The following is a 144179-nucleotide window of genomic DNA, read 5'->3' as shown; positions in this document are numbered from 1 at the left end:
TCTCCTCCCTGACCTATCACCTTCATCCCCTCCCCCACTCACCTATTGTACTCTATGCTACTTTTTCCCCACCCCACCCACCTCTAGCTTATCTCTCCAAGCTTCAGGCTCTCTGCCTTTATTCCTGATGAAGGGCTTTTCCCCGAAACGTCGATTTTACTGCTCCTTGGATGCTGCCTGAACTGATGTGCTCTTCCAGCACCACTAATCCAGAATCTGGTGTCCAGCATCTGCAGTCATTGTTTTTACCTCGTTGATTTTTAACTTTGTCCACCCCAGTCCAACATTGGCTCTTCCACATCATTGTGGATAGTGGACAGGCTCTGGGGAGTTTCTGACTCACTCATGTAGCCACAGTATGTTTTGACTGATTCACTTCAGTTTCACAAGGATGTTCATCGTGGGGGGTTTAGGGATAGTAATATCACTGAAAGTCAAGGCAAGATGGTTAGATGCTCTTTTGTTGGAAATAGTCATTGATCGGCACTTGCATGATGTGAATGTTACTTGCCACATACCAGCCTGAGCCTTCAAGTTGCTCATGTCTTATTACAAAATGTCAAAAACTATTTCATTATCTGAGGAGTTGCAACCTAAATGAAGGGAATAAGTGACTATTGGATTGAGAGCCAAAAACAGTTGAATCACGTAGTGGAGAATCTGTAGATTTTTAATAGCAAGACATTTCAATAGCTTTTACATTGTGCTGAAGGTTTATGATAGAGAATTATTATTTGGGAACTTGAGATCTAAAGTAGAGGTAGTTTTCACTTCCATGAAGATGTTTTGTTAAGAGCCAGAAACTAATTTTTTTGGTCACTGGCTCAAAACAACATTTCCAAGAAATGTGACCTAAGCTAAATCAACAGCTATGCCTCCCGGTGGGACCATTGCTGAATTTTGGATGAGTTGAGCATTTATGATCCGGAGAAAGGGAAACCCAGAGGATAGTTCAGGTCAAAATATTGAAGCCATCAGGTGTGATGTGTAGTATCCTAAAAGTACCTGAAATATATGGAAGAAGCCCTGAGTTTTTAAAAGGTGGTGAGTCAGTCTCTGTCTGTGTGTCTCAGGGAGTGACTGTAATGGAAAGAATCACATTTCTGAATGTGCAGAAATTTGCCAACTGCAATTCTCGTGACCGTGGATGGTGAGTAAGAAATTTTAAAGTAAATCTTATGTGATTCTTTACTGGGATTGATTATCTGTAAAGGATATTACTGGGAAAAAGGTTAAATCTTTCCTATTGCTGTTCATACTGAGACTTTTCCAAATTGGCATATATATCTATAATCTGTTTTGCCTCTATTCTTTTGCCTAATATCCTCACACTCTTTTGTTGAAAGATCATTGGTTGCCTCTAATGAATATGTTCATTGACTATCACCACAATAACAAAATTGCAAAAATAAAACTTATGATTTATCAAGAAAGGATTCATTCGGGGATCTGTTCATCCAGTATTGTCATCAATGGGGATTATAATAACATAGTGGGGTATTAATTGTGGGACTGCCTGGAAGACAATGGTCACATGAAATAACCTGCTGGAATATATCCAATCAGAATTGGTGAGTTTAAGGGACATTGCTGGGTACAATCTTCAGGGCCCAGGGACACTGTCCTTTTTGCGATTGGTGGGGTTGGGCTGGTGGAATGGGTTTCTGAGGTACCGAGCTTATCACATCATCAGCGTTTCCATCCATTTGGTTGTAGTTATGAGGAGGGGGTCATTTTGTGGAATATAGAACATTGAACAGTACAGCAGAATACAGGCCCTTTGGCCCTTGATGTTATACCAGCCATTTATCCCACTCTGAGATCAGACTAACCTACATACCCTTAGTTTTCCCATCATCCATGTGCCTATCCAAGAGCCACATAAATTTCCCTAATCTATCTGACTCTGGCATTGCATTCCATGCACCCACTATTCTGAGTGAAGAATGTACCTGACATTTCCCCTAAACATTCCTCAAATCACTTTACAATTATGTTCCCTCATGATAAGCATTTCCGCCCTGGGAAAATGTCTCTGTCTATCCATCATATCTGTGCCTCTCAACATCTTGCACTTCTATCAAGTCACCTCTCATCCTTCTTCACTTCAATGAGAAAAGCCCTAGCTCCCTCTTTCTTCATAAGACATGCCTTCCTGTCTAGGCAGCATCCTGATAAATCTCCTCTGCACCTTCTCTAAAGCTTCCACATCTTTCCTATAATGAAGCAACCAGAACTGAACACAATATTCCAAGTGTGGTCTAACCAGGGCTTTATAGAGCGAGCATAACCTCGCAGCGCTTAAACTCCATCCCCTGCTAATGAAAGCCAACACACAATATGCCTTCTTACCAACCCATCGACCTGGGTGGTAACTTTGAGGGATATATGAACATGGACCCCAAGATCCTTTTGTTCCTCCACACTGCCAAGAATCCTGCCTTTCACTTTGTGTTCTGCATTCAAATTCAACCTTCCAAAATGAATGACTTCACACTTTTCCAGGTTGAACTGCATCTGCCACTTATTAGCTCAGTTCTGCAATCTATCAATCTCTAACCAAATTATGGTTTTCCAAGTAATCATAAATCGTGTCTCTCAGAATCCTTTCCAATACTTTGCCCACCACTGACATAAGACTGACTGGTCTGTAATTCCCAAGATTATCCCTATTCCCTTGCTTGAACAGTAGACAGTGAGGATGCAAAGATCATTGCCAAAGGTGCAGCAATCTCTTCCCTCGCTTCCTGTAATAACCTAGGGTATATCCTATTTGGCCCAGGGGATTTATCTATCCACAGCCCAAAATATCAGTTGACGTGCCCAGCACTCCCCGTATCTGTGTCCAGTCCTGTTGAGCCTTCGCTCCTCCTATTCACGAAGTAAGTCTTTTAAAGGAGAAGCTTACCTTCTCGGCTGCCCCCTGGTCCTCACTCTCACAGCTCCTGCTGCTGCTGCTGCTGCTGTAAATGGAGAGGGGTCAGGATTGGATCACTTTTCCACGTATTGTATGATTTTCTGAGGACTGACGAGAAAGGTTGCGACAAACAGGCAGACAGATTTATGAGGGAAGGATGATTATCCTTTTTGGATTGTCCAGAAATCTAGAAGTGGGAATCCAGTCTGGGACTGACCTGGGCTTCACAGAATGAGGATCGGTCGAATTACAACCATAAGAAACAGCTTATACTTTCTCCAACATTGCTCAAGAAGCTGTAGGTTTGATCTGATTACACTGGGGTCAAAGTGTGTCGCCATCTGATCTCATTGAGATATTTCCTGGTGAGAGCTGGCAGGAGAGAGATTACACAGTGTTTCTCGTCTGGCAGGAGAGGTCATTACTGAGGATCCACTATAGAGCACCATCAGACAGGATTTAGGCCATACTCTAAACATCCTCTGAGATATATCGAGACTTGCAAGATGATCACAGAATTGTACACCTCGGAAGGAAACTATTCAACCCATCATTTCTGTTCTATTCTCCTGTTATTCTCCCATAATTCTGCACTTTTTATTCCCTATCAGTGCCTTCTGATAATAATGGTTGAATCTGTTTCCACACCCTTTCAGGCAGCACATGTCAGATTGCATCCAATTGCTGATTCGGAATATTTTCCTCATTGGCTCCTCTGAGTGCAGTAAAACAATCTGCCTCATCTGGCCCTACTACCATTGGAGACATTTACCCCTGCTTACGTTATTAAATTTCTTCATGATTTTCAACCCCTCCATCATTTGTTTCTTTAACGTTTTCTGTTCTAATCAGAACAATTTCAGCTTCTCCAGTCTCTGTATAACTGAATCCTTCATCCGTGGCACTATATTAGTAAATGCCTTCTAACCCGCTCTAAATACAGTTCCTGCACAGATTAAGGGAATCTCACAGCTGATCAATTGGACAAAATATCTTATATGTTTTCTCTATTGGTGGATTTTTGTCCTTATGAATAAACAGAATGTTAACCAATGGCCAAAGGACCAAATTAAACTGGTCACATTATAAATGTTGTTCAAATACTCCCAGACCACACAACGTATCACAACATTTTCCCTTGTCCTCATCTTACATTCGACCAGAATTAAAAGCATAATTTTCCATAATCTTGGTCAAAATGTTGAGTATAGGAGTTGGGAAATCATGTTGCAGCTGTACAGGACATTGGTTAAGTCATTGTTGGAATATTGCGTGCAATTCTGGTCTCCTTCCTATTGGAAGGATGTTGTGAAACTTGAAAGGGTTCAGAAAAATTTACAAGGAAGTTGCCAGGGTTGGAGGATCTGAGCTATCAGGAAAAGCTGAACAGGCTGGGGCTGTTTTCCCCGGAGCGCTAGAGGCTGAGGGGTGACCTTATAGAGGTTTATAAAATCATGAGGGGCATGGATAGGGTAAATAGGCAAGGTCTTTTCCCTGAGATGGGGGTGTCCAGAACTAGAGGGCATAGGTTTAAGATGAAGAGGAAAGATATAAAAGAGACGTAAGGGACAACGTTTTCACACAGAGGATGGTGCGTGTATAGAATGAGCTGCCAGAGGAAGTGGTGGAAGCTGGTACAATTGCAACATTTAAATGGCATCTGGATGGGTATATGAATAGAAAGGGTTTGGAGGGATATGGGCCAAGTGCTGACAAATGGGACTAGTTTGGATTGGATATCTGGTTGGCATGGGTGAGCTGGACCAAAGGGTCTGTTTCCAGGTTGTATATCTCTATGACTCTATGACTCCATTTGTATCACCCCAACATGATGCAAGCACAAGATCATTGTCCACTCTCTATTCAACTTTCCAAATGGATTATTCCCTCTGTGACAGTCCTGTCTGTTCCTCAGCTCCAGTACCCACAGCACCTCCCATGCAGATGTGACAATCTGGTGAATTAACTTCTCCCTTTTCATTGTCAAAGGCTCCAAGAGCAACAGTGTGTTTCTTGCTCTTTATGCAATTTAGTTAATTGTTTTAGCTGCTCACAATGTGTTCTACTTTACACTGGGGAGTTTGAATGTTGAATAGATGGCTGCTGTGTGTGCTTGTGTATGACCCGGAGGCTAGTGACCTGCCATTTTAATTTCCCATTCTGCTGCCATGGTGACCCCTCTATCTTCATCCTCCCGCACTAGTTCCAATTGGCTTTGAGGGATGACACCTTAACCTTTGATTAGGAACACAGCCTTCTGGATTATTGAGTTTAATAATTACCAGTCATAACAGTGTTTCCCTTTCTTTTCGATGGAAATTATTGATAATTGTTCTGTTTTTCCATTTATGCCTCTTCCAGTCCCATCTTTTATTTCCCTATTTCTCCCATTACCATGTTTTCTTTTCCTTGAACTGTTGCACATTTGGTTATTTAATCTCAGTATCCTTCCAGCCCTTCCATAACTTTCCCCTTCCTTCTCCCTCAATCCCTGTCCCTGCTGATCTACTTGTTGAAAATCTGTTGCAACAGTTTATAAGAGAATGGTTCAGAAGGGGTTAATGTTTATGTTACATTGGCTCCACCACTGACTGCAGACACAGTCTGTAGGAGGAGACAAGGTGCACTCCTGTAACCTTCAGAGAGGACAGATGTGTCTGCCCCAGCTACTTAAGGAAATAATCATCATGCCTGACCAAATGCAGTTTGTTTATAGTGTAATGACAATAAAGCTTCCTCTTATCAAAGAACAGTTTATCTTCTGTATATACTCGATGTGGTGTATCCTCTGAAGCGAATCTCTGGCCAGGCCCAGATTAAGGAATATTGGCTGGCAGTGAAGCAAGCAATTTTCACCCAGTGCCACATACTAGAGGAGGTAACAAATACCACAATGTACCAGATGCGGTCACCTGGGAAAACACTATCACAATATTTCTTGAACTACCATTTCCTCAACTGCACCTTGACTTCTACCTTCATTGCTTTAGTCACTAATAAAACTATTTTTCTCTTTAATCCTGGCTGTTTCCCTGCTTTGGTTCTCATAGAGTAATGGAGATGTACAGAATGGAAACAGACCCTTCGGTCCAACCCGTCCATGCCAACCAGATATCCCAACCCAACTTAGTCCCACCAGCCAGCACCCGGCCCATATCCCTCCAAACCCTTCCCTTCCTTTGGGCGGCACGGTGGCACAGTGGTTAGCACTGCTGCCTCACAGCACCAGGGACCTGGGTTCAATTCCCACCTCAGGCGACTGACTGTGTGGAGTTTGCACGTTCTCCCCGTGTCTGTGTGGGTTTCCTCCGGGTGCTCCGGTTTCCTCCCACAGTCCAAAGATGTGCGGGTCAGGTGAATTGGCCATGCTAAATTGCCCGTAGTGTTAGGTTAGGGGTATGGGTGGGTTGCGCTTCGGCGGGTCGGTGTGGACTTGTTGGGCCGAAGGGCCTGTTTCCACACTGTAAGTAATCTAATCTAATCATATACCCATCCAAATGCCTTTTAAATGTCGCAATTGTACTAACCTCCACCACTTCCTCTGGCAGCTCATTCCATAGTTGTCCCTTAGGTCTCTTTTATATCTTTCCCCTCTCACCCTAAACCTATGCCCCTCTATTTCTGGACTCCCCTTCCCCAGGGAAAAGACTTTGTCTATTTACCCCATCCACGATTTTATCTCTGATTTCTTTGCCACTTTACGATTTTAGCTGGTAGCAAAATGAGACAACTCAGAGTGAAACTTGGCTTGATAGATCTTAAACTTTATTTTTTCAGTTCAGTAATTGTGGTGGTCAGTCACTGGTCATATTCACGCAAGGCTGCCATTGCTTTAAGTAAAGAATGCAAATTTATTTATTACACAATAGTAAAACAAAGCTGCATATATGTAAGACAAAATGGGAAGATCTTAACATAATAGGAGTCGATCCTTTTCCCAGGAATATCCTTACGATTACTCAATGCTAATAAAATATCACTTGTACTTTAATTCTTTACTTTCTTACACAAATGACTCCAGATGGATTGGAAACCTCTCTCCAGCTGAGGGACTTCTACCATCTCTTACAGCCTGGAGAATTCTATACATTAACAACATTGATCTTTTGTGAGGATGAATTCTGTCTTTTGAAATTAACCTCCTAGTGGGCCATTATTATTTGTTTCTGAATCATAAAAGCTCACTGTTGTAAACAATGATCACTCCCAGAAAGCTGGTTGAGTCATTTAACTTAGTCGCATACTTACTTGGAAAAGCTGTTGCTAATTCGTTGCTAGAAAATGTTTTAGAAAAGAATAGTCACATACAAAGAACTGAAAAAATGAAATCTATTTTTACTCCTCTTTCGAATCCAAGTTTCCAAATATATTTCAACCTACACCACAGTCATAAAGACGTAGACAAGCTGAATGCTTGCTGTGTGTCTCCCTCCCTCCACAAGCATACTGGACCAAACCTCACATTGTGAAAGTGAGGACTGCAGATGCTGGAGATTAGAGTAGAGAGTGTGTGCTGGAAAAGCGCAGCAGGTCAGGCAGCATTCGAGGAGCAGGAAAATCGATGTTTTGGGCAAACGCCCTTCATCTCATTCCTGATGAAGGGCTTATGCCTGATATGTCGATTCTCCTGCTCCTCGGAAGTTGCCTGACCTGCTGTGCTTTTCCAGCATCAAACTCTGGACAAAAATTGGAGGTGTAATGAATAGCGAAGAGGGTTACCTCAGATTACAACAGGATCTGGACCAAATGGGCCAGTGGGCTGAGAAGTGGCAGATGGAGTTTAATTCAGATAAATGTGAGGTGCTGCATTTTGGGAAAGCAAATCTTAGCAGGACTTATACACTTAATGGTAAGGTCCTAGGGAGTGTTGCTGAACAAAGAGACCTTGGAGTGCAGGTTCATAGCTCCTTGAAAGAGGAGTCGCAGGTAGATAGGATAGTGAAGAAGGCATTTGGTATGCTTTCCTTTTTTGGTTAGAGTATTGAGTACAGGAGTTGGGAGGTCATGTTGCGGCTGTACAGGACATTGTTCTTCCTCCAGGCATTGGGTGGTAAGGGAGTGCGATGGAGGGGGCTCAGGACCTGCATGTCCTTGGCAGAGTGGGAGGAGGAGTTGAAATGTTCAGCCATGGGGTGATGGGATTGGTTGCTGCGGGTGTCCCGGAGATCTTCTCTGAAGCGCTCTGCAAGTAGGCGTCCAGTCTCCCCAGTGTAGAGGAGACTGCATCGTGACCAACGGATACAGTAAATGACATTGACGGATGTGCAGGTAAAACTCTGATGGATGCTGAAGGTTTCTTTGGGGCCTTGGACAGAGGTGAGGGAGGAGGTGTGGGTGCAGGTTTTGCAATTCCTGAAGTGGCAGGGGAAGGTGCCAGGATGGGAGGGTGGGTTGGTGGCGGGGCGGGGCCTGACAAGGGAGTCGTAGAGGGAACGGTCTTTACGGAAAGCAGATAGCGATGGGGTGGGAAATATATCTGTGGTGGGGTCTGTTTGTAGGTGGCGGAAATGGTGGTGGATGATGCGATTTACATGGAGGTTGATGGGGTAGAAAGTGAGGACCAGGGAGTTCTGTCCTTGTTGCGGTTGGAGGGGTGGGGTCCGAGGGCGGAGGTGAGGGAAGTTGATGAAATGCGCCTTGAGTACTGCCTGACCTGCTTAATATTGATGACCACAGACCAAGAACCAATATGCACAGGATGCAACTGATTGTTCAACGAATCGGTGCTGTCAGACCAGTAGTATTGTTAGCCCTTTCCGATACCATTAAACTATCTATCATAGTTAGACCTGTACTGTCTTGCAATCATCAACCATTTGTAACCCTTTATAAACTGCACATGGCTACAACTGAGGGAAGAGGTTACAACTCATCAGCGTGGAGAGGCCATTCTGTACCTGAGTGGTCATTGACCTCTTCCCATGATATCATGAAATTAAAAAAACTGTCAATTTCACAAGGTATGTGTATAAGCTGCATTTGAAATTGCACAATTCTCTGACATGTTGTAACCATTTCTCTCTCTTCAGGTGCTGGCCTTTCCTCCTGTAATTATCCTGTCCTCACAAACATCTATGTCCTCACTATCCTTGCAAAGTGCTGATCCATCTCCACACTCCCTCCCTCCTCCAAAGACTTTAAGAGAGTTGGTGTCTCCCAAATCTGTTACCTTCTTTGCCAGAACCCAAAACTCTAATCAGTTTTCCGCAATGGCAAAGTGCCAAAATGGCCGTTATCAAAGTCACAAATGACCTTCCATGTGACTGTGACAGTGGGACGCTTTCTCCCTTCATCTCACTCAATCTGTGTGCAGCTTTCGACACAGTCGGCTGCACCATCCTCCCCCAATACTCCCCCCCAGTGTTGTCCTGCTGGATGGGACTGCTCCCACACGGCCCCATTCTGTTCTAATTGTAGCCAGAGAATTGCTGCCAGTGGCTTCTACATCCTGCACCCTCAGCCTTACCACTATCTGGAGGCCTGCCCAAGGATTTATCATCCGCCCTGTTCTAGTTTATCTTGCCATGCTGTCCCCGGGTGATAACATTTGAAAATCCAGTGTTAGTTTTCATATGGCGCTGATGCCACCCAGCTCTGCCTCATAATTACCCGCGGTGACTCCTCCACTGCTGACTGCTTAACTATGATGAGGACAGGCTGATGTTGGACTGGGGTGGACAAAGTTAAAAAATCACACAACACCAGGTTATAGTCCAACAGGTTTATTTGGAAGCAATGGCTTTTGGAGCATCGCACCTTCTTCAGTTACCTCGTGGAGTAGGATCACTCTTAACTGATATCCAGTACTGTATGAGCAGAAATTTTCTCTGATTAATTGGGAGAGACAGATGCCACTGCTTTTAATCCTTGTTCCAAACTCCATTCACTTATTATTGACTCCATCCCTCTCCCTGGCAAGTCAGTTTGTTCACAACCTCAGTGTCAGATTTGACCCTGAGATTAACTTCCACCCTCATAGGCCCAGAGTTCTCTCTCACAAAGCCACTCTGACTATCCCTGGTCAAACCTCGCCTCTCTAAATGAAGATTAATTTTCTCAAGTAGCTTCTCGAAGTGAAGGGAGAGATTGAGAAGGAAGGTCCTCCCAGGTCAACTTCAGCTGGTGTGGGAATTGAGCCCACATTGCTGACATTATTCCGATCGCAAACAACTGCCCAGCCAACTGAGCAAACTGACCTCCTACATGATCTGTCTTCACCCGTCTCACCTGTGCCTTCTTTTTTACCTCTAAACCTAACTAATCTGATGTGTGTTTAGCTGGTCTCCCACTCTCTAACCTCTGTAATCGAGGAATATAGAAACTAGGAGCAGCAGTAGGGTACTTGGCCTTTTGAGCTTGTTAAATTGTTCAGTATGACCTGGTTGATTATCCAATTCATTAACCCATTCCTGCTTTCTCCTCGTACTCGTGGATCCCTTCAGTCCTAAGAACTACATCTAACTCCTTCCTGAAAACATTCAATATTTTGACCTCAATGCTTTTCTGTGGCAGAGAATTTCACAGGCTCACCATGCAATGGATGAAGAGGCAGTTCCTTTATGACTGTATGTCTCACCTCAGTCCTAAATGGTCTATAGCATATCCTTAGACTGTGTCCTCTGATTCTGGACGTGCTGGTCATCAGGAGCATCCTTCCTGTGTTTGCCCTGTCTAGTATTCTTCAAGTTTGATGAGATTCCTCCTCATTCCTCGAAACTTTCAGTGAATATAGTGGTAAGCAATCCATTCTCGAGATCAAGCACAACATTGCTGCCCATGTCCTAACTCGAACCCAGTAGCATTTCCCTGTCACCCCTGTGTTGGCTAACTGGCCCCAGGTCAATCAATGGCTTAATTTTAAAATTCACATCTTTATTTTTAAATTTCTTCATGCTCCCCATTCCCTCTAATTCTGCCCCCCCACATTTCCTATCTCTGTGATCTCCTCTCGCTCCACTACCTTAGAACCGTTGCTTCTCTACTTTTGGTCTCTGTATGTTCCTAATTTTAACAACTCTCTGATTTATTGTTTCACCTTTGGTTACCAGGTTCTGGACTGGACTATGTCCCTTTCCCACCATACTCCTCCAGCCCTCACATTTTGCTTTCCTCTGACAAAACACTGCCACACCTACCTTTTTGACCAAGATTTTGTTCATTCCTTTACCTGGTGTCATATTTGTTTTATCATGCTCCTGTGAAATGCTTTGTGAGTTTTCATCACATTACCGGTGCTACATAAATGTAAACTGTTGCTGTCCAAAAGCTGAGAGACAGATTGTTAATCTGTAAGGGAATCAAGGGTTATAGAGAAACAGCAGGATGGTGAAGTTGAAGATTATCAGGTCAGCCAGGATCTCATTGAATGGTGATGCTAACTTGATGGGCTGAATAGCCTAATTCTGCTCCTAGGTGAAAGTGATGCTGGAGATCAGAGTCTAGATGAGAGTGGTGCTGGAAAAGCACAGCAGGTCAGGCAGCATCCGAGGAGCAGGAAAATTGACATTTCGGTTTTATGATTATCAGTATCTTGAACTGGAAACATTAACTCTGTACCTATCTCCACAGAAACTGACCGGACCGCTGCAATTTTCTCACACTTGGTGTTATGATTTTATATTTTGCATTTATTGTTGGATGGGTTTATTTAAATGCAAGGGAGCAGGACCAGATTTCTGATTCATTCTCCTGGAGAAAAAGCCGCAAGTTGTTGATCTTGACTATGTAACTAAACTTTGCTGTTAAATTTATTCAGTTCACTTCAATATGTAATCGGATCCAGTCCAAGGCATGAAACTCATGTGAGAATAGTGATATTGTCAGATGTGTTTTCCTGTAGTTAGCTTTGTGAAAGTCGTTTGATCTAGTGTTCTACAATTGTAATTATAGTTGTCCTTGGCTGGTGAAATTAAAATAAAAATTTTAGACCCTATTAAATGCATTAGCTAATTCTTTGAAATTTGTGTGTTTCTACTTCTGGAAGCGATAAACGTTCTTTAATTCAAATGAAAGAACCAAGGTCAAGATTAAGACTTTATGGTAGATCCATTAATTAAATTGCAAAATGAGAAAAAAGAAATGCAAATGCACATTTGTATCTCAGCGTTGTTATTATATAGGGGGCGAGGAGAGATTTGCAAGGCTATATAAGACAATGGATGTGTGTATGTATGAGGAGGTACAGGTTTGTGTGTGAAGTATCTGTCCCTTAGGGAAATGACCCTGCCTGATATAGCCCAAATATGTAACTCTTATATCCCAGAGCAGCATGGTTGACTCTTAACCGCCCTTTGAGGTGTGCGAGCCAGCCGTTCTGTTTTGTCAAAGCTGCTATCAGCAGTTCAAGAAGGAGACTCACCATTAGCTTCTCAAAGCCAACAAGGGATGGTCAATAAATGCCCATTGGGCCATTAACACTTGTCTTCTCTCCATAAATAAAACAAACTAATTTGAAAGAAGACCAGAACCACGTGGATACAGGATTGAACTTTCCTGTAAAGATATTTGATGGATAGCAGCTCAGATGGTCAAACGCATTCTTAGTAGCCATCAGCAATTGGTGTCGACATCATTCATGTTAGTTCAAACATTTTGTCTACAAGATATAGATTAATAACTGCTCCTCTCCCCAAGAGAATCACTGCCAATATTTCTGATAATACCTCACTGTCGAAGAATCAACCTTTGCCAGCTGACCTTTAGGAAGTAAAAAGTAAATAGGAGTAAACATTGATTGCACAACGAGGCACATTAATTGATTGCAGAACCTAACAGCGTTAAAAACATCCTGTTACCTCACCTAGTCTCGGCTGGCTCGCTCGACAGCAGCTGAGAGAACAAAGCTCCCTGGATTTACTTGGTGTCAGTTCACTGTGGAATCTCACAGTTTCTTTTACGTTTGGTGCCATGAAGTCTACATTGCTGCTGTTGTTGAGTTTACCTTCAACTCCAATGTCACTAAAGAAAAGTTTGAATTTACATAGCATCCTTCTGGAGCTCCCAAAACACATTACAACTCAATAAGGTGCATAGTCACTGTTGCAGTGTGGGAAACGTGACAATCAATTTGTACGCAGGACATTACCCTTTTGACAGTGCAGCAATCCCCCGAATATTAGTCTTCACAATATTTATCAGGTTGAAGTGATTATCCCGTACTCTACATGAGCTTTGTGATGAAAAGTCTGAACTTGCATGCATTATTTGGATTAAGTTTGAATTTTGGGGTCTGTTTTTAAGGAAATCTTAATGTTGATATCTCTTTATGTGCCAAAAGCTGTGTTGCAATTTTAAGAAAAGACGTGAATCCTTTGCAAATGATCTGAAGATGTAGCTAGAACACACTTGGGCTCTGCCATGTCCGATTTAGCAGTAAATACATGGTAAATGTAGTTTGGTCAGGATGTCATTGAGGACAATATCTTCCAGGGTCTCTGGTCATAGGTACAAGTTTTAGTTCAGCCATTAGAAGGAATGCCAAGGCTGTAAAGCTTTCTTAGAGGAATGGTCTTGGGCCTAGATGTTCTGAGGTCCTCCACAGTATATTCAATTATACAAATTAAGTTGTGGGAATGCTAGGAACACACTTCCCATTGGTCAAAAGTTGAAAATATTGAGTTCAAAGTTGTTAGTTGTGTTGGTCAGGTTACACACTCGGCAAAGTGTTGCAAAGCTATCTGCAGTTTGGATTGAAGATGGGGTGGCTTCACTTGCAGAGAGCTAGCGTTCATCATAGGACACTTGCCAAGAGTCATAGTAATGAGTAGGGCACTTACTAGGAAGTTGGTATTTGCATAGGACATTGCCAGTTGACGGGTTTTTGTCATAGGCTGGCACTTTATGTAAGGACCTGATATTAGAGAGCAGGGAATTCAGTACGGACAGGAACACCGGGACTATAGCAATTGCCTTGGAACAGAACGAATACAAAATGCATAGCTTCTTCTTATCTGCTCAGAAATTATTCAGTCAGTTGAAGTCTAGTTTGGGAGAATCAGTAATAAAATACGGCCTTAGTCATTTGTGGAAAACCAAAGAGTTGGATGTTATGAGGAGTAGGAATGTTACACAGTTTGCCACATCGCTCCTTTCTTTTATCATTAAGGAGGAGCTCCACATTTCGAGCAGGAGGTTGTGAGCAGATTCCCTCAGAAGTGGCAGGTCCCATTGTATTGAAGGATAGTTGGTTGGGGAGGGGAGGAAGGTACAAAGCGTTCACACTCCCATTTTCATGATTTGGAGATGCCGGTGTTGGACTGGGATGCACAAAGTTAAAAATCACACAACACCAGGTTATAGTCCAACAGGTTTAATTGGAAACACTAGCTTTCGGAGCAATGCTCCTTCATCAGGTGGTTGTGAAGGACACAATTGTCAGACACAGAATTTATAGCAAAGGTTTACAGTGTGATGTAACTGAACTTATACATTGAAAAATATTGTGATTGTTGGTTGAGTCTTTCATCTGTTAGAATACAGTGATAGTTTCACATCTTTCATGTGTAAATCACAAAACCTTTTTTTAAAAGTTGCATTCTCAGGTTAGCTGTAACAGACGGTGGTGTTATCCATTTTTACAGCAGCATTTGCTGTATTTTGTGATTTAAATGTCCATCGTCACAGACAATTACTTCAACAGCTCCTGTGAAAGGGTAAGCATGTAAGGTAAATATGAGGTTAGGGTGCCAATTAAATAGGTTTGCCAAGTATGTGACAGGTGGGAAGGGGACCAGGTACCACAGCTGGGTGGGGTAAGGTAAGGGATGGACTGCCCAGGGTAGATGGGACTAGACAGGGGATATCAGATCTGGCAGGGCTGTGGCTGGTGGAGCTGTGGCTGTGGAGGGTGTGAGCCCTGGGGAGGGTGACAGGGGTTTTATGGCCCCAAAGCGCTCACCCACTGACACCTCAGTCATTTGCCCTACCTTATTTCCCAAGAGTAAGTCAAGTTTTGCATCTCCTCTAGTGGGTATGTTCACATATTGAATCAGAAAATTTTCTTGTACACACTTTACAAATTCCACTCCATCTAAACCCTTAACACAATGGCAGTCCCAGTCTATGTTTGGAAAGTTAAAATCCCCTACCATAACCACCCTATTATTGGGGGAGGGGGTGTTGGATCCCAGGCAGAAGGCTGGGTCCTAGATCCTAGAAGGAGGGGTTAGGGAAGCATCAGGTCCCAGTGGTCGGGTGGGTGATCTGGTGATGTTGGGATATGTGCTGGGTCCAGGGTAGGGAGAGGTACTGGATCCCAGGCAGAAGACGGGGGCTGTTGGGTTCCAGATCGAGAGGAAGGGAATTGTTGTGGGATTGTGGGAGGAGCAGGAGGGTGTGGAGTTCCAGACAAGCATGGTGGTGGTGGTGGTGGTGGCGTGGGGAGGGAGGGGGCTATTTGGATCAAGTCTGAGGAGGTGTTAGGGGTTAGGGAGATATATTTGGTGGAAAATTTGCACCAAGGAGAGAGAAAACACTCAGCAGTTGGCTTTGAAGTGTTAATTTCAGCACTTTTTAAGCATTTATTCATGGGATAAGAGCATCACTGGTTAGGCCTCCATTTATTACTCATCCCTAATTATCCAGAGGGCAGGTAGGAATCAACCTGTGGGTCTGGAGTCACACGTAGGCCAGTCCAGGTAACAATGGCAGATTCCTTCCCTTAAGGGCATTATTGAATCTGATGGATATTTCCAACAATCGTTTTATGGTCATCATTTGACTCTTAATTCCAAGCATTTCTGGGATTCAAACTCTAATATGGTAGGATTCAATCCCGGGTCCCCAGAGGGTCTGGATTGATAGTCCAGCGATAATGCCATGAGGCCGCACCTCCCCACTTAAGGTGGACTGGAAGCCTCAGCAGTTAAGGTAGACTGAGAATGAGTGTGTTGGGAAAGAATCCAGCAGAGTTGAAGTTTTAAAGCTGCAACAGGATTAATATTCAGAGCTTAGTTGGCCAACATACAAAGTTCAAGAAATTCCAAAGGTAAGTTCTCAGAATGTACTGAGGGAGGGTATTCCTGGAAATACATCCAGGGAAGTTATTTGGTTGGAACTGAGAAATAAGAAAGGGATGATCACCTTATTGGGATTGTATTATAGACCCCTTAATAGTCAGAGGGAAATTGAGAAACAGATTTGTAACAAGATCTCAGCTATGTGTAAGAATAATAGGGTGGTTATGGTAGGGGATTTTAACTTTCCAAACATAGACTGGGACTGCCATTGTGTTAAGGGTTTAGATGGAGTGGAATTTGTAAAGTGTGTATAAGAAAATTTTCTGATTCAATATGTGAACATACCCACTAGAGGAGATGCAAAACTTGACTTACTCTTGGGAAATAAGGCAGGGCAAATGACAGAGATGTCAGTGGGTGAGCGCTTTGGGGCCACCGACCATAATTCTATTAGTTTTAAAATAGTGATAGAAAAGAATAGACCAGATCTAAAAGTTGAAGTTCTAAATTGGAGAAAGGCCAATTTTGACGGTATTAGGCAAGAACTTTCAAAAGCTGATTGGAGGCAGATGTTTGCAGGTAAAGGGACAGCTGGAAAATGGGAAGCCTTCAGAAATGAGATAACGAGAGTCCTGAGAAAGTATATTCCTGTCAGGGTGAAAGGGAAGGCTGGTAGGTATAGGGAATGCAGGATGATGAAAGAAATTGAGGGTTTGGTGAAGAAAAAGAACGAAGTATATGTCAGGAATAGACAGGATTGACCGAATGAATCCTTTGAAGTGTATGAAGGCAGGAGGAGTATACTTAAGAGAGAATTTAGGAGGTCAAAAAGGGAATATGAAAAAGCTTTGGCAATTAGATTAAAGGAGAATCTAAAGGGTTTTTGCAAATACATCAAGGACAAAAGGGTAACTAGGGAGAGAATAGGGCCCCTCAAAGATCAGCAAGGTGCCTTTAATGTGGAGTCACAGAAAATGGGGGACATACTAAATGAGTATTTTGCATCAGTATTTACTGTAGAAAATGACATGGAAGATACAGAGTGTAGGGAAATAGATGGTGACATCTTGAGAAATGTCCATATTACAGAGGAGGAAGTGCTGGATGTCTTGGAATGCATAAAGGTAGATAAATCCCCAGGACCTGATCAGGTGATAAGCTAGAGAAGTGATTGCTGGGCCTCTTGCTGAGATATTTGTATCATCGATAGTCACAGGTGAGGTGCCGGAAGACTGGAGGTTGGCTAACGTGGTGCCATTGTTTAAGAAGGGTGGTAAGGACCAGCCAGGGAACTATAGACCAGTGAGCCTGACCTCGGTAGTGGGTAAGTTGTTGGAGGGTATCCTGAGGGACAGGCTGTACATGTATTTTGATAGGCAAGGACTGATTTGGGATAGTCAACATGGCTTTGTGCGTGGGAAATCCTGTCTCACAAACTTGATTGAGTTTTTTGAAGAAATAACAAAGAAGATTGATGAGGGCAGAGCAGTAGATGTGATCTATGTGGACTTCAGTAAGGCGTTCGACAAGGTTCCCCATGGGAGACTGATTAGCAAGGCTAGATCTCACGGAATACAGGGAGAACTAGCCACTTGGATACAGAACTGGCTCAAAAGTAGAAGACAGAGGGTGGTGGTGTAGGGTTGTTTTTCAGACTGGAGGACTATGACCAGTGGAGTGCCACAAGGATCGGTGCTGGGCTCTCTACTTTTTGTCATTCATATAACTGATTTGGATGTGAGCACAAGAGGTAAAGTTAGTAAGTTTGCAGATAATACCAAAATTGGAGGTATCGCGGACAATGAAGAAGTTTGCCTCGGATAACCATGAGATCTTGACCAGATGGGCCAATGGGCTGAGAAGTGGCAGATGGAGTTTAATTCAGATAAATGTGAGGTGCTGCATTTTGGGAAAGCAAATCTTAGCAGGACTTATATACTTAATGGTAAGGTCCTAGGGAGTGTTGCTGAACAAAGAGACCTTGGGTTCAGGTTCACAGCTCCTTGAAAATGGAGTTGCAGGTAGATAGGATAGTGAAGAAGGCGTTTGGTATGCCTTCCTTTATTGGTCAGAGTATTGAGTACAGGAGTTGGGAGGTCATGTTGCGGCTGTACAGGACATTGGTTAGGCCACTGTTGGAATATTGCGTGCAATTCTGGTCTCCTTCCTATCATAAAGATGTTGTGAAACTTGAAAGGATTCAGAAAAGATTTACAAGGATGTTGCCAGGGTTGGAGGATTTGAGCTACAGGGAGAGGCTAATTAGGCTGGGGCTGTTTTCTCTGGAATGTCGGAGGCTAAGGGGTGACCTTAGAGTAATAGAGTCATAAAGATGGAAAGAGACCCTTTGGTCCAATCCGTAAATGCTGACCAGATATCCCAACCCAATCTAGTCCCACCTGCCAGCATCTGGCCCCTATCCCTCCAAACTCTTCCTATTCATATACCCATCCAAATGCCTTTTAAATGTTGCAATTGTACCAGCCTCCACCACATCCTCTGGCAGTTTATTCCATACACGTACCACCCTCTGCATGAAAAAGTTGCCCTTTAGATCCCTGTTAAACTGCACCCCCCCCCCACCCTAAACCTATGCCCTCTAGTTCTGGACTCCCCGACCCCAAGGTAAAGACTTTGTCTATTTATCCTATCCATAGCCCCTCATGATTTTGTAAACCTCCATAAGGTCACCCCTCAACCTCCGACGCTCCAGGGAATACAGCCCCAGCCTGTTCAGCCACTCCCTATAGCTCAAATCCTCCAACTCTGGCAACATCCTTGTAAATCTTTTCTGGACCCTTTCAAGTTTCACAACATCTTTCTGCTGACAAATCTTTGATGTGTATGCCATCATGCCAGTAGAGATATTATTCAGGATACAAAACAATTAACTACGGCTAATGTGAATTTGCAGAACAGATGAAGGATTCCATTCAGTAAAAAACTTGACACCACAGTTCAGTAATTTTTGAAGTTTACAAAATTATGAGGGGCATGGATAGGATAAATAGACAAAGTTTTTTCTGGGGTAGGGGAGACCGGAGCTAGAGGGCATAGGTTTAGGGTGAGATGGGAAAGATATAAAAGAGACCTAATGGGCAACTGTTTCACGCAGAGGGTGGTACGTGTATGGAATAAACTGCCAGAGGATGTGGTGGAGGCTGGTACAATTGCAACATTTAACAGGCATATGAATATGGGTATGTGAAGAGGAAGGGTTTGGAGGGATATGGGCCGGGCGCTGGCAGGTGGGACTAGATTGGATTGGGATATCTGGTTGGACTGAAGGGTCTGTTTCTCTATGACTAAGTCCCAGAATCTATGGGAAAGACAGATCAGCATGGGTCGAACCTGTGTATTGTGTCATATCTTGTTTAATGAAATATGAAGGATCAATCTTCCTTGTTTGACACACTGTGTTAGTTTGCATTCTATGTTAATGTCTGTCTTGTTTTTAACTAATATCCTGTATAGCTATTCCTCAACAACAATTTCCTTTTCCTGGAGTTTATTAAATAAACCAAAGCCATGCAACTCTACTATTTCTCCGAAAGAGTAATGATCACTCAATATTGCACTGGTATATCAGCCCAGTCCCCTCTGAACTGGTACCTGAACTTACAATGTCATACCCAGAAGGGACATTGATGCCTTCAGAGCCAAGGCTAACCTTGGTATACGTACAATTTGAAAGATCCGAATTTGCATTTCAACTCCAAAGAGCAAACTATTTGGTGACCTTAACCATACGTAGAAGTTATTGTTCATGAGCTGCCCACAATCAATCAGGAGGTCACTTTCTCCTGAAAGGGGAATTATACCCCAAGGGTAATTGGGAGGAACATGCTCATAGAAAAAATGTAAACTGGAAGATAAGCATTTTCAGTTTGAGGCATCGTTTATCTGGGATCTGTGTAAGTAATGCAAACACAATTAAAGTTCCACCTACTGATGATCCCTATTATGAGCTTTTCTTTCTCCCTGTCTTACCATTACCCATTCCTTTGTCTGCCTGTTGTTGTCTCTCTCTGGACTCCATCTCCACCAATTGCACATGCCTTCCTCTACCCCTGTCTTCAGCATATATACCACCTTTTCCTATTTACCATCAGTTCTGAAGAAGGGTCACAGTGGACTTCAAATGTTAACTCTGTTTTCTCTCCACAGATACTGCCAAAGATACTGAGTTTTTCCAACAACGTGTGTTTTGTTTTAGATCTCCTGCATCTGCAGTTCTTTGTTTTACAGTTAGTGCTATGTTGTTTGAGTCTCTGCTGTGGAGTCTATAGATTAGGGTTGTGTGGGTCACTGAAACTGGGCCTGTAGTGCAGAGCGGTCTGTGTGTCTGATATTGTGCCTTATAGTATGGGCTGTGTGTGTGTATTTGATACTGGTCCTTGCGTACAGTGCTATGTATGTGTGTGGAATTACACCTTCAGAATGGTGCTGTGTGTGTGTGTTTCTGACGTAAGGCCTTCAGAACAGGATTGTATGTGTGTGTCTGACACTGGATATTCAGAATAGGACTGTGTGTGTGTCTGACACTGGATATTCAGAATGGGACTGTGTGTGTGTGTCTGACACTGGGTATTCAGAATGGGACTGTGTGTGTGTGTCTGACACTGGGTATTCAGTATGGGACTGTGTGTGTGTTTCTGACACTGGGTATTCAGAATGGGACTGCGTGTGTGTGTCTCTGACACTGGGTATTCAGAATGGAACTGTGTGTGTGTGTCTCTGACACTGGGTATTCAGTATGGGACTGTGTGTGTGTTCCTGACACTGAGTATTCAGTATGGGACTTTGTGTGTGTCTGACACTGGGTATTCAGTATGGGACAGTGTGTGTGTGTCTGACACTGGATATTCAGTATGGGACTGTGTGTGTGTGTCTGACACTGGGTATTCAGTATGGGAATGTGTGTTTCTTACACTGGGTATTCAGTATTGGAAAGTGTGTGTGTGTCTCTGACACTGGGTATTCAGTATGGGACTGTGTGTGTGTGTCTCTGACACTGGGTATTCAGAATGGGACTGTGTGTGTTTGACACTGGGTATTCAGTATGGGACTGTATGTGTGTGTGTGTGTCTGACACTGGGTATTCAGTATGGGACTGTGTGTGTGTGCGTCTGACACTGGATATTCAGTATAGGACTGTGTGTGTGTATCTCTGACACTGGATATTCAGTATGGTACTGTGTGTGTGTGTCTGACATTGGGTAATCAGTATGGGACTGTGTGTGTTTGACACTGGGTATTCAGTATGGGACTGTGTGTGTGGCTGACACTGGGTATTCAGTATGGGACTGTATGTGTGGGTATCTGATACTGGGTATTCAGTATGGGACTGTGTGTGTGTCTGACACTGGGTATTCAGTATGGGACTGTGTGTGTGTGTCTGACACTGGGTATTCAGAATGGGACTGTGTGTGTGTGTGTGTCTGACACTGGGTATTCAGAATGGGACTGTGTGTGTGTGTCTGACACTGGGTATTCAGTATGGGACTGTGTGTGTGTATCTGACGCTGGGTATTCAGTATGGGACTGTGTGTGTGTCTCTGACACTGGATATTCAGTATGGGACTGTGTGTCTTTGACACTGGGTATTCAGAATGGGACTGTGTGTGTGTCTCTGACACGGGATATTCAGAATGGGACTGTGTGTGTGTGTGCGTCTCTAACACTGGATATTCAAAATGGGATTGTGTGTGTGTGTCTGACAATGGGTATTCAGAATGGGACTGTGCGTGTGTGTCTGACACTGGTTGTTCAGTACGGTTCTGTGTGTGTGTGTATGTATGTGTGTGTGTGTGTGTGTGTGTGTGTGTTTCTGACACTGGGTATTCAGAATGGGACTGTGTGTGTGTCTGACACTGGATATTCAGAATGGGACTATGTGTGTGTGTCTGACACTGGGTATTCAGAATGGGACTGTGTGTGTGTGTCTGACACTGGGTATTCAGTATGGGACTGTGTGTATGTGTCTCTGACACTGGATATTCAGTATGGGACTGTGTGTCTTTGACACTGGGTATTCAGAATGGGAATGTGTGTGTGTATGTGTGTGTGTCTCTGACACTGGATATCCAATATGGGACTGTGTGTGTGTGTGTATCTCTGACACTGGATATTCAGTATGGGACTGTGTGTGTGTGTCTGACACTGGATATTCAGTATGGGACAGTGTGTTTCTGACATTGGGTATTCAGTACAGGACTGTGTGTGTGTATGTGTGTGTGTCTCTGACACTGGGTATTCAGAATGGGACTGTGTGTGTGTATGTGTGTGTGTCTCTGACACTGGGTATTCAATATGGGACTGTTTGTGTCTGACACTGGGTATTCAGTACGGGACTGTGTGTGTATGTGTGTGTGTCTCTGACACTGGATATTCAGAATGGGACTGTGTGTGTCTCTGACACTGGGTATTCAGAATGGGACTCTGTGTGTGTGTGTGTGTCTGACACTGGGTATTCAGAATGGGACTCTGTGTGTGTGTGTGTATGTGTGTGTGTCTCTGACACTGGGTATTCAGAATGGGACTGTGTGTGTCTCTGACACTGGGTATTCAGAATGGGACTGTGTGTGTCTCTGACACTGGGTATTCAGAATGGGACTGTGTGTGTGTGTCTCTGACTCTGGGTATTCAGAATGGGACGGTGTGTGTGTGCCTGACACAGGGTATTCAGAATGGAACTGTGTGTGTGTTTGTGTCTGACACTGGGTATTCAGTTAGGGACCGTGTGTGGCTCTGGAACTGAGATATGTTCTGTCTTGTCTGGGCAGCTTCAGGATTGGCTTTCCCCAGAGGTCTAGTTTCAGTGTCAATGAAATTGTACTCATTATCATGCTTTGAGGAGTCTGAATTCAAACAAACTGACCTTTGGAACAACTGGCTTGTTGGCTTGTTTTGTGGTTGCTGGTTGTTGAATCAGCAGGACGTCTCTGGTTGGGAGAGGTACGGAGACTGGATAATGTAAATGGGGACTGGAGCAATCTTGACAATTTTCCAATTGTAAGTGGAGTGTCAGAGAGAAATCTTCCAGACTCCCTTTCACTTGGTTTGGCTTTTTCATCTAAGTGTCTTCCTCTCCCAGGTGACTGTCTTGGTTTTAGGTGAGGTTGCCTTGTCTGTAATGAATGCACAAAGCTTCACAATCATGTGGTACATGGCTGGACCAATCAGCTTTCTCATGCACATTTGCATTCGATGAGGGGCCTATGGCCTGCTGGAGCACAGGGATGTCTCATAAGTCCTTCACTGTTTGAAGGACAAGGTCCCTGCTTAGAATAGTTAACCCAATTAAATGTGTGGAAGAATCTGTCTTTACATTAATATCAGACAGGTTTAGGGGTTTTCAACCAGTGTGTCACAGTATGCAGCACGGTGGCTCAGTGGTTAGCACTGCTACCTCACAGTGCCAGGGACCCTGGTTCGATTCTAGCCTAGGGTGACTGTGTGGAGTTTGCACATTCTCCCCGTGGCTGCGCGGGTGTGCTCCGATTTCCTCCCACATTCCAAAGAGCTGCAGGTCAGGTGAATTAGCCAGGCTAAATTGTCCATTGTGTTCAGGGATGTGTGGATTGTGTGTGTTCATCAGAGGAAATGTAGGGGAATGGGGCTGGGTGGGATAATTTTCAGAGGGTTGGTGGGGACTTGTGGGCCAAATGGTGTGTTTCCACACTGTAGAGACTCTGTGATTCTAACAAGGTGAGAAGTTTACCACAAGACTATCAGGAAGCTGTGCTGCATTACCTCAGCATCAAGGCTGGTTCTGTGCTTCCGATCTCCTCTGGAGCCTGGCTGTCTATTATTGAAGGCAGTATCTCCTGAAGACCAGGAACCCCTATCAACTACCGCTGAGTGAGCCACTCACTCATAGACTCCCAATACCACGCAGGCAATAGACAATAGACAATAGGTGCAGGAGTAGGCTATTCAGCCCCACGAGCCTGCACCACCATTCAATATGATCATGGCTGATCATTCCTAGGGTTAGGGATAGGGTCAGTGGGGTATGATATGTGGGTGAACACTGGGTATTCAGTATGGGACTGTGTGGGTGGACATCTCAACAGATCTCCTGGACGTCAAGGCTCTACACACGCCAACCCAAGTTTCCTGGTAAATTGCAGTTTACTCAACATTTTGTCTTGCTATGATCCATCATTCACGAACAGTTAGAAATAGTTAAGTTGAGAAAGTTTTGAAAGTGTGACTGTGCTTGTATTTGAATATTATATTGCTAACCTGGTGGATTTGATACATTGATGTTTTTGACCCTTCTTCAGCTTGCTGCATGCACTGTGTTGCAAACCTCTCTAGCAAGACTGTAACCAGAGTGAACATATGTAAATGTGACATTTATAAATCAGCTGTCAAAGTCGGTTTCCCATTGAATTATTTGTCTCATTGAATTGTGCCGTGTTACTGAAACGATTGGGAACCACTGATCTGGTTCACAAATGGCGCTGCAGAGACAGAGTCTCAGACTAACAATTCACCTTCCCACTTCCACCCAATCCCAAATTAGAGTTTGAAACTGCAGTTTAATCACTCCCAAGACTACAAACTGTACCCTCTCAGTTATCAGTTTCTCTCATTTGATGAACCGCACTGGGTGCTGGAGACTGAGCTAATGAGACAGGGCTTTGTATAAGCTGAACATGTCTCACAATATTGCAGTCAGGGGTTCGACAAAGTTCATGACATTTGCTTTGCTTTTCCAGCACTGCCGCCTGGGATTTCCTTTGAAGGTTAGAGGCATTTTTTTGAGTAATTGGTTTATTGCTGTTTGGACTGAGTTCAAACAGATCGATACGGAACTTGCTTCATCCAACCTGATCGACAACTGAATATAGTCTCAAACCATTGAACCCTCGCCACAGTTACTCCCAAAACATCTCTGTCTTCATTGTCTCACTGTCTGATCACATTATGTGCGAGCAGCTGGTGATCAGAAGGAAATGTTCTTGTTTTTGACTCAGAGGGTTGTGGGTTAAAGCTCTGAAGCAAAGCCCTGGGCCCATAATCAAGACTAACCAGGCTTGTGCATCACTGGAGGTGTGCAGCACTGTCGGAGGTGCCAGACGTTGGATGAGGTTAGAGGCCTCAGAGGTGGATCTCAGGAACCACTTTTGAATGAACAGTAGGGAAGAAGCCTACCCAATATCCATCCCTTAATATATGTCACAACAAAATAGATTACCTGGTTGTTGTCACCTTCCTGTGTGTGGGAATTTTCTGGGTGTGACTTGACTGCTGCCATTATAACAGGAACTAGACGTGAAGACAAAGTACTTCATTGGTTGTAAAGAGCAGTGAATTTCCTGGGGTTGTGAATGGTTCTATGAAAGTGCATGTTCTCTCTTCAATACACAAGGAACGAACTGTGTGCAGTAAAGGACAGGCAGCATACCTATGATCAATGAGCAAAACTCAGCTGGAAGGTATCTTTTCAAATAAAATGTTTGTTGAATTTAATGGAAGGTCTGATTGATGGTCTCAGGATGTCAGAAACTGACATGAACTCTCCCCATTGCTAAAAAGGGCAGGGACCATCTGAAGTGCAAATCTCAGAGTTGGGATGGCAGGGACTGAGAGAGAATGGCCTGTGCAGCATGACTCCTCTGTGACGCTCTTCCTCCTGCTCTGAAATGCTGAGCAAGCTGAGTGCTTCCCTGGGAAACTTTGCAGGCAGCTGCGATTAGCTGATTTAGATGTTCATTTTGCATGAACTTCATTGCTGATGGTTTGAGACTTACAATACAGAGAGTCTAGAGGGTAATTACAGGAGAGGCACTGAGTGCCACTCATAATTTGCTTTTCACAAAACAAAAATGAAGCTCTCCTGCTATTTCAAATATTTATTCCCCGCCCTCATTGTCAGCAGATGTGTGATTGTAATTAGAATCTAACTGGAGCTGAGAAAAACAGGCTATTTGTTTTCCTTTTTAACTCCTAATCGGCCAAAGACATCTATGTTGTCTCAGGGCTGCTCTGGATGTGTTAGTTGGGACACTGAAGGAGGGAGGTTTAATCTGTGTCTAGCCTAATATGGACAGGTAGTATTGAATATAAATCCGGAAATATTTGATTTCTTTGACGGTCACAAACAGCTATTCCAAGGGAAGGAGAAAGAATGTGCAAACATATGCTGGAAATGCATGTTATATAGAGCAGGATAGGATTCTTGAGTGGTGAGACTAAGTAATAACTAACAGGTTAACAAGCTAATTAAGAAGATGTCAGATACTGAAGTGAAATGAACGGCGTTTGTTAAAATATTGGCTTCACGTATCTAGAATTGGAAAGTAAATTAAATGCTGGGACATAGCATTGTAATCCATCTGTAGCTGCCTTAGGAAAGACATGCATTGACATCACCAATGCTGCACCATGCTGCAGATTAATTACTAAACAGGCTCAGGCTGCTGACTGAGGCTTCATACAGCCACTACCGGATTTACATTCTGAGGGTCAGGGATTCGACTTGTTGAGGATTTGTCACAACCTTCAGGTGACCACCCTTTCTCCTCTGAATTCCTCGGGAGAGGTTGAGCAGTTTCTGCCCTTCTCCCCAACCTCCCACTTGCCTCCCCCACCCCCTCCCCCCGCCTTTCTCCTGATCTCTGCATCATCAGAATCAGAAAGAAAAGAGTCTGCATTTCTATGGGTGGCACGGTGGCTCAGGGCATCAATGTGGACTTCAACAGTTTCCTCATTTCCTCTTTCCCCACCTCATCCTAGTTTCAAACTTCCAGCTCAGCACTGTCCCCATGACTTGTCCGGACTTGTCCGACCTGCCCAACTTCTGTACTCAATACTCTGACCAATAAAGGAAAGCATACCAAAGGCCTTCTTCACTATCCTATCTATCTGCAACTCTACTTTCAAGGAGGTATGAACCTACACTGCAAGGTCTCTTTGCTCAGCAACACTCCCAAGGATCTTACAATTAAGTATATAGGTCCTGCTTAATTTGTGTTTCCAAAATGCAGCACCTCACGTTTATTTACATTAAACTCCATCTGCCACTTCTCAGCCCATTGGCCCATCTGATCAAGATCCCATTGTACTCTGAGGTAACCTTCTTCGCTGTTCACTACACCTCCAATTTTGGTGTCATCTGCAAACTTACTAACTATACCTCCTACGTTCACATCCAAATCATTTATATAAATGACGAAAAGTAGTGGACCCAGCACCGATCCTTGTGGCACTCCACTGGTCACAGGCCTCCAGTCTGAAAAACAACCTTCCACCACCACCCTCTGTCTTATACCTTTGAGCCAGTTCAGTATCCAAATGGCTTGTTCTCCCTGTTTGTTCTCTCCTTGAACATTTTTTTATTTTAACTTGTCTCAAAAGATTTGACATGTATACCCCCATGAGCATCCTGGTTGTACTTGTTAGAAGACCAATGTTTTGTACCAAAAATGAATTATTGGACTGAGAGAGCCAATTAATTACAAAGACTGAACAGCAGAATTAAAAACAAATGACTTCCAATATAGGTTTGAATATTTTCATGACTGTACCCTACAAATTCCCAAACCATTAAACTGTAGTCAGCCTTCTCCTGACCCATGTCCTGATGTGTCCTCAAACCACCCAGACAGGACTGTGGATATCTGGATGGGGATTAAGCCGTTAGACACAACCATTTTGGATACTGGACCCTGCTGGAGAGGGAACTCTTCCAAACATAATGGAATCATGTGTAACCATAGGCCTGGAATCAACTTGCTATGACCGTGTTTGTGTAACAGTTCAGTTTTTAAAGTGAACTCAATGATGAACCAGCTATGTGCTTAAAAGAATTGCTTTGTCCCCATGTGAGACAGAGGAAGAGATAGAGAAGGAGAAGGCTCCTGAATGGATAGGTTCTTTCACTCATTCCCTCTGATCTGAAGGCTTGAGTTCTACTTATAGATTGATTAGCTCATTGTCACACAGACAAACAATGGGTCAGTTCCAGAGATGGGTTTTAGTTACAGCCAGCAAAACCCCATAGAGGTTGCAAGACACCCCACAATGCCAACTAAATACTGACCTCACGATCAGGCAGTCTCTTTGCGTGTGTGTCTGCACAAAACAACACGTTAATACGACCAGACAGATAATCTTTTATTGCCTTTCAGACTGGAGCCTGTGACCAGTGGCGTGCCGCAAGGATCAATGCTGGGTCCATTGTGTTTTGTCATTTATATAAATGGTTTGGATGTGAACATAGGGGGTATAGTTAGTAAGTTTGCAGATGACACCAAAATTAATTTGGCTGAAAGAGTAACATACTGAAAGGCATGTCCCAGCACAGATGGTACAAGCATGTGGGTAGGCATTAAGTGACTGAGCAATAAGAGAGCTTAAAAACAGTCCTAAGATGCAGCCTGGTCCAATTTGTGAGTTGGGTACATTTCCCTATTTGCAAAGTATCCCCTCTGCAGCCTTTCAATGTGAGCTGCTGGCATGCCCTGCACTGTAGCTCTGAGCATCTTGTGAGTAGATTAGACCGATGCCACAATGTCAGGTGCCAACGTTTATGAGCAAGAGATGTATGTAGTTGATACCCTTGGATCATACCCTGAAATGTTATTTGGTGTTGATCAATACGGAGTCCCTTCACAACCAATCACCAGGAATCAGGAACTCTCGCAAGAATTTTTCATGTTAGCTTGTTCGGTGCATTTGATAAGATTACGAAGCTGAATATTAATTCAGTGAATTATGGCATTAATAAGGTTTTTAATAAGTTATACTCGCCCAGGGTTGGCAACCTGTCACTGCCGGGCGAGAAACTCATCTCAACCCACCTGGCAGATGCAGAAAAGATTTGATGAGTAGTTTGTGACATTGAGAGAGGCCTTGCTGGATTTTTCATGTGATTCTGCTCCAAATCTTGTCATAGCCCATATTATTCAGGCCCCTAGAAGATTCTGCCCACTGGGGTATTTCTCTGGGGATTGTGGAACATTGTTCCAGTCCAAATCAGACCCCTTCTCACCACTCTTTTCTGGTCCATCAATGAGTGTATTGGTGTCAATTACTGCGTTTGCCAATGACTTGAAAATTAATCGATTTTGCTTCCAATTTCCTCTCTTTTCTCCCCTTCACGTGGTCCATCACTGACACTTCCCTTCCTGACATTTCTTCAATTTTGGGGTGAGGCTACCTATACTGCAGTACCTTCCACAACTACCTTGATTGCACTGACCGGTGACTGTTTCTTGTAAGGCCTCCAATCCATTCTCCCAGTTTCTCTGTCTCTGTTGCATCTGTTCCAATTATTCCAACATCTACTGCGGTCTCTAACATGTCTTCCTCATTCAAGGAGTCCCCTCCACTGTTTCAGGGTTGCAGGACTTCAGTTATGTGGATAGATTGAAGAATCTGTGGCTGCTTTCCATAGAGAAGGTTGAGGAAGGTGTTTTAATGGAGGCATTCATGAGAGGTCCAGACACAAATTAGATCACACTGGAGATGGTCAAAATAATTGATGATGATCTGTCGAATTCTGGGATTGTGAGGGGAAGGTGAGAAAACTGGAACGGACACTGAGGTCTGTCAACAGTGGTGTGGCCTAACTGAAGCTGAGGAGAAAGGAAGACATGTCACAATCTCTAGTACCGCAACTTCCATTGTCAGAACAGATATGGCAGAAACAGAGAAATGTGCGGATTGTATAGGGTTATAGGAAGTGGTAGGAAGTATAGCCAGGTAATCATGGGAGTTAGTGTCTCTCTTGCTCAACACCTGCAAGTTTCTAACTTCCCTGAATTTTGAAGAGAGGTTTCAGACTTGAAACATTAACTCTGTTTCTCTCTTTACAGCTGCTGCCAGATCTGCTTTTTCCAGAATTTTCCGTTTTTATCGAAGAACAGCAAAACCTGCAGTATATTGCTTTACCATGAACCCCATTTTGAAGGTATTACTGCGGATTTAATTGATTTTTGGTGAAATCAGCCCCATCCTTTGATCAGACTCATAAAATTTAGGCCTGTAGCCATTGTTTGCACCATCCTGTCCTGACTCTTTTCGACACTGGCGATACTTAATCCTTCATCCTGAATTCTCAATGATGCTGTTTTGTAAGAAAATGCTGAACCCTGATGGAAAGCTGCATTCCTGATTGGAATTGGAGCTGGTGAAAGACAAATGGAGAATGTTTTTCAATATCTGCAGATGTGAGAATGAGAGAGAGAGAAAAGAAAGGAACAAGAGAGGGACGGGCAGAGGAAGTAAGAGACTGGAGACAGAGAGGGAGGAGAAAAAAAGACAAAGAGAGAGTGAATGAGAGAAAAAGTGGAAAGGGATAAAGGCAGTGAGAAGGAGAAAGAGTGGGCTGGCCAAGAGAATAAGTGAGAGAGAAACAGTGAGGGTGAAGAGATGGAGAATGAGACAATAAGAAATGGAGTAGGGGGAGTGGGTGACGGAAGAGAGCAGCAACTGAAATACAAAGCCTGTTTCCTTGGCAACACTGGCATTAGAATGAAGATCTCTGGCTGCTGGAGATGGCAGCTCAGGTTAGTAAACACTCTAAAGGTGCAGCAGGGAGCTGAGATCCTGCACAGGATTCAGTTGCCTGAGGGCATGGGAACGTTTGATTGGCAACTAATGGTTCTAATTCCAGTAAGAAGGGAGTTCACTGATGGGAGTGGAAATGCAGGTGTTTTCCTTCTGGCTGTTTGTAGAGATTTTGCAGCTGGAAATGAGATGTCAGTGCAGCATCTCTCAGATTTCGAAGAGACCTTCTGAAAAAGACACCACAGCAACAAAAAGAAGGATCGTAATCATGACAGAATGCTACATTGACACCCATGCAATGGGTATTGCCTTGTGCAGGTCCTGTCTCTGTCTAGAAGGTCTCACTTCTTTTAATATGTCCTTGGAATTTGGTGCCGCTGGCAAATCAGCATTCATTGCCTGTTCATAAACCATTAAATGGCACTTCAGAGCCTGACTGAGCAATCCTGTTGGAGCGAGACTGTCATAACAATGAAATGATAGAGTCACAAAGTCATACAGGAAGGAAACAGGCCCTTCAGCTTGCCATATTTATGCCGACCAACGAACACTAAACTATGCTAATCCCATTGACCTGCACTTCGTCCATAGCCTACCTTGTCCGGACATTTTAATTATTCATCCAAATGCTGATTGATTGTATGAAGAATATCTTCCTTCATCACTCTCTCAGACAGGACGTTCCATATTTGAATCACCCACTAGGTGACAAAAAGAGATTTGTAAAGAAGGTTAATCTGTCTTTTCAGAATGGACACAGAACCTTACAAGATGGCTCCCAGAAGTCACATGATTGCTCTTGTTGGTAAAAGAAAAGGGGACAGACAGACATGGTACCTCAACGTTAAACATAAAGTGAGCAATCAGTTTGCAGATGGAATTGAAGCTGAAAGCACAGAGAAGCTTGAGGCTGTTGGGGAAAATCTCACTCGGCTTAATAATAGCCAAATTCCTGTGACACTGGAACAGGTCTCAGTGTCTTAAGTTTCTCCCAAATTTGAAAGGACAGGAATAGATTACTTCTTTACAGCTTTGGAAAAGGTAGCGGGATAGTTACATTTACCCCAAGAGATGTGGATTCAAGTGATCTGAGGTCACTTGACCCTGTTCCCTGAAGTGACTGCTGCTTACAAACAGACTGAAGGGACAACCCGCCATTAGCATGAGCTCCTGGCAGAAGCTTCTCATTAGAAAATCTATTCTGATTTTAAAAAACTGCAATTTGAAAGAAGATCGGTGTTTGATCACTAAAAACAGAATGCAGTTATGAGGAAATAAGAAAATTGCTATTGTTAGAGAAGTTTGGAAATGATCTCTCTAACATATTAAAATGCACTTTGAGAAACACAAACTTACCTTGGGATGGGCGACTACTGGGAATGCTGAGGTCTATGGACTGATCCACAGACTGCAGAATCATGAAGTCAATTCGAGTCAGAGAGATATACAGCACATACCCTTCCTTCCAACTCATCCATGCCGACCAGATGTCCTGAATTAATCTAGTCCCATTTGCAAGCATTTGCATCTAAACCCTTCCTATCCATCCCTACCCATCCAGATGCCTTTTAAATTTGTCTGCATCAGCAGGATAAAAGAGAAAGGAGGCAGAGGAAGAGGAACTAGACTTTAAGAAACAAAGGGAGAAATACAGGAAAGCCAATGTAGAAGGCAGAGCTGGGGAAATCATGGCCTGCCTTCTGTAATTGAATCTAAAAAAAAGGATGTAAAGAAAATTACCAGGATTTTCAGTGCAAAGGGGAAGTAGGCCCTTGTAGATCCAAAGATTGGGAAAGCTGGTGAACATACTCCAGGACACCATTTGCTTGTCAATGCTGCTGCTGGGGTGAAATGAGGACTTCCTACAGAGAGGCAGAACAAATTCCAGAATGTTGGTCAATGGATGAACTGGAGGAGGTGTTGAGCTATCATCAGCAAAAATTCAATAAAAGAGTGAACTTATTTGCAGCTGTAATTCAAACGTATCATTGCTAATGATCTTCCACTTCTAAAGGACTGAAGCTGTTACCCTCCCTCCAGCCCTCTCAAACCTCAAAGCTTTAGAATGGACCAATGAAGCTGAGTGGATGGCATTGCATCAGCCAGAACCTACAGCAGTTGGAAGAATGGGATCAAAGGTTATAGGAAGATTAATCTATTGAGTTGGACAGTCAGCCATGATCGTGATGAATAGCAGAGCAGGATTGAAGGGCCAAATGGCCTCCTCCTGCTCCTATTTTCTATGTTTCTATAATGCTGGAGGCAGCTGAAAAGGGTTTAGAAGCACTACAGGAGAAGAAACAGCCCATGCGTGTGGAAACAGCCTAGTTAAAATATCCAGGCTTAAACAGGAAAGAGGGAATTCCCCAAGCAGTTTGGGAAAGAGGGAGAGAAATGCCTCACCTAGTCAAACACCCTGAGGAAAGTCACTGGATAATCCTGAATGCCCAAAACCAAGCACAGTGAGAGTAAAGAAGCAGCAATCAGCTCACCCATACTTATCAATATTAACTCTCCATATTCTGCAGAAATAGAATCAAGGAGATTTCAGTTCAAAACTCTCAGAGTTCAGAAGGCCCATTACAATTTCTACATGAGTGAGTTAAGATAATTTGTGAGATAAAAGATAAAATCAATGTATTGGAAGGAAAACTTTAAAGCTCATAACCTTGAAGTGATTGGCAATGCTCAGACATAATCAAATAAAATCCAATCTGATTCTGATCAGAAGAAGCTGTAGAGGTGTAAAAATATTTGGAAGTGAAGACAGTCAAATATACCAATATATTAGTTTAACATTAAAAAAATTCTTAATGACATACTTGTAGCAGCTAGAAGTGATTTTGAGGAGAGAAGTGAAAAAATACTGGAAAGTGGCCAGTATTAAATTGTTGTCTCAGAAGGAGAATTTATTACACTTCAGTCTGGGAAATGAACCAGAAATGCTTATCTATTAAAATACAGCAGTTGAGTTGACTACAGATTAGTCAGGTGCCTTTTTTGTTCACCCAACAGTGAGGACGCCACAGGTAGCAATACCCATGAAGTTTCAAAGTTAACATCTGTGCAAACTGTTGTCCAAATTGGAAAGAAAAGGAGGAAGAGAATCTCCCAATAAAATATAACAGAAAAAATGCGAGAGCTGCATTGCACCAGTCATCTGTATGTGTACAGAGAAAAATGTGTGTATTTCTTATCTTTAATATCCAAAATGTGATTCTATAAAATACAAAGCTTTTTTCCTTTTTTCTGCTAAAAGGGATAGTATACGACAAGAGTATTGTTAGAATATATATTTTCTAATGAGGCTAATCTCCCTTTACGAAATGGCTTCCAGAAGTCACATGACTGTTGTTATTGATAATGGACTGATGTGTTACCTCAGCACCAATTGTAAAGGAAGATATTTATAAATTAGTAAAGTATTGGACAACACAATTGGTCCTTTTATAGGTTTGAAAATTCAAAACTTCCATGAGAATATAAACTTTGAATGACACCACTACTTTGCTTTGAAGAGGCATCAGAGTTAATTTGGCAAGAATTTTTAATTTTGATCAGAATAAGACTGGCTGGTGTGTTACGTATTTAGCAGAACATCAAGAAGAACTCTGAGAGACACCATCAAAGAGAAGATTTCTTACAAAGGTGTTTTCAACAAACACTGAAAGAATTGCCAGACCAAAGGCCACAACACTTACAAAACTATAAAAATGTAACAAAGGAGACGTCACACCTTCCCAGAATTTGTTCTATTCAGTTCACCTGAGAGAAACCTTCAACTACACAAACTTCTGAATTATGGTTTCATGTTTTCATTTGGAAGAGGAAACCTAAAAGCAAGCCTGCATTGATAACAGGTTAATCTTACTTTCATTTTGGTAGGTAACTTTTATTTGTGCCTTCTTGTAATCTTTAAATCTATAATTTAGTTAATAACTGTATCAGGTTTAACGTAAGTCTCTTCTAACAATAATTGTGTGGTAATCTAATCTTTAACTTGTTCAAGATTAACCTGATAGATGTTTAAGAAATTATGAGAGGTATGGATAGTTGGAATTTTCTTAACCAGGCTACGGATATCAATTACTCGGGGACACAGGTTGAAGGCAAAAGGGGGAAAGTTTAAAGGAGCTATTCGAGGCAAGTTTTTTTAACATGGAAAGTGGTAAGTGCCTGGGATGTGCTGCCAGAGGAGGTGGTAGAAGCAGATACAATAATAACGTTTAAGAGGCATTTAAACACATCAATGAATAGGCAGGGAAGAGAGGAATACTGACTGCATAGAGGCAAGGGGGCTTTAGTTTGAAGGGTTTCATGTGTCAGTGCAGACTTGGTGAGCTGAAAGGCCTGTTCCTATTCTTTGTTCTCTGTTCTAAAGCTTTCCTGTTGGATATTTTTTAATGGGAGTATTTTATTTTAATTGAAGTTCTTAAATGGAAATTCTTAAAAGGAACAAAATGAGCTCTATAAATTTGCAGTTGACAACCCACTCTGAGAATATGCCTATTGTGGTCATGATAGTATGTTTTGTATGACATCTATCCTTTGGTCTACTCTATGCTAACCTCTTGATCAAAGAATCAATGCTTGCAGTCAGATCAACGTGTGATCGTTTGTACTATAAAGCATTTTCCAATGAAGATTCACCATTCTCCACTGTGCTCTCATGTTCCACCGTGCAGCCTTGACAGAATTCAAAATTACGTTTATCTCTGGCTGAAAATGAACACCATGCTGACTGTGTGCAATTAGTGACAAAAATGGAAATTGGGATAATCTTACGGCCTGACAATTTGGTGTCTTTGATTGCCAAGGGTACAGTAAAATGAAACTGAAAGGGGAGCATTTTGGGGCCATCGGTGTTTTACAAAATGGAAATGAATGGCAACGGACTACGTCCATTGAAATTTAATGCAATGAAAGGACATAGGAAAGAGTTTAATCCATTGGCATTCTGCACAATGAGTTGAAATGAGAAAGGATATCAGTTTTTGTAAATTTGGTGTGAATAGAAATCTATTTAGTCCATTGGAATTCTGTGTAATGGAAGTGAATGAGAGGAAGTTAATGTGTTAATGAGTTGCTGACTCTGACCCATTTCTGCACGTCTTACGTGAACAGTGGCTTTACAAACCCTGCAGCATTAGATAGAAACCTCGAAAACTATTTCTACCTCAGGCCATATGTCAGAATGCTGTTGTAATAAATGGTGTGTGTGTAATTCCCACTGGCCAACCCAGTCTCAAACCTGCTCCACATCTGATACACAATCGCTGCATACTGTCTGTCTTGTGCCAACCTGATGGAACCCCCACAGCAAAACCTCCTGTCCTTTAGTTGTTGTTTGGGGATGTCATGTACCTCTCTCCAGCTTCAAGGTGAAGAGAAAGGAAAAGAAAAAGATTGATCCTGACTGATTCTTAGTGTTAATAGGGCATTGCTACAAGCCAGAGTGTTTGGCTGGAGATAGCGTTGAGCAGGGTGTAAATAATAGAATTAGCAACAAGAGGTAGCAGCAACTCATAGGGTCTTCTGAGGCTTGTTCTAATTCTTCTTGAGCTGCCTTCCTTTTACTTCCATTTGAGTGCGAGTCTCTCATCTCCTCTCTCTCCACCTGTGACCCTAATTAGAGTTCTGGCTGGTGCACAGAACTTACTCACCTGTAGCTTACTCACCCTGTAGCCAGTCAACAAAACCAAGATCTATGCAAGAAAGTTATCAATATTGTAGAACATTGGTGCAATGTTTCTCAAGCACTCTTCTAGCAGGGATTGGCCAGGCTATGAAACCACTGGCCCTTGGTCTGTGTAATGGTGTTTGGATTTATTTCCCAATTTGTATTGAATGGTAAAAGAGTGAAAGAACTGCAGCTGATTTCATGTTTTGTTATCAGGTAAGGATTAAGAGAATAAAAACAAAAAGAAAAAAAGTAAAAAAATGGGATTACATTTGGAGATCAGAGAGCTGCTTGGATAGATTCTCCATTTCAAACAAAATCAATTTGCGCTCCTTTGTTACCACCCCAGCATTTTTGTGTTTTTGGAATGAGGCACAGATTTTGAAGAGCTTTGGTCAATTTTGGATTTTTTTTCTGCAAAATTCTCAGTCCTTTTATGTTTTGTATTGTGACAGTGAAATGCCAATTTTTTTTATTGGAGTGCGCAACTTTGTCAGAGTGTACTATTTTCACAGTGTGCCATTTTCACAGAATAAACCATGTTTAGTACTATGTGGAGTTGGTTGGCCCTAATAGAAAAGCCAAAACACCTTATCTATATTTTCTGTGGGACTTTATAACCCTCTGAAATGTTTCCCATTCCAAACAAGACACACCATGCGATCTCATTGTTTTGCATTGACAGCGCACCCTGAAATATATTGCCATTGTTTCTTTAACACTTTCTTAGCCACAAATGACACTGTGGACCTCCTCCCAACTCTGCTACATTCTTGATATTAAATGTTGTTGAAGCACAGGAAAAAAAAGAGCAAGCCTTGTATTTTTACACTACATTCCACCATCTCAGGATATTCCAGAATGTTCCACATCCAAATAAGTATTTTTGAAGGGTGGTCATTGTTAATCCAAAAAAAGAGCCGTCATTTTGTGCACAGTGCAAGATTTGACAAATAGCAATGTCGTATGAGCAGATCATCTGTTTTAACATTGTTGACAGATAAATATTGGCCAAGGATGCTCAGCAGATACAAAAGCTCCTCTTTGACTCGTGCAATAGGATCTTTTGTGTCCACTTGGCAGGTCAAACGGGGCCTCAGTTTAATATCTCACTTTAAAAGTACCGATCCCTCAGTTTTGTGCTGAAGTGTCGGCTGGGATTATGTCTTTGGTGTGGAACTCAAACCCACAACCTCCTGGCATCTCAATTTACTCCAACTTCCTTCCATGTTGTTAAAGTTTGCAATCTTTATTTTAGAAGCTTTAGCCCTTTACCCAATTTCCTCAACAGAAACAAAAATATTGTGTGAATCCTTTCTATTTCTGACAACATTCATGCTATGTAGAAATGATGGCAGATAATGCTCAGGCAGACGGTATGAAGTAGATTTCATTATACTGTGACAATACTCTCTTTCATCGATCAATAAGCTTAAGTAAATCTGTTCCAAGGGTAATAAAATGTCACTATTGACACAGCACCACCAAGAATATAAGGTTACTAACTGTGAAACCTTGTTACATCAAGTGCTGAGGGTTTTGACCTTCGAAAGATGGAGACAAACCCCTGGCTCAATGTAATTTGAGAGAGTAGTTATTCTAATTAAATCACATTATCTGCATTCATTTCTGGCTAATGCTTCTTGACATTATATAACCCAGACAGTTTGCGGGGAATATGGGAGGGATGGGGTTGGAGTGGTAGGAGTGCATGTCTATCCACTGTGGCCATACAGATTACTGCTTCTCTTTCAGTGAGGCCAGTGCAGCGTGGTGAAAGGATGTTACAAATACAAATCTTGTAGAGAACCAGCAACTATTTCAGATAGGGATTCAGGCAGAACCTGTCATCTGCTAGCTCAATTAAAAAATTTAAATCCGAGATTGACAGTTTCTGTTAAGTTAGGATACAGACCAAAAAAAAACCTGCAGATATCAAAATAGACAGCCAGGAGGCTGGAAGAACACAGCAGGCCAGGCAGCATCAGCAGGTGGGGAAGTCGACATTTCAGGTGTAACCTACACAGTGACCATGAGGCATCAATGCTGATCTTTACATATAACCCAGTGAAAGGGTCAATTTATTAAAGTCTTCCATGATCCAACTGATAGGCACAATTCTACAACATGAATATGTTTTTCTGTAGGTTTGGACAATGTAGCGTGACACAGCCATTCCTTTGACAAGCGACATATCCCTTCTTTTAGAACAGAAATATGTGCCATTATTTTTCTCTGACAAATTGACTGCTGGGTTTCTGTGAATTACCCACAGTGACTAATTGCTTATAATAAAATATAGGGTCCCATTGTGAGGACAGGGCAGTCAGTTAAACAAAATGTTTCACCTAAATTACCCCTAAAGCCAGTTTGAGGCAACTAAATTGCCTGTCAAGACTTGTCCAGTGAGAAATGGAGCAGAGTAGAAAAATAAGGAGGATTCAAAGCTAACTGAAAGAACTTCTGTGCCAAGGACGGGTATTACTGTATAGTGTAATCATTATGTTATTAAACTTGTAATCTACAGAATGTGGCAGTAATTTGGACTTTGAATGATACTATAAAACAAGTTATATTGATTAGCCTCCGATTATACATCTTCTTAGTTGGGCTCTTGTAGCGCAGTGGTAGCTTCCCTACCTGAGTCAGGAGTTCTGCTTTCAAGTTCCATCTGCTCCACAATGTGTAATAACATCCCTGCACAGTTTAATTTGAAAATATCAACATGTTTCTACGTTTCCTTGTTGCCCATTTTACATGAGTACCCAAAGTTAAATTCTACCTTTTAAGTTCAAACTCTATCATGGGCAGTTGAGAGTTCGAGAATGGAATGCTGGTCTCAGTAAAAGTGACCATGAAACTGTTGTATCATTGTAAAGAAATTCAACTGTTTCAGTGATGTTGCCTCAGGAATGAAATGCTGTCCTGACCAGGCCGGGCCTGTTTATGATTCCAAATCCCTCTCCAACATGGTTCACTTTTGCATGCTGTCTACAGACACCTTGAATTGTTTAAATCTCTATTTGTGGGATAGGCTGAGGACATTAAGGACATTAGCTGGCCCGCATACTGAGAATGAACAAACAATAATGTACACTGTGATATCATATAGCAATAGATCCTCTCTATAAGTTGGGGCAATGCTGATAAATCCATGCTAAATAAGCCTGTGACAACTGAAACACCCACAGGAATTAGAAAAGAGAGATTAACGATTGCAATAAAATAAACTATGAAAGAGGAAATCAATAAAGGGAGAGAAGCATAGGTCTCTACATTCAATCACTCCTTCAACCATGATACATGCTGCAGAAGGATGTTTATTGGATTCTTTGTTTTATACTGTAATGGGGTGAGCGTCTGTTTGTTTTAGAGCGCAGGTGAATCTTAGAGTTCCAATTGGTTTCAATGGCAATATTTCAGATGCCAACGATATCGGTACAATACGACACATTTCACTTAAAAAAACACACACACATCATTTGGACTGATGCCACTACACTGCCTCAGTAGTGGACTAAAGTGATAGGTGGTCCAAGTTACCCCAGTGTGTAAATCTTGTGGTTGGCCCTGGTCTCCCAGTGATTGCATCCATAACTGACCCTCATTTCCCCAGTGGCTTCCTCAGGAGGTGCCCCAGTGGTTTGCCTTGCTTTTCCCAGGATTGACCTAAACTCTGATGAATTACGGAGGAGGATCTTTAGCTCGCAGTCCAACCTCAGGGCGTCAGGTTTGAGCTCTGGAACAGCTTGCCTGTTGTGTGCCAGACAGGCTATCATTCTGAATGTGTTAAGTCCTCTATTATGGAAGACGTATATAAATTTTCTCCTTTTTTTCCTCAATTTGTGGTGATGTTAGTGGTTAGTCCCATCGAAAGTCATGTCCCACCATTTGATAAAATTTAATATTATATGATCTGTAAAACTCCTTCAACTGCTCAATAACATCTTGGTCTATTTGGACATGAGTCCTTCCCTTAGATTTGCCGAGACACCTCGGCGTGCTGCTGCTCTCTGGTTTCTTCAGGCAAGGAAAGCCCTTGGTTTTGTTGAAGTAAAAGTGCTTGTCGGTGACGATCCTCTTGAGGCCCAGGAAGTCCTGCACTTTGCCCATTTCTCCGGCTGGGTCGATGATGAGCCTCTCCCCACTGACAAAATGGATCTGGGAGAGGGGAAAGAACTGGAGCCAGTTCTCCAGGTGCAAGGCATAGATTCCAATGCGGATCGCACTCCAAGAGGCATCAATCAGGCCCAGGGTCCGGTTCTTGAACGCTAGAACCTCAAAGGTCGGAATCTCCGGTTTCTTGGACAGTGTTTGGGTATAGTCTGAAATGGCTCTCGTCACTGGGTTCCTGACCACCACAATGAGTTTAGTGCCTTTTGCCATCGAGAAGATTCGCTTTGGTGCCTCCCTGGTAACAAAGTAACTGGGTGTTTTCTCCATGGTGATCTGACCATCCAGCGTCTTGGGCATCAAGCTTCTAAAGACATATAAAAAGCAGCTATTAGTATTCTTGGTGGTAGTCTATTCAATTATCTTCCGGTCTACATAGAATGCATGAAAATGATTAACAGTTAATCAGACAAATTATTTTACATAGTGTGCCGTAGGAGTATCAGTCAGTGGGTCAGGTCCATGACAGGGGAGATGTACACCAGCTACGTAAGGGGCTTTCTGAATTACTTTTTCTCTCAAGTACTGCATATTACAAACAATCAATCTGCAGTGTATTGAGAATGTAAAAAGCAAATGTGCTCTGATGAGGTGGCTACATTCACTTTGACATCTAGAAGGACAAAGGCAGGCTTGAGGATTAAATGATTAGTTACATTTCAAATTTAATTTGACTCTGCAGAACTCTTAAATGTGATATTAACTTCCTTCCAAAGCTGAGCTATTAAAGGTATTAAGTTACTGCAAACCTTCCTTTGCTGCCTTGCTTTTATATTCCCAATCCGAACCACACAGGAAGTGTTCTTTAACCATGCACCAGTGTGACTAACAGATCATAAAATATTTTCCTGTCAATCTAATTTCCTCACAGTATTATTTATTTCTGAGAAAATTCCTGGCCCATATTATAACATCTCTCCAAATATTTGCTGTGATTCACTGAGTGGCATAAATTTCTGAGTCAGAACATTATGGATTGATCAGAGACTGAGCATAAAATGATATTGATATTTCACTTTATTTCATTAAGCCCAATGAGTCCATTCCAATGTTGATCTTACATTGAAGTCTCCTCCCATCTTTCCTCATCTAACCTTATAATTGTACCTCCCTATTTCTTATCTCTGACATATTGTCTATCTTCCCCTACATGCATCTACATTATTTTCTTTAATAATGCCCTGTGGTCATGTTCTTCAAAGTTTTTTTTCTAAATTTCCTATAGGATTTCCTGGTGATGATCTTTTATTGATAGTCACTAGTTTGCATTTTTACACAAGAGGAAATGTTTTCTCTGTATCCACTCAACCAAAACCTTCTCTAATTTTAAAGACCTCTGGTAAATCAATCTTTAGCTTTCTGTACTCCAGAGAAAAGAGGTTTAGCCTCTCAATACTTTCCTGACATGTAAACTCATACATTTTTACTATCATCCATGTCAATCTTTGTAAACTTTCCAGTGCCTCTATATGCTTTCTATATTCAAGCAATCATAACTTCATGCAGTAATCTGTGTTATTTAACCAAGGTTTAAGACAGGTTTAGCATAATTTATCTACTTTACGATTCTACCGCTTTAGAAATGAAGGCTAGAACTTGGTTTGCTATTCTTTTAATGATTTTTGTCTCCCAGAAGCTTTTCTACTCAATGTGGACCTGCACCTTCCATTGGTTTCATTGACTCTAAAGCACTTTGGGACATCCTGAACTGCAATAGAAAGAAAATATACTTTCCTTTTACATCTCTGACTCATGAACAAGCGCACATTTAATATTTGAAACCACTCTTACATCTAACTTTTCATAGAGTCATACAGCATGGAAACAGATCCTTTGGTCCAACTAATCCATGCCAACCATGTTCCCAAACTAAATTGGCCCCACCTGATTGCATTTGGTCCATCTCCCTCCAAACCTTTCCTATTCATGTACTTATCCAAATGTCTTTTAAATGTTGTAAATGTACCTGCATCCACCATTTCCTCTGGCAGTTCATGCCATATATGAGCCACTCTCAGTGTAAAAAAAGTTGCCCCATATGTCCTTTTCAAATCTTTCTCCTCACCTTAAAAAATGCCCTTTAGTCTTGAAGTCTCCTACTCTAGGGAAAAGACCCTTTCTATTCACCTTATCTACGCCCCTCATGATTTTCTAATCCTCTATAAAAGGTCACCCCTCAACCTTTTATGCTCCAGTGAAAAAAAATCCCTGTGTATCTTTATCAAACCTTCTATCCCTGGCAACATTCTGGTAAATCTTTTCTGAACCCTCTCCAATTTAATAACATCCTTCCTTTAGCAAGGCAACCAGAACTGTACACATGATTTGGAGATGCTGGTGTTGGACTGGGGTGTACAAAGTTGAAAATCATACAACACCAGGTTATATTCCAACAGGTTTAATTGGAAGCACCAGCTTTCGGAGCGTCGCTCCTTACCACCTGATGAAGGAGCGATGCTCCGAAAGCTAGTGTGCTTCCAATTAAACCTGTTGGACTATAACCTGGTGTTGTGTGATTTAGAACTGTACATGGTACTCTAGAAGAGGCCTTTCCAATATCCTGTACAACCTCAACATTACATCCCAACTCATATACTCAAAGGCCTCAGTAATGAAGGCAAGCCTGCTAAATGCCTTAAACACCCTGTTTACATGTAAGGCAAATTTCAAACTTCTCGATCTCTGTTTTACAGCTCAACCCAGAGACATCCCATTAATTGTATAAGTCCTGTCCTTGTTTGTTTTACCAAAATACCTCGCATTTATCCAAATTAAACTTCATCTGCCACTCCTCAGTTCATTGACCCAATTGATCATGATCTCTTTGTATTCTTCAACCTCTCTGTCCCTCAGTTTTCTTTGTTACTGTTTAATCAAACTGTCTATAATTAAAGCTCATTTTCATGTACTCCAGTTTCCCCTATCACTTGCTTTTGATGTAGTTAGTGCATAATCTTTGATTTTGATATGTTTGTTTTCTTCATAACTTTCCAATTTCCACCACCTCAGACATCCCCCTCCTGCAATTAGTATTTATTTCACACCTGAGACTGGCCTTAAGATTGAGGCTGTGGGAAATAATTATCAAGAGTCAGGAAATGGTGGAGGGAAGTGAATAAGTATTTGACATCAGACGTTGTGGTGGGGTACACCAATAACATTCCAAAAATACTAAATAATCAAGGAGTTAAAAGGGACAGAACATAAACAGAATGACTATCACAACAGATAGTACTAGAGATAGTAAAACCAATAATTTTCCTGGACCCAATGAGTTGTATTGATATTAAAAGGAAGTAGCTACAGAGAAAATGGATGCACTAATGATAATCTTCTAAGATTCTTAGATTCTGGAAAGTCACAGAGGGTTTGAAAACCGCCAATGTAATGCTGTTATTCAACAATGAGAAGAGACACAAAACAAATAACTACAGGTAGTTAGCTAAACATTTGTTATTGGGAAAATATTACAGTTCATTATAAAGGATGTAACAGCTGAAATTTAGAAATACAAAATATAATCAATCAAAGTCAACATGGCATCATCCTGACAAGTTTATTAGAATTCTTTAAGGAGGTAACAAGCAGAATACACAAATATTTTCTAATCAATGTGTTCGGAGATATTATTACACACATCCAGAACAGGTGACATTTTACCCCGGTCTTCTGCCTCAGAGATAGGGACACTACCACTGGACCACAAAAGCTTTCACGGGAGCCAAGAGAAACAATGTAATAAAGCAGCAAGTTACCTCATAAGATAACAGCCTATGGTGTTGGAGGCAATATATTAGCACAGATCGATGATTAGCTAACCAATAGAAGACAGAGAATTTTGAGGGAACTTTCTGGCTAGCAATCTGTAAATGGTGGAGCACCATAGGGACTAGGGCTGGGGTCACAATTATTATAATATATATTAGTGACTTGGATGAGAAAAGTAAATGGAACATCACGAAGTTTGCAAAATACACAATAACAGGTAGGATGATAAATGGTGAGGATGATACAAACAATCTACAGTGGGACATTTATTAAGATTAATTGAGTGGGCAAAAACTTGGCAAATGGAATATAATGTGGTAAAATGTGAAGTTGTGCATTTTATTTAAATTAAGAAAATCTGCAGAAAATTGCTGCCCAGAGGCATTTGGAGGTCCTCCAGCATGAACCACAACAAGCTACTGTACAAGTTCAACAGGCAATAAGGAAAGCAAATGGAATAATGGCCTTTATTTCAAAGGGAACGGAGAATAAAAATGGGGCATCTTGTTTTAGCTATTTAGACCATAGCTGGAATACTATGAACAGTTCAATCCCTTTATCTAAGGAAAGATATCTTGGTACTGGGGGCAGTCCAGAAAAGGTTGATGGTTGATTCTGGGTAGAGAGGGAGTTTCTGGTGAGTAGGCTTGAACTTATTAGAGTTTAGAAGAATGAGCCATGACCTTGTGTGTAACGTATAAAATTTGTAGGAGGCTTGATAGGTTCAAAGTGGAGATGTTGTTTCTTCTTGTCAAGAGTCAGAGGGCATAACCTCTGAGCAAGGGGTCAGCCAGGTAGGACAGAGATGAAAAGCAAGTACTTCTCTCAGATTGGAGTGAATCTGTGGAATTCCTTGCCACAGAGAGCTGTAAAAGCTGAGTTGTTAAGACTGAGACAGACAGATTTTTAATTAGTAAGGGAATCAAAGGAAAAGGCAAGGAAGTAGAGTTGGAGATGATCAGATCAGCTATGATGAGCTCATCGAATGGCAGAACAGTGTTGATGAGCTGAATGGCTTGCTTCAGTTCCTACATCCTTGGTCTTGTGGTTACCTACCAACCATTTCTCAATTTGTTTCTGTCTCTGTGCTACACTTTTCAACATTACCTCCAGGCAGTGAAAAAAATCTATAAACTAGAAGCTCCATTATGGCAGGGGTGAGCAGAGGAGGAAAAGAAAACTGCAGAGGTAGTGGATACATTTGTCAGTGAAGAATGACTCTGTAAGGATTTATAGTGTTTGAAATCCAGATTGCTGTGCATGTTTCCCGGGGATGGACTAACAGAACAATACCAGATAAGAGCCAGGAAGATGCCCACATCAGATCTTCACATTAGTCAGAATTCTTTTGGCGGCCTGACACAGTAGGAGGTCACTCATCTCACAGACCTGCTCCATGCATTATCATTGCATTGTTATTTAACATAAACTGCCATTACTGGAGGGATACAAACAGCTTTTTCCCTGACAATGCCATTAATATCTCTTAATTTCTCTTCTCAATACATTTTGATCCAGTAACTAGCATTGAATCAAACTCCCTTTCTCTGGACGTTGGTTCTAAGTGTTCATTATTTTGTGGGAGACTTTTTAAAAAAAAATCCAACTTATACAAAACTGGCTAATCTTGTACATGTGTCTTCATGTTCATCATGCACTGCGTAAATTAAATAACTTGTTTTCTGCTTCGTGCACAAGACCTTTTATTGTGATAAAGACCTTCAAATAAAAAAAGGAAATTGCAAAGTTGTACAGCACTTTATCATGTACACATACCATGCAGCAGGCTGTAATACATCAGGGAACACTTACTCAGACTAATACAGCAGAGAACAAACAATACATTTGATGGAAACTCAGAGGAAGTCAGCAGGGAATAATGCATCTGGGAGGGATACAGCAGGGGACAATGCAGCAGGTAATAATAGGTATGGGAGTAATAGGGCATGCAACAGTACATTTAAGAGTTATACACCACAGAATATTACAGCAGGAAGAAATACATTTGGGAACGACACAGCAGGGAATGGTTGCGTTGTGATTATGTTTCTGAGCTAGCAATCCTCTTTTAGAAACATGAATTCATCCCACTGCAGCGGCTTGTAAGGTAAATTCCACTTGTTTTATACATACCTAAAATAAAAACTGGTCTCAGTAATGGTGACCATGAATTGTCAACAAAACCATCTAATTCATTCATGTACTTTCGGGAAGGAAATCTGCCACCTTTACTTAGTCTGGCTAACGAGTGATTCCACACCCACAGCAATGTGGTTAACTTGTAACCGCTCTCTCAATTTGTCTTGCAAGTCACTCAGTTGTATCCAGCTGTCAGGAAAAGGTAAAATAAGACTGAAAGTAAAAGGATTATCATGAATTCTCTAGGCACTGGAAACAACATACTGACCAGCCATTATTACAAAGTTCCTGATGAAGGGCTTATGCCCGAAACGTCAATTCTCCTGCTCTTCGGATGCTGCCTGACCTGCTGTGTTTTTCCAGTGCTATGCTTTTTGACTCTGATTTCCAGAATCTGCAGGCCTCACTTTCTCCTAACTACTACATGGTCTTCCTGGCTAACATCTGGCGTCTTTGTATCAGAACTGGGACAGTTGTCCCACAGACTAGTCAAGCAATAGAACAATATAGTCTATTCACAGAATCATTCCATTTGGTGGATGTCCCAGATACTAGCATCACCATTCGCACACAGAGCCACCAGAGGTGGTAGTGGAGGCAGTCAAATGGGAGTTGCCCTGGCAATCCAGAACACTGGCATAACTTATGTCGTCTTGTAGCATCAAGTCAAAAAGTGAAAAAGGAACTCCCCTGATGATTCCCCCATATTGGCTGATGAATCAGTACTCCTTCATGTTAAAACACTGAGAGTAGCAAGGGTGCAGAATGTACTTTGGTAGGAAACTTCAATGCCCATCATTAACAGTGCCATAATATTACTCCTGACCAAGCCAGCTGAGTCCTGAAAAGATTTCTCACAGACTAATTCTGCAGCAGCTGGTGATAAGGAATAAGTTTGTTGACCTTGTCCTCACCAATGTACAAAAGATAAGGCTGAAGTATTTGCAACAATCTTCAGCCAGAACTGCAGAGTGGATGATCCATCTCAGCCTCCTCCTGAGCTCTCCAGGACCATATAAGATTGTCTTCTGTCAATTAGATTCACACTTGATATCAAGAAATGACTGAAGACACTGGATACAGGAAAGGCTATGGGCTATCTCAGCTGGAGACTTGTGTGTTAGACCTATAGGTGCTCTCAGGAGAAAGTGAGGTCTGCAGATGCTGGAGATCAGAGCTGAAAAATGTGTTGCTGGAAAAGCGCAGCAGGTCAGGCAGCATCCAAGGAACAGGACATTCGACGTTTTGACGTTTCAGCTCCTTCCTGATGAAGGGCTTATGCCCGAAATGTCGAATCTCCTGTTCCTTGGATGCTGCCCGACCTGCTGCGCTTTTCTAGCAACACATTTTCAGCTATAGGTGCTCTCAGTCCAGGTGTCTACGTACAGTTACAACACTGACTACTACATGACAATGGAAACCTTCCAAGCTATGTCCTACATATAAAATACAGGGCAAATCCAATCTAGCTAATTATTACCCCATAAACCTATTGTCAATCATTAGCAAAGTGCTGGAAGGTGTCATTGACCGTACTATCAAGCACCACTTAGTTTGAATATTATACTCAAGATGCTCAGTCAGAACCATGTGGCTCCTAATATTATTACAATTTTTGTAACAAACACGGACAGAACAGCTGAATTCCAGAGATGAGGCAGAAGTGACTACTCTTGATATCATGGCAGTATTTGACTAATCAAGGAGACCTAGTGAAAATGCAGTCAATGAGAATGGGGGAAAATTCTCTGCTGCTTTGAATTATAAAAGCACAAAGGAAAATGGTTGCATTATTGAATGCCAATCATTTCAGCAGGAGTTCCTCAGGCCAACAAAATGGGTATCGATTTGCTATATGACTCTATGACTACAGCTACACATTAATGCCTTTCCTTCCAATGTAAGGTGAAGATCTGTTTGATGATTACACAATGTTACCATTCACCACTTCAAGGCGCTGGAACAGTCTGTAGCATGTGAAAAGACATTGACAACAGTCATGCTTGGTATGATAAGTGACAGGTAATATTTACCTCACATATGGCAGGTAATGACTGACTTCAATGCGAGAGAAACTAGCCAACTCCCTTTTACATTCAATAGCTTTATTATCATTGAGCACATTGGCCAGAGCTTTAACTGGAACACCACAAACACTACAAAGCAAATGGAAGGCTGGAAATGTTGTGGTGAGTAACTCATCTCCTGACTCCCCAAAGCCTGCATCATTTACAACGCACAGGTCTGAACTGTGAAGGAATATTCTGCATTTACTTGGATGGATGAAGCTCCAACAACACTCAAGCTCAACATCATCCAGGACAAAGCAGCTTGCTTAATTGGTATCCCGTCTATACCCCCTCCATCACTTGTGCACAGCAGCAAAATGTGTCATCTACAAGAGACATTGTAGCTACTCAACAAGGCTCCTTGCAACCCATGAGCTTTGCCAACAGGAAAGTCAAGATCAAGAGATGGATGGGATCATCGTCACCTTGAGGTTACCTCCAAAGGCTCACATCAACCTGACTTGGAAATTATATCGCAATACGTTTGCTTTTTCTTGGAATTTCCTTCTTAACAACACTGTGGATGTACTCACATAACTTAGACTGTAGCAGTTTGAATTGGGGTTTGTCTTTAGCTGGGTGTTTTAACTAATGCGTCAACGATTATGTTATTTTTTTTTTAGATTAGACTTACAGTGTGGAAACAAGCCCTTCGGCCCAACAAGTCCACACCGACCCGCCGAAGCGCAACCCACCCATACCCCTACATTTACCTCTTACCTAACACTACGGGCAATTTAGCTTGGCCAATTCACCTGACCCGCACATCTTTGTGACTGTGGGAGGAAACCGGAGCACCCAGAGGAAACCCACGCAGACACGGGGAGAACGTGCAAACTCCACACAGTCAGTCGCCTGAGTCGGGAATTGAACCCGGGTCTACAGGCGCTGTGAGGCAGCAGTGCTAACCACTGTGCCACCGTGCCGCCCATGAAGAGGAAAGAAATCTCGAAGATGATTGTTTAGTGGCAGTGAGTGACAGAACCCAGCAGCAAGGCAATCAATTTGTCAAACATCTGCAACAGGGAATTAATACTTATCCAGCTGGATTTATGATTACCAGATCAAGGCAATCATCAAACCTCCAAAGCCTTAAACTGAAGCTATCTCCCTTAACATACGAATCTGGGAGTATTGAGGTATTGAAGACTCCAACAGACCTTAAGTTAACTGTGATATACAAACATTACATTCCACAGGCGCAAACGGAACAACTTAATATTAAAGCGGGCATGTTACAACAGAGAAACAGGTTTCCAGTGGAATGTTATGCTTCAAGTGAACCAAGCTAAGTTGGATTATGAGATCTTTATACCTCTGGTTCATATGCTATAAAATGCTGATATTAGCATGGGCAGGTCTCTTAAAAGTTTATGACAGTGCAACATAACATAACGTTCTTCCCTTTTTCTGTTGATAAAACCTCATCCCAAACGGAAATACATGGTTGTACATTAAGTGTGTGCTGTCAATTTTTTAAAACAGGCAAATAAGGAAAATGTTAAAAGTCTAACATTTCAAGCTTCAGTTTAAGGCTTTGGAGGTTTGATGATTGCCTTGATCTGGTAATCATAAATCCAGCTGGATAAGTATTAATTCCCTGTTGCAGATGTTTGACAAATTGATTGCCTTGCTGCTGGGTTCTGTCACTCACTGCCACTAAACAATCATCTTCGAGATTTCTTTCCTCTTCATGCATGATCGGTGTGCCACACATTGCAAAGGAACAGAAACCAGCCAATGTAGCATCATGATCAGCGTTGAATTCATATGATACGGAATGGTTGCACTTTGAGAAACCTTTTCTGGACCTCAAGTATTTCTAACAAGCATTGTTCTCCCAGTTCTGGTCGTTCTCTACCTGCTCATACACTGTGTACCTCTCCCATCAAATTTATAATTGAAGAAAAATGTCCTGTGTCTCAGAACTTCAGCTGTGTATCTCAGATTACTGGTTGCTGGGCAATGTCATTTGCAATTGCCTCCTGAGCATTTCTTTCACGAGGGATGGTAATTCCCTTCCCCACTGGGGTTGCATTAAAATGACGTATGAAAATCTTGCTGTGTTGCAGAACCAAATGCTCATTAATTTAGAAATACTTTTCATATGTTCTGCTATATTTTTTGAGCATGGAGTGACAATGTGATATGGGTCACCCCTCAGTACCCCTGTCTTGAAACAGTTTGCCAGTGTACTGGAGTCCATTGTCAGACACTATCTGATCTGGGACACTGAATAAACAAGAATAGTGCCCTGTCAATGTCCTGTTGCACTCTTGTGTTGCTAAGTTGTTGAACAACAGGAAATTTGGAGAAGTAATTCATCACAAGGCTGTAATCTCACTGTAAATAGGTCTGTTGCTACTTTCATCAAAGAAGTGAATGAAACATCATGTGGATGTCCAGGCTACCTTCACTGCTGGGTTTGGCGTGCCTCACATGCACTCACCAGTTGTTGAATGTCCTATACATTTCTGTAAATCTTTTCTGAACCCTTTCAAGTTTCACAACATGTTTTCAATAGGAAGGAGACCAGAATTGCACATAATATTCCAACAGTGGCCTAACCAATGTCCTGTTTAGCCGCAACATGACCTCCCAACTCCTGCACTCAATACTCAGACCAATAATGGGAAGCATACCAAACGCCTCCTTCACTATCCTATCTACCTGTGACTCCACTTTCAAGGAGCAATGAACCTGCACGCCAAAGTCTCTTTGTTCAGCAACACTCCCTAGGACCTTACCGTTAAGTGTATAAGTCCTGCTAAGATTTGCTTTCCCAAACTGCAGCAACTCGCATTTATCTGAATTAAACTCCATCTGCCACTTCTAACTCAAACCTTTAACAGCACACTAGTCAACAGATGAGCACCATTGACCAGAAACTGAACTTGATTAGCTGTATAAATACTGAGGCTACAAGAGCAGGTTGGAATCTTGCAGTAAGTAACTTAGCTTCAGCATTCCTTCTGATCCCATGGGCCTCTGAGGTCCATGTGCAACAGCAACTTCTGGAAGCCAATATCAGAATTGGTGTGCTGACACCAGTTGCCATGTGTGGAACCTTGGAGAGAATAACGCACACCTCATGATTCCCCAAAGCCTATCCACCATCGTCAAGGCACAAGTCAAGGGTGAGACGGAATATTCCCCACTTATCTGGATGGGTGCAGCTCCAACTACATGAGGTAATTTGACACCATCCAGGACAAAGCAGCCCTCTTGATTGGCAATCCAACCACAAACATCAACTCCCTCCACCACCGGTGCTCGGGAGCAGCAGTGTGTACTATCCACAAGATGCACTGCAGAGCTTCACCAAAGATGCTCAGATAGCACTCGGCAAACTCACAATCACTTCCATCTGGAGGGACAAGAGCAGCAGATACATCAGAATACCACCACCTGCAAGTTCCCCTCCAAGCCCTTCACCACCCTGACTTAAATATGTTGTCATTCCTTCATTGTCACTGGGTCAAGATCTTGGCATTCCTTCCCTAAGGGCATTGTGGGTCAACCCACAGCAGATGGTCTGCGGGGGTTTGCAGAGGTTCAAGAAGGCAGCTCATCTCCACCTTCTGAAGGGCAACTAGGGATGGGTAATAAATGCTGGCCAGCTAGCAATGCCCACATCCCACAAATGAATTAAAAAGAAAATATTAATGGTTGTGAAAGCTTCTGATCACCTTCTTTCATTAACACAGTGTATGAGATTAACAGTGTGGAAAACTTGGTCATCTTCTGAAATGTATCTTTTGCTTGGTTGAATTGGAACCTCACTGATGTGTTTACATTTCTGTATATTCTTAACCCTTTCCTTGCTGTCAGCATTGTGTTGTTTTACCATCTTATTGGTCATGTGGCATTCTCCAATAAACTGGTCTATAAATAGACTCTTGGGGTTGCTGATTTAATGACAAAACTTCGAGTCTGTTAATCCTAAAGTTAATCCTGAGCTGGTCTTTGATAAGCTTCTAGACACTGTTTCTCCACCTACTGTGAAGTCCATCCTTGATAATGGCAAGTATAATTTTTGTTCACTTTTCAGGGTCACTTATCATTTCATAATGAGTTTCTGCTATCAATGATTCTATCCTAGCAATTGAACTCAACCACCACAAGCCATGTCCCTGACTTTGTGTCAGCAAGGGTTAAAAACTGCTCTTCTTTTCAAAGCACAGACTTTATGGCTACTGCATTCTTGACTATCAATATGTAAGTAAAAGCACTCTAGTCAAGTGTGTGTTGCTGGAAAAACACAGGTCAGGCAGCATCCGAGGAGCAGGAGAATTGACGTTTCGGGTCTCATTCAGGAATGAGGCTGAGAGCCAAGGGGGTTGTGGAGATAAATGGGAGGGGGTGGGCTGGAGGGGGAGGTAGCTTAGAGTGCAATAGGTAGATGGGGGTTGGGGTAATGATGATAGGTCGGAGAGGAGGGTGGTTGGAAGGAAGAATGACATGTAGGACAGGTCATGAGGGCAGTGCCAAGTTGGAATGTTGGAACTGAAATGTTCAACTCCCCCTCCCTTTCCACCAAGGAAATGCAGGTCCTGGGCCTCCTCCATCACCACTCCCTAACCACCCGACGCCTGGAGGAAGACTGCCTCATCTTCTGCTTCAGGACCCTCCAACCCCATGGTATCAATGTGGATTTCACCAGTTTCCTCATTCCCCCTCCCCCCACCTTATCCCTGCTCCAACCTTCCAACTCGGCACCGCCTTCATAACCTGTCCATCTTCCTCCCCACTTATCTGCTCCACCCTCCTCTCCGGCCTATCACCATCATCCTCACCTCCATCCACCTTTTGCATTCCCAGCTACCTTCCCCCCAGCCCCACCTTCCTCCCATTTATCTCACCACCCCCTCATTCCTGATGAAGGGCTTTTGCTTGAAACATCAATTCTCCTGCTCCTCGGATGCTGCCTGACCTGCTGTGCTTTTCCAGCACCATACTCTTGACTCTAATCTCCAGCATCTGCAGTCCTCACTTTTTCCTAAAAGCATTCTAGTCTGCAGTTTCTGTACAAAACTTCACTGTCTTTATGCTTTAGGTCAAAGTGCATTGCAGCGTATTTATATTAAGCAAAGCAATCTTAGAAATGTATTTGGTCTTGAAAAAAATTATGTTCCAATCAAAAAAGATAAGCTGTTTTCTTGGTGGCTAATGCCATATCCACAGATTCGTACAGCTGCCTATTCTCCCTTTTGTCTGAATTCTCTGTTCGACAAAGCTGTCGTCCAGTTGGTCTTCAATTAGTTTTCCAAATGTCTACCTCCTCATTATTATAATCTTTTCTAGACAGCTTTTTACAGTTAACCTGGTGTGAATTTTGCCTCCATCAGGGGTTATACCTGATGCACTGATGTAAATAATATTTCCTATAAAATAAGAAACTGGGAATGGATATTGGGGTAGGAAGAATTCTATAGACTATAATTAAAACCAGCTATTATGTACAAACATTGTGTTCATTGCCTGAGCTAATACATTACAGAAGTGGAGCATGCTTCCAGTAGAATGGCATACTTCAAATGATTCAAGGAAAGATGCGACCTCAGATCTTAATAACCTCAGGTCACAACCTATGGTGCAACAATGATCTCATGTGCATGTCTCTTAAAGATATACTGACATATCGACCAGAAATAACTAAACGTAGTTTGCCACCACATTCACAAGAGCAAAGATGGATAATAAATGTTAGCCTTATCTGTGAGGCCATGACAAATAAAAAGAACAACTGGGAGTAAACTGGCATGGAGCAAACATTTGGGCAAAGTACAGCATTGAATACTCCCATCTGGGAGTAATCAAGCAAGGAGCTGGATATGTATAGCACAAACAGGCCCGACAATACCAAGAGGAAATGAATCATTCCCTATTACCCACTCTATCAGATTTCTGCCTGACTTAACCCTTTCTAAATCAGAGCAGCAATTCCAATGACTTGCATGACACCGTACCAGCATGCTGCTGCAGCAGTGAGCTCTGTGTGAAAAGGACGAGGCCCTGAAGTAGAATGAAAATGCTGTGCTGGCCTTTCAATGAGATACATCTGTGAGATAATGAGAGAGAAATTGCATCCACTTTGTATTCATTTAATCCAATAACATGTCTTACATGTATACATGTAGCTGGTACTGGACACTAACAGGAACAGAGAAAGATCAATCATTAATTTTACACCAGGCCTTACCTGTAAATCCATTAAAAAGCAGTCTCTTACCTTCAAACGTTTTGTGGCATTTAATTATCTATTTTAAGTTACATATTGATTTGGGTAATAGGCATTAATTGGATTCTTTTTCAGAACATTTTATTCAGACTCCCATCAGTAGAATCTAGCTGATGAGGTATAATTTGGTTAACCTTTTCCAAGAGGCAGGTGGGAGACTTGGGAGGTTGGGCAGAGTTAGTCGGGCTGGTAAATAAGAAGAAGAATCCAAATGCATCACATTTAGATATCTTTCATTTCAGGATCCCTTTACAAACACTGTTTATTACACACAAGGTAGATATTGAACTGCTTGGAGACACTCTACCAGAAAAAGAAGATAAAACTATTTTTTAATATTCATTCAGAGAATATGGGTGTTGCTGGCCAGACCAATCCCTATTTAAGCACCCTTCTGAGTTGTATCTTATAAATAGTGTATGTGCTTTGTAGAAGAATTACTTGCTACCGAATTTCCAGCCTCACTGAATTCATGTCCAGCGATGATGGATTCAACAACAGCAGATTCAATAATGAAATCTCAAGGGGAAGCGTTTACTTTCATTCCTCTTGAGATGGTCTTGTCTTGTGTGGTACTAATGTACTTGCCACTTCCTGGCTCAAAACTGGAGCGTTGTGACACGAGCCTAAAATTTTAAAAAGTCTTTACAAGGAAGAACCCACAATGACAACCTGGTAGAGCTGATGGGACAAGTTAGTTCATATCATTCAAAGAGTTCTGAGAAATGAAAATTTATGTTGAATTCTTTCCTGTCTCTTTGGCCATATGGGTTCACTAATTCAGTAGAGGAAGGGCTATCATAAAGAAGTTTAGTAGTTATTAGAATTTATTTATCAAATGATGAAAGTAATAGTGAGCGTGTTCTTGTATCTTTGCACTCTGGGCTTCCATGGGCAAAGCAGAAGAGAGTTGTCAGTGTGCTAAGGCCAAGGTCTCATCACTCCAATACAGGCAAACTACTTCAGCTGTGTGTTAGTGTGTATCATGTTTAAAGGTACGGCAGAAGGCTGTGTATTAAATTCCTGATCCAGGACCGAAACACAGAAAAATGAGGCTGGTACTGGAATGTAGTATAAAAGGTGTACTGTGCTGTTGGAAGCCCTGACTTTTGGGTCAGACTGAAATCTAAGGCCTGGTCTGCCTTCTCAGGTGGTGTGAAAGATCCTATGGCATTATTTTGATGAAGAGTTGGAGTGTTCTCAAAAATATTCTACTCAATATTTATCCCTCAATCAGAATTGTATTACCCGGTCATCATTACGTTGCTCTTTGAAAGAGTTTCCTGTTTGCAAGTTGGCAGCCATGTTTCTTACATTTCAAAATTGGCTACAAGCAGTATGTCATGAAAGATGCTATATAAATGCAGGTCTTTTTTTAAATCCCTTACATTGCTGAACCAGATGGACTTCTCTGTAATAAGAGTAAATAATTTCCCACATGTGAAGAATATTAACACGTGCTGTCACCTTGACAATGTGCGATGTAAGTACAAACCTTCATTTAAATGTCTGATCTCAGAAAGGGGCTTTCACAGTGATTAGTGCTATAGTGGGTTATAGATGGTCAGGGTGGGGAGGTCAGGTGGGGAATATGGACTGTTGAGGGGACAAGAGGATGCACGAGACATTCTGTTTCAGGACCAAGCCAATAGCTCCTGATAAAAGGTTCTGTAGGACTGGGATGACAAATCAGACTTGTCTATTTTACTCCTTGCCTATATTTACAGGCAGTGATAAACTAAAACTTGGGGGCGGTGGTGTTGGTGATTGGCATGAATATCTCTGGCATTAATTGATTATTGAGACTGTATCTATCTGTGCTGTCACACTTCTATTGACTAAGGCTTATTATGTACTTAACCCTTCTTCCCTCCTCTCAATGACGTGTTCTCAGTACACAATGCTGACTGAGCTTATTATTGTTCAGCTTGTATTTCATTGCCCCACATTTGCAATTTAATTCAAAGAATTTCTGTGCTCCCACTTTATTCACTGCCCTCATTATGTTGAAACCTGTTTCCACACACTGTTCAATTTACTAAGGATCTAATTTCAGTGCTGGCAATCTCAGTTTCCTGTAACTGGCCATTTGCTGAGCTGAGCTTGTTTCTCCCTTCTCATGCATCACTGTCTTTTTGCATCTGTGCTGACCTTAAGTGAGCACAATATTCTAAATGCTGCCTTACTAATGGATCTCACACACACCTAATATGACTTTCCTCAAATCCTTGATACTGTAAGACTGCTAATGTGGCTCCTAATCTCCTCTCGGCCAGTTACCTGAAACATTCAGAGTCTTGCCTCAACACATGGATGGATTCAACTATCCAGGGCATTGTTGGGGTACGAATGGATAGTTACCATGGTATAAAGGGAACGTTACTGATCCAGACGTTGTGAGTTCAAATCTCACAATGGTCTTTTGGGAGTTTCAATTCAATTTTAGTGAACATAACTATAGAGCTGTTGCCTATTATAGAAATGCATGTCCAAATTCAGTAAGACCTAGACAATATTCAGGCATGGAATGATAAGTGGCAAGTAACATTTGTGACACAGAAGAATCAGGTGATGACTATCATCCAACCATCATCTCTTGACATTCAATGGCATTTCCACTACTTAATCTTCCATTATTAGCATCATGGGGATTACCATTGACCCAAAACTGCACTGGACTAGTCGTAAAATACCATGGCTACAAAAACAGGTCAGAATCATAGAGACATAAAGTCATAGAGATGTACAGCACGGAAACAGACCCTTCGGTCCAACCTGTCCATGCCGACCAGATATCCCAACCCAATCTAGTCCTACCTGTCAGCACCCGGCCCATATCCCTCCAAACCCTTCCTATTCATATAACCATCCAAATGCCTCTTAAATGTTGCAATTGTACCAGCCTCCACCATTTCCTTTGGCAGCTCGTTCCATACAGGTACCACGCTCTGCGTGAAGATGTTGCCCATTTGGTCCCTTTTATATCTTTCCCCTCTCACCCTAAACCTATGCCCTCTAGTTCTGCACTCCTCCACCTCAGGGAAAAGAATTTGTCTATTTAATCTATCCATGTCCCTCATGATTTTATAAGCTTCTATAAGGTTACGCCTCAGCCTCTGACGCTCCAGAGAAAACAGCTTTAGCCTATTCAGCCTCTCCCTATAGTTCAAATCCTCCAACCCTGGCAACACCCTTGTAAATCTTTTCTGAACCCTTCCAAGTTTCACACCATCTTTCCAATAGGAAGGAGACCAGAATCGCATGCAATATTCCAACAGTAGCCTAAACAATGTGCTGCAACATGACCTCCCAACTCCTGTACTCAATACTGTGACCAATAAAGGAAAGCATCCCGCATCTGTGGGGTTTCCTCCGGGTGCTCTGGTTTCCTTATATAGTCCAAAGGTGTGCAAGTCAGGTGAATTGGCCATGCTAAATTGCCCATAGTGTTAGGTGTATTAGTCAGAGGGAAATGGATCTGGGTGGGTCACTCTTCGGAGGGTCGGCGTGGACTGGTTGGGCCGAAGGGCCTATTTCCACACTGTAGGGAATCTAACCTAATCTAATATCAAACGGTTATGTCTTCTGTGGTAACTCACTTGCTGACTCACTAAAGCTTGCCTACTACCTGCAAAACATAAGTCAGGAGTGTGATGGCCTCCTCCTCACTTGCCTGGATGGGTGCAAATTCAACAACGTTCAAAAAACTTGACAATATCCATAGAATCATAGAACCCCGACAGTGTGGAAACAGGCTCTTCGGCTCAACAAGGTCACACCGACCCATTCCCCTACATTTCACCTCTGATTAATGCATCCAACCTGCACATTCCTGAACGTATGGGTAATCTAGCATTGCCAATTCACCTGACCTGCACATCTTTCAACTGTAGAAGGAAACCGGAGCACCCTGAGGAAACCCAGACAGACACTGGGAGAATGTGCAAACTCCACACAAGCAGTTGCCCGAGGCTGGAATTGAACCCGGGTCCCTGGCGCTGTGAGGCAGCAGTGCTAACCACTCAGCAACCCAGGATAAAGCAGCCAGCTTGATTGGCACTCCATCCTAAAACATCTACTCCTTTTAACACCTTCCAAACCTGTCAACGTTTGTCATCTATGAGGACAAGGGCTGCAGACATATGGGAACACCACAACTTTCAATTGGTGCTCCAGAGAAACTTCTGGAACTCTTTCCCTAACAGTGCCCTACAGGCTTTTCCAAAAGTTAAGGACTGCAGTGGTTAAAGAAGGTAGTGCACCTTCTCTAAGCCAATGTCGACCGTCTCTAAGCCAATGTCGACTGTCTCTAAGCCAATGTCGACTGTCTCTAAGTCAATGATGACTGTCTCTAAGTCAATGATGACTGTCTCTAAGCCAATTAGGGATGAGCAATAAATGGTGGCCAAGCCACAACACACACATTCTTAAAGGAATAAAGGAAAGTAAGCATCATCTACAAGCTGGATTGCAAAACCTTGTCAAGCTTTCTAACAGAATCCTCTAATCTCATGACCTGTACTGCTTAGAAAACAAACACCAACACCTGAAGTTCACCTTCAAATCACACATCGTTGTGTCATGAAGCCATGTCATTGTTTCATTATTGTCAGTGGGACAAACTCCTGAATCTGCTTATCCAATGGCACGGCTGGTGCAACTTTATTTCTTTCGTGGGATGTGGATGTCACTGACCAGGTATTTATTTCCCATCCCTAATAGCCCCTTGAGAAGGTGGCAATAAACTGCCTTCTTGAACTGCTGCAGTCTGTGGGGATAAGTACACTCAGAGCAAGGGACCTTCAGGATTTAGATTCAATGATCCAGGAAAAGAACAGTGGTAATATAATTCCAAGTCAGGATGATTTGTGAGAAATTTGAACGTGGTAATGTTCCCAAGGTTTGGAAGGTGCTGTCAAAGGAAGGTGACTGATCAGCTGCAGATGTCAAGCTTCTTGGGTGTTGTGGCAGATGCACTTAAGCAGACAGATGGAGAGTCATCCATCACAAATCTGACTTGTGCCTTTACATGAAGGTTTAGGCTCGGGGGAGTCAGGAGGTGAGTGAACCTCTGCAGAATTTCAGCATCTGACCTAATCTTATTCGCACAGTACTCATAAGACTAGTCCAACTGAATGTCCTGATCAATGGCAACCCCAGGATGTTGATAGTGGGGGTTTCACTGATTGTAATGACATTGAATGGCAAAAGGAGATGGTTGAATTCTCTCTTGTGTGGCATGCATGTCAGGTTAAAAACAAGGACTGCAGATGTTGGAAACCAGAGTCTAGATTAGAGTGGTGCTGGAAAAGCACAGCAGTTCAGGCAGCATCCGAGGAGCAGGAAAATCGATGTTTCGGGGAAAAGTCCTTCATCAGGAATAGAGACAGGGTGCCTGCAGAGTGGAGAGATAGATGAGAGTGGGGTGGGGGTGGGGAGAAAGTAGCATAGAGTACAGTAGGTGAATGGGGGTGGGGATGGAGGTGATAGGTCAGAGTTGAGGGTGGAGTGGATAGGTGGCAAGAAAGATAAGCAGGTAGGACAGGTCATGAGGGCAGTGCTGAGCTGGAAGGTTGGAGCTGGGGTGAGGTGAGGGGAAGGGGAAATGAAATTTCCCTGTAACAGTGAATAACAAAAACGTTAATAGTGTTGAAATAGTTTGTCTGCTTATTAGCACACTACTGTTTGTGGAAGTTTGGGTAGCACCAAATAGTTGCTTTGTTTGATATATTTTGACTGCACTTCCAGTAATACTTTCCTGGTTGTAAGGTGTTTGAGGACTTCCTGGGAATATGAAGGCACTACAGAAGTGAAAATCTTATTTTTCCATGGGCCAAGGCATGCGCTCCCATCCAAATAAATTCCAGAAGGCCATTCAGCCAGAAGGCCCATTCTACCATATAATCAGATCCTGGTTGATCTGTGTCCTAACTCCACATACTCATCTTTATTCCACATCCCCCAATACCATGACTCACCAAGAAACTGCTACTCTGATCTTGAATTCACCAATATACTGTAAAATATTGTGACATGATTATTAATGCAGGATGTAAACTTCTACAAATCTGTTTCTTCAGACAATTTACATAGAACTATTGAAAATAGGAGCAGTAGGCCATTCAGCCTTTCTAGCCTTGTTCACCATTCAATATGAACATGGTTGATCATCAAACTCAATAGCCTGTTCCCACTTTTCCTCCATACCTTTTGATCCTAAGCGCCAAATTACAATGCTTTAACCTTGCCTCCTTCCAGTGATAGGAAATTCCAACGGCCCTCACCACTCCCTAGGCGAAGAAATTTGTCCAAATTTCAATCCTAAATGTATCAGACTGTGACCCCCAAGTCATTGGGAACATTGACCCTACGAAACCCTTACGATACAGTTGTTCTTTTCTAGTGAGATTGGAGAGCTTTTATTGCTGCAGGATTAGGGAGGAACTGTAAATTCATTTTGAAGATCTCAACAGGTTACCCACAAGTCCTAATTCCACTGCAGAGGTTATATCCAGCAGTTTTAAATTGATCCTCTCAAAACACCTTAAACCCTCCTTGATCCGAAATAAACCCACGCATCTTTTATATTCATTGTGAACAATTTTGGGAGAATCAAGATCGTGATTTGATTTCATCACTAAAACCAACACACAGAGGAGCTCAGTGGTTACCTGAATAAAGGAAGTGCTTGTATAAACAATGCATGGAATGCAGCGTATGAAAAATTGATTAGCCTGCCGACAACTCTCAGATTAGTTTACAGCTGAGCTTCTCCGGAGCAATATCATCATAGAACGGGAGTGTAGGAGGAACACACACACACACACACACACACACACACACACACACACACACACACACAAACTCCATGTGGGATTAACTGTTCATTTTTATTCAATGGGTCTCCAGACACTCAAAGCTTAAAGATATATGAGCTGCCAATGGCTGGCTTTAGGAGGACACAGACTAGTTTGTCTCCACCTGCAGTAGGAGGGGCTCAATTTAGATCTACTTTCAGTATGGTTCAAAACCAAACACATACCTGTCAATCTGTTCACTCACTTAAATAGGGACCCAAACTCAGTGTGGCTTACTCTCTAACCTCTACATTTGTATGCTCCAAGTTGATTTCCAGCTTGTATCCTCAATATCCCACAGATCCTAGTTTATTTCTTCCATAACTTGTACTCAGAGTAGCTTCCCCTGTATATTCCACTATCTCTTGGATTTATTCTCTATGTACCACATTCCTTGATTGTATCCATACCCCATTGCTCCCAAAGTGACTCTCTATATCCTGTGTCTTTAATATACTGTATTCCATTGTATCTATCTCAATCCTTGCATTTTCTTTAACATGTCTTTTTGGAGGAGTATGGGAACGTAGAAACAGTTTTAAAAATGGTCTCCAGAAAACAACCCCAGGAATCTCTTAGATTATTCATCAATACCTTGCTGGTTCCTTAATGTTCCATTACAGAAGGAACCCTGTCATCTTCCCTTGTTTCTTTGGCTTTTCTCCCCAGAAGTGTTATCACCACACTTCCCACTGTCACAAATCACTGTGACTTTTAATTTGTGTTTTATCTTCACACTGCCAACCACCATTATAAAACCACCCATGTAGACAACTCCATGTTTACACACACAGCCTGATAAGGGCAATGCAAACCATCAAAAGGAGAGGGGGAGGTAGGGAGAGATGGAGGGGGTACCCTGTCACCTTGACCTGTTCTGGCTTAGTTGTGATTCCTGTACCACACCAATTATCCTCGGAAATAGTCTAGCAAGCTCATCAGTTCTATCATCTTCCAAGAACATCTCTAGATAGGCAACAAATGCTGACCTTGTGAGCAGCACTCACATTCAGACAATGAATTAATCATCCCTTTAGATTTTTCTGCTCTTCTGACACCTGAACAAATTTGCAAAATATTTAGTGTCTTCATCCAATTTGGTTAATGATTAAACCGACAATGAACTGTCTGTGCACATGAGATGGAGTTTTATGACAGGCTAAAGCAGAGCACAATCCACTAATTGTGAGACACACTTAACTCCATATCAGTTACAAGAGCTTGAGATCAATCTTGGGGGAGACAGTTTTATAAGCATCTAGTTATTACTATTAGATGGAACTTAGCAGAAAATTGCTGTTAAATTAATGAAACATTCTCTCCCTTGTCATGCTTTCAATACCAGAAGTCCACTAAATCAATTTGTCTTCAAACACTACCAGGTGGAGGATTGATAGATATCAGACATGGGGGCCAATGTCAATCAATTACACAAATGAAGGAGGAAATTAGATCAAGACTTTGGCTGATTAAAGCACATTGCATTACTTGAGACAATAATAACACTCTCCATCTAATGATTGCAGGCATTAACCTGCTGATAATTCAGAAGGTGTCACCTAGCCTATTAGCATGCAGAGAATGTCACATTACTTGAGTAAGAGTGCCATTGAAAATTACATTAATGTCAAAAATGTAGGATTTTATTTCAGGAAAACTTCACTGAGGTGTTGGGGAAGTTTTTAATACTTAGCATCATTTTTAATTTTCTTCAGATCAACTTTTCAATTCGGAAAATCTCTTGAGAAGCTCTTTCCATTTCCCTATTTCACCGACTAATGATTTCTCCACATGTGTTTCTGCTTCAATGAGATTTCCATTTAAGAGGAGATGTGACTGTCAATAAGATTCACATTCATCTTGCCAAATCTGGAAGGAGCATTGGGTGCAGAAGGAGATCATTCAGCTCCTCTAACCTGTTCTACTATTCGGATAGATCATTGCTGAACTCCAACTAATTCCATTGACTTGCCTTTGACCCATGTTCTTCCCGAACAAAAATCTACCCACCTTTGGCAAGAATATTTCAATTGACCTCCCTCAGCTGTGGTAGCCTCCTGTGGAAAGTTTTAGAATTTTTTATGGAAATTCGCCATAAAGGCTCCTTCAGACACACTTCCCAAGCACAGGACCACATCCATCTATAAGGACAAGGGCAGCAGGTATGTGAGAATACTATCACATGTATGTTACCCTCCAAGCCCTTCACCATCCTGACTCGAAAATAGATCACTGTTTCTTCACTGTCACTGGGTCAAAACCCTTTAACTCTCACGCTAACGACAATGTGGGTGTAACTGGGCCACACGGACTGCCCCAGTTCAAGAAGGCAGACCATCTGCACTTCAAGTGCCACCATTGGTGGGCAATTAATGTTGACTCATCCAGTGACACTCACATCCCCTGTATGAATTAAACAAAATCTAATGCAGGAACTCCATTAGAACTTTAGCGATCGAACAATTGAGGTTGAGAGAACGCTGCCAGGGATGCAAGATGATGTGGAATGACTGCAAATACTTGGACTGGCAGAGAACTGTGAGAGGAAATCCAATAGATCAAAAATTCTGAAGGTGTTTTTATAGGCTGAATAGGAAAAGACTAAGTCCTTATTTTGGAACTGTCTATATTGTGCAATAATCAATTTAAAATTGTGACAGAGAATGAAGGGAAAATTAAGGAAGGAAGTATTTCATTACACAGAGGTTGATCGGAATGCTTTGTTGCAGGATGGTCAATGCGTCACATCTTTTGGTGGAAGGTTGGATAAATATTTTACAGTGCTACAGGGAAGCAGGGTTTGTTTTGGATTGATACATTGTTTGGGTAGAGAGTGGGAGAGTACCATTACTTCACAACTGATATAGTGTTATCGGGGCAGAATTGGCTGATGGGAGTTGTTTGGCATTGATACAAGGCTGTTGTGAGCGCTGCGGGGCAATGGCATTAGTTTAACATTGAGCCAGGGCTTTGGAGAATATATCCAGACCATTGGGATAGGTTTGAAATTGATAATGGGCTACGGCAGATAGCATTAAATCGGGATTGATACAAAGCTTTGGGAAGGGTGAGGCAGTGGAATATATGCTTGTGATTACTTGACGGAAAACCCACACAGAAATGATGAGCTGATTCCATCCTACTGTGCAGTAAATTTCTAATTCGGTATGATTCATGTGCTCCTGTTGTTTCTGCTACCTCAATGCTCCTACATTTCCTGGATCAGAGCTTGTCTTTGATAATTGCAAGTGTTGTCTGCACTGAACGTGAGCAGCCCTGTCCTGAGGGAATTTCTGAAAGTAGCAAGATTTCTCTCAATACAAAGTGGAAATATGCAACTTGCGAGCCTGAATCCCAAAGGCTGTTACATCAGGTTCCCAGCTACCGAAGCCAAACAAAAATAACTCACTAACAGATCCTTCACATGAACGTGAGCAGATTTGTAAAATATGTTTCTGTCTATCAGTATGAGCACAAACACAGGGATTGCAAGATGAGAAAAAAAAACACTCTCACAAATACTATTCTCTCAGCAGCATGATGCAATGTCAAAGGAGTTGTTAACTAATCATGGCAATCAATCTCCATCAATTAGTCTCCAGTGGACTCAGTCAAGAGGCAAGGAAACCCTCGTTGATGGAGAACTTTGGGAGGCATAGACTCAAAATGATCAGATCCTCCCATGCAATGCTATACTCACCAGATGTCGTGTCTCAAATTAATCAAACACTGTATTCAGAAATATTATTTTCTGTGAAAGTAATTTCCAATTTACGCTGGAATCTATCAATACTAACCGCTCTTCCAGTCTCCCCAGAGCGTATATTCCACAAATTGACTACTCATTCACTAATTGCTTCCACAGTCTCCCCGGGGAGTGTATTCCACAACTTGACCACTCACTCACTAACTACTCCCACCATCTCCCCAAGGAGAGTATTCCACACACTGACCTTCTGCCTGCTGGTTAAAAAGTACATGATTTTAAACTTGGATCAGGACTTCTCCATGTAAAGGTGAGCAACAGGTTTGCATCTCTAGGCCCAGAGAAATTTTAACTCACTGCTCTCGTTACTGTATCTGGGCACCAACCCCAATGCAAATTAATAGCTGGCTGGGGGGAAGGAGGACACTGTGTGAGAGTATTGTAGTGAGGGTATGTTATGCAGGGAATGTTACAGCAAAAGTGTGATAAAGAGATGGCTACCGTGAAGTTTGTCGTTCAGAATGAAGTATAAGGGTGTCTCCGGAGCTTGAAGGAAGACCCCTGAGTTTTGTGGTTTTTGATCCGGCTCCTGACAGGTTTGGTGTGAAAATGGGTGGAATGTCCATTGCTTGCTTGTTTTAGGCTGTGGATTAAAGTTGTAGATTGGCCCTCAGTGAGGTTCAGGGAGCTTGGTACATACATTTAAAAGGCATCCTTCTCAGCTTGATATAGATTTCCATTCTGCCTGTAATTTAAGTCCGTAGATAGTCAGATTGAGGTGGATGAGAACCAGGTTTATCTCTCATTAAACTTTAATTGCTTTCTGGTCTGTTTCCTGCCTGGAATGAGAGTTAAATTCAGTGTAATGTTTCAGTAGATTAGTTTTGAATTTCTCTATGGCTCCCTCCACCTCCACTTTCAAGTGTAACCTGTGCTCTTTCATTCTGGGTTAAATTAAACGACTTGCCATATTTAACAAGATCTCGCACTTTCAGAATCTCATCACCTTTAAAGTTTCTATTTCCCAGTGAGATGTGCCAGTTTTATAGAGTCATTTCTCAGCGCTCAGGTAATCTAAGAGATACAAGAGCTGATTGATAAAGAAACATATATCTTTCAACAACTTGTTTCCTGGTTATTGATCTGAACTCACCTCCACCATCCATTATGCATCGACACGCATTTTGCAAACTGGCAGAGTTCATATTGTTTTGCAATTTTTGGGTCAGCGATAATCTACTCAGCTTCTAACAACTGTTTCATTCAGAAACTTGGATATTGTCCCAACAACACTTGCCACTGAAATAATGCTCAGTTTTTAGATTAGATTACTTACAGTGGGGAAACAGGCCCTTTGGCCCAACAAGTCCACACCGACCCGCCGAAGCGCAACCCACCCATACCCCAACATTTACCACTTACTTAACACTACGGGCAATTTAGTATGGCCAATTCACCTGACCTGCACATTTTTGGACTGTGGGAGGAAACCGGAGCACCCGGAGGAAACCCACGCAGACACGGGGAGAATGTGCAAACTCCACACAGTCTGTCGCCTGAGTCGGGAATTGAACCCGGGTCTCCGGCGCTGTGAAGCAGCAGTGCTAACCACTGTGCCACCGTGCCGCCCACAGTTCATATTGTTTACTCCTCACCAGTTTCTGACCTCAGTCATGAAACTCTCAGGTTCCGTGCACCTTAAATGGCAGCAGCTCATTGGGTGAAATCTGATCAAATGCTTCCTAAAAATCCACTAACCTCCATTGATCCTCCTTTTGTCATACACCAGAGTGACCCAGTAAAGAATTTAATCAGATTAGTTACAAACAGGATAGCTTTCAGAAAACCGTATTAACCCTCTCTAATTAAAGTGTAAATTACCACGTGCTCACTTTTCTAGCCTGAGATGATGAATTTCAGCAGTTTGGACACTATTAGACTTAACGACCTGCAGTTCATCTCTTCCTTCTTTTCTGACATGATTTGCGAGCTTTGGAAAATTAAAATTAATGCAAAATGGATTTTTGAAGATTTAAAGGGCCACGTTTACGATTTTCATTCAAGTAATGATCTGATAATGTCACTTGTGCAGTTCTGAGTGGTGAATAAGGAATATTTTGAACATATTAACCTTGGCTTAGAAACACTCACAGCCTAGGCTCACTCAGCGCAAGTCTCTAACCTTGACCTCAACTGATTTAACAAGTTTTAGGCCAAGCATTCCTGCTGTCATATCAGGTCTTGACTACTCATTTCTTCTGTATACCTCACTTTGTAAGGTGCTGGAGATTATTTTATTGCATGCAAGGTGGTCTGTGTGTACCACAAGAGGGAGCACTTCCTGCACCAGCTCAGTTGTCGTATCAATTTATCGGTTAGCAGGATTTAAAAAAAAAGTTGGCATGAACTAGACTAACAACAAGTTCTGTAAACTTGTGCCTTATTTTATTTTTGTGTGTTTTTTAAATCTTAGACTCAAATGAGAAAGAATTGTTTTAAAACCAGGATTGGTGCATATTTGAAAAGCAAATAATGTGACACTCTCAGCAAGCATGATTACATAGCTGCTTAACTAAGCAGGAATTGCAGTTTAGTTTGCAGATGAACTATAACCAAATGGTTTTGTATTCAGATGAAGTTCTATTGGTAACAAGAAGTTCATTGATCTGTGGGCTCATGCCCAGTTCTTAAATACAATGACCTTTCCTCACTGGAAATGTTAACTCTGATTTCTCTCCATAGATGCTGCCAGACCTGCTAAGCTTTTCCAGCAATTTCTGTTTTTGTTTCTGATTTCCAGCATCTGCAGTTCTTTTGGTTTACATGAATATATGTTACTGTTGTTCTAGGTACAAATATACATCATAATGGCTCAGGTGACAAGGGGTTACTGTAGAGGCTATTCCATCGTTAGTTGTACTGCCATGTGCTACTAGTTCATAACTTCTCTTTCCTTCTGTTTCTCGCCCTCTCTCTCTCCCTTCATTCCATCTTATCTTTCTTTTCTCCTCTCACTTTCCTATTTTCTTCTCTCTTGTTCTCCCTCCCCTCCCCCTTCCTTTCAAATGTCATGATGGCAATACTATAGAACATAGAAAAATGCAGCACAGAACAGGCCCCTCAGCCCATGATGTTGTGCCGAGGATTATTCCTAATCTAAAATAAAAATAACCTAACCTACACACCCCTCAACTCACTGCTGTCCATGTGTGTGTCCAGCAGTCACTTAAATGTCCTTTCCACCACCACCGCAAGCAACCCATTCCATGCATTCGCAACTCTGCATAAAGAACCTTCCTCTGACCTTTCCCCTAATATCTTAAAACTATGACCCCTTGTGCCAGTCAATCCAGCTCTGGGGAAAAGTCTCCGGCTATTCACTCTATCCATAGCCTCTAACCCCCTTGTACACCTCGATCAGGTCATGTCTCTTCCTCCTTCACTCCAGAGAGAAAAGTCTGAGCTTAGTCAACCTTTCTTCATAAGGCAAGCCCTCCAGTGCAGGCAGCATCCTGGTAAACCTTCTTTGCACCCATTCCAAAACTCTGTACCTTTTCTATAACAGGGCGACCAGAACTGGACACAATATTCCAAATGTGGTCTCACCAGGGACTTGTAGAGCTGCAGCAAAACCTTGCAGCTCTTAAACTTGATTCCCCCGTTAATGAAAGTCAAAACACTATATGATTTCTTAACAACCCTATCCACTTGGGTGGCAACTTTGAGGGATCTATGCACTTGAACACCAAGATCCCTCTGTTCCTCCACACTGCCAAGAATCCTGTCTTTAATCCTATATTCAACATTCGAGTTCGACCTTCCAAATGCATCACTTCGTATTTATCCAGGTTGAACTCCAATGTCATGTCTCAGTCCAGCTCTGCATCCCATCTATGTCACGTTGCAGCTTGCAATAGCCCTCGAGACTATCAACGGCACCTCCAACCTTTGTGTCATTGGCAAATTTACTAACCCATCTCTCAACCTCCTCATCCAATAATTTATAAAAACTACAAAGAGTAGAGGCCCAAGAACAGAGCCCTGCAGGACACCACTGACCACTGACCTCCAGGCAGAATACTTTCCATCTACAGCCACTCTCTGCCTTCTGTCAGCCAACCAATTCTGAGTCCAGACAGTCAAATCTCCCTGTATCCCATACCTCCTGACTTTATCATTGAGCTTACCATGAGGAATCTTATCAAAATGCCTTGTTGAAGTCCGTTAACTGCACTGAAAGTATCAGCCTGGTAATGGTTAATCTGCTTTTCAAGCAATCACTGAGCTCGGCAGTGAATGAATTAAGGTCTGGACTAGTTACTGAGCAGTACATTTTTCTGGACAATGTGTTGACAATCAGTATTGCTCAGTCTATCTCATGTCTGGGACAGTAGGGTACATGTATTAAATGGGCTCTCAACATGAGACCTCCATATTCCCACTCATGCATTGGCCCAACTAATCCAGTCAGAGGTGGAAAGCTGATTTCCACCCCAATCATATGAAACATTTACCACTGGTCTTTAGAAGGTTTAGAAGGAAATTTCTGGACACAGGACTTCTGGTATGAAACTGTCCAGGATTCATGAATACAGCAGTGAAGTAAATGTGCCCCCTTTTGTTGCAGTCAGCACCCCAAGTACTGTCATTGAAATGCCCAGCACTACAACCAGACACTTTGATAGCTCCTGTAATGGGTAAGTAACTAAGATAAATATGGGGTTATGGTGTCAGGTTGAGAGAGTAGGGTGCCGGGCAGAAGTATAAAGGTAAGTCAGGATCTGGCAGTGGGGAGTAGTAGGCAGAGCATATTGTCTGCGGGGAGGTCCCAGACTGGTGGTTGGGAGGAGTGCCAAGTCTAGTGGCAGGGGATGTTGGTTGGGCCAAAGGGGGGGTATTGGATCACAGCAGGAGGTCAGGGCAGTGGAAGGGGGTGTTGTCCTGGGGTGGGGAGGAGTGGAGGTGTCAAGGAGGGAGTGTTAAGTCTGGGGTATCAGGTCAGCAATGATGCTGTGGGTGTGGGGAAGGGGAGTGGATGGCTGTTAGGTAGAGATGAGGGAGGTCAGCCTGGTAGTGGGAGTGTCAGGTCCTAGGGATGGAATCATGTTGTGTGAGTGTTGGGTGGTGGTGGTCATGATCTGCTGGTGTACATGGTGAGGGAAGTGTAGTTCTGGTTAGTCAATGTTCAGAAAATCGTTCTTCTTTAGTTCTTTCCTGTGTCAGCACTGTCCGAATTCCCTGACTTTAATGGACTCTATTAGATCTTCGATCTCCTGGATAATTTCCACAGAATCTGCTGCATTTAGGATTCGGCATGGTCCATCAGAATATCGGGGCCATTCATTGGCATCGGGGCAGACACAGAGTGGAAGGTACATTCTTAAAGAAACAATCTGACTTAGAAATGTGAGCCAGTCTCAGATATTGCTAGTCCTCACTTGGTAGAAATCTAAGGAGAAGCCACTAGCTCTGGAGAACAAACATCGTAAATAGCAAGGGACCAGAAACAAGAGAATTGTTTTCATTTGAAAATATTTTGTCGAGCATTGCAGAGATGGACGGAATCCCACACATATTTCCTGAATGTGCATTATCCTTTGATTCATTTTCCTCCTCTGCCATTACCTCCAACAATAGATAGATCGGAACTGTGAGACATTGGGAGGACATTGAACCAAGATGAGTTACCTAGCTGCTTTTCAGTAATTCCTTTGTGAGTCTTCCTACACTGTAAATGATTAACCTGATTGTAATCTGCCTTCATGGGGCTGGCTGCAGATTCATGTGGAATGTACAACTCTTTGCTCGTCCCACTGCTGATATATGGTATTAGAGATGTTGCATCTCACTTCTGAATCATACTGGGAGCAAGTTGTCAGGGAGTTAATTAAATGAAGCTCTAATGTTTCAATAATATCTCAATAATTCCCATTGGACATACAGTACTCAATATGTAAACATTGGGCAACCACATATTCATACAGAAATTGGATATTGACCATCTCTGGTCATTCGGGCAGTTGAATCCTCATTGTTATCTGATTCCATTTCCCAAGAGCTTCTGAAGACTTGCAGAACTGGGTACTGTGCTGATTCCTTCTCCATTTTAGCAAGGCTGTGAGGTAGCAGCAATATCGTTGGGTTAACAATTCAGGTGCTACTGCTTTAGGGTCACATGTTCAAATCCCACAATGACAGCTAATGGAATTTAAATTCAATTTTGAAAATCTGGAATCTCCCTATTGCTGACTGTGAGACTATCACGGATTAGATTAGATTACTTACAGTGTGGAAACAGGCCCTTCGGCCCCACAAGTGCACACCGACCCGCCAAAGCGCAACCCACCCATCCCCCTACACTACCTAACCTAACACTACGGGCAATTTAGCATGGCCAATTCACCTGACCCGCACATCTTTGGACTGTGGGAGGAAACCGGAGCACCCGAAGGAAACCCACGCAGACACGGGGAGAACGTGCAAACTCCACACAGTCAGTCGCCTGAGTCGGGAATTGAACCCGGGTCTCAGGAGCTGTGAGGCAGCAGTGCTAACCACTGTGCCACCGTGCCGTTCCACTGATGGTGGAAAAACCCATCTAGAGGTTTAAACACGAAGGACAATTCCATGTTTCAACCCTGGAGATGCAGCTGTGGACCAGGAGTGCAAAATTGTACTTCCACTGCACCCTGGCTCTTCAATATAGCCAGCTCATGATTTGACAAAAAAAAAATTCAGGACTACACAGTAGGAATGGGAAAGATAATCTCAGGTCAGCTTTATAGCAAGCCACCAGCTACAACAATAATTTAAATTCATATAGTACCTGTGAAATAGGAAGAAATAACCAGACAAAAATTGGTATCCAGCCACAGAAAGAGAAATCAGATGGAGCAGGATGTGAATCAGTCAAACTGGTAGTTTCCAGGGCAGAGGTGTTTAGGAAATTCAATTCAAAAACAAAATTCAGGACACGGGTATCACTGGCAAGGCGCTCTTCAGAACCTGTCATGTGGGCACGGGACTGGAGTCACATATAAAACCCAGGCTGAGGAACAATAGGAAGCTTCCTTCTCTCGAGGACGTGAATGAACTAACTGGATGTCTCTCACAATTCAACAGTATTTTGGTCACTTTTACCGAGATCAGCTTCTTTATCTGAACTGATTTCTGAAATGATCACACGTGCGGGCTGATGGGGTGTGGTATGTGGAATTCGGATTGACATTATCTGGATTGCTATTAGGTTATCAGCTTCTTCACAGTGAATCCCAGCTGAAAGTAAAGACACAGATACACTGGCTGTCTCCATGAAGAGCTGATGCAGCCACGGCTGGAATGGCACCAAGTGGAGAGACACCCATCGCTGGACACTGATGTTTGTCAGTGGGCGCTGGTGAGGGCAAAGTGGGCTGTGGCCCTGAAAGTGGGAAACTGTTCCTTGTGTCAAATTCTACTCGAGTAAGCGGGCACCTCCTGAGGGCACCATCAAGCAGGTGACCTGCTGCTAAATGCCAGTCTGGTAGGAAGTGACCTTTTATTTGCAATGATCGTTTGGCCAGGAAGGGCATCCTCCAAACCTCCCTGCTCCTGGTAAAATGCTAAGGGGAGTCAATCACCTCTTTGTATTATTACGAGACATTTAATCCAGAGACTCTGCTTATATTTTGGGGACATGTGTTCAAATCTCACCGTGGCAGATAGTTGAGTTTGAGCTCATTGAATCATAGTAACTCTACAGTCTGGAAGCAAGCCATTTGACCCATCTGGTCCACACCAATCCTCTGAAGAGCATCCCACCCGAACCCATTCCCCCCAATCTCTGTGTCCTGCATTTCCCATGGTTAATCCATCCAATTTCCACATCCCTGGACAACATGGGCAATGAAGCATGGCCAATCCACTTAACCTGCACATCCTTGGAGGAAACCCACACAAGCACAGGGAGATAGTGGCCCGAAGCTGGAATCGAACCCAGGTCCCTGGCGCTGTGAGGCAGCAGCGCTGACCACTGAGCCACTGTGCTGCCCCAAATTCAATAAGATTAAATCTGGAAAGAATCTCCCCTTGTTCACAAAACCATTGCCTGACTGACAGGATAAGAGTCAAGAGTGTGGTGCTGGAAAAGCACAGCAGGTCAGGCAGCATCCGAGAAGCAGGAGAGTTGAAAAGCCCTTCATCAGAAAGGATTGACAGGATAAACCCATCTGGCTAATATCCCTAAGGGAAGGGAAGGAAATCTGTCGTCCTCACCTGGCCTGGGCCTACGTGTGACTCTAGACCTACAGCAATATGCTTGGCTCTCAGCTGAAATAGCCTAGCAAGCCATTCAGTTCAGGGACAGTTAGGGATGGGCAATAAATGCTGACCAGCCAGTATCACCCACGTCCCAGAAATGATTCAGAATAAAAGTTAGCAGCAAAGCGAGAAACTTGTAACACTCAGCTTCCTTCCTGATTTTAACACCTTCCTCCCCTCCCATCTCACCTCCTAACTCACTCCTGCAAAGCCCAGTAGAATTCAGCCCTGGGTTTGTGCTTTTAGCAGAATGTAAGATTTACTCAGAGTACAACTTGACGAAAAAAAATCAAATCGACTGAGCTAACAGGAATGGAAAAGTGAGAACTGTTCAATAAACCTTAACTGCAGCTACCAGAAGATTTGTCATTTCAATTTATAATGGCTAATTAATTTTTCAATTAGTTAGAAATATGAACCATAATTACCAGGGGCTGTGACAAACACTGCATTATTTATTTTGTGTCACTGAAGAAACAGCTCAGACACAGGACGAAAGTCAACATGAACCTGGGATCTGCTTAAGTCATTGTTAGTATCTATGTGGATCACAAGTTCATTGGGAACAGATTTGCACAGAAATTCTCAAAGATTAGCATGAAAGGAATAAAAAGGTGCCGTTTATCTGTTCTACCCTCTGCTATTTCCCACATGGAATTACACTGCAGATGGAGCCTACAATTGACTGAATGTTCTTCCACATTCCATGTACAATTTCCCCTATTATGGCCTTGACCCTTCCAGAACAACCAGTGAATTACCTTTGTATATTCAGAGGCTCATTATAGGCTGAATTGAGAGTATGTAGAAATGGAAACATTCGAAACATGGGTGGAACACAGATAAACTTTTGAGGAATTGATGAATTCTGATCATTTTCTACTTGTACACATTGTAGAGCAAATAATTGTAAGAATCTATTTTTATACTATATAGGTTTACAGTGACTAGGAGAAAATGAGAAAATAGGAACTATTTGGCGCTTTGAGACAGTTCTGCCATCCTGAGTGCGGCTAAGAGGAAACACTAACTGCAGGATCAATGTGGGGATAAAGTGAAGACCTGATGGGCAATATTTAACTCAGGTCAAAGGGATTGCCCACTGGCCAAACACTGAGAACCCCACACCCGATCCTTTCAGGATGTCCAACTTAAGTGACCAATGGCAGGCCAGGATCAAGGATCTTGGGAGGCAGGAATCCTGCCAACTTAAGGTTGGTAGTTGGCTATTGCATACAGTTCCAATGGAGCCACTGTAGTTGCCAACAATGCAGCCACCAGAGGTACAGACTCATGATGGATATCAGGCCAAAGACGAGTGAGGATCATGGGATAGTGTTGGCTGCAGTGGGTTAGAAGCAAGGACATTCCCTTGATCAGGTACAGAGTGGCATCGAAGGAGGGACCTATGGCAGGTTAGAGTAAGCAAGGCAGGGTTTGTGTATTCCCACTGCCTTGCTGTCACTGGATAAATTCTACTGGAAGCAGGGTGAGGCCGTCTTTCTGCCCCGGGCCTCATTGATCAGAGGTTGGAAGGCAGCAGGGTCCCAGCTCAGCCCCCTCCTGCCCCCACCGCCAAGTCTGTCTCTAGGTTGGACATCAAACCCCACCCACTGTTTCTGATCCAATGTAGAAACAGTATCCTTGCTCTTAGTTCCAGTCTGGTGAACATCAAAGAAGGGCTTTTCAGGCCTGGTCACCAGCTTTCTAATTGTGGCGGCCAATGTTTGCTGTTTGAGATGTCAGCAAATGGAGAAGCTCCGCTGGCAGAACCCTTGTGTTTTTGAGATTGAGTGTGGAGACAAGCGTATTAACGGGAGGGACTGCTTCCTGGGGCTGGCTTGGGTTTCCTCGTGCAATTTCTTCTCAGCTCATTACATATGCATGCGTGTGTGGGACAATAAATTGTATGGCCAGGTGGGCAGGAATTCCAGACCCTGGCCAGGACCTTCTGGGCTCCTAGTGCCACCTTCCAAAGGCTTCTGGACAGCACTTCATTTTCTGTAACTCAGCAGCAGCACTTGAGCCTTGCTCATCCTGTGTACCTTGCCCTGGAGCTATCAGAGATCAGCCACAAGGGGGCACCATGTTTTAGCAACTCCCCCCCCCCCCCCCCCCCCCCCAAACAACTTCTCTTGAAGGCTGTCCTGAATAGAAAGCAAGTTCGTTTCTCTACCACTGGCCAAAGATGCCATCCTGATTGATGATGGCAGCCTGGAGAGAGGTGGCTGCAGAGCTCAGTGCCCATGGCTAGCTGAAGAGTAGCTGGCTCCAGTGCCAGAAGAGGATGGGTGACCTGCTGTGTCCCACCATCATCTACTCAGTGCTCCAAAATCCTACAAGAGTGAGTTAGTGTTCTAAAATTGCCGCTGTGTGGGACTATTGGGTGCAAAGCATCTCCATCAGAAGTCTTATGCTTAATCAATCTCTGTCACTTCACTGCAGCTACTGCTGTAGCACGACTGTGATATACACTGGCACTGTCTCCCAGCTCTGCCAAGGTTTACACTCAAAACATAAAAGGAGCGGCACCATTCATCAGCTCACAGACCACCAGCTCATTGACCTTTCTTCACAATGAGGAGAGCGTACACATCTGACAGCTTTTCACGAACGGCTTGCGGGGAACAAGGATACAACCACAAAAGATGACTTAAGGACAAAGGCCTCAGATATCTCAGGCTCATGCCTCAGTTAATGCTTTATTGCATTTTGTTAGCAGTAGCTCTTTGATGACCCTGAACAGCCTTTCATTAAAAACCCTTTAACTCCTAACTTGCTCCATACGATATGCTGCTTACTGGTAGTATTGGCACAGGTTTGGTGCTGTTAATGCTCCTCATCTCTCAGGATAAGAATGTGCACAATAAGCATGAATGTAGACAGACAAGTCGGGGTGAGGGGGTGGGGAAAGTGTTGAGATAGCAGGAGAGGAAGGGGAATGTGTATGTGTGCTGAAGGATATCTACAGGCATCTAGTGAGAGAGCCTTCAATCTGCTGCTCCCAGCTACACTTCAAGCACCAACATCTCAATGGAACCATGGGTGTGGGTGGAGGTCCACGCTACTTACAGTGTTTTTTTCTGTGCAGCTCCAGATCTCATTGCCACACCTGGACAAGAAGAAAATGACCCCAACCTGATGCCCACCTTGACCAGCTTTTCTGAGGAGAAGCAGTCACTCACCTCCAGTGGATGTGCCGTCAAGTCATTGATCCCCACACTCCACCCACACAAAGACATTCACTTTGGTGTGCCATCTACCTGTGGTAGGCTGGGGGGTCATGTTCTGGGGAGTGCAACACTGCCACGGGCCCACAGCAAGAGGAGGAAGAAACAACAGAGGATTCGGGGAGTTGGAGAACAGGTCTATGCTGTGTCCAGTCGAAATGAGAAGCCTCTGGACCTGGCCATTCGGAAACTGACATGGATGCTGAGGCAAGACAGGGGAACATCTGGCAGAGATGCCAAAGCCCATGTACAGACTGAGCAAAGAACAGAGAGATCTGCTCAGGCCCTCTCGGCTGCTGTAGCTACAGTCTATGAGCATGTGGAATGGCTGGCTGCTGCCATGCAGAGCTGGGTCCCTACGTGCCAGCTACCTGCAGGAACTTCATTCGCTGATTAGGGGAGACCATCCCTTTCAGTGTCCCAGCCCCTCAAGGGCTGAGGAGTGAAGGGTGCCCACCATCAGGGAGGAAGAGTGACAGACTTCCACCCAAAGATTGTCATCTCAGACCACTCCAGGGGCATCCTGCAGCATCCACCTTCCCCTCTGCCAGGATTCCAAACATCTCCGTCAAGTTGGATTGAGGAAGCTGTGCCTGTAGCTGTGCAGGTAACCCCCAGCAAGCTGGTGTCCACTAGCTTCAGACCACCAGAGGGTGCCCACCAAAGGCTGGCAACACAGTCAGCAGCTTCCTCATGTTCAGCTGCAGCTGCTGAGGGACCAAGAGGCGGCAGTGAGAAAAGAAAGATTAAACAATACTGCAGTCTCTTTGGGTGCACGGGTGTCAACCTTCTGTAAAACTGGCACTTGATACAAATCTGGCACTTTATAGGAGAGGCCTGTGCTCTCTATCAATCTGTTAAGGTTTCTGACTCTTCACGTTTTCTGTGTAGACCACACTAAGGGACATGGATCTCCATACACACTCACAGGCTCATCATAGGGAGCAGCGCACAGAGGGCTGTGGCTGTCAGTCTGTACTGACCTCTGGGAGGAACGTAACCTGTAGAAAGCTAGGATTGAAGCAGGATATTACTGTTTCTGGAGTCAATCAGCATAGATGAGTCCATCTCATGAATGCTCACTGCAATCTCAGTCATATCATTGCAACCCACCACCCCCCCCCTCCACCCCCCTGTCATCCTGCACAATTCCACACAAATATCCTGGTTATTAGTGCAAAGGGAACAAATTAACTTACAGCTAATGGAAAACAAGGTATCTTAACATTTTAATATTAGAAAGCAGGGATGCCTCTGCATTATAATTAGTTTATAGTTCTGATCATCTACACATGTTCAAGCAGTCATTTGTCCTTAGATCAGGCCCCTACCAGATTCTCTCAGGCCTGTCTGACTCAAATCATTCCTTTTTCAGGATCCTCACCCTCAACATGGCTCCTTCAGCATCTCCACGAGACAAAGCCTCTCCCTGGTTTGACGTGACAGGTGACTGGTATCTCTTCTAACCCTGTTATTGTGTTCGGTCCTATAAAGTGCTTCAAACAATCGTTATTCTGGAGACACCACCCAGTGAGTCCTAGCATGCTCCTCTTGCTTAGTCCTGGCATTAGAAGCACATCTACAGAAGACCAATTGTCTACTCAATGATGGCCAGATCACAAAATAACCTTTTTCCAAGGGCTCCTCTTCAGGGCTACGTTTGATGCTGGGGGTGGGGGTAGGTGAGGGGAGTCTACCTTTCCATTCTCACTCCTTTATTAAATTACACAGTCAGGGAGTAATATTGTCTTTTCTATTTCTGTTTTGATGCGTGAACCTTTTAGACACTCACAGAAGCAGAATTGGGAGAATATCTTCACTAATTATAATTACATTTAAAACCACAACACGTCAAGGAAAGCATTAATTTCCTCAATACCATGGTATTTAAACTGGCACAATAGGCATGGTTAGGAACAAAAGATTTTTTTTCAGAATAACTGACGTACATTTCTAAACACAAAAAGCCATCATCCTAAATATACCTTCCAGATTGGTAGGTCACAGGTAATGCATTTTCATCACATACTCATGATGCTGGAGTACTCTAACTTGGCAATTACTACCCTTTTTACTACATCTCCAATGTAAATTTGACAATTGACACAGTGATCATTGCAATCAAATCCACTTTCATTTTTCACACATTGTAGCCCCTGAACATTTGTAGCATTAAGTCAGATATTAATTTGCAGATAATGCATTACCTCATTGATTTCAAAGTTTTCCGGCTTCTACTTATCTGAGCATTCCTTTATTGACAGGTTTGAACCTATTCTCTCTTGTTTGCTCTTCCACATCCCTTTGCTGCCTTGACCTCTACCTCCCATCGCTCTTGCTGCCTCCGTCTCTCTCCATTCATGTGACTGCCTCCCATTTGCCCCACCACCCTTCAGTCCCCATCTCTTGCTTCTCAACTAGAGCCTCTCTGTCTCTCTCCAGCCTATTTGTGGCCTCCATGTCTATTCCCATCCCTGTACAGCCTCTTCCTGCCAGGACCAGTTGGATTTGTGAATATTTTTAACACTTTCCTTGCTGCCAGTGTTGTGTTGTGGTACTATGTTGTTCTGTAACCTGGCTTGGCCTCAGGATCCAAATTTCCTGCACTTGTGTATCCACTGTCATTTGGTGCCTTATGCGTGGCAGATATCACGAAAGGCTGGATAGCATGATAAAACACATCTACTGTAGCTTTTCTGGTTTGGAGCACTTTGCTGTCTATTGCAATAGTGCTGGCTGTACCTAAAGAACATTATTGTTTAGCCTGCTACAATGACTTCATACCAGCATCCATAGCTCCTCCCCTAAGGCTCCACTATAGCGTAAAGATGATGACTATCTCAATGAGCCTCTCTCGCAGTTCCCTTTGCTGTGACACTCACTGACAAACTGTTCGATAGACTCCTGGTATTGCTGTCTTTATGACATGAATTGGAGTCTGTTAATTCTGCAATTAATTCTACCGTCGAGCTGGTCTTTGAGAACTTCCCTGATCTTTTCTGGATTGCTTGATTATCTCCAGAAAGCATGGTTGTATTCATTCTGAGAAGTCCCTTCTTGCCAGAGGCAAGCAAGATTTTCACAGCTCTCTTCTCAGAATCATCTGTGACTCGATCTGTGAAATAAAACTGCTGAAGTTGCTTGAATAGCTGTACTTCAATAAAGATGTGTTTTGCTGCACATACAGTCTTTGTTTATTTCCTTTTTCTGCTTTGGCTTTCTTCTCCTTTCTTATTCCCGTATTTGCTTCTGTTTCCCTTTATTTTGCAATGTTCCTTTACTGGCTTTACTTCCTTTAAGAGTTGTTTTGAAGAATGACAGGCTTGAATTGAAACAAACTCAGGTTTGTAGTTGCAGATTTCAGCCATCAGATGATGCATTTGCTAAATAAAGCATGATCATATCACAGGGGCTTTCTGCTATTTTGATGCTGATTTGTAGAGGCAAAATGGTGGAGCCATTTTAGGGCGGCATGGTGGCTCAGTGGTTAGTATTGCTGCCTCACAGCTCCAGGAACCTGGGTTCGATTCCCACCTCGGGTGACTCACTGTGTGGAGTTGCACATTCTCCCCGTGGCTGCATGGGTTTCCTCCGGGTGCTCCGGTTTCTTCCTACATTCCGAAGATGTGCATGTCAGGTGAGCTGGCCATGCTAAATTGCCCATAGTGTTAGGTGCATTAGTCAGGGGTGAATGTAGGGGTGGGAGATTGGGTCTGGGTGGGTTATCTTTGGAGGGACAGTGTGGACTTGTTGGGCTGAAGGGCCTGTTTCCATACTGTAGGGAATCTCATCTAAAAAAAATCCCTTACTCACAGGTAAGCCTTCTTGGTATAGAAAATTGTGGATGTAGGTTTGCCTGCTGAGCTGGAAGGTTTCTTTTCAAATGTTTCATCACCATTCTAGGTAACATCATCAATGAGCCTCTGAATGAAGCAAGAGAATTGTGTTTTAAAAGGTTTTTTTTAGCTGCAGTTTATTTCAGTGAAGGTTACAAACTGTACTATGAATAGTTGTCAACTGCATTTTTTTTCCAAAATTGAAAATGCAGACACTTCAGTTTTTGTAGAAGACAGGTTTTCTAGTTTGACATAATTTAGATTTTAATCGGAAAAACATAGCTCTGGCTTCTGGCTGCTCAATTCCACTCACAGATTTCTACTCACGGAAGATGATTCTGCACGGTCTGAGTTCTTTGATGTCTTGGGCTGTTGTCCAGGTGATGTTGAAATGGACCTTCAAGTAGCTAACACCAGTATCTTGGGGTAGTATCTTTATAGATGGCCACTGATGCCAACCACAATGTGCGGTTTGTCTTAAAAGCAGGATATTTGTATCTGATGTGACAGTACTGATGTTATCTTTCATAAGGTAAGAATCTACAGGTGTGTAATGAGCAATGTTCTCTCTAAGCTGCACACATACAAAGCAACACCATTTCTCACACCAGTGAGGTGGTCGATATTGACTTCTGGTTCTGGAAGTCACTGCCGCACATGGACCTCAAATGTCCAGGCAGAAGAAAAAGAATTAGCGGTAACACTGGTAATGAAAGTTTACTCCAGCTCACTGATAGATACAAACAAGGCTGAAGGGCCTCTTCTGCACACTGATTCCACGCTTAGATTCACAGAAACAATATGTTTTCATCAGAAGGTCATGCTTCAAGTGACCTGAGTTAAGATGGAGACTGAGACATATATGGCCGCTGGCCACATGCTGTGATATAGTGTTGATATCATGAGCACATCTTATAAAGTTGTACTGACACACCAATTGTGAGCCTGAAGGTTAAACATGTCTACCACTTCTGGCCTTGGTCAAGCAGCTCCAGCTGTCCATGCTCCTTTCTCGGCCTCAGGTCCCTTGCTCTTGGTCTCAAGCTTCACCACTCTGGGCCTCAGTCCATTGGTATCAGGCATGGCACTATTCCCTTGCTGTTAGCTCCCTGGCCCTCAGCAACAGATGCCCTGCATCTCATTATCATGAACCTGCCTCTCAGAATTGGGTCCTTCCCTCTCAAGGAGAAACTGAGGACTGCAGATGCTGGAGATCAGAGCTGAAAATGTGTTGCTGGAAAAGCGCAGCAGGTCAGGCAGCATCCAAGGAGCAGGAGAATCGATGCTCACACCCGAAACGTTGGTTCTCCTGCTCCTTGGATGCTGCCTGACCTGCTGCGCTTTTCCAGCAACACATTTTCAGCTCCTTCCCTCTCAAGCTCTGGCTCCTGGTGCCCAGTGACTCTGGCTCATTGGTGCTTGGCTGAGGCAGTGTGCTATTCCTACCCCCCTCCAGTGTCAGCTCCACCTCCTCTTCTTCTATCCCTTAAGTATTCCCTGAACATTTTTTCTCCTTCTTCCATCTCTCTGCAATATCTCAGCCACTTCTCTCTGTACTCTCCCAGCTAACTCTCCTCTTTCTATTCCTCCTCGCTTTCTGAGGTCCCTGGTTTGGATTTCCCTTCCTCCCAATTTTCTGTAATATTCCAATCCTCCTATCTCTCTAGCGCTCTGTCCTCATCCCCTTGTCACCTCTTCTCTGTCGCTCTCCCTCCTCCCTTTCTTGGTGCCTGGTGAGTTCAACAACAAATAAGTATGAACCTCATTAGCCCAGCCCCACTGAACCCATGTATCTTCATACTGAAAGCACAGGAAAGCAAAAAAGTAAACAAGAAGAAATAGTCAAGCAACATGTTTGTGAAATTAATTTTCAACACTGAAACAGTTCATTTCTTCACTCCTCATCAGTAGTTTACCTGTCACTAGCATCTGCAAATTTGTGCTTCGCAAATTCCCCAGATCCAATCATAAATTCTAATTACGCCAATTGTGAAGTGTTGACAGATCATTTGCACAAATCCATCACTAAGCAATGCTTCTTCTTGAATTCCTCCTACCCACTTCCGAGATGCTCATTAAGCAGCTGACTGACCACTGGGCCTTGATGAGAAATCATGATTCGTAGAGCGTAAAGCACAGATAAGCAAGCCATTCAGTCCATTGAGTCTGCACCAGCTCGTTTGCAGAGTAATCCTTTTAATCCCATTCCCCCCCACCCCTTAGCTTGCCTTGTTTCTCCTCTTGGTCTCCTTCATTTTTCTCTCCCAACTCTATCTGGAAAGCTACAATTTAATTTGTAACCATCATTTGTGGATTCCAAATCACAACCACTTATTGCAGTAAATAGTTTTCCAAATGATGCCCTTCTATGCCAATTACCCTTTTGCGACCAGCCCTTCAACAATTGCAAGCAGTGGGCTGAATCTTATCACAAATCGGTAAAGTGCCAGTTTCATCGAGTTCTACGGAGGGTTTCTCTCCCTCCCATAAGCCCAGAGACTTTTCTTACATAATCTAGCCCCATTAACTGGGTACGATTCCTGCAGGGAACCCCTCCTGCCCGATGCTAGCTCAATAATACACTTGCAGAAATTGGCCCCCTGCTTTGAGATGCAGAGGATGGCACAGAGCAGGGTCGTCCTCAGACTAAGAGAGGAGGCCACAACCCTAGACCCTATCAGAAATACAGGAATTGCTGGAAATAAACTCAGCAGGTCTGGAAGCATTTGTGGAGAGAAAGTGGAGTTAATGTTCTGAGTGACTCTTCTTCAGAACCGATAGTAGCTAGGAAAAGGCAGTACATATGCTGACGATGGGGTGGGGTGGAGATGGCGTGCAGAGGGACAGAACAGTTAACAGAAAAAGGGATGGATCGGGGAGAAAGAGAAGCTCAAAATTGGGATCATGGTTCGGTGAAAATAGGTTGGCTGTGTTATTCGCAGCCCATATGATGTCAGGGCTGGGGTCTGGGGCTAATGGAAGGAGGTGAACTCGATATTGCATCCTGAAGGCTGCAGGGTCCCCAAACAGAAAAGAAGGAACTGTTCCTCCAGCTTTCGTTGGAGCACTGTATCAGGCCTGACACAGAGATGTTGGTCACGGAACACAGCACTGTGTTAAAGTGGCAGGCAATCAGAAACTCACAGTCACTCTTATGGTGAGAATGTAGGTGTTCCGCAGAGTGAGTGTCCAGTTTGCCTAACCAGTATTCTCTCTCTCTCTTCCTTTCTCTTCCTTTCTCTCTCCGGGCTCCATCTCCATCTCTACCTATCTGCTCACTCTTACCTCCCTCCATCCCTTCACCCCCTGTCTTCAGCATACATACCATCTTTATCCAGTTGCTATCAGTTATCAGTTCTGAAGAAGTGCACTGGACTCGAAATATTAACTCTGCTTTCTCTTCATTGATGCTGCCAGACCTGCTGAGTTTCTCTGGCAGTTTCTGTTTCCGTATCAGATTTCCAGAATCTGTAGTTTGCTGTTTATTACCCCAGACCGTGCCGGCCTGTGTCAGCACACTGTCTACAGCTTGGAGTAAATACACAGCAGTGCCATAAGAAAGGGGACTAGGCTCTTCCACTCACCCAGGATGAGCGCCACCATTTTCTCTCCAATATCTCCTGCTCTGTGCTGACACTGCACCCAAATTCATTCTCACGATCACACACAACATCTTCCATCATTTGCTCTTGAAATCCCAATAATGCTAACACTATCTGCCCTCTGTGCTGCCTACTCACTCTGTCAGGATACCTTACCATAGATGCCTGAGAGAAAGTACTGGATGGCAGTCTCCTTCACTCTGACTGGCTCTGATACTGATCTGCCCCCCCGTCTGGGTACTTTAGCCAGATCAGAGTCAGGAGCACCTACTGGTGAGCATCCCATTGCCACGCCCTCACAGACTGCCAAGAAGAAATGCCCCAGCTCGCTGGCACTCAAAGGGTAACCAGAAAGCAGGCCCTGATTAGCCCTAGGCAGGGCAGGACCCCCATTGTCAGTGATCCAAACCAATGGTAGAGCAGACACTGGCTCAGGTTTGTCAGGGCACTGCTTAACCCGACACAAATACTGCCGAAAGGCAAGACAAGGTGAGCCTCCAGACCAACACAGAATGAGTCAGGGATCAAGTGAGGGGCCCTCAGATGCAGTTTGATGCTGTCTTTGAGAGCAAAGTGTCTTTGTAGCAACACTGCAAAGGGAGAGCCTGATATGCTTTAAAATGCGACACTGGAGTGTACAGTTAATGGATCAGCTGATGTGGTGGTGAGGCTGGTCCTTAGGTGTGTGGTGTGGGAGGTCGCTGGCCATGGATGTTGGTGCAGAGTGTCCCAGAGGAGGAGGTGGTGAGCTGGAGTCACCAGGTACCTGCTCAGACGTTTACACTGGGAATTCGCCGCATCTAGCTTCTATCCACCAGGATGGAGAGTAGAAGACTGCATATTAATAAGGAAGATTCAGTAGTAGTGAGCAATAATCCATGTTAATCGGTGTCTCCATGCTCAATAGTGAGAATCGCACCTTGATGTCTGGGACTTGGTTCGAAAAATGGACTTTTGGTCACAACAGTGATCTCACTCGATTTTCACAAATCTCTTATCATAGACTCAACTGTTCAGGGCCTAGGAAGATTCCTTCCTGTCTATTTATTTGCTGTATCTAAACCCTTCAGGATTTTTATTCACCTTTACTCAACCTCCTCTTGACCCACCTGTTTTAGATGGCATGGTGGCCCAGTGGTCAGCACTGTTCCCTCACAGTATCAGGGACCTGGGTTTGATTTCAGTGACTGTCTGTGTAGAATTTCCACACTCTGCCTGTGTCTATGTGCGTTTCCTCCAGGTGTTCCGATTTCCACCCGCAGTCCAATGATGTGCAAGTTAGGTGGATTAGCCATGCTAAAATGTCCAGGGGTGTGCAGGCTAGGTGGGTTAGCCATGGGAAATGCAGGGTTACAGGGATGGGGTGGCTCTGGGTGGAATGCCCTTCAGAGGGCCGGCACACACCCAGTAGGCTGAATGGCCTCTTCCCACACTACCGGGATCCTATGAAAATAAATCCAGCTTTCTCCAATCTACGCATGTAACTTAAATCTCGTGTTCTGGACCTATCTGAGTAAATTTTTCCCCAACTCTTTCTAAAGCCTTGACCTTTTTGTTAATGCATGTGAGAGGAAGTACCTGGAAAACATTGTCTAAGGGTGGCAGATTGAATTGTGGATTTCACAAGGGAATTGGATCAGGTCCTCCTGAAGGGAAACCTTCTCTCAGACTGAGAGATGGGGTTAGGGGAGTGGGAGTGGCTGAAATCCCCTTGTGGAGAGCCAGTATGACCAGGATTGTCAAGGGGACCCCTCCCCCCCTACACACACACACACACACACACACACACACACACACACACACACACACACACACACACACACACACACACACACACACACACACACACACACCTTCTGTGCTGTGAACATTCCATGATATTATACAAGCCTTAAAAACCCTAAAAGAGGAAAAGAGAAATGTTTGGTTTGTTGGTATAAATATGCTGAAAATGTGTTGCTGGTTAAAGCACAGCAGGTCAGGCAGCATCCAAGGAACAGGAAATTCGACGTCGAATTTCCTGTTCCTTGGATGCTGCCTGACCTGCTGTGCTTTAACCAGCAACACATTTTCAGCTCTGATCTCCAGCATCTGCAGACCTCACTTTTTACTGGTATAAATATGCCCAGAGATTCAACCAGGAATGAGACCAAGGAGAAGAAGGGAATTCAAAATGTCACTGAAAAAAAATCCCATCACAAAACAGCAGTAACAGCACACTAGTAAACAGAACTGACAGAGGAGAAATGGAAAAGTGACACACAAAAGACTTCATCTGTGCAGTATGTGAGCTGTGTGACTGCGTAGATATAGTTCCGTGCTTATGGTTGATGTATGTGTGTGCAAGTGTAAACATGGATAACTGTTTGGATATAGATGTGGGTATGTAACTGTGTGTGCATTGGACATGTGTGTTTGTGTATAACAGTGTCCAATGGTGTGCATATGGAGCTATAACCACAGACTCAATGAAATGTGTGGGCATCTGACAGACTCTGTATGGGGATAGGAAGACACATGTGTGAGCTCTGAAGTATGTTTCTGACTACATGCTGCCTCTGCTTCTGTGCTGTTAAGCTCATCAGATCCTTCTTGCCTTATTTTATAATAATTGTGGGCTATCTGCAGAGTGAATGGTGATACAGGGCGGTGAGTGTGTGGGCCTGAGTCATTCCAGGTGAGAGCCTGCTGGACAACATGTCAGCGCGATGTTAGCATTCCTCCTGTATCTCTCACAGACATCTGGAAAGGAGGGAGTGCTGCAGATTGGGAGTGAATTAACTCCACAGAGGCCAGTATCCCATCACCAAGTCACTTTTTACTTACACATGGAGAGTCCTTGACACTGATCCAGCAGCCTCTCAGAATGAACGGGATGGCAGACTCTCCTGTTTATAACAGATTAACAATCCCAATCGGGGAACTCATATTCTAGAGGTCCATCTGGCTGATGTTGTTACAATCACTACAGGAGGGTCAGTGCTGAGGGAGTGTCGTACTGTCAGAGGGTCAGTACTGAGGGATTGCTGCACTGTAGGAGGGTCAGTACTGAGGGAGTGCTGCATTGTAGGAGGGTCAGTACTGAGGGAGTGCCGTACTGTCACTGGGTCAGTGCTAAGGGAGTGCCGTACTGTCAGAGGGTCAATACTGAGGGAGTGCCACACTGTCAGAGGGTCAGTACTGAGGGAGTGCTGCACTGTCAGAGAATCAGTACTGAAGGAGTGATGCACTGTAGGAGGGTCAGTACTGAGGGAGTGCTGCATTGTAGGAGGGTCAGTACTGAGGGAGTGCCGTACTGTCACTGGGTCAGTGCTAAGGGAGTGCCGTACTGTCAGAGGGTCAGTACTGAGGGAGTGCCACACTGTCAGAGGGTCAGTACTGAGGGAGTGCTGCACTGTAGGAGGGTCAGTACTGAGGGAGTTCCGCACTGTCACTGGGTCAGTGCTAAGGGAGTGCCGTACTGTCAGAGGGTCAGTACTGAGGGAGTGCCGCACTGTCACTGGGTCAGTACTGAGGGAGTACTGCACTATCAGAGGGTCAGTACTGAGGGAGTGCTGCACTATCAGAGGATCAGTACTGAGGGAGTGCCACACTGTCAGAGGGCAGTACTGAGGGAGTACTGCACTATCAGAGGATCAGTACTGAGGGAGTGCCACACTGTCAGAGGGCAGTACTGAGGGAGTGCTGCACTGTCAGAGGGTCAATACTGAGGGAGTGCTGCACTGTCAGAGGGTCCATACTGAGGGAATGCTGCACCGTCAGAGGATCAGTACTGAGGGAGTGCCGCATTGTCAGAGGATCAGTACTGAGGGAGTGCCGCACTGTCAGAGAGGCAGGACTGAGGGAGTGATGCAGTGCCGGTGAGACAATACTGACAGAGTGCTGTGCTGTTGAATGAGCTAACTTTTACTAGTTAATCGGCTTAACCAAAAGCTTGATTTCATATCTTTCCCGATGCACAGGATCTTTATCATCACAATTCAATCTCTGTACTACAGTGTCAGAATAAATTCTTCCTCAGCTTCAGAACTGTGACTTGGGTGCTGCTCCAAGCCTAACCAACAGTGAGATCGGGGGTAAGTTAATATTACAGTGTTTCCATTGGCCTGCCTGGAATTCATCACGTGGTGGGGAGTGAATTATTCTTCTTTTACTCATCGTGTATGGTACAGACGCAATAGCAGACGCTGGAACACGTACACACCTCTCAAAACCAGCACTTGAAATTGAAATTATTGCTTTTCCTGAGTCTCATCTTCTAACCCGGGCACTGAATTCCACAGAAATATGCATCTGAGCCCTAACTACAGATAGGAGCTGGTTCTGAATTAGTAATTTCTGATCTACCCTAGTCCCTGTCCAATTGAAGCTTTGCCTGGTGAGCATGACCCAGTTCGAGATTCTTTCCTGTGTTTACTGCCGTGTTTCCCAAGGTTCCTCAGGGCAGTGTCTGCTGAATGATAGGGATAGGCAGACAGGAATTACAGGTAATACAAGATGGCCCTGGTACCTTCTTCCAAAATAACTGGCACTAGACCAAAGAAAGTGGTTAACATTTGAGTGACTGCAACATTTGTTTTCTACTGATCCCAGACTGGAAGGCAGCAGGACTCAGGGAATCACAGGGCCCTTGGAGGAGAGGACTCAGGGAGTCACAGGGCCCTGGGAGGAGCAGGACTCAGGGAGTCACAGGGACCTGGGAGGAGCAGGACTCAGGGAGTCACAGGGCCCTGGGAGGAGCAGGACTCAGGGAGTCACAGGGCCCTGGGAGGAGCAGGACTCAGGGATTCACAGGGCCCTGGGAGGAGCAGGACTCAGGGAGTCACAGGGACCTGGGAGGAGCAGGACTCAGGGAGTCACAGGGACCTGGGAGGAGCAGGACTCAGGGAGTCACAGGGGCCTGGGAGGAGCAGGACTCAGGGAGTCACAGGGACCTGGGAGGAGCAGGACTCAGGGAGTCACAGGGACCTGGGAGGCAGCAGGACTCAGGGAGTCACAGGGCCCTGGGAGGAGCAGGATTCAGGGAGTAACAGGATTCAGGGAGTAACAGGACTCAAGTAGTAACAGGACTCGGGGAGTCATAGAGTCATAGAGTTGTACAGCATAGAAACAGACCATTTGGTCCCACCCATCCATGCCAACCAGATATCCCAACTCAATCTAATCCCACCTGCCAGCACCCGGCCCATATCCCTCCAAACCCTTCCCATTCATATACCCATCCAAATGCCTTTTAAATGTTGCAAATGTACCAGCCTCCACCACATCCTCTGGCAGCTCATTCCATACACGTACCACCCTCTGTGTGAAAAAGTTGCTCCTTAGGTCTCTTTTATATCTTTCCTCTCTCACCCTAAACCTACGCCCTCTAGTTCTGAACTCCCCCACCCCAAGGAAAAGACTTCGTCTATTTACCCTATCCATGCCCCTCATAATTTTGTAAACCTCCATAAGGTCACCCCTCAGCCTCCGACGCTCCAGGAAAAACAGCCCCAACCTGTTTAGCCTCTCCCTGTAGCTCAGATCCTCCTACCCTGGCAATTTCCTTATAAATCTTTTCTGAACCCTTTCAAGTTTCACAACATCTTTCCGATAGGAAGGAGACCAGAATTACATGCAATACTCCAACAGTGGCTTAACCAATGTCCTGTACAGCCGCAACATGACCTCCCAACTCCTGTACTCAATATTCTGACCAACAAAGGAAAGCATACCAAACACCTTCTTCACTATCCTACCTGCCTGCGACTGAACTTTCAAAGAGCTATGAACCCGCACTCCAAGGTCTCTTTGTTCAGCAACACTCCCCAGGACCTTATCATTAAGTGTATAAGTCCTGCTGGCACTTACTAACTACACCTCGTATGCTCACATCCAAATCATTTATATAAATGACGAAAAGCAGTGGACCCAGCACCGATCCTTGTGGCACTCCACTGGTCACAGGCCTCCCGTCTGAAAGACAACCCTCCACCACCACCCTCTGTCTTCTATCTTTGAGCCAGTTCTGTATCCAAATGGCTAGTTCTCCCTGTATTCTGTGAGATTTAACCTTGCTAACCAGTCTCCCATGGGGAAACCTTGTCGAATGCCTTACTGAAGTCCATATAGGCCACATCTACTCCTCTGCCCTCATCAATCCTCTTTGTTACTTCTTCAGAAAAACTCAATCAAGTTTGTGAGACATGATTTCCCACGCACAAAGCCATGTTGACTATTCCTAATCAGTCCTTGCCTTTCCAAATACACATATATTATGTCCCTCAGGATTCCCTCCAACAACTTGCCCATCACCAACATCAGGCTCACTGGTCTATAGTGATAAGGCTTGGCCTTATCACCCTTCTTAAGCAGTGGCATCACATTAGCCAACCTCCAGTCTTCCGGCACCTTACCTGTGACTATCGATGATACAAATATTTCAGTAAGAGGCCCAGCAATCACTTCCTTAACCTCCCACAGAATTCTCGGGTACACCTGATCAGGTCCTGGAGATTTACCCACTTTTATGCATTTCAAGACATCCAACATTCCCTCCACTGTAGTATGGATACTTTTCAAGCTGTCACCATCTATTTCCCTACATTCTATATCTTCCATGTCCTTTTCCACAGTAAACAGTGATACAAAATACTCGTTTAGTATCTGCCCTATCTCCAGTGGCTCTACACAAAGGCCGCCTTGCTGATCTTTGAGGGGCCCAATTCTCTCCCGAGTTACCGTTTTGTCCTTAATGCATTTGTAAAAACCCTTTGGATTCTCCTTAACTCTATTTGCCATAGAGATCTCATGTCCCCTTTTTGCCCTCCTGATTTCCCTCTTAATTATACTCCTACTGCCTTTATACTCTTCTAAGGATTCACTCGATCTATCCTGTCCATACCTTACATAGGCTTCCTTCTTTTTTTGAACCAAACCCTCAATTTCCTGAAGAAGGGCTCATGCCCGAAACATCGATTCTCCTGCTCCTTGGATGCTGCCTGACCTGCTGCGCTTTTCCAGCAACACATTTTCAGCTCTGATCTCCAGCATCTGCAGTCCTCACTTTCTTTTTTGTTTCTCAATTTCCCTCTGACTATTAGGGGGTGTATAATACAATCCCAATAAGGTGATCATCCCTTTCTTATTTCTCAGTTCCACCCAAATACATGGATGTATTTCCGGGAATATCCTCCCTCAGCACAGCTGCAATGCTATCCCTTATCAAAAACGCCACTTCCCCATCATCTTGCCTCCCTTTCTATCCTTCCTGTCGCATTTCTATCCTGGAACATTAAGCTGCCAGTCTTGCAACTGTACCAGTCTCAGATTGATCTCTTTCCTCACTATTCCCCCCCATCCCCAACCTTACTAGTTTAAATCCTTCCGAGGAAATCTCCCTGCCAGTGTATTAGTCCCCTTCCAATTTAGGTGCAATCCGTCCTTCTTGTACAGATCACTTCTATCCCAGAAGAGATTCCAATGATCCAAAAATGTGAATCCTTCTCCCATACACCAGCTCCTCAGCCATGCATTCATCTGCTCTATCCTCCTATTCCTGCCCTCACTAGCTTGTAATTACTGGGAGTAATCCAGATATTACTACTCTCAAGGACCTCCTTTTTAAATTCCAGCCTAACTCTCTGTAATCTCCCTTCAGAACCTAAACCTTTTCCCTTCCTAGGTTGTTGGTTCCAATGTGTACAATGACCTCCTGCTGGACCCTCTCGCTCTTCAGAACTTTTTGTACCCTCTCTGAGACACCCTTGATCCTGGCACTATGGAAGCAACACACCATTCTGATGGCCACAGAAATGTCTGTCTTAATCTCGGACTAGACAGTCCCCTAAGACAATCAATCTCTTGGAACCCGACATATCCCTCATTGCATTAGAGCCAGTTTCAATATCAGAAACTTGGCTGTTCATACTACATTCCTGTGAGAATCCATCACCCCCTACATTTTCCAGAACAGGACACTTGTTTGAAATGGGGATAGCCACAGAAGACTCCTGCCTACCTCTTTCACCTTTTCTGGAGTTAACCCATCTATGTGACTGTATCTGCAACTTTTCCCCATTCCAATAACTGTCATCCATCACATCCCCTTGCTCTTGTAAATTCCTCATTGTCTCTAACTGTCTCTCCAACCGATCTATTCGATCTGATAGGATTCACAACCAATGGCATTTATTGCAGATATTGTTCTCAGTAACCTGCAAACTCTCCCTAAACTCCCACACCCGACAAGAACAGCATATCACTCTACTGTCAAAATTGGACTTTCTCCAATTTAGAACTTCAAATTTTAGATCTGGACTATCCTTTTCCAGCACTATTTAAAAACTGATAGAATTATGGTCGCTGGCCCCAAAGTGCTCCCATACTGACAGCTTTGCTTCTTTCAATTTACAGACGCAGAAAACAGTGCCATCTTATTCCTCAGAAAACACTGCTCCAGATTAAATTAATACTTATGGCTTATATTTCAAGATTTAATCAAGAGACATATCTCAATAAAACATATCGTCAAGAAAGAACCCACTCTACTCACTATTGCAGACTTACTGTAAGGCCACGCTTAAATATTCACTTCTGTTTCTGTGCTGTGACCTCTCCCAAACAGGTAACAGGATGCAGGGACTGGTAGGAACCAGGCAGTAACAGGGAGGAGCAGGACTCGGGGAGAAACAGGATCCGGGGTGTAACAGGAATCGGGGAGTAGCAAGACTCGGGAGGTAACAAGAATTGAGGAATAACAGGACTCGGGGAGTAACAGGACATGGGGAGTAGCAGGAGACAGGGAGTAACTGGTTATGGGGAGTAACAGGACCCGGGTAGTAGCAGGACTCAGGGAGTAACAGGACTCGGGGTGGGGGGGGGGGAAGAGGAGGAACATGACTCAGGGGATAGCAGGACCCGGGGAGTAACAGGACTTGGGGAATAGCAGGACTCAGGGAGTAACAGGACTCAGGGACTAACAGGACTTTGGGGAGTAATAAGACCCTAGGAGTAACGGGATGTGCAGTAACAGGACTCGGGGAGTAGCAGGACTCAGGGAGTAACAGGACTCAGGGAGTAACAGAACTTGGGGAGTGACAGGACACGGGAGTAACAGGACTTGGGGAGTAGCAAGAATCAGGGAGTAACAGGACTCAGGGAGTAACAGGACTCGGGGAGTAACAAAACTTGGGGAGTAACAGGACTCGGGGAGTTACAGGATTCTGGGAAGGAGGCGAGACACTCAGTGCTGAATGGGAGAAGGGCATGAGCTAGGTGTTGAGTCTTTGACAGTTGTTGGGACATTTAGAAGGATGAGTTGACAGTTGTCTCACCCCGATCACATGGTTAACACTCACGTATTGCTAATTATTAAACTGTTAATTGTAAAAATCTTTAATGCTACATTAATTGCATTTTCAAAGTTAAGGATAATGAATGTATTGATTAATTAAGTACATAGAATGATAGGTTTAGGGCTCTTGTGGCATAGAACAACGAACAAAGAAAATTCCAGCACAGGAACAGGCCCTTTGGCCCTCCAAGTCTGCGCCGATCCTCTATCTAAACTTGTCATCTATTTTCTAAGGGTCTGTATGCCTTTGCTCCCTGCCCATTCATGTATCTGTCTAGATACATCTTAAATGACGCTATCGTTCCCGCCCCTACCACCTCCACTGGCAACGCATTCCAGGCACCCACCACCCTCTGTGTAAAGAACTTTCTACACATATCTACACATATCTTTCTCCACATATATTTTGGTTAAGAAAAAGAAGGAAGCATATGTCAGGTACAGACAGGATAGATCGAGTGAATCCTTAGAAGAGTATAAAGAAAGTAGGAGTATACTTAAGAGGGAAATCAGGAGGGCAAAACAGGGACATGAGATAGCTTTGGCAAATAGAATTAAGGAGAATCCAAAGGGCTTTTACAAATATATTAAGTATAAAAGGGTAACTAGGGGGAGAATAGGGTTCCTCAAAGATCAGCAAGGCGGCCTTTGTGTGGAGCCACAGAAAATGGGGGAGATGCTAAATGAGTATTTTGCATCAGTATTTACTGTGGAAAAGAATATGGACGATATAGACTGTAGGGAAATAGATGGTGACATCTTGAAAAATGTCCAGTTTACAGAGGAGGAAGTGCTGGATGTCTTTAAACAGTTAAAGGTGGATAAATCCCTAGGACCTGATCGGGTATACCCGAGAACTCTGTGGGAAGCTAGAGAAGTGATTGCTGGGCCTCTTGCTGAGATATTTGTATCATCGATAGTCACAGGTGAGGTGCCGGAAGACTGGATGTTGGCAAATGTGGTGCCATTGTTTAAGAAGGGTGGTAACGACAAGTCAGGGAACTATAGACTCGTGAGCCTGACCTCGGTGGTTGTTGTTGGAGCGAATCCTTAGGGACAGGATGTACATGTGTTTGGAAAGTCAAGGACTGATTTGGTATAATCAACATGGCTTTGTGCATGGGAAATCATGTCTCACAAACTTGATTGAGTTTTTTGAAGAAGTAACAAAGAAGATTGATGAGGGCAGAGCAGTAGATGTGATCTATATGGACTTCAGTAAGGCGTTCAATAAGGTTCCCCATGGGAGACTGATTAGCAAGATTAGATCTCATGGAATAAAGGGAGGACTAGCCACTTGGATACAGAACTGGCTCAAAGGTAGAAGACAGAGGTTGGTGGTGGAGGGTTGTTTTTCAGACTGGAGGCCTGTGACCAGTGGAGTGCCACAAGGATCGGTGCTGGGCCCTCTACTTTTTGTCATTTACATAAATGATTTGGATGCAAGCATAAGAGGTACAGTTAGTAAGTTTGCAGTTGACACCAAAATTGGAGGTGTAGTGGACAGCGAAGAGGGTTACCTCAGATTACAACAGGATCTGGACCAGATGGGCCAACGGGCTGAGAAGTGGCAGGTGGAGTTTAATTCAAATAAATGCGAGGTGCTGCGTTTTGGGAAAGCAAATCTTAGCAGGACTTATACACTTAATGGTAAGGTCCTGGGGAGTGTTGCTGAAGGAAGAGACCTTGGAGTGCAGGTTCATAGGTCTTTGAAAGTGGAGTCACAGGTAGATAGGATAGTGAAGAAGGCATTTGGTATGCTTTCCTTTATTGGTCAGAATATTGAGTACAGTAGTTGGGAGGTCATGTTGTGGCTGTACATGACAGTGGTTAGGTCACTGTTGGAATACTGAGTGTAATTCTGGTCTCCTTTCTATCGGAAAGATGTTGTGAAACTTGAAAGGGTACAGAACCGATTTACAAGGATGTTGCCAGGGTTGGAGAATCTGAGCTACAGGGAGAGGCTGAACACGTTGGGGCTGTTTTCCCTGGAGTGACGGAAGCTGAGGGGTGACCTCATAGAGGTTTGCAAAATTATGAGGGACATGGATAGGGTAAATAGACAAAGTCTTTTTCCTGGTGTTGGGGAGTCCATAACTAGAGGGCATAGGTTTAGCGTGAGAGGGGAAAGATATAAAAGAGACCTAAGGGGCAACCTTTTCATGCAGAGGGTGGTACGTGTATGGAATGAGCTGCCAGAGAATGTGGTGGAGGCTGGTACAATGCAACATTTAAGAGGCATTTGGATGGGTATATGAATAGGAAGGGTTTGGAGGGATATGGGCCAGGTGCTGGCAGGTGGGACTAGATTGGGTTGGGATATCTGGTCGGCATGGACGGGTTGGATTGAAGGGTCTGCTTCCATGCTGTACATCTCTATGACTCTATGACTCTATCCCCCCTAATCTTTTCCCCTCTCACTTTGAACTCGTAATTGAATCCCTCACTCTGGGGAAAAGCTTCTTGCTATCTATCCTGTCTATGCTTCTCATGATTTTGTAGACCTCAATCCGGTCCTCCCTCAACCTCCATCTTTCAATGAAAATAATCCTAATTTACTCAACCTGTCTTCAATAGCTAATGTCCTCCATACCAGGTAACATCCTGGTGAACCTCCTCTGTACCGTCTCCAAAGCATCCACATCCTTTTGGTAATGGGGCGACCAGAACTTTACGCAGTATTCCAAATACAGCTGAACCAAAGTCCTATACAACTGTAATGTGACCTGCCAACTCTTGTACTCAAAAGTCAGTTCAATGAAGGAAAGCATGCCGTATGCCTTCTTGACCACTTTACTGACCTGCGTTGCCACCTTCAGGGAACAATGGACCTGAACACTCAAAACTGTCTGTAAGTCAATTTTCTCCAGGACTTTTCCATTTACTGTATAGTTCGCTCATGAATTGGATCTTCCAAAATGCATCACCTTGCATTTGCCCAGATTGAACTCCATCTACCATTTCTCTGCCCATCTGCCCAATCTATCAGTACGCTGCTGTATTTTCTGACAGTCTCCTTCACTATCTGCTATTCCACCAATCTTGGTGTCACCTGCAAATTTGCGAATCAGGTAACCGATACTTTCGTCCAAGTCATTTATAGATATCACAAACAACAGTGGTCCCAGCACAGATCCTTGTGGAACACTGCTGGTCACAGGTCTCCATTTTGAGAAACTCCCGTCCATCAGTACTCTGTCTCCTGTTGCCCAGCCAGTTCTCTATCCATCTAACTAGAACACCCTGGACCCCATGAGACTTCACCTTCTCCATCAGCCTACCATGGGGAACCTTATCAAACACCTTACTAAAGTCCATGTATATGACATTTACAGCTCTTCCCCCATCAATCACCTTTGTCACCTCCTCAAAGAGTTCTATGAGATTTGTGGGATATGATCTTCCTGGCACAAAATCATGCTGCCTATCACTGATAAGCTCATTTTCTTCCAAACGGAAATAGATCCTATCCCTCAGTACCTTCTCCAGAAGTTTCCCAACCACTGACACCAGGCTCACAGATCTGTAATTACCTGGTGTATCCCTGCTACCCTTCTTGAACAAGGGGACAACATTAGCAATTCTCCAGTCCTCTGGGACCTCACCTGTGTTCAAGGATGCTGCAAAGATATCTGTTAAGGCCCCAGCTATTTCCTCTCTCACTTCCCTCGTTAACCTGGGGTAGATCACATCTGGACCTGGGGACTTGTCCACCTTAATGCCTTTTAGAACACACAAAACTTCCTTTTTCCTTATGCTGACTTGACCTAGAGTACTCAAAGATCTATCCTTAACCTCAACATCCGTCAGGTCTCTTTTCTTGGTGAATACTGATGCAAAGTATTCATTAAGAATCTCACTCATTTGTTCTGACTCCACGCATAACTTTCTTCCTTGAGTGGGCCAACTCTTTCTCTAGTTACCCTCTTGCTCCTTCGATATGAAAAAAGGCTTTGGGATTTTCTGTAACCCTATTTGCTAAAGATATCTTATGACCCCTTTTAGCCCTCTTAATTTTCATTTCAGGGTCCTATATTCCTGATATTCTTCCAAAACATTGTCTGTCTTCAGTCGCCTAGACCTCATGTATGCATCCTTTTTCCTCTTAGCTAGTCTCACAACTTCACCTAACCTTGCCATTTCAATCCCTCATTTTCACAGGATCATATCTCCCCTGAACTCTAATCAACCTCTTTAAAAGCCTCCCACATATCGAATATGGATTTACCTTCAAACAGCTGCTCCCAATCTACATTCCCCAGCTCCTGCTAAATTTTGGGATCGTTGGCCTTCCCCCAATTTCGCACTCTTCCTTTGGGACCACTCTCTTTTTGTCCATGAGTATTCTAAAACTTACAGAATCGTGATCACTATTCCCAAAGTAATCCCCCACAGAAACATCGAACACCTGGCTGGGCTCATTTCCCAATATAAGGTCCAGTAAGACCCCTTCCTGAGTTGGTCTCTTTACATACTCTTATAGAAAACCCTTCTGGATACTCCTGACAAATTCTGCTCCATCTAGACCTCTAACACTAAGTGAATCCCAGTCAATGTTAGGAAAATTAAGATCTCCTATCACCGCCACTCTGTTGCTCCTACATCTTTCCATGATCTGTTTACATGTTTGCACTTCTACCTCATGTTCGCTGTTGGGAGGCCTGTAGTATAGCCCCAACACTGTTAACGCACCCTTCCTGTTTCTGAGCTCTGCCCCTATTGCCTCACTGCTTGAGTCTTCCATAGTGCCTTCCTTCAGCACAGATGTAATATCCTCTCTGACCAGTAGTACAACTCTATCCCGCCTGAAGCATCGATATCCTGGGATGTTTAGCTGCCAGTTATGCCCTTCCCTCAACCAAGTGTCAGTAATAGCAATAATATCATGCTCTCAGGTACTGGTCCAAGCCCTAAGTCCATTCGCCTTACCTACTATACTTCTTGCATTAAAACAAATGCACCTCAGACCACCAGTCCCTTTGAATTCAGCATCAGCTCCCTGCTTCCTCTTCCCCTTAGTCACTCTGACTTCATTATCTAGTTACTTACAGGATTTAGTTACTGCTTCCTGACTGTCCTCTAACCTCATTTGGTTCCCATCCCCGTGCCACATTAGTTTAAACCCTTACCAGCAGCATTAGCAAAACTGCCCCCCCCCCCCCCCCCCCCTGCCGAAAAGGACATTGATTCTAGTCCAGTCCATCTCTCAAGCCACACGTTCATCCTGCTTATTCTATCATTCTTCCTTTCACTAGCGCAATGGTCTGGTACCAATTCTGAGATTACTACCTCTGGGGTCCTACTTTTTAACTTGGCTCCTAATTCCCTAGATTCTGCTTGTAGGACCTCATCCTGTTTCTTATCGATATCATTGATGCCTATATGCACCACGACAACTGGCTGTTCACCTTTCTCCTTGAGAATGTCTTGCAGCGGATCTGAGACATTCCTGACCTGTGCACCTGGAAGGCAACATACCATTTTGGAGTCTCGTTTTCAACCACTCAACCGTCTATCTACTTCCCTTACAATTGTATCCATTCCACTCTTTTTCCCGTCCTTCTGTAGAGCAGAGCCAGCCATGGTGCCATGAACTTGGCCAATGCCGTCTTCCCCTGGTGAGCCTCTCCCCCAACAGTATCCAAAACGGTATAACTGTTTTGGAGGGAGATGACCGCAGGGGACACTTGCACTGCCTTCCTGCTCTTTCTCTGCCTTTTTGTCACCAATTCCCTTTCTCCCTCAGCAATCCTAATCTGTGGTGTGACCAATTCACTAAACGTGCTATCCACGACCTCCTCAGCATCACGTATGCTCCAAAGTAAATCCATCTGCAGGTCCAGAACCATCAGACAGTCTAACAAGAGCTGAAACTGGAGACACTTCCTGCACACGAAGGAGTCAGGGACATCAGCCGTGTACCTGAGCTCCCACATTGAACAAGAGGAGCATATCACGGCTGTTATGGTGGCAGTGTCCCTATCTTTAAGTCCCCCTCTCTAGGTTCAAGTCCCATCTGCTCGAGAAATGTGTAATAACATCTCTGAGGATTAGAAAATATCTATAAAGCAGGGACTCCCATTGTTGGTTAGTGAGATGGCAGACATATGTAATATTTCCGTCTGTAAATAAACCAAACATTAAAAATATACTGGTGCTGCCTTCCTACCAAACTGTCTGGTGCAGAATGAATTAACAAGGATTTGGTAAGGTGAACATTCAATTAGAATACTAATAGAGTCTTAGGGTCACTACTCAATGTGAGCTGCTTGAGCTGTTCTAAGCCAGTGCTCACGGCCTGATCTGCTCTGGAGGAGAGTCAGGTGTCATACCTATTCCCATTGCCCTCCAATACCTAAAAAAAACAGAACTGGGTGGGGCTACCATTAAGGGGTGCTGGGAGAGTGCATCGAATGATTTTACTAACTTTTGTAACCTCAGGAAACTTCAGGACATTTTACAGTCAATTAAGCAGTTTTTGAAATACTGCTGTAATTTAAACAAAAAATTTGTATACACCAAACTCCCATTAACAGCAATGCAACAATAGGCAGATAATCATTATTAGTGACGCAGACTGAGGATTGAGGCACATCTCCCCATCGTTGTTGAATAGTACCACAGGGTCTTTCACTTTCACCCAAGAGAGCAGTTGGGGCTTTGTTTAATGTCTCATGTTGCTAGAAGTAACTCTGTTAGAGCAACACTGAGCTGAAGTCTGCGCAGTGGGTCTTGAACTTACTGTTCTGACTCAGAGGTCAGAGAGAGTACTCCAGACTGAGTTACAGCTGACACCTGCCAGTGAGCAGTTGAAGCCTCCAGAGAAGTGGACAGGAACTTTGGAAATTAAACATCATGAGGGGCGTGATTTATTTTTAATTGGTGAACAGAAGCACAGAGCGATCCCATGTTAGAACAGTGTGGTTCCTGAGAATAATACGTGCTGTCAATATGTGAAGTATTTAAAACTCATCTTACAAGATAATGATATCGTTGAGTGGATTCTTGTTTGAAGATTATCTAAGCACTTGTTTTAAGACAAATCTCCTGACATGGCAACATTTAATAAAGGTTACACGACAGGACAGAAACTTCCCCTTGCACATGGACCATAAATATTATGAGGGATCAGGGAAGGTAATTAGTCAGAAAGAGGCTGCACACAATCCAATGTACAATGTATAAATCAGGCATTACATAAAAGCCATATATTGCATGTAGCCCAGGGGATTACTGTTTGTAAAATTAGCAAATGAGCATTTAATAAGTTTATAAAACCTATCTCACTGGAGTTTTGTCCTGCATCAGGTAGATGTTCATCTTTCAGAATAAAGCCCCCTGTTCTCTTTGTTTCATTTGTTCAGATTAATGTTCCCCTTAAATTGATACAGATTAATGTGATGAAGGCTCCAGCTCAGTTAATGCCCCCTCACTAGTCATAGTTTCACTTGGTCATACTTGAGTTCAGTTAAAGTGCTCATTCTATTCATAATCTCATTCAGCTAATGCTCCAATTCAGTCTCTGTATTCATGTTCCCATTCTGTTACTACTCCCAATTAGTTCTTTCGTTGTTCAGTTAACACTCCCATGGGTTTATTTCTTTTCCCTTTAATTAATGCTATCATACACTTTGTGCTCTGCTTCAGTCAATGCTCCCATTTGTTTAATGCTCCATTTCAGCTGACTTAAAATAGTTAATGCTCCCATTCCACTGATTCTCAAAGTTTAGTTATCAACCATTTTCATTAATAGTGAAGCTTGGTTAATTTTGGGGGGAAATTGCTGCGATTTGGTTAATGTGTGTGTTCAGTTATTCCCTTGTGTGGTTAATAGTTACTCTTAGTTTTCACATTAAGACAATGGAAGCATCATATTAAATCAACACATTAATGTGATGCTTTCATGAGTGGTAAAAGTTTGCCTGATATTATTTATATTGCTGGTATTTAGTGTTCATCTCCAATATTGAAATTTTCTCAAATTCACTAAATGCTAATTAATTTATAAATTTTGTCTAAATCCAGATTTGCAAGGAATGTAAGGTACATGGCCATCTTTCACTGTGTGAGTAATGTCTCCTATACCTTACATTATATACTGCATTATATATCCTCTATCTCATACATTATTTGTACATTTCAGATCCTATACATCATAAGGGGAGGGGATAATGGTAATATCACTGGACTGGTAATCCAGAAGGCCACATCAATTTTCTGGGGACATGCGACATGGTGAAATTTTGAAGTTCTGGAATTAAAAGCTAGTCTAATGGTGACCATGTAACCATTGTCAATTGTTGTAAAGAAAAACCCATTTGGATCACTACTGTGCTTTAGGGAAGGAAATCTGCCATGTTCACTTGGTCTGGTTTACATGTGACTCCAGTCCCACTGAAGCATACTGACTTGTAACTGCCCTCAATGTAATTAGGGAGAGGCAACAAATGCTGGCCCAGCTGGTGACGCTCACGGCTCATAAGTGAATGAAAAGAGAGCTTCCTACCCTTCGCACTAATTTGGTCAATCATGGTCTCTTAAGCTTCGTGACAAAGGGAACACTAAGCCTGTGGGTGTCTCAAACTCCAGCTGAGAAATTCTGTAACAGACAGAATCTTTCCAGTGATGCATGTTCTCTCACCCTTGATAAGGTGAAGCCCACGTGGAAATGGTTTCACCCAGACTGTCTGAATTCACTCTGATTTATCCCAGCGGAATTCAGAGAAAATACAAATGTGTTCTGGTAAACCTTGAAACATGAACAGGATCAGAATCAACATCAAAGATTTCTAAATTACAGTTCCAGCAAGCCAATTTGGCAATCAGTGCCTCACATTGTCTATCTAATGTTAATTCAGTAGTTTAATGAATGAATAAAACAGAAACAGTGCAAAGCATTTAAATTTTGCACAAAAGACTGTGAATCGATTGGCACTATCTGCAATCTGGCTGGGGGCTCAGTATATTCAGTGCACAAAGCTCACACTCCTGATAAGAAAGAATATTTAATCAGCAATTCTTGATTTAATTATTTCTATTTTGAGACTTGTGCAGAGCATGCGGACTACATGTTGCCAATTCACAGAGATTATTAGGCCAAATGTCTTGTGAATTCTATGCCTGCATCAAACGAACACGTGTGTCAAATTGCAAATCAGTGTGTGCTCTAGGATACAAGTTAGCACTGGCTGCAATTCATCAGCTGAGATTCAGTACATGGCAGTGAATGGGAATGGACTTGGTCCACTGGGAATCTGTACAGTGGGCCTGATTGGGAGGAATTTGAATTTGAATTGCAAGTTCAAATCCAACTCAGGACAAACATCAGAGCTAATATACCGCTACAGTACTGAGGAAGCAGTGCTTGTCAGAGGTGCCATCATTCTGATGAGTTGTTATACTCAGGCCCATCTGCCTGGTTCAGTGGATGTAAAGCATCTCCTGGCACTATTTCAATGAAGAGTTAGGGAGTTATCTACAGTATCCTAGCCAACACTTATCCCTCAATCAATATTTTAAAAAAAAGTTTATCTGGTCATTATCACATTACTGTTTGTTGTGCACATACTGGCTGCTAGGTCTCTTACATTATGACACTCAAGTGTATTTTGGTTAGAAAATGCTTTGAGATAACCAGTGGTTACAGAAAATGCCACACAAATGCAAGACATTTTCTTTTGGGATTCCATACAATGGTATGAATGGAAAAAGGTTTGACTCTTTGTAATTCTATATAATAGAAGTGAACAGGAAAAGATTTGGTCCATTGGGATTCTATACAATGGGAGTAATTGAGGACAGATTTGATCCTCTGAACTTCTGTACAAAGGGAGTGACTGAGAAGTTACATCCCCTCATTTTTATTTCTGCAGCAACTTCCATAGAGATTTGATCCTTTGGGCTTCTTTACAATGGAAATGAATCAAAGGGATGATAGTATCGTGATTAAGATACAAGGCTCACAGGGTTTTTAGGATTTCCACCATTGCTGATACCTGGAGTGTGGTTCTGACTGAATGGAACATGGAAGAATAACTAGGGTCAGAAGCAATTCTGTATGGACAAAATGGGAATTCGATTAAATAAGAGCCAGGTCTAGAATCATAGCAGAAAATGTGTTGCTGGCAAAGCGCAGCAGGTCAGGCAGCACCCAAGAAGCAGGTGAATCGACGTTTCGGGCATGAGCCCTTCTTCCTGAAGAAGGGCTCATACCCGAAACGTTGATTCTCTTGCTCCTTGGATGTTGCCTGACCTGCTATGCTTTTCCAGCAACACATTTTCAGCCCTGATCTCCAGCTTCTGCAGTCCTCACTTTCTCCTAGAATCATAGCAGGCCATTTGGACCATTGTGTCCATACTGACTCTCCGAAGAGCATCCCACTCCAAAGCTACATCTCTACCTATACCTGTATCCCTGCATTTCCCATGGCTAATCCACCTGACCTGCAGACCCTGGATAATTTAGCATGGCTAATCCACCTAACCTGCAGACCTTGGATAATTTAGCATGGCTAATCCACCTAACCTGCAGACCTTGGATAATTTAGCATGGCTAATCCATCTAACCTGCAGACCCTGGATAATTTAGCATGGCTAATCCATCTAACCTGCAGACCCTGGATAATTTAGCATGGCCAATTCACCTAACCTGTATAACTTTGGACTGTGGCAGGAAACCAATGCACATGGAGGAAACCCACACAGGCAGTCACCTGAGGGTGGAATTGAATCCAGGTCCCTGGTGCTGTGAGCCACTGTGCTACCTTACTGGCACGGTTATATCTCTGGCTCTGTCTGACCATAGATCCTTACTCAGACAGATATTGAGCAGGGAGGGATTGTTACATTTATATTACAAGAAACTATACTGTCTTACCACTGTAGTTGTCTATATGTTCTCAGTGCAAAAAATGTCTTACTGGAGAAGAATTCCTCAAGGAATTACACACCAATAGGTTCATGTATAACAGGTGTACACAATCACTGGAAGTGGTAAATAGTTTGACTTACTAAGTTAACCACTACATCCACATTAGTATAAATTTGTTATTGATTAATTTTTTCATCTGTACCAGGACTGACTGCGATGATGTTTACTTCCTTGACCTGATATTAACAGGGAAAGGTGTTAATGGGGTTGGAAGACTTCATCTAGGATGACAGGAGTTCAGTAAATTGAAGGGAAATGGATTGAGGAATATACAAAAGAAGATTATTAATGGGGATGGAATTAATGGAAGCTGGGACTATCAAGAGGTCAGGTTAACAAGGTGAAGGTGGTTCATGTGTGTTATGGTGTCAGTGCCATTAGAGAGTTAATGGAGATAAGGAATAACTGGGGTGGAGGCTAAAGGGGTAGGGTGTAATGGGTGGAGGGGTTAATGGTCAACTGGTGGATAATATGAGCTGAGGAGGTTAATGGGGTGGAGGAGTTAACAGCATTCAAATTTACTAGGTGGGCTGGGCATAAGATATTTTAATGGGGGTGGAATTTGCTAAATGAGCTTGAGGTTAACAGGGTTAGGGATTAATGGGGTTGAAAATCAAGACATTGGAAGAGTTAACAGGGTCAGTTCTTTGTTGGGGGTGGGTATGGCTGATGTTAGCAGATTTGAGGTTGACAGTCTCCATAGTGGATTGGATCCAGTTTTAAAGGATCCCAGGACAGGGTTTGCAAAATGCTCACCAGTTTCAGGCAACAGCCCAGCATGCCATTTGGAAAATGGGGTCCTGTGACACAAATTCCAATTGGACTAAAGCCTCTACTTGTAGTTTTATATTCCAATTCTCCATAGTTTTCTAGGAATAAGTACTCTTTGTCTAAACTGCAGAACTAGTGATGCAAAAGAAAGCAGAGAAAATACAATGAAATCAATTTCTCAGGAGTCAGGATCCACGGGAACTTAAACTCAACCCTTCTGATTTGTAACCAGGGTTTGTGTTCACACTGGGATCAGTGTGCAGTCACAATGAAAGAATAATGGGTCTCACTGGCTTGTGCTCTCCTGTCAGTGTAAAACCCTGTTGTCTGATAGAATCCCTACCGCATGGAAGCAGGCCATTTGACCCATTGAGTCCACACCGACCATCTGAACATCCCACCCCCTCCCCTATTCCTGAATTTCCCCTAGGGCTACTGGAAAAGCACAGCAGGTCAGGCAGCATCTAAAAAGCAGGAGAATCGACGTTTCGGGCATGAGCCCTTCTTCGGGAATGTTACATTTGATTCCTGAAGAAGGGCTCGTGCCCGAAACGTCGATTCTCCTGCTCTTTGGATGCTGCCTGACCTGCTGCGCTTTTCCAGCAACACATTTTCAGCTCTGATCTCCAGCATCTGCAGTCCTCACTTTTTCCCCTAGGGCTAATCCACCTCGCCTGTGGACACTAAGGACAATTTAAGCATAGCCAACCACGCAACCTGCACATCTTTGGACTGTGAGAGGAAACCAGAGCTCAGACATGGGGTAAATGTGCAAACACAGTGGAATTGAACCTGGGTCCCTGGTGCTGTGAGACAGCAGGGCTAACCCCTGAGCCATTGTATTGGCCCCAGCTTACATTCTCAGCCATCTTCCCTCAGCCCCACCCCCCTTCCATTTATCTCTCAGCCCACTTGGGCCACCCCTTCATTCCTGATGAAGGGATTATGCTCGAAACATTGACTCTCCTGCTCCTCGGATGCTGCCTGACTGGCTGTGTTTTTCCAGCACCATACTTCCATACTTGTGTGTCAAAGAGCTGTATTTGCATGAGCATTTGATTGTATGTGCCTTTGGGGACTCTAGCAGCATCTTTCTAAGTCATCAGTGTAAATTAATATGGGGGGGTGGGGGGGGGGGGGCCGTGTGGTGAAGAACCTGAAAGGGGAGAGGCACCCATGAGTCAGTAGGGACGGGGGAGGGGCTTGTGAGTGGGTGCGGAGGTCTAAAAGTGGCTTCACAACAATCTGCAGGAATGATTTAGCGGCGGTGATATTTACATAAATCTTTATGAACCAAAATAACCAGCATACAGTATCAGATATTCTGGTGTGTCAATGAGCTGGGGAAATTATTTCAGTGATTAAATGTTGACTGGTGCAGAGCAATGCCTCCCAATTAGGAGAGCAAACTGGATCAAGAGTCATGAAAGCTGAGGTAAACTGGCCACCTTCGGGTGCCAATTATAACATTAGGACAAAGAGGACAATCCAGTCCAAACTGCACACTGAGTGGGAGGCAGTGAACGCATTGTTTAATTCACACATTAAAGAAACCTTGTCAATTGCAAGTAACAAATTTGCAAATCACACAGAATAGATGTCCTGGAATAATCTATTTATATAACCTGGATCTCACAGTGTTTTGTTAAAGAATTTGCAACACTTTCTGATCGTGAAATGTCACTGATAGGTTCCGTAGTCTGTGTTTAATCCTCAATCTGAGCTAAAACTGCCATGGCTGGAGTTGCCCTCTGGGGATAAGAAATAGGATGTGGGATTCCTCTGGGCTATAAACCAAGCACCTCCATGTGGGGGAAACCAGTAATTCTGAGAATTGCAGAGGGTGTCTCTTTAAATGTCTTGGAGACAGGTTCACTGTTGGCAAGACGGTATAGAACATATAGAACATAGAAAAGTACAGCACAGAACAGGCCCTTTAGTCCACGATTCATCCTACTATAAAATAAAATAACTTAACCTATGCACCCTTCAACCCACTGCTATCCATGTGCTCGTCCAGCAGTCACTAAAATGTCCCTAATGACTCTGCTTCCACCATCACTGCTGGCAACACATTCCATACATTCACAACTCTCTGCATAAAGAACCTTCCTCCGACGCCCCCTCTCTACCTTTCTCCTAATATCTTAAAACTATGACCCCTCATGTCAGTCAACCCTGCCCTGGGCGAAAGTCTCTGGCTATTGACTCTATCCATTCCTCTCATTATCTTGTACACTTCGATCAGGTCCCTTCTCTTCCTCATCTCCAGAGAGAAAAGTCCAAGCTTAGTCAACTTCTCTTCGTAAGGCAAGCCCTCCAGTCCAGGCAGCATCCTGGTAAACCTTCTTTGCACCCACTCCAAAGCCTCTGTATCTTTCCTATAGTAGAGCGACCAGAACTGGACCCAATATTCCAAGTGTGGTCTTACCAGGGACTTGTAGAGCTGTAGCAAAACCTCTTAAACTCGATCCCCATGTTAATGAAAGCCATAATACCATGATCTTTCTTAACAACCTTATCCACTTTGGTGGCAACTTTGAGGGAACTTTGTACTTGAACACCAAGATCCCTCTGTTCCTCCACACTGCCAAGAATCTTATCTTTAATCCTTCGAGTTCAACCTTCCAAAATGTATCACTTTGTGTTTATCCAGGTTGAACTCCATTTGCCATTTCTCAGCCCAGATATGTGCTAGAAGTGGGATGACCAGTCTGAGGCCCTTCAGTAATCTGAAAAGAGCCATCACCCTATAGTGGATGATAAAGAAGAGAACACATACTTCAAAATGGCAGACACTGCTGTCAAACCTTTAAAAATCTACAATTAAAAATAGTTGAAGTGACATCCACCATCTACAAGGCACAAGTCAGGAATGTGATAGAATATTCCTCAATTGCCCTGGATGGATACAGCTCCAACAACACTCAAGAAGCTTAACACCATCCAGGGTAAAACAGTCTGCATGATTGGCATTACGCCCACAAGCATCCACTCCCTCCTCCACTGATGCTCAGTAGCAGCAGTGTGTACTATCTACAAGATGCACTGCAGACATTTACCAAAGATCCTCAGACAGCGCCATCCAAACACATGGCCATTTCCACCAGGAAGGACATGGATGGCAAATACATGGGAACACCATCATCTACAAATTCCCCGCTCACCATCCTGATTGGAAATATATGACCACTCCTTCAATATCCCTGGGTCAAAATCCTGGAATTGCCTCCCTAAGGGCATTTTGGGTCAGTCTACACTGTGTGGACTGCAACGGTTTAAGAAGGCAGCTCACCACCATCTTCTCGAGGGGAACTAGGTATAAGCAATAAATGCTGGCCCAGCTAATACTGCCCAGATCTAATGAGTGAATGAAACAACAGCCTCATCAGCCAGACCAGTGCTGGGGTGGATTATCTCACGGGGTGGCCTGTCATTCATCCAGCTAGGCAGCGAGCTCTGCCTGGAGGCTCACTGGAAAATTCCAGTCGGATCTTTTAGTTGTCTTCAGTTAGATCTTTAAGGAGATAGGGGGGCTAGCCTGCTGACCCAAATCCTATTGTAATGGGAATGGCCCTGTGGTGGGCTGGATCTAGGGAAACAGTAGCTTGTGTGATTATGTTCCAGGTTTGCTTACATCTGACCTCAGGCCAGGAGGGGTTCAGATGATCAGGGCTTGGAGTCTGCCGCAGCATGACAGTTATTTGTCTCTACAGCAGTGATCTCTGTAGTCCAGCATCCGTTCTCTATCCAGTTGAAACTGAATGTGAGTCAATCCTGTACAGACTAGACTGGACATGAGCCACTTCTAGTTGTATGCATCTGGCAAATAATTTATCTGTGCTGACAGGGGAGCAATAATCCCTCTTGTGAGGGTGGCCAGTACATGGAACAATTCACCAGCAAGAGTTAGTGCTTCTGAGAGAGGTGGGGGGGGGGAGTGGGAGATGGGGAAGGACTTGTGTTTTCTTGTACACAGCCCAAATGCTGTAGTTATTAGGTATTAATTGTCATGGTTTTAGTCAATCCACAGTGTGGTCACTGACTGTTTGACTCTGATTTGACCAGTCCATGAGTTGCAAATTTGTAAATAGCAATCCCTGAAGTGAATTCTAGTGTGAGGCACTACGTATCTTACCATTGAATGTTGGTAGCAGAGTGTTCACCAGATCACCTTCTCCAACTCAATGTAAGATATAAACAAAGATCCCCACCTACATCAACTCCTAATTCCAGTGACTGTATATCACATTGCAGATTAAGAACCTTCAGGAGAGGAAAAGACCATCAGACTCCACAAGTTCATCCCTTTCCATAGACAACTCCAAATACCTAGCACCTCAATCCCATCCATCCCTCGACCACGTATCCTCCCTACAGTATCTTCCACACTCATTCCTGCATCTCCTCCATAACCTTACTGTGCTTTAACAGATACCAAAGCAATAAAGGGCCTTGAGAATGGCTTGCTCACTGACAGCAATGTGTAAGGCTTAACACAGAAGGCTCTGCACATTTGCAAAGCTAAGCACAAAGCTGGTTTGTCTACTCTAAAATTTCCTGAAGACCTATCCTTTGAAACTGGGTCATTCCACTGGTACACTGTAGGACTGGGGAGTTTCCTGATGCATTGTGGGATTGCGCCGTTCCACTGGTGCAGTGTGGACTGGACTTTTCCTCTCATTCACTGTTCAGTTGGGTCATTTCCCTGGTACACTCTGGGAATGGACCATTTTCCTGGTGCACTGTGGGAATGGGCCATTTCCTTGGTGCACTATGGGAATGGGCCATTTCCCTGTTGCACTGTGGGAATGGGCTGAACTCTTAAAGGTGCAGTAAACTAGATGCATTTTTTTTTCCTGTTTTGATCTTTGATATGTTGCAGAATGAAATTTAGTTTCCCTGTCAACATTTTCTCTTGATCAATTTTTAGAGCAAAGTGCTAAAATTTTGAAATCAACAAGTGTCTCTTAGTTTGTGGGAACAATCAAAGATTGAATCAACTGGAGAGCATTCAGAAAGTCTCTCTGGTAAAGTGCTGTCTCTGTCTGTCTCTCCACATCCTCCTGCAATACTGATCCCAGTAGTTAGCAGCCACAGGACTCACAGCTCAATGTCAATTGACTGAAATGACTGAATTAACCTATCAATCAAACTGATTCATACAGTAGAGAAATCCAACAGCCGTCACACAGCAGTGTTATTTGGACTAAAAAGATAATAATCTCTTTATTGGGTCCTCTAAATGGAAGAGCATTTGCTGGGACAGCGAAGAGGAGACTTCACTCTGTACCTAACCTGTGCAGTACCTGCCGTAGGAAGGTTTGATGGGACAATGAGACAAGCTTTACAATCTTTCTGAAAGTGCAGTTTGCTTGTTTGCGGACTCAAGTCCAGTCCATAAGCACTTTAAAAACATCAACCCCTGTCTGGATTTCTAATTTTGATCTATTTATTAGGAAGTAGAACTGAAGGACCAAGTATGAATGAACACCAGTGATGTAGTTTATTTGGTTGGATGAGTGCAGCCAAGAATTTATTATCCAACTGACAGCTAGTGAATAATGAAATGGTTTTAAATTGACTGAATCTGTTTAATGAATTGAACTATCAAAGCATACTTGAACCAGGTAGAAACTTTACAGGAATATATGTGTCAATCAAGTTAACTACCAGAGTCTGAAGCAATGCAAAGAATAGGATAAAGGTTATCATAAAAATAGACAACTTGCACTGACACTGGGCAGAATCTTAGTGGCTCTGAGTGACATGGGCTATGGCAAGGTGTGTGATCGAATTTGGCGATAAATGTTGTGAGGCCAATCTCAACATAGGAAGCCACTCGCTCCATCTTTTATGTTTTTCACAAGTGCATTGGTGAAAATCTCACTGGGCAGTGGCAAGACCATAAGACATAGCAACAGAATTAGGCTATTCGGTCTACAGAGACTGCTCCACCATTCGATCACAGCTGATATGTTTCTCAATCCTATTCTCCTGCTTTCTCTGTGTAACCCTTGATCCCCTCACTGATTAGGAACCATTTATTTCTGTCTTAAATGCACTCAATGACTTGATCTCCACATAGTCTGTATCAATGAGTTCCACCGATTAACCAGCTACTGAGTGAAGAATTTCACCCTCATCGTTGTTCCCAAGGATGTCCCTTCATTCTAAGTCTGTGTGCTTAGGTCCTAGTCTCTTCTATTAGTGGAAACAATCTTCTCCACACCCATTCTATCAAGGCCTCTCAGTATTTTGTAAGTTCCAATCAGATCCCTCCCTCAACCTTCTAAACTCCATCAAGTACAGACCCAGAATTCTCAACTGTTCCTCATGTGGCAACCCTTTATCCCCAGAATTATTCTTGTGAGTTTCTTCTGGGCCACCTCAAAGGTCAGCACATCCTTTCTTAGACATTGGGCTCAAAACTGCTCACAATATTCTGAATGTGGTCTGACCAGAGCCTTATACAGCCTCAGCAGTACATCTCTGTTCTTGCACTCTAGCCCTCTTGAAATGAATGCCAACATTGCATTTGCCTTCCTAACTGCCAACTGAACCTATATGTTAACCGTAGCATGAACTGGGACTCTTAAGTGCTTCAGATTTCTGAAGCCTTTCCCCATTTAGAGTCCATGTCTCTATTCCTCCTACCAAAATGCATAACCTCCCATTTTCCCACACTGTATTCCACCTGCCATTTCTTTGCCCACTCTCCCACCCTGTCCAAGTCCTTCCGCAGCCTCCTCACTTCCTCAATATTACTTCTCTCTCCACCTACCTTTGTGTTATCTGTAAACTTGTTATTACTTGTTCAGGAATTGTTTATTAACCCTACCTCCCCCACCTTTAACTTGGTTAGAGTTCTTGTGACCACCTTACTAACCTTTGCGCTGGGATCCTGGTTCCAATCAGTTCAGGTGGAGCCCGCCCCAATGATACAGTTGTTCCTGTCCCAATACTAGTGCCAGTGCCTAACGAAATGGAATCCTTAGCTGCACATTCATGGGCATTGACAGTTATTCTTGTTTGTTAACCACTTTGTTAACAGCCCAACTCACCTCACTAATGTTCAACCTCCCATTTCACCAAACGTGGTAAATGAATTAGACAAGGGAACCAGAGTAAGTAACTAGTGGTTTCAGCTAACTGCTCACTCTGAATGACCTCATTCAGAGTGTAAAATGGGTACTGACATCTCAGGGCGTACTCCACAGACACTGGGAACACTAACCCCACATCCACAGACATTGGCATCCAACATGTGCCAGCCTTTAAGGACTGTGATAGCACATCACCAACCCATTTACAGTACACTACTGCACTTCCACCCTACACTTTGGGCAGCACTGGCCCCTCTCATTGTAATGCAGCAGCAAGGGCATTGTGTACTCAGGAAATCACAGCCAGCTCAAGGACTGGACTTAGCTGCATCATTCAGTGTCATAGAGCTCACTCATTCCGTGCTCACTTGGATGCTCACAGCACCCTCACCTGACATTGGCCTGCCTTTTGGTGCTCAGAGATACCAGCCTTAGATTACTGCAGTCTTACTGTGCTACTTAGTGCAGACACAAACCCAGTAAACTCGTTGTCAGCAGGCCTCAGGCATGTCAAGGAAGGATAGCTTTCACTCAGAATGTTCTGGCATGGTATGTCAAGGACAGGCTCTGAAGCCTGCTCAGGGTGGTCCAACCAAGGTGGTCTCCTCATAAAGAGCAAGGAGCAGAATGACCAGGAAGCACACCACCTATCATCAGTCTTTCGACTGAGCTGCTCCCTTGTGGAATGAGAAAGTGGTATGTATTACTGATGACGAATGTGGGTGGCAAAGCTATTACTAAATGTGGGGATGGAGGTGTGTCCTGAGTGAGTGAGGAGGCATCGTAGTGGGCAGGGAGGCTTAGTGGGGGTTGGAGTGGAGGAGGGTGAGTGGGAAAGATGTCGCATGGCTCTGATGGGAGTTATAGAATGTGAGCCTTGCTGGGAGGTAGGTAGAGTAATGGAGATACAGTGGAGTGTGAGATATTGGGCAAAAGATGGTGGCACTTGTGCTGGTAGAGTGGAGAAGATCATCGACTTTCTTCCTATGTTGCTGGACGTTCCTCCAGGTGGCAGAGACTGCTTCACCTGGGTACCTACATCAGACCAGGCTGGCATGGTATGGCATGGCACCCTTTCCAGCAGGGGTCCAGGAATCTGCTCACAAAGCAGGGTCCTGATTTCTCCCTGTCTGCCATACCCAGGGAAAATGACAGCAGCTGGGCTGTGCAGCTCAGACTGACAGTAAAATAAAACAAAGACCTGCTCGTGATTGGAAATGAAAACAGAAGCAACAGGTCTGGCAGCACCTGTGGGGAGAAAGCAGAGTTAACATTTCGGGTCCAGTGACCCTTCTTCTGAACACCTTCTTCAGAATTCTGACTCGAAATGTTAACTTTGTTCTCTCTCCACAGTTAGGGTCAGAACTGGGTCCACTACTTTTTGTCATTTACATCAATGATTTGGATGTGAACATAGGAGGTATAGTTAGTAAGTTTGCAGATGACACCAAAATTGGAAGTGGGGTGGACAGCGAAGTAGGTTACCTCAGATTACAACAGGATCTTGATCAGATGGGGTGAAGAGTGGCAGATGGAGTTTAATTTAGATAAATGTGAGGTGCTGCATTTTGGATAGACAAATCAGGACAGGACTTATTCACTTAATGGTAAGATCCTGGGGAGTGTGGCTGAACAAAGAGACCTTGGAGTGCAGGTTCATAGTTCCTTGAAATTGGAGTCTCAGGTAGATAGGATAGTGAAGAAGACATTTAGTATGCTTTCTGTTATTGGTCGGAGCATTGAGTAAAGACGTTGGGAGGTCATGTTGTGGATGTACAGGACATTGGTTAGGCCACTTTTGGAATATTGTGTGTAATTCTGGTCTCCTTTCTTTTGGAAGGATGTTGTGAAAGTTGGAAGGGTTCAGCAAAAATTTACAAGGATGTTGCCAGGGTTGGAGGATTTGAGTTACAGGGAGAGGCTGAACAGGCTGGGGCTGTTTTCTCTGAAGCGTTGGGGCTGAGGGGTGACCTTACAGAGATTTACAAAATCATGAGGGACATGGATAGGATAGATAGGATAAATTCCCTTTAGTGGGTGAGTCCAAAACAAGAGGGCAAAAGTTTAGAGTAAGAGGGGAAAGATTTAAAAGGGACCTACAGGACAATTGTTTTCATGCAGAGGGTGGTACGTGTATGGAATGAGCTTCCAGAGGAAGTGGTGGGCATGGGTACATTTACAACATTTAAAAAGCATTTGGATGGATATATGAATAGGAAGAGTTTAGTAGGATATAGGCCAAAGCTGGCAAAGGGACTAGATTGATAAGGATCTCTGTTGGCATGAATGGGTTGGACTGAAGGGTCTGTTTCCGTGCTGTACATCTCTGTGACTCTGGGTCTTTCACAATTTCAGGATGCAGCAAAGGGCTTCAGAATCAAAGTACTTTTTAAAGTGTCATCACTGCTGAATTGTGGGAAACACTGCACTCAGTTTGTACACAGCAGGTTCCCTCGAGCAGATTGGATACCAACCAGTCAACCTGTATTAGTGACGTTAGCTCAGGGACAAATGTTGGCCAGAACGCAAGGGGAAACTTTAATGCTCTCCTTTCCAGATTGAGTCATGGCAGCTTTTCCTGAGGTGTTGGGTTAGTTTATCATTCTATCTGATAGATGGCTGCTCTGTCAGTGCAGCATTCTGTCAGTACTGCACTGTTAGCCAAGATTATGTGCAAAAGCCTCCAGCGTAGGACTTGTTGCCTCTGAGATGAGAGTGTTGCTCATTAAGCCACAGTTGCCAATAAAGGTAACCTTAGCAATTCTTGCTAATTGATGAGTGTTCCATGTTCACACTAATGCAAAGAGTAATCATCAGCTCCTATCCCTCAGGCTGATGAGGGACAAACACAATAAAAACAAACACGCTCATCAAAGTCAGACCTAATTTCATTCTTTTTTAATGTTCACTCACACAGACTTTGTCAGCAAGTGACTGAAAAATTAAACAAGTCCCTGCTATCTTGTAGCTTGTGTATTATACAATGGGCACTGTTTGATGGCATCAAACAAGGATCTTATTTTGTACTGGTGGGTAACACTTGAGTCTCAGCTTGTGGTTCTCCTTATCAACAGACAGGAAGGGTTTAACTAATGTCATTTACTGCAGAGTGGAGGTGAGGAAGCAAATCAGAGAATCCGTCATAAAGACTGTCAATGGAGATGGGTACTCCCAGTGTGACAACTCGCCTACATCCAGAAATTGCCAAGGAATTACAGTCAGTCCGTTAGCAAGCCACACTGCTGCCAGGTAGAAATTCTTGATCTGGAATGACCACACACTTAAAATACCAATTTTATTTCTGCAATACCAAGTTTACATTGCAGTATTTTATGAGTGGAGACAGCAGAATAAACCTCCACCATTCAAACAGCAGTAACAGGATAATGTATTGTGCACAGGAACAGATTGGGGTTTTACATTTTGATTTGATCTGCTTTGCCTGGCCCCTGTTGATTTATTTTCTGAATGTGTTTAGATTAGATTAGATTACTTACAGTGTGGAAACAGGCCCTTCGGCCCAACAAGTCCACACCGACCCACCGAAGCGCAACCCACCCATACCCCTACATTTACCCCTTTACCTAACACTACGGGCAATTTATCCTGGCCAATTCACCTGACCCGCACATCTTTGGACTGTGGGAGGAAACCGGAGCACCCGGAGGAAACCCACGCAGACACGGGGAGAACGTGCAAACTCCACCACAGTCAGTCGCCTGAGTCGGGAATTGAACCCAGGTCTCCAGGCACTGTGAGGCAGCAGTGCTAACCACTGTGCCACCGTGCCACCCAAAGGTTAAAAACTGCTCTCTGACTGGATTAGGTGTGCGCTGGGAAAAGACGACCCTGTTGACAGAGTCTGAGCAGAGGCTGAGAAACCAACTCTCAGAATTTCCTGATGCAGACGTTTGCTGTACTTCCCCTAGTTTCTGTGCTATTTTCTTGCAAGGGGAGTAGACTTCCTGCTGAGTCCTGAATACTCCACAATATGCAACCTGAATGACCCCATTTCTCACATCTGTCTCAGGCGGTGAGTGGCGGCTGGTCATTCCAACACGTGGGCATCGTATTAAATCTGATTTTGTCCCCAGCTGGTATATGTGCCCTCTGTCTCTGGAGGGCATGTTCCCTGCCCTGATCCACAGTCACTGTGGTTAACATCAGCTGACTCACCAGTGTAGTCTGGGACTTTCCTGCTCTCTATATTTCATTACATCACTACAAAGGCCATGTTGCCAATCAGCCCTTAGGGGAATCTGTCATTTAATTTTTTTCATAAATTGACACTTTTTTTTAATGGACATTAGGTGACAAGTCTTAATCTGGCAAGGTGAAAAAGGGAGAGTGAGAAGATGAGGTTAGAGGGAGAGACAACAACCAGTAAAAAGAGAGAACGTGAGGGAGGAAAAGAAAGAGGGAAGGAGCAGATAGAGATGGAAAGCAGACAGCGAGGTTGGGGGAAAGAAGGATGGAATAGAATGGAGGAAGTGGGGGAGCAAGAGGAGCTCAGGAGGAAGGTAGGTAGGGTGAGTTTGAAAGAGGGATGGGGAGAGGGAGAAAAAGCTGGAGGGATGAACTTAATCATATCTACTTTCATTGACTTTCAAACTGATAACCTCAAGGCTATATGTGTTCACAAATCAATAAAAAAGGTTTCCATAAGACATTCTCCCTTGATGAGAGGATTAAGAATCATAAATGTGCCTCTGTCCCTGAACAACAGGAATAGTCATGATGACACAAATTACTTTTCCCTCCAAACCAACTATCTAGGCTAGTTAAGAACTGGTTCCTTATCTGTCCTGTCAGTAAATGATCAGTCTGATGGGAGGCAAACCACAAAAAACAGGCATTGAAACTGAGATTAGATTACTTACAGTGTAGAAACAGGCCCTTCAGTCCAACAAGTCCACACCGACCCTTCAAAGAGCAACCCATCCAGACCCATTACATTTACACCTTCACCTAACACCAAGGGCAATTTAACATGGCCAATTCACCTGACCTGCAGGCAGACACAGGGAGAATGCACAAACTTCACACAGACTGTTGCCTGAGGCAGGAATTGAACCCATGTCTCTGGCACTGTGAGGCAGCAGTGCTAACCATTGCGCCGCCCACAATATAACCCATTCCACAATATAACCCATTCCACAGAATGTATGGTGATAAGCACACTAACCCTTTAATTGTATCACACAGCCACTATTAAACTATTTAAAAGGTAAGGTACCAAAATATGGCACTCATTTTAAAATAATTTAACAAGGATCAGCTACACTTGAGATCAGATACAGCTCACATAGAGTCATAGAGTCACAACAAATGCAGAATTTCCCATTGACTTTCAAAGTAGGTTGTAGGTAGAAGGAGAAAAAATGGTTGTGGCAACAAATGTAAATAGATTAAGACAGGGGAAGATGTTAAATGCAGTTACCTCAGTAAACAGAAGAACGAGGGTGAGAGGTTGGTTTGTACAGACAGACCATCCAAACCGTGGTACACCTCACTCTAATCGTACCCACACTGTGCCTTTCTGATGCCCAGTTCTACCCTGATACCATGCACACACTGTACCGAGATCAGACCCGTAGTCATACAGCACAGAACCCGACCCTTCCATCCAACCAGTCCATGCTAAACATCATCCGAAACTGAACTAGTCCCACCTGCCTGCTCTTGGCTCATGTTCCTGCAGACCTTTCCTACTCATCAATCCATCCAACTGTCTTTTAAATGTTGTAATTATATGGCCATCCAGCACTTCTTAAGAAAGTTCATTCCACAATTGAACCACCCTCTGTGTTAAAAACAAAGGGAGCCTCAGATCTTTCTCTCAATCCCACTGCTCTCACCCTAACAATGTGCCCTATAGCATTGAAATCCTTGGGAAAATACAACTGCCATCAACTCTATCTGTAGCCCTTGTTATTTTATAAACTTTGCCTCTCAACCTGCTAGGCTCCAGTGAAAAAGTCCCAGCCTATCCAGCCTTTCCTTATAACTCAAACCTTCACCATCCTGGTAAATCTCTTTGGAACCCTTTCCAGCTTAATGATATTCCCATATTAACTGGACAGTATCCAGTGCCCATTCTGTCCCCATGCCCATGGTAAGTATCATGCCCACCCTGACTGTACCAATGCCAGTGTTACCTGTACCACTCCAGTCCTTTCTCGTAGTGCCTGTCAAAGAAGTGCGGCTCGGTGCCCAGTGCCCTGACCTCGGGGTGGACTCGGATGAACTCTAGCACCGCCCGGGTCCCTCCTTTCTTCACACCGACGATAATGGCCAGAGGCAGGCGCTTACTGCCCGGCCTGGGGGGTGTCTCGCTGACCCTGTCCCGCTCCGGGCTCCTGCCGCTGAGTGTCCGGTTAGGGGCTGCGTGCCCTCGGCCCGGGCCGTTGGGATGGGCAGAGTGGCCACAGTGCTGGGATCTCTGCAGCAGGTAGCAGGCTCGGTGCTCGGGGAAAGCCAGCGGCTTCTGCATGATGGAGTGGCCGCAGAAGATGAGGCTGTAACACAGGTAGGTGAAGGAGAGCGACAGGCTGAAGATGAAGACAAGCCTGCGCGTCCCTCTGGGTGGAGTTGGCACCACTCTCACCCCTAGTCTAGATGCCATGTCTCAGGGCAGCTGCTGACAGGGGCGCGAACATGATCTTGGTCCAGGAGCTCGGCTCCGGCTCTTCGGGCATCTGGGGCTGTGAGCACAGACTGAGGGCGGAGGAGCCTGGCCACCAGAGCAGGGACACTGCCAGGCTTCAGGGAGACAGGGCAAGGTCAGCTCCGGGAAGGCAGCGCTGTCCCCAACTGCACTTCGTCCGCTGCCTGCTCCCTGCTCCGTGCATTGGGTAAGGCAAGGAGGGAGTTGACACTGCAGGGGGAACCACACACCCACACACACACACACAGACACTACACACACCCACAGACACAGACACACAGACACAGACACACACACACAGACACACCCACAGACACAGACACACCCACACACAGACACACACCCACACACACACACACACACACAGACTCACACCCACACACACAGACACACACACACACACAGACTCACACACAGATACACACACACACAAACACACAGACACACACACAGTCACCTAGACAGACAGTCACACACACACACCAACACAGTTACACAGGTAGTCACACACAGTCATGGAGATAAACACATTCACAGAGACACACACAGAGACACACAGATACACACAGACAGAAACACACGTCCTCCCACACAATGTATCTCTCCCTCACATACACACTCCCCCTCTCACATAGACAGTCTCTTTCTGTCCCTCCCTCACACTTTCTCTCTCACACAGATACGCTTTCCTCCCTCAGATACTATCTCTGTCCTTGTCACACTGTCTCATAATCTTTCTCTCCCTCTTCCACATCCTCTGTCACCTCACTGACACTCACACACGTACACTGTCTCTTTCCCTGTCACATACACTGTCTCTCTCTCTCTCTCACACACACACTGCCTCTCTCTCACACACACTCTGTCTCTCTCTCCCTCACGCTCTCTCTCACACACGCATACCTCTCTCTCACACTCTCCCTCTCACACTCACACACAGTCTCTTCCTCTCACACACTCTCTCACACACATATACACTCTCCCTCTCTCAGTCTCTCTCTCTCACACACACTCTCTCTCTCAAACACACCGTCTCTCTCTCTCTCACACACACACACACACACTGTCTCAGTCTCCCTCACAGACAGACACTGTCACACGGGGAGCTCCCTATCATTCCCGGATTCTGGCTTTGCTTGCTAACCCGGTCAGGGCACCGCATTCAGACGTTTGCTTTCCTCTCTCCTGGCTCCGTCTCCCTCCTCCTGGATTTTTTTCTTTTAAACTCCAAAGTTGTCCAGGAATACCGATGCAGAACGGGCTGAGGTCTGAATATTTAAACGCGCCGTCCTCCGCTCCCTGACGTTCGCCGCTCGCGTTATCTTACGCCTCTCGTTATCAAACAGGGAGAATGTGTACAAAATCCCAGAGTCCACAGGTTTGAAAAGCAGCACTGTCGGCCAGGGACTGCCGCCTGGACTCAGGTACGGTCTCCCCTCCCAGCACAGCCCACAGAGGCTGCAGGAGGAAGCCTAAGGGCAGGGAAGCAGAGGATCGGGAAAGGACTGCGATTTGGGGTTATCGGGGGATCTGAAGAGATGTTAGAGCAGTGCAAGGGATTGTCACCAGAAACGGGAGATAGTGAGAGCTGGGGGAAAGGGTGGCACATTAGAGAGGGAGAGATGAGGGAGAATTAGGATGGACCTTTGGATGAGAAGAAGCTTTGATCTTTCTTAAAGGGTGGCTTCTACTGGAACATTTCCCCCCCACTCTCTACATCTGTCACTGTACCTTCACAACCTGCTCCTGCCACCCATACTGTGCCACTTTACTGAGTGCCTGCAGATTGGCTTCACTCAAAAAGACTGGGAAAGCCTTGTGGGGCAGATGGGGGATCTGTGTCTCTGAGGTAGACTCTCTGGGTTTGAATCACCCGCACTGCTGATGGCTGTGATGGGGATGTTTGTTCCATGGTGAACCAGGATGGTCATCATGTGATAAATCTTTCTGGTCTGTCTATGACATGGTTAGCCATGCTAGTACCTGACCAGCTCCAGGGTCAAGGCCTCTTCCAGGAAAACCCTAGCTGTGGAATAGAGGTAAGTATGTTCTTTGCCTTCCTCACATGACACTATTAGATTAGATTCCTTACCGTGGGGAAACAGGCCCTTCAGCCCAACCAATCCACACTGACCCTCTGAAGAATAACTCGCCCAGAACCATTTCCCTCCTAACATTATGGGCAATTTAGCATGGCCAATTCACCAGACCTGCACATCTTTGGATTGTGGGAGGAAACCGGAGCACACCCACACAGGCACAGGGAGAACGTGCAAACTCCACACAGGCAGTCGCCCGAGGCTGGAATCGAACCTTGGACCCTGATGCTGTGAGGCAGCAGTGCTAACCACTGTGGAAAGAGCAGAGAAAAGCAGGAGGACAGTATTAATTCTTTGGGGCACATCCTGATCATTAGTATACACAGCCATTATTCCCACCATCCATCTGCTCCTCCTAATTAATGAGATCCAAACCTAACTGACTCATGTGGAATCTTGCTGAATGTTTATATAACTTCCACAGATACTCACCTATCTACTACATTCTTTAGAAATATCTTCTTTATGGGATGTGTGCCTGGGCCAGTATTTATTACCCATCAATTGAGAAGGAAATGGTGAGCTGCTTTGTTGGACTGCTGCAGTCCTTGTGGTGTGACAGTGCTGATATGGAAGGGAATTCCAGGACTTTGTCCCAGTGATGCTGAAGAAACAGCAGTATATTTCCAACTCAGGATAGTGAGTGCCTTGGAGGGGAACCCCGAGGCAATGTGTTCCCATGTTTCTGTTACCCTTGGACTTCTCAGTTGGAAAGGTCATGGGTTTTAAAGGTGTCGCCAGTGTAAGTTGCCAGAGTACATTTTGCAGATGGTACCCCCTGCTGCCACTGTGAGTTGGGGAAGACAGTGGATGGCAACATTAATTCTAAAATTTTGACTAGCATTTTTTGACATGACTTACCCATTCCAATTCTACATGGCTTTTCCTGGCAAACTTATATTTGCTCAAATGCTCAGTAACAGATTCCAATAACTTGCCCACAACTAATTTTCACCACTCCTATCCTTCTGAAATGATAGCAGTAACATTGGTAGTTTTCCAAACAATGGGACCAATTCCTGGATTGGGACAGTTTTGGAAGACTAACAAATCAATAATTTCAGCACTGACTCAGACAGAAATATCTGGAGCCTGAAGGTTGGTCAGTTTTTAATGATGCTCATTACCATTTTTAATTTACAATGAATCCAGTTAGTTCTTCTCCTTAATTTATCCAGTTAAGGGAGACATGGAGGCAAGTGTCAAGAAGAGGAGATGTCGTTGAGGGAAATGAAGCTTTAGAGTACAAGGGTAAGCATTTTGGAGAGCATGAAGGTGATCAGAGAGCATGGGAATTAATTAGAATGGTGAGATCACAGAGAATGTCATGGAAATGGATTAAGGAGGGAGGTTTATGATTGTGATTTGTGGTTTCTGTTTTCCATTCTGCTTCTGATGAATCTCAGTACAGTCAACTTAAAACTAAATATCAGAAATAGAAAATTAGGAAATTTCAAATCAAAAAGCTCCCTTTTGTTCAACATAAGATTAATTTCATTATCTTGTTATTTCTAGCAACTATTCTCCTCCATGTGAGAAAACACAATGATATTTTGTGGAATTTGATATAGTTGTAATCTAATGACTTGTCAGGCTACTTAGAGTCATAGAATCATAGAGATGTACAGCATGGAAACAGACCCTTCGGTCCAACCCATCCATGCCGACCAGATATCCCAACCCAATCTAGTCCCACCTGCCAGCACCCGGCCCATATCCCTCCAAACCCTTCCTACTTAAAAGGCTAGCTAAGATTTGACCACTTTGAGTTGGGACTGGAGTCACATATAGATCAAATAGGTGGACAACGATTCTTACTTCCCTAACAACTGAATGAATAAGGTTGGATTTTTCTGACTAGCCATTTACTTTCAGGGTAATTTAGTCTCATGCCATAATGCTGATATAAACTCTTGCTGGTTGAGATGGTGATGCACCACAATAATGATCAATCCTCCCCAGCTTAGCAAGTGTTGCACTACGGGATCCTGCAGCCACTTCCACATTTGTCCACAATGGCTTCTCTCCTCACCACCTCAGTCTCATGTAAAAGTGATAAATCAGGAGTATCAGGTCCAGACCCTGCCTTTCTATGCACAGAAAAATATCAATCAATGGGCTTTTCTGTCTGCAAGCCTTTGTTAGGATTCAGGCACATGGGATGTTGACAGTGTAAAGTCATAGTCAACATGCACAAGTGGTAATCCAGCAAGTACACATAATACACCATTTAATGGGATTTGCCTTGAATGAAACTGTTTGACTTTATATCTTGTCAGAAATGGTATGTTTATTTGTTCATTTTAATTCTCAACGATGCACCCTCTTGTGACAGAGTGGAATCACTGCAAAAATAATTCAATATAGGAACAGGAAGAGACCATTCAACCCTTTATGACTGCTCTAGCATTTCACTACACCATGCTTGATTTGTATTTTAACTCTTCTCACCTGCCTTTACTTCATATCCTTTGATACTGACCAACAAACATCCATTAGTTTCAGCTTTGAAATTTCCAGTTGATCTCCAGCAGCTCCAGCTTATTCTGGAGGGGGGAGGCAGGGAGCAAGGAGGGAGTCCTAGGTTTTCAGTGCCCTTTGGATAGAAAATGCTTTCTCATTTTGCAGCTGAAGTTTTGACTCCAATTTGAAAATTGTGTCTCTTATTCCATATTCCTTCACAAGAGAAATATTTTCTCTCTATTTTCCCTCTGAATCCTTTTAACATTCTAAACAACTTGATTAGATCTCCCCTCAACCTTCTAGACTCTAGGGAATGGAGAACAAATCAATGTAACCTTACTATATAACTTAACTCTTTCAATTCCATCATGTTCTAATGAAATCTAGGAAATACTTTCGTTGATCATTTCTCTCACTTTGCATTAATGACTATCCATCCATATCTCCCCCATCACATCGTGGGAAGCATCATTTTTCAGGCATTGCGGCTCAAGTATAGCACAGAGCAAACATTTACAGGACAGCTCAGTCAAGTACTGCATGAGTCAGGTACAACTCAACTCAGAACAGCACGTGTTAGGTACACAGATTGGGTATAGCATGGAGTGGGTAGAGTCAGATTGTGTACAGCATGGGTTGGGTACAGCACAAGGTGGGGACAGCAATATGAGCTGATTAGCTTCTGGATGGATCAGAGCAATAGAATGCTATTGTTGCTGGAAATTTGGAATTATTCTCTAATCCATGTGTTTATTGCAGTATGAATCAGGTATGGTATAGGTTAGGTATAGCATGAATCAGACACAGTTTGAATCAGGTACAGTATGGGTCAGGTACAGTGTGAGTCAGGCATAATATAAATCAGGTACAGTGTGTAGCTCAGGTCTAGTGTGGGTCGGGTACAGTATGAGTCAGGTCTAGTGTGGAGATTAAAGTGGGGATGGAAAAGCACAGCAGGTCAGGCAGCATCCGAGGAGCAGGAGAGTCAACGTTTCAGGCAAATGCCCTTCATCAGGAATCCTGATAAAGGGCTTTTGCATGAAACATCAATTTTCTTGCTCCTCAGATGCTGCCTAACCTGCTGTGCTTTTCCAGCGCCGCTCTAATCTTGACTCTAATCTTGACTCTAATCTCCAGTGTCTGCAGTACCGACTTCCGCCAAGTCTAGTGTGGGTCAGGTACTGCATGGATTAGGTTTTGTGAGGGTCAGGTTCAGTATGGGTCAGGTCTAGTGTGGTCAGGTATAGTATGGACCAGGTGCAGTGCTGGATAAGTTGATGGATTAACATAAGCCCAGAGAGAGAGAAAGAGGTGGAGAGAGAGAGAGAAAAAGAGAGAGAGTGCTCCTGTTATGAAATGTTTGAAGTCTTATTGAACAGACACAAGGAGGTACGGCTTCAGTTTAATGCCTCATCTGAAGGATGGTAACATTAATGCAAAGACACATTCCCAACCCCCCATCTTAGAACAGAAATCATTGCATTGTAACAGTGGATGTTTAACTGAGGCGAGAATTGAATTATACAGCAGTGCAGTGTAATAAAGCTTATTGGGGAGCAGGTTCAGCCTTGCTGTCAGAAATGGTGTCAAGAGGAAGGCTAGGTAATTTGAGTTTAATACCTTGAGATGCTCTACACACAGACAGAATACTGGAAAAAGAAGATTTGCAAAGATTGAAGAGATAGTGAAAATCAAGTTGAAACCGGGGATATTGGAGATTGGGAAGGAGTGATTGGGCAATGAGTCAGACGGATCAAGGCAGTGGTATGATAGAGGTGGTGAGTGGAGGAAAGGGTATGGGTATTCTGAGGAGTGGGTAAGGGGAGATCTGTGTAGGGAGCGGATTGGAAAGGGAGAACGAGTCAATAGAGAGACGGATGGCGTGGGGGAGGGTGGAATGGGAGATTGAGAGAGTGGAAATGGGAGATGGTGGAAAGAGACGCAGAGGAAGGGAACCAGGAGATGGAGAGAGTGAGAAGGAAGGGGAAAGAGGGATTAGAGATGGGGAATGGAGGAGTGTAGGCAGGGATAGGGAAAGGGAGGGTAGGGACAGAGATGGAGGATGGAGCCTGGTTGCCCATTGGCAGGAGAAGAGTGGGGAAGGTGGAAGTCACCATGGGAATGACATGCATTAGTGCACTCCTCTCCCTTCAGTCCAAACATCTCTTCCAACCCTTAAATCCACATCATTCTTGCTGTGTTCTTAGTCTTAAAATACAGAATATATTTCCCCCAATATATTCCATCCTTCACCAGAGACAGTTGGCTGTCTGTTCTGAAATTGGACAGGTTTTGGTGGTATCTCTGACTGGCAGTATTACTTTGGATCCCGCACCACAGAGAATGGGAGTCTGTTCAGGTAAAATTCCATGTAAGGCCTGCAGAAGATGTCAGTCATGACAACATCAAATACGTCTTTGTGTTGAACATTTTGAGTTCCTCTTGCATCTTCACTGGCCAGTCCATGTTTTAATTTAATTTATATCGTCATTTTCAGGATCAAGACAACGAAGTAAAATAAATTAATGCAAAAAAAAAGTGTTACATAATTTATGGCAAATGTTCACAGTGATTATTGGTCAAAAAAACAAAGGAGCGAATATGACAGCCATTAAAAACAAACTATAAATAACACTATCTCACTCTAACACCTTCTGTACAGTCAGTATCACTATAACCCAGTCTAACACTATCATTGTACCCTTTGGGAGGGGTGGGACTCTCTGCTTTGACTACTTGAGGCCCTCCATGGTTCTCAGACATGCTGACTGAAGCTATTGGATGGCAAGCAGCTGGCATCTAAGACAAACATCTCTACAGCATCGGTGACAGAGTGTCTGTGCTGTGGCGATCCTCATTCCTTCTCTGCCTGTCCGTGTACAGCTCTTGTAACCTCTCAGGAATGTAGCACTTCAACCATGTGGCCATCCTCTCAGTTGGGGAGCTCATGCACTTAAATCCCTCGAGCACATGATGTGGAGGTGCTGGTGTTGGATTGGAGTGGACTAAGTTAAAAATCACACCAACACTGGATTATAGTTCAACCAGTTTATTTTGAATTACAAACTTTCAGAGCACTGCTCCTCCGTCAGGTAGCTAGCCCTACCCTACTCGCTACCTAACGAAGAAGTCAACCTGTTGGACTACAACCCAGTGTTTCGTGACTTTTACCCTTGAGCACATGCATTGCACGCGCCTCGTCATTGTTTGTTCAAGGCTTTATAATTTCTTATGGATCTCAGACATTCAGGAATTCATCTGTTGCTGAGGTTTCAGTAGTACTCACAACTTGTGACATCCGAGACCAAGAATCTACACCCGTACAGCATGGCTGTGTCTGTCTTCCACGTCCAAACTGGCCTCCGGGCTGCCACAGTCTTCTCTACCCCCTCAATTGTGACAGGGCAGCCTATATCGAGTCCGAGCCAGCTGGACTGTGCACGCCAACATGGGGACAAAGCTGAACGTGCCTGTTAAGTCTCCTCACCCCATGTATGGCTTACAGCTCCTCCACCATGACAGTCCCTGTGGGAAACTCAAAAACAGGGGACGAGAACTTGAGCAACGGAACAGTTGCCTAAACACAGCTGGTCAACTAGATGGCAGGGGTGGGAAAGTGACAGTGCACATTGGGCAGGAGATTCCTTCATGCCTCTCACCTGACTCACTGTAACACACGGTATAACAGACTCTCACTGTAACACACGGGATAACAGATTCACTGTCACACACGGTACAACACTCTCACTGTGACACACTATATATCAGACTCACTGTGACACACTGTATAACAGACTCTCACTATGACACACTGAATAACAGACTAACTGTGACACATGGTATAACAGGCCCAGTGTGACACACTGTACAACAGACTCACTGTGACACACTGTATAACAGACGCACTGTGACACACGGTATAACAGACACACTGCGACATACTGTATAACAGACTCACTGTGATACACTGTATGACAGACTCATGATGACACACGGTATCCCAGACTCACTGTGACACACTGTATAACAGACTCTCACTATGACACACTGAATAACAGACTAACTGTGACACATGGTATAACAGGCCCAGTGTGACACACTGTACAACAGACTCACTGTGACACACTGTATAACAGACGCACTGTGACACACGGTATAACAGACACACTGCGACATACTGTATAACAGACTCACTGTGATACACTGTATGACAGACTCATGATGACACACGGTATCCCAGACTCACTGTGACACACTGTATAACAGACTCGCACGGTGGCATATGGTATTACAGACCCACTATGACACACTGTATAACAGACACTCACTGAGACACACTGTACAACAGACTCATGGTGATTCATGGTATAACAGACTCTCACTGTGACACATGATATAACAGACTCACTGCGACATAATGTATAACAGATACACTGTGATACACTGTATAACAGACTCATGGTGACACATAGTATATCAGACTCATTGTGACCCACTGTATAACAGACTCTCACGGTGACACATGGTATAACAGACCCACTGTGACACACGGTATAACATACTCACTGTGACACACTGTACAGCAGACTCTCACTGTGACACACTGTATAACAGACTCCCTGCGACACACTGTATAACAGACTCTCACTGTGACACATTGAATAACAGACTCACTATGACACACTGTATATCAGACTCATCGTGACATACTGTATAACAGACTCTCACTGTGACACACGGAATAACAGACTCACTGTGACACACTATAACAGACGCACTGTGACACACTGTATAACAGACTCACAGTGATTCACGGTATAACAGGCTCACTATGACACATTGTATAATGGACTCTAACTGTGACACACAGTATTACATACTCACTGCGACATAATGTATAAAAGACTCACTGTGATACACGGTATAACAGACTCTCACTGTGACACATGGTATAACAGACTCACTTTGACACACGGTATAACAGACTCTCACTGTGACACAGGGTATAACAGACTCACTGTGACACACTGTATAACAGACTCTCAATATGACACACTGTATAACAGAAGCACTGTGACACACTGTATAACAGACCCACGGTAACACACTGTATAACAGACTCACGGTGACTCACGGTAAAGTGACTCACTGTGACACACTATAAAAGACTCACGATGACACACAGTATAACAGACTCACTATGACACACTGCATAACGGACTCTAACTGTGACACAGGGTATAACAGACTCTCACTGTGACACGCGGTATAACAGACTCACTGCGACATACGGTATAACAGACTCTCACTGTGACATATGGTATAACACACTCACTGTGACACACAGTATAACAGACTCTCACTGTGACACACTGAGTAACAGACTCACTGTGACACACAGTCTATCAGACTCTCACTGTGACACACTGTCTAACAGACTCACTGTGACACACGGTATAACAGACTCTCACTGTGAGACACTGTATAACAGCCTCACTGTGACATAATGTATAAAGACTCATTGTGTCATTGTTTGTCTGTACTACAGTGTGTCACCGTGTGTCTGTTACACAGTGTGTCACAGTGAGAGTGTATTATACAGTATGTCACAGTGAGTCTGTTATACAGTGTGTTACTGTGTGTCACAGTGAGAGTGTGTTATACAGTGTGTCACAGTGAGTCTGTTATACCGTGTATCACTGTGAGTCTGTTACACAGTGTGTCACAGTGAGAGTCTGTTATACCGTGTGTCATAGTGAGTCCGTTATACTGGGTGTCATCGTGACTCGGTTATACTGTGTGTCACAGTGAGTCTGTTAGACAGTGTGTCACAGTGAGAGTCTGAAAGACTGTGTGTCACAGCGAGTCTGTTATTCAGTGTGTCACAGTGAGAATCAGTTATACCGTGTGTCACAGTGAGAGTCTGTTATACAGTGTGTCACAGCAAGTCTGTTATACAGTGTATCACAGTGAGACTTTTATACATTATGTCGCAGTGAGTCTGTTATACCGTGTGTCACAGTGAGAGTCTGTGATACCGTGTATCACAGTTAGAGTCCGTTATACAGTGTGTCATAGTGAGCCTGTTATACTGTGTGTCATCGTGAGTCTTTTATAGTGAGTCACTGTGAGTCTGTTATACAGTGTCGCAGTGAGTCTGTTATACAGTGTGTCACAGTGAGTGTGATATATAGTGTGTCACAGTGAGAGCCTGTTATACATTGTATCATAGTGAGTCTTTTATACGTTATGTCGCAGTGAGTCTGTTATACAGTGTGTCACAGTGACAGTCTGTTATATAGTGTGTCACAGTGAGTCTCTTATGCAGTGTGTCACAGTGACAGTCTGTTATACAGTGTGTCACAGTGACAGTCTGTTATATAGTGTGTCACAGTGACAGTCTGTTATATAGTGTGTCACAGTGAGTGTGATATATAGTGTGTCACAATGAGAGTCTGTTATACAGTGTATCATAGTGAGTCTTTTATACATTATGTCGCAGTGAGTCTGTTATACTGTGTGTCACAGTGTGTCTGTTATACAGTGTGTCACAGTGACAGTCTGTAATACAGTGTGTCACTGTGAGTCTCTTATGCCGTGTGTCACAGTGAGTGTGGTATATAGTGTGTTACAGTGAGAGTCTGTTATACAGTGTGTCACAGTGAGTCTCTTGTGCAGTGTGTCACAGTGACAGTCTGTTATACAGTGTGTCACTGTGAGTCTCTTATGCAGTGTGCCACAGTGAGAGTCTGTTATACAGTGTGTCATAGTGAGTCTTTTATACATTATATCGCAGTGAGTCTTTATACTGCGTGTCACAGTGAGTCTGTTATACTGTGTGTCACAGTGTGTCTGTTATACTGTGTGTCACAGTGACAGTCGGTTATAAAGTGTGTCACAGTGAGTCTGTTATACAGTGTGTCACAGTGAGTCTCTTACGCAGTGTGTCACAGTGAGAGTCTGTTATGCCGTGTGTCACCGTGAGTCTTTTATAGTGAGTCACCGTGAGTCTGTTATACAGTGTCGCAGTGAGTCTGTTATACAGTGTGTCACAGTGAGTGTGATATATAGTGTGTCACACTGAGAGTCTGTTATACATTGTATCATAGTGAGTCTTTTATACATTATGTCGCAGTGAGTCTGTTATACAGTGTGTCACAATGTGTCTGTTATACAGTGTGTCACAGTGACAGTCTGTTATACAGTGTGTCACTGTGAGTCTCTTATGCAGTGTGTCACAGTGACAGTCTGTTATACAGTGTGTCACAGTGAGTGTGGTATATAGTGTGTTACAGTGAGAGTCTGTTATACAGTGTGTCACAGTGAGTCTCTTATGCAGTGTGTCACAGTGACAGTCTGTTATACAGTGTGTCACTGTGAGTCTCTTATGCAGTGTGCCACAGTGAGAGTCTGTTATACAGTGTGTCACAGTGAGAGTCTGTTATACAGTGTATCATAGTAAGTCTTTTGTACATTAGGTCGCAGTGAGTCTTCATACTGTGTGTCACAGTAAGTCTGTTATACTATGTGTCACAGTGTGTCTGTTATACTGTGTGTCACAGTGACAGTCGATTATAAAGTGTGTCACAGTGAGTCTCTTATGCAGTGTGTCACAGTGACAGTCTGTTATACAGTGTGTCACAGTGAGCCTCTTACGCAGTGTGTCACAGTGAGAGTCTGTTATGCCATGTGTCACCGTGAGACTGTTATACAGTGCGTCACAGTGAGAGTCTGTTATGCCGTGTGTCACTGTGAGTCTGTTACACAGTGTGTCACAGTGAGTCTCTTATGCAGTGTGTCACAGTGAGAGTCTGTTATGCCGTGTGTCACTGTGAGTCTGTTATACATTGTGTCACAGTGAGAGTCTGTTATAAAGTGTGTCACCGTGAGTCTGCTATACAGTGCGTTACCGTGTGTCTGTTATACAGTGTGTCACTGTGAGTCTGTTATAACGTGTGTTATCATGAGTCTGTTATACCATGTGTCTCCATGTGTCTGTTATACAGTGTGTTACAGTGAGAGTCTGTTATGTAGTGTGTCCCAGTGAGTCTTTTATACTGCGTCACAGTGAGTCTGTTATATCGTGTGTTAAAATAAGTCTGTTATACCGTGTGTCACAGTATGTCTGTTATACGTTGTGTCACAGTGAGTCTGTTATACAGTGTGTTACCGTGTGTCGGTTATACAGTGTGTCACAGTATATCTGTTATACAGTGTGTCACAGTGAGAGTCTGTTATGCAGTGTGTCACAGTGACTCTTTTATATTGTTTGTCACAGTGACTCTTTTATATTGTTTGTCACAGTGAGCCTCTTATACAGTGTGTCACAGTGAGAGTCTGTTATACTGTGTGTCACAGTGTGTCTGTTATACATTGTGTCACAGTGAGTCTGTTATACAGTGTGTTACCGTGTGTCTGTTATACAGTGTGCCACTGTGAGTCTGTTATGCCGTGTGTCACAGTGAGAGTCTGTTATGCAGTGTGTCACAGTGAGTCTTTTATACTGTGTGTCACAGTGAGTCTCTTATACAGTGTGTCACAGTGAAAGTCTGTTGTACAGTGTGTCACAGTGAGTCTGTTATATCGTGTGTTACCATGAGTCTGTTATACCGTGCGTCACCGTGTGTCTGTTATACATTGTGTGATAGTGAGTCTGCTATACAGTGTGTCACAATGATTCTGTTATACAGTGTGTTACAGTGAGTCTGTTACACAGTGTGTAACAGTGAGAGTCTGTTATACTGTGTCACAGTGAGTCTGTTATACAGTGTATCACTATGACACACTGTATGACAGACACACTGTGACACACTGCATAACAGACTCTCACTGTGACACACTGTATAACAGACTCACGGTGACAAATGGCATAACTAACTCTCACTGTGACACACTGCATAAGCGACTCATTGTGACACATTGTATAACAGACTTTCACTGTGACACACTGTGTAACAGACTCACTGTGACACACTGTTTTACAGACTCTCACTGTGACACACTGTACAAGAGACTCACTGTGATACACATTATAAAAGACTCACTGTGACACACTGCAAAACAGACTCTCACTGTGACACAGTGTAACAGACTCTCATTGGGACACACTGCACAACAGACACTCACTCTGACACACTGCATAAAGAATCTCACTGTGACACACTGTATGACAGATTCACTGTGACACACTATATAACAGCCTCACTGGGACACACTGGATAACAGACCCAGTGTGACACACTGTATAACAGACTCACTGTGATACAGTATAACACACTCTCACTGTGACACACTGTGTAACAGACTCACTGTGACACACTGTATAACAGACTCTCACTGTGACACACTGTATAACAGACTCTCACTGTGACACACTGTGTAACAAACTCATGGTGACACATGGTATAACAGACTCACTGTGACACACTGTATTACAGTCTCTCACTGTGGCACACTGTATAACAGACACACGGTAACACACTGTATACCAGACTCACGGTGACACAAGGTATAAAAGGCTCACTGTGACAAACGTTATAACAGAATCACTATGACACACTGTATAACAGACACACGGTGACACACTGTAGTACAGAAAAACGGTGACACACTGTACAACAGACACTCGGTGACACGTGGTATAACAGACTCTCACTGTGACACACTGTATAACAGACTCACGGTGACACACGGCATGACAGACTCTCACTGAGACACACTGCATAAGAGACTCACTGTGACACACTGTATAACAGACTCACAGTGACACGCAGCATAACAGAATCTCACTGTGACACACTGCATAAGAGACTCACTGTGACACACTGTATAACAGACTTTCACTGTGACACGCTGTATAACAGACACACTGTGACACACATTAGAACAGACTCACTGTGACACACGGTATAACAGACTCTCACTGTGACACACTGTATAACAGCCTCACTGGGACACGCTGGATAACAGACCCAGTGTGACATACTGTATAACAGACTCACTGTGACACACTGTATAACAGACTCTCACTGTGATGCACTGTGTAACAGACTCACTGTGACACAGTATAACACACTCTCACTGTGACACACTGTGTAACAGACTCACTGTGACACACTGTATAACAGACTCTCACTGTGACACACTGTATAACAGCCTCACTGGGACACGCTGGATAACAGACCCCGTGTGACATACTGTATAACAGACTCACTGTGACACAGAATAACAGACTCTCACTGTGACACATTGTATAACAGACTCATGGTAACACACTTTATAAAAGACTCACTGTGACACACTATATAACTGTCTCTCACTGTGGCACACTGTATCACTGACACACGGTAACACATGGTAAAACAGACTGTCACTGTGGCACACTGCATAAGAGACTCACTGTGACACATTGTATAACAGACTCTTACTGTGATGCATTGTGTAACAGACTCACTGTGACACACAGTATAACAGACTCACTGTGACACAGTATAACACACTCTCACTGTGACACACTGTGTGACAGACTCAATGTGAAACACTGTATAACAGACTCACTGTGACACACGGTATAACAGACTCACGGTGACAAATGGCAAAACAGACTCTCACTGTGGCACACTGCATAACAGACTCACGGTAACACATGGTATTACAGACTCTCACTGTGACACACGGTATAGCAGACTCACTGTGACACACTGTATAACAGACTCTCACTGTGACACACTGTATAACAGACTCACTGTGACATACGGTATAACACTCTCACTGTGACACACTGTGTAACAGAGTTTCACTGTGACAAACTGAGTAACAGACTCACTGTGACACACAGTATAACAGACTCTCACTGTTACACACTGTGTAACAGACTCACTGTGACATACGGTATAATAGACTCTCACTGTGACACACTGTATAACAGACTCACATTGAGACACGGTATAACAGTCTCTCACTGTGACACACTGTATAACAGCCTCACTGGGACACGCTGGATAACAGACCCCGTGTGACATACTGTATAACAGACTCACTGTGACACAGAATAACAGACTCTCACTGTGACACATTGTATAACAGACTCATGGTAACACACTTTATAAAAGACTCACTGTGACACACTATATAACTGTCTCTCACTGTGGCACACTGTATCACTGACACACGGTAACACATGGTAAAACAGACTGTCACTGTGGCACACTGCATAAGAGACTCACTGTGACACATTGTATAACAGACTCTTACTGTGATGCATTGTGTAACAGACTCACTGTGACACACAGTATAACAGACTCACTGTGACACAGTATAACACACTCTCACTGTGACACACTGTGTAACAGACTCAATGTGAAACACTGTATAACAGACTCACTGTGACACACTGTGTAACAGACTCAATGTGAAACACTGTATAACAGACTCACTGTGACACACGGTATAACAGACTCACGGTGACAAATGGCAAAACAGACTCTCACTGTGGCACACTGCATAACAGACTCACGGTAACACATGGTATTACAGACTCTCACTGTGACACACGGTATAGCAGACTCACTGTGACACACTGTATAACAGACTCTCACTGTGACACACTGTATGACAGACTCACTGTGACATACGGTATAACACTCTCACTGTGACACACTGTGTAACAGAGTTTCACTGTGACAAACTGAGTAACAGACTCACTGTGACACACAGTATAACAGACTCTCACTGTTACACACTGTGTAACAGACTCACTGTGACATACGGTATAATAGACTCTCACTGTGACACACTGTATAACAGACTCACTGTGACACACGGTATAACAGTCTCTCACTGTGGCACACTGTATAACAGACACAGGGTAACACACTGTATAAAAGAATCACTGTGACACACTGTATAACAGACTCACTGTGGCACACTGTATAACAGACACACGGTAACACACTGTATAACAGACTCACTGTTACACAGTATAACACACTCTCACTGTGACACACTGTGTAACAGAATCACTATGACACACTGTATAACAGACACATGGTGACACACTGTAGCACAGAAAAACGGTGACACACTGTACAACAGACACTCGGTGACACGTGGTATAACAGACTCTCACTGTGACACACTGTATAACAGACTCACTGTGACACATGGCATAACAGACTCTCACTGAGACACACTGCATAAGAGACTCACTGTGACACACTGTATAACAGACTCACAGTGACATGCGGCATAACAGAATCTCACTGTGACACACTGCATAAGAGACTCACTGTGACACACTGTATAACAGACTTTCACTGTGACACGCTGTATAACAGACACACTGTGACACACATTAGAACAGACTCACTGTGACACACGGTATAACAGACTCTCACTGTGACACACTGTATAACAGCCTCACTGGGACACGCTGGATAACAGACCCAGTGTGACATACTGTATAACAGACTCACTGTGACACAGAATAACAGACTCTCACTGTGACACACTGTGTAACAGACTCATGGTAACACACTTTATAAAAGACTCACTGTGACACACTGTATAACTGTCTCTCACTGTGGCATACTGTATCACAGACACACGGTAACACACGGTAAAACAGACTGTCACTGTGGCACACTGCATAAGAGACTCACTGTGACACATTGTATAACAGACTCTTACTGTGATGCACTGTGTAACAGACTCACTGTGACACACTGTATAACAGACTCACTGTGACACAGTATAACACACTCTCACTGTGACACACTGTGTAACAGACTCACTGTGACACACTGTATAACAGACTCACTGTGACACACGGTATAACAGACTCACGGTGACAAATGGCAAAACAGACTCTCACTGTGACACACTGTATAACTGTCTCTCACTGTGGCACACTGTATCACAGACACACGGTAAAACAGACTGTCACTGTGGCACACTGCATAAGAGACTCACTGTGACACACTGTATAACAGACTCTCACTGTGATGCACTGTGTAACAGACTCACTGTGACACACTGTATAACAGACTCACGGTGACACAATATAACACACTCACGGTAACAGACTCACTGTGACACAATATAACACACTCACGGTAACAGACTCACTGTGACAAACGGCAAAACAGACTCACTGTGACACACTGTATAACAGACTCACTGTGACACACGCTATAACAGACTCACGGTGACAAACGACAAAACAGACTCTCACTGTGGCACACTGTATAACAGACTCACGGTGACACAATATAACACACTCTCACTGTGACACACGGTATAGCAGATTCACTGTGACACACTGTAACAGACTGTCATTGGGACACACTGTATAACAGACTCACTGTGACACACTGCATAACAGACTCTCACTGTGACACACTGTATAAAAGACTCACTGTGACACACTGTATAACAGACTCACTGTGACACACTGTATAACAGACACACGGTGACACACTGTATAACAGACTCATGGTAACACACGGTATAACAGACTCACTGTGATACATTGTATAACAGACTCACGGTGACACACAGCGTAACAGACTCTCACTGTGACACACAGTATAACTGACTCCCGGTGACACACGGCATAACAGATACTCACTCTGACATACTGCATAAGATACCCACTGTGACACACTGTAAACAGAGTGTCACTGTGACTCACTGTATAACTGACTCACTGTGACACACAGTATAACAGACTCACTGTGACACACGGTATAACAGACTCTCACCGTGACACACTGTATAACAGACTCACCTTGACACGCGGTATAACAGACTCTCACAGTGACACACTATGTAACAGCCTCACTGAGTCTGGATAACAGACTCTCACTATGACACACTGTATAACAGACGCACTGTGACACATGGTATAACAGACTGTGACACACGGTATAACAGACTCTCACTGGGACACACTGGATAACAGACTTTCACTATGACACACTGTATAACAGACACACTGTGACACACTGTATAATGTACTCACTGTGACACACTGTATTACAGACTCTCACAGTGACACACTGTATAACAGACACACGGTGACACACTGTACAACAGACTCTCACTGTAACACAATGTATAATAGACTGTCTACTGTGACACACTGTATAACAGACTCTTACTGTGATACACTGTATAACAAACTCACTGTGACATACTGTAACAGACTCTCTTTGGGACACACTGTATAACAGACTCTCACTGTGACACACTGTCTAACAGACTCACTGTGACACACAGTATAAAAGACTCACTGTGACACACTGTATAACAGACTCACTGGGACACGCTGGATAACAGACCCAGTGTGACATACTGTATAACAGACTCACTGTGACACACTGTATAACAGACTCTCACTGTGATGCACTGTGTAACAGACTCACTGTGACACAGTATAACACACTCTCACTGTGACACACTGTCTAACAGACTCACTGTGACACACTGTATAACAGACTCTCACTGTGACACACTGTATAACAGCCTCACTGGGACACGCTGGATAACAGACCCCGTGTGACATACTGTATAACAGACTCACTGTGACACAGAATAACAGACTCTCACTGTGACACATTGTATAACAGACTCATGGTAACACACTTTATAAAAGACTCACTGTGACACACTATATAACTGTCTCTCACTGTGGCACACTGTATCACTGACACACGGTAACACATGGTAAAACAGACTGTCACTGTGGCACACTGCATAAGAGACTCACTGTGACACATTGTATAACAGACTCTTACTGTGATGCATTGTGTAACAGACTCACTGTGACACACAGTATAACAGACTCACTGTGACACAGTATAACACACTCTCACTGTGACACACTGTGTAACAGACTCAATGTGAAACACTGTATAACAGACTCACTGTGACACACGGTATAACAGACTCACGGTGACAAATGGCAAAACAGACTCTCACTGTGGCACACTGCATAACAGACTCACGGTAACACATGGTATTACAGACTCTCACTGTGACACACAGTATAGCAGACTCACTGTGACACACTGTATAACAGACTCTCACTGTGACACACTGTATAACAGACTCACTGTGACATACGGTATAACACTCTCACTGTGACACACTGTGTAACAGAGTTTCACTGTGACAAACTGAGTAACAGACTCACTGTGACACACAGTATAACAGACTCTCACTGTGACACACTGTGTAACAGACTCACTGTGACACACGGTATAATAGACTCTCACTGTGACACACTGTATAACAGACTCACTGTGACACACGGTATAACAGTCTCTCACTGTGGCACACTGTATAACAGACACAGGGTAACACACTGTATAAAAGAATCACTGTGACACACTGTATAACAGACTCACTGTGGCACACTGTATAACAGACACACGGTAACACACTGTATAACAGACTCACTGTTACACAGTATAACACACTCTCACTGTGACACACTGTGTAACAGAATCACTATGACACACTGTATAACAGACACATGGTGACACACTGTAGCACAGAAAAACGGTGACACACTGTACAACAGACACTCGGTGACACGTGGTATAACAGACTCTCACTGTGACACACTGTATAACAGACTCACTGTGACACATGGCATAACAGACTCTCACTGAGACACACTGCATAAGAGACTCACTGTGACACACTGTATAACAGACTCACAGTGACATGCGGCATAACAGAATCTCACTGTGACACACTGCATAAGAGACTCACTGTGACACACTGTATAACAGACTTTCACTGTGACACGCTGTATAACAGACACACTGTGACACACATTAGAACAGACTCACTGTGACACACGGAATAACAGACTCTCACTGTGACACACTGTATAACAGCCTCACTGGGACACGCTGGATAACAGACCCAGTGTGACATACTGTATAACAGACTCACTGTGACACAGAATAACAGACTCTCACTGTGACACACTGTGTAACAGCCTCACTGAGTCTGGATAACAGACTCTCACTATGACACACTGTATAACAGACGCACTGTGACACATGGTATAACAGACTGTGACACACGGTATAACAGACTCTCACTGGGACACACTGGATAACAGACTTTCACTATGACACACTGTATAACAGACACACTGTGACACACTGTATAACGTACTCACTGTGACACACTGTATTACAGACTCTCACAGTGACACACTGTATAACAGACACACGGTGACACACTGTACAACAGACTCTCACTGTAACACAATGTATAATAGACTGTCCACTGTGACACACTGTATAACAGACTCTTACTGTGATACACTGTATAACAAACTCACTGTGACATACTGTAACAGACTCTCTTTGGGACACACTGTATAACAGACTCTCACTGTGACACACTGTCTAACAGACTCACTGTGACACACAGTATAAAAGACTCACTGTGACACACTGTATAACAGGCTCATGGTAACACACGGTATAACAGACTCACTGTCATACATGTATAACAGACTCACGTTGACACATGGTGTAACAAACTCTCACTGTAACACACTGCATAAGAGACCAACTATGACACACTGTATAACAGACTGTCACTCTGACACACTGTATAACAGACTCACTGTGACACAGGGTATAACAGATTCTCACTGTGACACATTGTATAACAGACTCACTTTGACACACGGTATAACAGACTCTCACTATGGCACACTTTACAACAGACTCTCACTGTGACACACGGTATAACAGTCCCACTGTGACACACGGTATAATAGACTCTCACAGTGACACACTGTATAACAGCCTCACTGGGACACATTGGATAACAGACCCAGTGTGACACACTGTATAACAAACTGACTGTGACACTTGGTATGTCAGACTCTTACTGTGACACACTGTGTAACAAACTCATGGTGACACAAGGTATAACAGACTCACTGTGACACACTGTATTACAGGCACTCACTGTGGCACACTGTATAACAGACACACTATGACACACAGTATAACAGACGCACTGTGACACACTGTATAACAGACTCTCAAAGTGACACACTGTATAACAGACTCACTGTGACACACTGCATAACAGACTCTCACTGTGACACACTGTATAACAGACTCACTGTGACATACGGTATAACAGACTCATGGTAACACACAGTGTAACAGACTCTCACGGTGACACATGGCATAGCAGACTCTCACTGTAACACACTGCATAAGTAACCAACTATGACACACTGTATAACACACTGTCACCGTGACACCCTGTATAACAGACTCACTGTGACACCCTGTATAACAGACTCACTGCGACATACTGTATAACAGACTCACATTGAAACACGGTATAACAGACTCTCACTGTGACACACGGTATAACACTCTCACTGCGACACACTGTATAACAGTCTCTCACTGTGACACACTGTATATCACTCTCACTACGACACACTGTATAACAGTCTCTCACTGTGACACACTGTATAACAGACTCTTACTGTGATACACGGTATAACAAACTCACTGTGACACACTGTAACAGACTCTCTTTGGGACACACTGTATAACAGACTCACTGTGACACACTGCATAACAGACTCTCACTGTGACACACTGTATAACAGACTCACTGTGACACACAGTATAAAAGACTCACTGTGACACAATGTATAATAGGCTCATGGTAACACACGGTATAATAGACTCACTGTGATCGACTGTATAACAGACTCACGTTGACACACGGTGTAACAGACTCTCACGGTGACACATGGCATAGCAGACTCTCACTGTAACACACTGCATAAGTGACCAACTATGACACACTGAATAACAGACTGTCACTGTGACACACTGTATAACAGACTCACTGTGACACAGGGTATAACAGACTCTCACTGTGACACATTGTATAGACTCACTTTGACGCACGGTATAACAGACTCTCACTATGACACACCTTACAACAGACTCTCACTGTGACACACTGTATAACAGACTCACTGTGACACACGGTATAACAGTCTCTCACTGTGGCACACTGTATAACAGACACATTGTAACACACTGTATAAAAGAATCACTGTGATACACTGTATAACAGACTTACTGTGACACACTGTATAACAGACACACGGAGACACACTGTATAACAGACACACGGTAACACACTGTATAACAGACTCACTGTGACACACTGTATAACAGACTCACATTGAGACACGGTATAACAGACTCTCACTGTGACACATGGTATAACACTCTCACTGCAACACACTGTATAACAGTCTCTCACTGAGACACACTGTATATCACTCTCACTATGACACACTGTATAACAGACTCTCACTCTGACACACTGTATAACAGACACACGGTAACAAACTTTATAAAAGACTCACTGTGACACACTGTATAACTGTCTCTCACTGTGGCACACTGTATCACAGACACACGGTAACACACGGTAAAACAGACTCTCACTGTGGCACACTGCATAAGAGACTCACTGTGACACACTGTATAACAGACTCTCACTGTGATGCACTGTGTAACAGACTCACTGTGACACACTGTATAACAGACTCGCTGTGACACAATATAACACACTCTCACTGTGACACACTGTGTAACAGACTCACAGTGACACACTGTATAACAGACTCACTGTGACACACAGTATAAAAGACTCACTGTGACACACTGTATAACAGGCTCATGGTAACACACGGTATAATAGACTCACTGTGATAGACTGTATAACAGACTCACGTTGACACACGGTGTAACAGACTCTCACGGTGACACATGGCATAGCAGACTCTCACTGTAACACACTGCATAAGTGACCAACTATGACACACTGAATAACAGACTGTCACTGTGACACACTGTATAACAGACTCACTGTGACACAGGGTGTAACAAACTCTCACTGTGACACATTGTATAGACTTACTTTGACGCACGGTATAACAGACTCTCACTATGACACACCTTACAACAGACTCTCACTGTGACACACTGTATAACAGACTCACTGTGACACACGGTATAACAGTCTCTCACTGTGGCACACTGTATAACAGACACATTGTAACACACTGTATAAAAGAATCACTGTGATACACTGTATAACAGACTCACTGTGACACACTGTATAACAGACACACGGAGACACACTGTATAACAGACACACGGTAACACACTGTATAACAGACTCACTGTGACACACTGTATAACAGACTCACATTGAGACACGGTATAACAGACTCTCACTGTGACACATGGTATAACACTCTCACTGCAACACACTGTATAACAGTCTCTCACTGTGACACACTGTATATCACTCTCACTATGACACACTGTATAACAGTCTCTCACTCTGACACACTGTATAACAGACACATGGTAACAAACTTTATAAAAGACTCACTGTGACACACTGTATAACTGTCTCTCACTGTGGCACACTGTATCACAGACACACGGTAACAAACGGTAAAACAGACTCTTACTGTGGCACACTGCATAAGAGACTCACTGTGACACACTGTATAACAGACTCTCACTGTGATGCACTGTGTAACAGACTCACTGTGACACACTGTATAACAGACTCACTGTGACACAATATAACACACTCTCACTGTGACACACTGTGTAACAGACTCACAGTGACACACTGTATAACAGACTCACTGTGACACACGGTATAACTGTCTCTCACTGTGGCACACTGTATAACAGACACATGGTAACACACTGTATAACAGACTCACTGTGACACACTGTATAACAGACTCACTGTGACACACGGTATAACAGACTCTCACTGTGACACACGGTACAACAGACTCACTGCAACATAATGTATAAAAGACTCACTGTGATACACTGTATAACAGACTCACTGTGACACAGTATAACAGACTCTCACTGTGACACACTGTGTAACAGACTCTTACTGTGATCCACTGTATAACAAACTCACTGTGACACACTGTAACAGACTCTCTTTGGGTACACTGTATAACAGACTCTCACTGTGACACACTGTCTAACAGACTCACTGTGACACACAGTATAAATGACTCACTGTATAACAGGGTAAAAAATGAGGTCTGCAGATGCTGGAGATCACAGCTGAAAATGTGTTGCTGGTTAAAGCACAGCAGGTCAGGCAGCATATCAGGAATAGGGAATTCGACGTTTCGAGCATAAGCCCTTCATCAGGAATTGACACACGGTGTAACAGACTCTCACTGTGCCACATGGTTTAACAGACTCACGGTGACACATGGCATAACAGACTCTCACTGTAACATACTGCATAAGAGACCAACTATGACACACTGTATAACAGACTGTCACTCTGACACACTGTATAACATACTCACTGTGACACAGGGTATAACAGACTCTCACTGTGACACATTGTATAACAGACTCACTTTGACACACGGTATAACAGACTCTCACTATGATACACTTTACAACAGACTCTCACTGCGACACACGGTATAACAGTCCCACTGTGACACACTATATAATAGACTCGCGCTGACTCATGGTATAACAGACTCTCACAGTGACACACTGTATAACAGACTCATTGTGACACACGGTATAACAGACTCACTGTGACACACTGTATAAAAGACTCACTGTGACACACTGTATAACAGGTTCATGGTAACACACGGTATAATAGACTCACTGTGACACACTGCATAACAGACTCTCACTGTGACACACTGTATAACAG

The 144179-nt window shown here is 43.6% G+C and overlaps 1 protein-coding gene across 1 annotated transcript; it reads right to left on the bottom strand.

Moving 5' to 3' along the window:
- Window positions 1–39940: 39940 nt before the first annotated feature.
- Window positions 39941–118764, bottom strand: LOC132825600 (heparan sulfate glucosamine 3-O-sulfotransferase 2-like). Its single transcript, XM_060840982.1, has 2 exons — window positions 118298–118764; window positions 39941–40559 (listed from the first exon to the last, which is right to left on the bottom strand). Exons 1-2 carry the CDS (start codon window positions 118762–118764, stop codon window positions 39941–39943), a joined length of 1086 nt encoding a protein of 361 aa, XP_060696965.1.
- Window positions 118765–144179: the final 25415 nt, after the last annotated feature.

This window comes from Hemiscyllium ocellatum, chromosome 20 (assembly GCF_020745735.1).
Source record: "Hemiscyllium ocellatum isolate sHemOce1 chromosome 20, sHemOce1.pat.X.cur, whole genome shotgun sequence".
In the NCBI taxonomy this organism is placed as follows: domain Eukaryota; kingdom Metazoa; phylum Chordata; class Chondrichthyes; order Orectolobiformes; family Hemiscylliidae; genus Hemiscyllium; species Hemiscyllium ocellatum.
The sequence above is the reverse complement of the archived record's forward strand: the minus strand, read 5'-3'. Positions and strand labels throughout refer to the sequence as shown.

What these genes read in the sequence shown, in the direction of transcription:
- LOC132825600 (XM_060840982.1), bottom strand. Translation starts at nt 118,764, where the DNA reads ATGGCATCTAGACTAGGGGTGAGAGTGGTGCCAACTCCACCCAGAGGG. An exon ending in AAAGGACTGGAGTGGTACAG is followed by an intron (nt 40,560 to 118,297) that starts GTAACACTGGCA and finishes ATATGTCTTTAG; the next exon opens with AAGCTTGATGCCCAAGACGC.